Source organism: Falco rusticolus, chromosome 5, assembly GCF_015220075.1.
Source record: "Falco rusticolus isolate bFalRus1 chromosome 5, bFalRus1.pri, whole genome shotgun sequence".
In the NCBI taxonomy this organism is placed as follows: domain Eukaryota; kingdom Metazoa; phylum Chordata; class Aves; order Falconiformes; family Falconidae; genus Falco; species Falco rusticolus.
Window position 1 is genome coordinate 89,206,123 of NC_051191.1, and position 114,418 is coordinate 89,320,540.

The following is a 114,418-nucleotide window of genomic DNA, read 5'->3' on the forward strand; positions in this document are numbered from 1 at the left end:
ACAGAAGCGACCTCCAGGCTCTGTGACAAGCGGCACAGATCAGCCTTGCGTTGTATTTTCGCCAGGAGACCACAGAGGATGATGGGGCGTTCTCTGCCAGGAGACCCTTGGTTTGGAAGCTGGTATGGGATTTCAGGAATTATCCCAGGGTCTACGTTCCTGCAACCATAAGAGGAACTCCCACCAGACTTAGCTGACTGATAGTGTGACACCAGTCACCTTGGAGGGGCAGATCCGTGACCGTGGGTGCAGAGCCCCTGTGACCACCCTGAGCAGAAGGACAGAGTCACTGGCGAACCTCTTTCTTCAAGAGAGATGACTTTTTGGGTGCCAAACTCCAACTGCATTCACGGCAAAGGTGCCTGCCGTTCCCTAAGCCTAAGGAGGCACCTCACCTGAACCCCTCTTGTTCTTGTGTGCACGACTGAGCACTTGTGCGCAACTTCTCACACCCTCGCTACCCGCCCAGCCAGCCCTCAGCAGAGCTTGTTTTTGGGACAGCCGCCCACACCACCAGCAGTAATTACAGTAAATCCCACTCCCCTGGAACGTGGCACACGAGTTTTTCATGCTGTTGATGCGAGGCAAACCCCGCTAATCCCCCGCGCGCAAAGGGCATCGCACAGGGGCACTGACGTGCAACCGGTGCAGGTAAACAAGCACAAGCTCAGGCTCCTCCTCGCTGCAGGAACACACTGGCCCTGGGAGATGCCTTGCCAGCCTTTGCCCTTTTTCCTGGGGGGAATTCACTGGCCACAACCCCCTGCTTGAAGTGGGGCTCACAGGAGCAGGAATACAGCCCATCAGGGCTTTGCCAGCCACTATTAACGCATTTATCACAATAAACCAGAGCAGGCGCATACTTTAGAACGCCACATGAATAGGGTGAGATGCCCACAGCCCTTTATCAAGAGAAGGAGAAGCAAGTGAGATGCTCCTGGACATGGTTGGCAGCAGTTTTCTTCCTCGTGGCCCACAGCTGGAGAGACCTCGAAGGGCAGGGATGAAAATCCCCGCTGCTGCGACAAGCCTGGCGCAGATCAGCTGGTGGCACTCGATCAAGGCAAGTTTTTGCCTCCTAAGGCTGTACTTCTCCCCTCCACACACACCCTAAACAAAATCTGCTTTTTTAAAACCACCACGAAGTATTTCTAGGCAGGATGCTCGGAGACAGTGCTTGGGGCCAGGGACGAGTCGTGGTGCCCAGGCTTTCGGGCTGGGCTGGCCCTACAAATGATGGCAAAGGGTCATCTCTGAACAGGTTTTCAAAGGGCAAGGCAGGCAGATGGGGTTGCAAGTTGTGAAAGACCAACATAAAGTTTCAGACATTCCTGGACCATTTCAAAACGTGTTTCGACGAGCCCAGTCACATGGGGTTTTTTTTGCAAGGCCTTTTATGATTACATCTCTCAGTAGAAGACTCACAACTGCTTTAAAGAAGGAAAGGAAAACAAACAAAAAGATGCAATTTAACTCCGAATATCTGAAGAGTAAGTAGGGAACCTGACTGGAAAACATGCTGCAGTGTTTATTGGAAGATTAAAACCACCACTGCAAACCACTCGGGTCTGATTTAGATTGTAAAGGCTGGTTTGTTATATAAGTGCAAGGGATGTTTCGGAATCTTCCAGCAAGTCCCTTTCAGCAGCGTCATGCACCACAGAATCAAAGCCAGTGCTCTGGCCAGTCCCCTCCGCCCACGGGGGGCTTACAAGGAGGGGGTTGAGCTGAGGGAGCCCCGCGGCCCCCCCGACCCGGAGCGGGGCAATCCACGGGGAGATGCCCCGAGCAGCCCGGGAGGTACAAGCACTGCAGTGACCCTTCACCTGCTGCAAGGGCTGCTCCCCAAAGGCCAGGCTTCTCCCACCTCCAAAGCGACACCCGGCGCGTTCGAAGCGGAGGGCTGTGGTTAGGGGAGGCGTAAGGTTGCCTGCTCCGAGCGTCCGGCTCCGCATCCACACTCCTCCCGTTCCCATGATCTGCCAGCTCGGTGAACCCTGTTCAGTGTCATCCTGCTCCCAGGCAGAACCCACCGAGTCACCCACACCGACCACGTGGCTGCTGTTCCCCAGGAGCAACGGGGCTGCCCTCCCCAGACTTAATACAACAGCATCGGCAAGGCAAGGCTTTGGAGAGCAACCACATCACGTCTTCTGGCTCAAAGGACAGTGTTTGCTTAATATAACGCACGTTTGTTATAGTCACTTTTACTATAGATGCCTAGACTCCCAGGAATTACAGAAAGAACATTTTTCCACAGTGATATTTTCCTTTCCTATTCATTTTCAAAGCCTCAGGGCTGAAGTTTGCTCTTTCAGGGACAACCCGCAAACAAAGCAACCCCGCACCTTTCGTACAGGTCTTTACATCCTTGCTGACGTAAAGGGTGATGTGCCGACCTGCTGGGCTTCGGCTTGTGACCCCCTGCCCCCACCCCAAAATATCAGCCAGATGAAGGGTTTGTTGCCCTCCCAGCTTACCAGTTCATCAGCGTCTGTGTCCCAGCACAGGCAAGGACCCAGCCATGCTCCTGCTCCGTCACGTTCCCCTGCACAAGCAATGATGCAGCTTGGCGAAATCGTTCATTTACCAACACACCAGCAGAGATCTTCAGAGCTGTGCAAACAGCAGCCAGCCTTGCGAGGCTTCCACACCCTGATCAAAGCGTAATATTTAGCATAAATACACACCTCACTAATCCATACTGAGTTCAGGTCCTGCTTTTTCCACAGAGCCAAGAAGGGAATACAGGCAGGGCACCTGGACAGCACTGAAGATTGCTCGCCAGCCTGGTAGCAAGCTTCGAGCGGCCACCAGCAAGTCCCAGGCCAGGACAAGAAGAAGGGTCTTGGGTGCTCCCTGGGTGACCAGCTCTTGAACTGACCCCAGCCAAGCTGCATCCTCACCTCGCCCCAAACCAACTGGCAGCAGGACTTGGGCGCTGCTGGGGATTACCTTCTCCTCCAGCCTCAAAGGACCTTGGCTGCTGTTAGAAACTCCTTGTCAAACCCCTCCACTTTGCTGACTGCTGAGAGCGGAGCCCGCAGCACACCGTGGTACACCACCACATGCTCTCAACCCTCCTCCAGCAAGTCACCACGGATCAGCGGCCGCTGCAAAGGGAAGAGACACTCGGACATGGCATGCCATCTCCAGACCGTAACCAAGGGTGCAGATGGCCCTGGCCACCTTCAGTGCAGCACTAGGACTAACTTCCTTCCGGTCATTTTGTGAAACGGTTGGCAACTGCAACTCACAACCTTAGCGCAGGGGAAAAGGTGCCTACATTCAGCTCTAGCTGTCTTGAACACATAAGGTAGCCCATCCCAGCAGGAAACATACAGCTCTACTTCATGAAGAACACTTCCAAGGCATCGACATAATGCTCCCTGTTAGATACATACAATTTTGCATGAGCCTGAAGTGTCAATCTGACATTCTGAGCATCTGCTTCGGGCATCTGTGTAACTCACGTTTCATTTGCACTCTTCTCATTGCATTAGTGCTAAAGCAGAGAAGTTTGAGAGCCAAGATTTGCTCCTTGAGATTAGAAGACAGGCAACAAACATCAGGAAGATGTTGGACATTTGGAGAGACTTCTGCACTAGGAGGAGATTACAGCACCAGAGGCAGAGAGGTGGTGGGCTCTTCGTCCCTGGAAGTTTCTAAGACTCAGCTTGAAAAACCCACAGCGACCTGGACTCGTGCTGGCAACAGTCCTGCTTAAATGAAGAGGTTGGAGTGGAGACCACCTGAAGCTCCTTTGAACAAGCACTTCCAGTTTCCAAATATAAGAAAGGTACTAAAAAGGCCCAGAAAAGGGTATCTTACATTAGTTAACAAAAAGAGGCAAGAATATTCTCAGCCTGGTTATTACAGGCAAGGTCACTGCATTCCTCAGTATTTTGTTATTTGAAATGGGGCTGCTGCATATTTGAGAGGTTTTTCATTACAAATGAAGTAGAACAGTTTCTGAAATAGTTCCTGCTGAAGTTTATATCAACCAATTCTTGTTTCCCACCGTCCTATTTTCAAACACACCACATTTCTGCACTGACAACTGCTAATTGCACGGCAGGATCCAAAACATTTTGGCAATAGATCACAAAAACTCCTCAGGATGTAGGAGGAAACATGGGATTACACAAGAAATGGGAACACATTAGCCAGTTAACATGATCAGAAAATTAACATTCAAAAACTCATTTACAGGTTTAGTGTATTAAGAGGGAAACAATTCAAGAAGTTTAGAAGTGTTGTTTCGTATTGCTGGAAAACTACCACGACACCGTTTTTCTCCTGTTCGTATATTTATCTTGCTTGTGAGTTACTCCTGCCTTTAAACCACGGAGCAGATTTCTGCAACGCTACAGCAGAAGTAAATGGGTCGGGTGTGTAACACACGCTGGTCTGTCACAAGTGGGCCCCAAAAGCCAAGAGCTCCAGCATTCCCTTTGGAAGTCTTGCCCACTCCCAGCACAGGTCACCTCCCATCTACTCCCTGACCACGTCTAACCCCGTTTTTAACGTTTATAATTCTGCCAGGGTTCTGCCCGCGGCAACAGCGGAATCGAGACATCAGCAAATAATGGACAGACAACTGTAGAAATAACATTTTTGGTTTAGTGTTTGCGATTTGTTTTACAGCTCATAATGAAATACTGTTAAAAGATATTCTACATTTATACATTTCTAGTAAAATACACTTTTAAAAACATAAGGCACTTTAAGACGGCCTAAAACAAATGCTCATGATAAAAATTCACCCAAAGGGCTGGATGAGAATCCTTTCTAGCCTTAACGTTCAGGTCAGTAAAAGATCAATCCTCTAGTCAGGCAGGCAAATGAAATAATCAATAGAGAGGTTTCCAAGACAGAGTTATTGCTGCATTAGTGTGCATTCTGAAGTAGTCTATTTGAAGTACCTTCAGTTGGGGAGGGAGGGCATAGTGTGAATAAGATGCATTAAAATGTTCTTTGAACTGGGTAACAAAGACACATCGCAGGGATTAAGTTTCATTACTTTCATTGGATTAAATTCCTTCCATTCATTATTGCCAACAAGAGTAAGGAACAAAAAGGAGCTGGTTCTCCCCTCCCTCCCCCCCACTCCCATTATAATTCAACACAAGGTTTCAAAGACTTAAAATGACCAGGACAGAAGCCCATGAAAAACTGCATCTGGCCACTTCAGAGTATGTTTAAATATTCATTACTGACTTCCTCAAGTCTCACCTCCTATTAAAGAAAGAGAAACATAAAAGAATTGGCAACTGTGTCAGTTGCTTCCAGTCACATTGATATTTTGCTTCTTTCTAAGGTGACCCCTGAGCACCTGCATGCAGCCAGCCCCGCAGCCCCCCGGCAGCGGCGGCGGGGCAGGGGATGAATGCGGGCAGCGCCCCGGCCCTGCGGGGAGGAAGGAATGAGCAACTCTGCTTCACACACTTGTGTCTCAGCTCAAGAACAGTTTCAAAAGCCAGACGTGCTGGGCTGCTGTAGCAACAAGGGGACTGATACCAAAACACTGACTGAAGGCTTCACTCCCAGATGCATCTGTAGGAACTGAAACCCACTATTTAAAGCTGACAAAGAGAGCCGTAATGCTGGCAAACCCACCGTCTGCTTCTCAGGGCCCCTGAGAAGGGGGTGGTAGGAACTAATCCCTACCACCTAGCCGTGTATTTTCAAGTTGTGTCTTACCTATAATATTGCCCAGTACATTTTCCAGTCTTTGGGGGCTAACAATTGCTGAACAAGCTGACTCTCAGGGGCTCAGTACGTTAGGCACTACAGGACAAACCTGCATCCCTGGTCCTCTCAAATACATCTCAGAGGGGAAAAAAAACCCCAACCCCAACCAACCAATCAACCATTGATTGGTTTTTCTTACAAGTCCTTGATTGTTTTACATCCTGACTTACTTGAATTGCACTTTAAAGCCCAGCAGCAAAAAGAAAACTTGGTAGCTACATTTGGGAATATATATATATTTAAGAGATGTTTTATCAAGTCTAAAAATGCGTAGAGATATCAACCGCGTAAGCTGTCAAGTTTTGACCTGGCTACAGTGAAGAAGCTGTGAAAAAAGGTTAGCCTGTTAGCCCTCTGAGAATAAGGGCAGAAATGGGATGCCTGTTCAGTTAGGAAAGAAAATACAGTTAAGGATCAAGCCAGATTAGAAGCAGCCACCACCGGTCCTAACCCGTCACACACAGAAGTGCTGGTGTGCCAACAGGAACTGTGGTGAAATCTAACTTTGTGAAGTGTAAAAAAAACCAACACATGACCTCCAGAGAGCTGCTGCTAAAGAGAGGGACGGAGGAGGTGGTACCTCATGGCCCTGAGCTCAGAAGATCTTGAGATCTCAGCTGGTGTGGCTCACTTCCCCTGGCAGAAGAGCCAAGTTCTAGATCACACAGTCGCTAATGTTACATCAGCAGCTCGCTGGAAATCGGGGCTCTGCAATCAGTTTACTGTCCTCCAGCGCTGGTATGACAATATTCACTTGGGGCAGGAAGCATCATCTGAGAGAGGAGATGAAGAACAAAGTACAGGCCACCCTCTGATCCCAGTTTACCCAACAGCATGCAGGTTTCTCACAAAATCTATAGGTTGTTCTTCCCAAGCAAACCTCACGGGATCTGCTAAAGTGACATCCAGTTGCTTTGCACATATACCTTACTGTGTCTTAAAAATAGACTATAAAAAAAGTTATTTGGAAAGGCACAGAGCACGTGCAATTTAGGTCCCTGCAGATCTGTGCATGTGGGAAATCTTTGTACTAAGTTGCAATGATTAATAACGGACAGGGTGCTATTTTACAAACAGATAATTTCTTTCAAATTCCAGTTCTCTCCAAAGGAAACTGGGGAATGAGCAGTGCTGTCAAGGAGATGCAAGGCAAGAAGATCAACCTGCGCACCATGACAGACTGGAATGTGCAAAGTTTCACAGACCTCGTTCTTCAGGTCACATGAAAGGAAACATTGTAGTCTACTACTACTAACAAAAATAATCACTAAAGCTAGTTACAATGAGTAGAATTATCAAAGTGCTTTAATATATAAAGTGTCAAATGTAATTAAACAGGACCATTAACACAGAGCTGCCATAAGACATTCAAATAGGTACCTGTGTTTTCTGAATGCCGGAGCAGAGCACAGGCTTTTAATTTCCCTTGTAGGGCCAAAGTGGGTTAAGAAAAGTTTTTCTCGTTCCTTTAGCTTCTTAACCCAATGTATTTGCTCCTGCTCATGCATTCAAAGGCACAGTTGGATTTGCTTTATCTGAAACTGCATCAAAAGGACTGTCTGCCATGAAATATTGATAAAGGGGCAGCTCTCGCTGAGCCAAACACAACAGCCCCTTAAAGTACATTTACAGATATATGTCATTTTATAATGCTAACCTTTATAAGCTATTTCTTAATACTTCAAAATTCGGAGCTGGTTTCTGCAGCTTTCCTCTAAACACAGTTTAAGATAACTGAATGTGTTATTTCGGCAACCCAACAGACTGACAAAGCTATTGTAACTAGAGCAAATGCAAACAAATAAATAAGGAAGAGGTTTCAAAACCACCTTGTGCAAGACACTCAGACAACGCACCTTAGCCTCCCTACCGGCTTTAACTCTCAAGTTACGAAAAAGAAAAAACACCAACAAACAAAACATTCACCCCAGCACTTCTCTCCATACTTCCAATTCATTAAGCTGCTGCCAGCTTCAAGCAGATGACCCTAAAGATGGAAAGTAATTCTGCGCCAAGCACAGCAGGGCTGGCGGCAGCCGGGGGACATGGCTGTTCAGAAACAAGCAATGTCAGTCAAGACCCTTCCTGCAATTCACAGATAAAAAAGCAAATTTGCTCCAGTAAACTGAGACTCAAAACCATGACGCAGAGCATCACATCTGGACCCTTGCGCAGGCGTGTACAGCCACAAGTCTGGAGTAATACTGAGTCTCAACAGAACAACTTGTCTGTTTTCTGAAGGCACCATAAAGACAGCAACACTCCAGGTGTGATGGGAAGAGGCAGAGGGAGGAAAAATAACAAATACAGTTAGGAGGAAACACTAAGAGCAGCTTGGTATAACAAGGAAGAAAAAAAGGTGGCTCGGTTCTACCACGGCTGTAACATCTGTGACAGCACAGACACACTACACCTCTAGGCGAAGGAAGAGTAGCCAGAGTTTGGAAAAAATCTCCTCCTGAACAGAAAAAAAAAATAATTTTGTAGTGGATGGGTGTAAAATCTGTAACTGAAATCAAAGGAGACAGCAAAAAATCAAAACGCTATATAAAACATTGGGGTCCGTACGTACTCACATGGCATCATTAGCCTGTTTCTGATCTACCACAGTGTTAAGAGAGCTGGACAGTCTCCTTTGCGCTGCAGGAGGACTGAAATCCAGCGAAGTGTCACGTATGAAAATTCTTCTCAATCCGCCAGTGAGAACAAATCCCCCTCCCCAGCGCACAGGAGGGAGAGGGGGTGTCTCCCAGACAGGAGATGTTTCTAACAACCCCAGGCACCCTAAAGGCAGCATGCCACCGAGTTAGTTCCCTAAGCAGCTGCGCCCAGCAGGTCTAGGCTGGCTAAGATGTTCTGCCCCTTACATCGACTTGAGAAGAGTTTCTCGTGAGCCCTTCAGGCCAGAGGCTCGGGCTTCGTTTTTCCATTATTGCTTTTCAAACATGTTTTCCTTCCCGTCTTCCCCTCCCGCTCCCTCTTATCCCAGAAGGACTTTCTGCATCCTGCGCGCAGCGACGCTGGCTTCGTCCTCAGAGTCGGACTCGCTCTGGGAAGTAGAGCTCTGGGAGGCAGAGCTGCAGGGAGAGGAGCACTCCGGGGAGCACAGGTAGTGCATCAGAGGCAGGCGATACTTCCCGCAGAAGTCAACGAACTTGATTTGTCTGACGCAGCTGTCAAAGTAGACACCTGTAAGGGCAGAGGCAACGGGAACAACACGTGAGACCCCACGCGGAGGAAGCCATAAATCCTGCAAGGTTGTGGCTGCTGGCGCAAACGCCTCGAATTAGGATTTAGTTGACACCACACCAGACGCAGAAGCACAAGGGATGCTGGAGGAAAAGGAGGGACCGGGACACCTGTGGAAATGTGGATTTTCTTTTCTTATTAAGAAAAAACCCAAACTGTAAAACTGTATCTGGGAGGCGATTCAGAATGGCACATTCTGCGTGAAAAGACACAGGGCAGCTACTTCCAAAGAATTCAGCAATTTTTTTCTAACCATTTGAAAGAAATCTCACCCAGGCTGGGAATTTGCAAACTTGTTAAATGTCAAATTAATTCATCCACTCTATTTTCAAACTTGTAAAACCTCTTCTACCAGCTAGCAAAAACAGGTTCACAAGTAGACCTTCATAGCTCTACTTTTCTTCTGCTTGAGCGAAGTCACCATGCTGAGCTTGGATGCCACTTTCCATGGCAACAGCGTTGCTGTAACACACAATTACGTTCTCTTCCCGTCACAGCAAGTGATTTTAGACACTGACATTTTCAGAAGTTTCCAGCAGTGTTTTAAGTCCTAGCTGGTCTGGAGTAAACTTTTCTCCTGCAGCGCTAGAGCAACACCGCAGTACCGTGCTAGCTCATAAGGAAAAGCGAGAAAGAGCAAACCCAATCCACTGTTAGCCAAGCTGTGCAAAACTCTAAAAAAGGAAACATTTCTCTCCCTTACAACACAAGTTCCAGCCCTTCCGTCTTAGCTTATGGAGCATGCTTTGATATTGTCCTGTGAGGAGATAAGATAACAGCCTGCATTATGACTGCAGGGTAGATACTAATTAACGATTTTTTTTCCTTAATCTTCTGAAGGCTAAATGAGCAGATCATTTACTCTGGATAAAGATTAAACATTAAGCCAAATTAGGCCCAAGCATTCTAGGCTTTTCTATGAAGTCCTCTCCTTCCAGGAACTACATGTTGTTAGTCCCAAGCAAGAGCTAAACAAATTACTCTTGGTAACTGCCACACACTACAGTCTCTCTCCTCTTTTCCACCCAGAAATGAAGCTTGCTGTTCAGCAAGAGAGCTTGCAAAAGTTCTGTCCATTGCTCAGTCTGAGCTATTTCAGGGCAAATGGATTGGAAACTTCAGACCACAAAGGCGGAGAGGAGTGCTGGGATGAGCTGCGAAGGCTCCGACGGAAACACCGTCTTACCTTCCCATGCAAACACAGTAAACCAGCACTACAGTGCTGAGTATCGCTCCCAAGTGAACACGGGTCCCTAAGGACAAGTTTGCAGGTGGCCCGGAGCTGATGAAATACAACTCTAATTTGGGTGCAACACCACACCTAACCCGACTGAGCTACTAAAGCCACGGCCAGTCAGAGGGAAGAAAACCCAGCAGGTGAAAGCAGGAAGCAGGGCAGCGAAGGTGAACTTACCCCCGCATTTAGGGTTGGGACAGTTGCTGGCCAAGCTCAGATACCGGACCAGATTCTCCGGGAGATCGCTGGGAGCGTAGGGAACACTGCGAGTTTTAATTGTGCGTCCAGCCAGTTCCAGAAGGCTTGGGGGATTGTAGGTCAGGTCACGGACAAACCGAACCACCAAGGGGTTCCCACGCAAGCTAAGCTCTTCCAGGTGAACCAGGTTAAGGATCTCTCGAGGAAGGTAAGTCAGCAGGTTATTGTGCAGGCTAAGGGAGCGCAGGGAATGCAGCCTGCAAACGGAGATGGAAACTCAGTCAAGATGTGCAAGCAAAATCATTCCACAACTGCATTACGCACACCTGGTTACTCTCCCCTCTCCCACCAATTTCTTTTTCTTTGGCATTTCTTCTTTTAAAAGCATAACTTTGTGCTAAAAAAGCTGCTGTTACTCTAGCACACACAATGCCCTAGAAAACTTGGCGCAGCTCCAGAATACCTGTTCAAGAAACACAGTCTTAAATATGCTGCTGTCCCCCTCAGTATTCCCACTCCCACCCCCCAAAAAAGGGTACACAGAACAACAGTACAAAACCTGCGTGCTTTCGGGGGAGATAAGGCTTCCTTGTACCCAGTGCATGCATCAAGAGTGGTTCCACGCAGTACTTTGAATGAAAGTCACCTGATTTTGCTCATGCATTAAAGATGAGCGCCGGTAGGCAACCGGCTCTGGAAAACCCTGTGTTTTCGTTGCTTGCGGCTGCATCGCCTTACGCTGCGATATTACCAGATCTCCAATGTTAAGCAAGGTCAGGCCAGGCTAGCACCGGAACACGTGATAAGCAGGTTTTTGGCTTTTGGAGGAGGTGTTCTCCATCAGGAAGCACAAAGCAATGCTCCAGCACAGCATCCAGGGATGCTCTCTAGCCAGTACAAGTTACAGGACAATTGGACATCGTACATCAAGAACAAAACCACTACACCATCCAATTCCAACTCTGAAACCTCCATGCTGTCATTCAGTCAGTTGCTTTTTGGGTTACAGCTACATACTGAATTCTTCACCTGCCATCTTAGCCAGCCCCTCCAGAGTTGGGCACGTCCTTTTTTCCCCTCCTTATGAAACAGATGAAGCAGTAACTTAGCCTCTAGGGCTCTGCTGAGGGATTTTACAAACACTAAAACATTCTGACATCCCAGAGTAAGAAGTGCCAAGCGAACACAGGGGATGGTACAACACAAAACCACACGCAGAAAGGCTTTGGGTGAAAGACAAAACTGACCAAGCATCCATCACCAAGAATGCAATAGCACGGCAGTTTATCTTTTCAGAGTTGCCCAAGTACTTCCCAGGGCTTTCTGTACAAATCTATGAATTCACCTTAAAGTGTACACTCAGTGATATTTTTTTTCTGTGAGTCTTTGATTGAGATTTTCATATTATATATTCATGGTCTGCCTGCAGTGCACCATGCTAAGGATCTTCTTGTTCAAGTCTAGTTACACCAACAAACCGAAGGACAGATACGTCCTCCCAGGTGCTCTCATCCACACATGCAGAAGGAAAAGCTCAAAGGGTTAATTACGGCTGGTGGCTGATGACAGTAAATACTCACTGTGCCAGCTGCGGTGGAATGCTCTGGATCTTGTTGTCACACAGAACTAGATAGCTTAGAGAAGGTAGGTTTGCTAGTTCAGGTGGAATTGAAGTAATGAAATTCCCTCCAAGGTAGAGAAACTCTAAACTGAAAAAGAGAAGAGAAAACACATTATTTCATTAAGGTTGTTTCCAGTTTCATTTAACAGTAGGTCTTCTCATCTCCTGCATTTTTTAAAGAAAACTTACAGAATACTATGTATGAGATAATTTGCTGGGGGGCGTGAAGCTGAGTTGCACATCAAAATTACAACAGAGCTGCTGTTTCACAACAGATAATGTTGAGATTTACCTCCAGCCTCCTGCAGTCACCATTCTATCTGCCGGCAGGTGCCAGACCACTACATATTCCTACACCAACCCTGCATACAAAGCTCCTGCTGGTATTTCCAAGCAAAAGCAGCCTGTACACAAGGGTCTGCAGCCCTGCTGCAGCCAGTGGGGGTTCTCAGCTTCAGGAGGGGCAAAGCAAGACAGCAGTGGCTCTCCCTGAAAATCCTGGCCCTGCACAAGTGCTAGTCGCTCTTTATGGTATCACTTGACTCCTCGGTGTCTAACTGCAACCTTTCAGCAGAAGTCAGAGGCTGCCAGTCCTGCTTTGATACAGTTCACATGCTGACACCACCACAGCTGCAACAGTGCAGAGCGCACCCGAGCCACACAAGTACATCACACAGTTTCTCAGACACGTTGATTTCACTATACTGAAGTCAAGGAGCCCAAAGCTACCAAAAGCACTGGCTGGGCTTAACTGCAGTTTGGGCCTAAATAAAATGGGGAGAAAAAAAATATAGTATCAAAAATCACTGGATGTCCTGTGGAACTTCCGTGGATGGGAGACAGCAACAAAGAGAGGCACCAGATCCCTTCGGCCAGGTGGAATAGCCGGTATTTGCTGCATCTCTGCCCTCCTAGGAAAAAAATTGGCAAGCACTTTTCTTCAACATAATAGCTTTTGAGTCCCTATTTCAAAGAGTCAGATGTTCCCCCCCCCCCCCCCTCCACCCCCCATTCTCAGATGTCGCCTGGAAGAGGAGCAAAGGCAAGTTCAGTTTGGGTACTTCTGGCTGGGAAGAGACACCACTGCTAATCACGGTCCCGATGCTTTTTCCCATGCCTGACGATGGGGTGGATCCCATGGTCCTGTCTGCCCGTGCTGGTTCAAGATCGCCAGCACGCGCTCAGGTTAGCTGCCCGGCTCCAGCCGTGTCCCCCTGCAATCCACCCAGCATTCCCCGCAGCTCAGGGAAAGAGAAGTCACCCAGGCTCCGTCAGCCTTGCTTTGAGAACAGCTTATAACCTCCTTGGAATGGAAGATACCTTCATCCCACTCCAGCAACTGGGAAAGGTATTGGGTACAACCGGCAAAGAAACACAGGACCAAACAACCCAAGGGACACTGTGGTCAATCCAGAGGCAGGTCTGAACCCTAAAACTGTTCCCCAGCACGTGTGGAGCACCGGAGTAGCTCCTCCCTGAGGCTTCCCCTGGGACGGAGCGGAAGACCAGTAGAAAGAGACTAATTCATTCAGTTCCTGCAAGAAACTTGAACCTCAAAGATCCAACGACAGCACCTAATTGGGCTACGGGGGCCACTAACACAGCACAAAGGTCCATCTGCCCAACAGCACGGAACAGAACAACAGACCCCACAACACAACACTCGCAGACTTCACTTCCCCCGGAGTCGCCTGCCTTTCTGGAGTACATCAGAGGCAAGCCAAACAACTGAAATCTCACAAAGTGGGCACAAATTAACTGAATTTGACTATATGAAAGGAAGGAACTACCCTTGCTTCAGTTGAGAGATCAAGTGGGACAGCCACGGGAAGGTTACTCTGAACACTCAAGAAAGTACACAGGGAAAACCACCACTACCCCACTGCTCACAGTAGCCTCTTCTATGCAGAGAACCTGTAGGTGAGGAGCAGGGGTAGGAGGAAGGCTGCTGCGCAGAGACCGCATCAAGGGGGATTATTTTTAATTAAATTTTGATCCCCTCACAAAGCCCCAAGTTTTAACCAAAATTCCTCCTTCAGCTTCCATTGTCTCCCAAGGTGGATTTAGGCTGCTCGGCTCTCATTAGGGACTTAACTGCTGACCACACAATTCCTAGGCGTATTTTAACTCCATGCCATTGCTGGAGCCCACACTGAAAACTGTTGGGCAAGGGAATTCTAGTAACGTGGATTTCAATGTTTAAACAAGGTTTAGATGTGTACAAGTTTCCACTTCCTAGGAGAAATGAATAATTAACTCTTCATCCTCTGTGTCTGAAGACAATCATGTCTGTAAAGCCACATTGTATAAAAACATATACTACCAGGAGGAGGAGAAGACGGGTGCAAAATACATAGTAAAAAATATTTCTGAGAGTCATTGCGAGGCCCGAAATGTGTAAGTTTACTGTGCAAACTAAGCAGGCAAAAGCACTGCCTACAAACTACTCACAGCTTTCAAATCCATTCTTTGCAAAGTCTGAGTAATAAGAACACTCAGTTATACTAGCTAGGACGTAAAGCTCCACACAACACACAACAAACTGCTTCTAACTAAAAAAAAACTCCACTAAATAAGGGAACTCCTTCACTGGCAGCAAAGGGTTTCTTAAAAATTCTTTTCTTTTTACTGGTCTTCTGAAACACTTTTTTGAGGTCAGCAGACTAACAAGTCCCTGGGCCCAGTCTAGTACAGCAAATTCAGAATTTCCAACATCAATTTAAGATATGAGCTAGACGGTAAATTTATTTAAAAAAGCACAGGGAGGAGGTTTTGAAACTATAAAGAAACTTATTTTAAAGTTGTTCTTACAGCTTCCACTGAAACACGGCTCAGTAGGCAAAAGAGATGTGTAACTCCTGTCCCCAAAATATAATTTGCTAGATCCTAGTGTTGGCTGAGCGAGATGGAAAAAAATAACACCAGTCATTTCTGCATCAAATTGAAGTGTCAAGAATTGCTTGAGCGAAGCGAATCACGACACAGGCAAGGACTTCCACGGGATGCAACCCTTTTGCGAGGAGCGCCAACCACACCACCGGGGCCACAGTCTGTTCCCAGCTCATCTGCTCCCAGCCTGATCCTGTGCCATACCCAGCGCATACGCAGAGGCCACGGCAACGCTGGCTCTCCACATGTCCTACTCGCAGGGCAGTTTGCTGCTCAGTACGAGCAAGAGAGCGCTGAGCTCTGCCCTCCTCACGAAAGAGCCTGCAACAAGGCAATCCACCACGGTTACCGTTTTTTCACCGGAGGACCACAGTAGAGACGGGACGGAGCTCAGCCAATACTTCTAACTAACCTTTCACACCAAGACCCAGTTTTTCTGACAATCATTAATCTGTGTAGTCGTTTGGACAAGCCGGCTAAGGTCTCATGCATCACTGTGTACACAGAGGGAGAGCTGGAATTTTTCTGTACTTTCAAAAGTCAGTCCAGGAACTTGGAAAAAAAAGAAAGATCAGCCAGCCTCAAACAAATGTAAGCTCGGTTCCTATTTTTGAAGGTAGAATAAATTACGTGCTTCCAACCTGCCACACAGGCTCTGGCTGAACAAGTATCAAGGGGCGACAAACACTAGCAAAACCCGTCTTCAGAAAAATTGAAAAAAAACCTCCATTTGACAGAGCAACTAATGGGGGGCGACACTTTCTCTCCTGTTTTTTAGCAATGTTTACAAATGCACTAATAAAAAGCCCGAGGCCCTTTCAGCCTCACAGCCAGCAGGTCCCTCGCTCCGCACAGCCAGGACGAGCTGTGCCAAGGAGCAGCCAGCACGCCAGGTTGTCCTGGCTTCGGCCGGGACAGTTAATTTTCTTCCTAGCAGCTGGTATAGCACCATGTTTTGGCTTTAGGATAAGAGTAATGTTGGTAACGTTGCTAAGCAGGGTTTACACTAGATGAAGGACTTCTCAGCTTCTCACGCACCACCCTACCAGCAAGTAAGCAGGCTGGAGTGGCACAAGAAGCTGGGAGGGGACACAGCCAGGACAGCTGACCCAACCAGACCAAAGGGATATTCCATACCATAGGACATCATGCTCAGTATATAAACTGGGGAGGGGGCTGGGGGGGGAAGCTGCTCAGAGGCTGCTGCTTGGGAACCGGCTGGGCATCGGTCAGCGGGTGAGTAACTGCATTATGCATCACTTGTTTTGTATATGCTAATCCTTTTATCATTTAGTATTATTTCCCCTTCCTTTTCTGCCCTAGTAACTGTCTTTATCTCAACTCACTGATTTTACTCCCCCCTCCCCAATTCTCTCCCCCATCCCACGGAGGGAATGATCAAGCAGCTGCGTGATGTTTAGCTACTGGCTGGGGTTAAACCACAACACAAGCCCCTCGTGTGTCACTCCTCTCTGGCAGGGGATTTCACACCACCGGGTTGCAGGGTGGCAGTGAAAATCCTGTTAGAGTGGGGAAATGCCCGAACATGAATCGATTCAGGTTGCGGCAGCAAAGTTTAACGTGCCAAGAGACCGTACATTTCTGCTTGAGTATGTCCTTAAGGTTTCCAGGTCATCGTATACCACAAAACAAATCAAAAAGCCCCAAAACACCCAGTAAATAAGAGCCCACTCTACACACTCCAGGTATTTTTTTATACCCTATCAATTACCACGCTTTCATAGTCGTGTTTCAAGGGGAGAATGTCTCCTGGCATGGAAGATACTCAAATTTTAAATCCACCCTCTTTCCCCACAGATGCTTCTTTGGGTAAAATTTAACAGCTGACATCAAACAGATGCATCTAAATAGGTAATCTAAAAAGAAACAACAGAGCCTGAAATAGCTCCAGGTCTTTTTAAGATAAACTTTTTAGCAAGAAATTTCCAGGGCAGTTTTGAGGCTCATGCAAGGCAGGAATTTAAAAGCAGCCCACAGTACACTCCTGTTAACCCTGTTCTGCAATTTGTTAATTCCTGAGAGAACTGCATAGCCTTTGCTGACACGCAAATTTAAGATCAAACAGTTGTCTGAAAACTATTTGCAAAACGTTTGAAGAGGGGAAGAAAAAGGGAGGCAGCAAGCAGATTTCCTAATGCTGTATCTTTATCAAAGCTTCCCTTGCCGTTTTTCCCACACTGTAACAGCCCTTCTTAAGCATATGCTTGTCTAACACGCTTAATACTACCCACAAATAAAAGCAAATACTCTGGTTTTCATGGCACCTAAGCCTCTACACAAAACTTGGATGAATCCAGTTAGGCGTTTGAGGCCTTTGATCCCAGCCCTTGCACAACTGGGCTTTACTAGAGGGATCCAAGCAAGAAGGAAAGAAGCATGCACGGCAGACACCTGGGAAGAGCCTGGCTCTTTTCCAAGCTCTTTCCACCTGCTCCTGGTGCTCTACTGAGCATGAGAGTATTCACTGGAAGAGTCAGACTAAACCTGAAATTCACGTCTGGAGATTCAAGGTATTAACTTCATTTCACTAAGCTCTTGAGAATTTTTCTCTTTATGGGACACTTGCAGGCGTGCACGCTGACGAGGGCAATCCACACACCCTTAAGTCAAAAGCCACAGTTGGACAGTAAGCATCAGAGCTGTGTTTTACCAGACTTGCCAAACAGATTTCGTCCAGAACGGGGACAAGTAGACAACCGCATTTCCAGCTCACCAGCCATAACACACATTGTCCCTCAGCACATCCCCAGCTGGATCAGCAGAGGAAGGACAGACCCAGCCAGCGCAGCGGTGGGATGCCTACGCAGATCACAGTTCAGGAGCTGCTGGGGGCTGTGAATTGAGTCTGAGAGAGAGAGGCTGCCTATAACATCTCACGCCAAAAACTCAGCAAGGTCAGTGTCGGAGGGAGAACTACAGAAAAGATGACACTTCGGTCTACCTACGCTAAGCTCATCTTTTATCTGGTACCAAACAGGAAAGCAATGCAAAGAGAGCTGCTCTCACCTACCTGGTGCATTTCCTACTCGACATTCACAGCAACAGCCAACGCTGCAATTGAGGTCTTGCACTGTGCTGACACTGCTAGCTGCCTGAACCGGGGGCGGCGGGCTTACCGAAGGAGCTGGCACAGCCTCAACATAACTTAACAAAAGCCTTCAGCAGGGCCCACACTTACCTTTCTCAGAAACATGAGGCTGTTGCTGGTCACCACAGACACCTATGGTGGAACTGGAAGGAAAGAGAGTTGCATTTTCCTAATGGAAAACATGAATCAAAGGCTATTGATCCTTGGTGCCAGCATGCTATGATCAGCATCATCCTGCTGCCATCACCAGAGCAATCATGATCATCCACCGATGAAGCAGTGCGAAGAAGTCTGAAGCAGCAGGACATCTATCTATGGGTGGTACTTCTACAACAGCCTAGGAGGTAACTGATAATCAGGCAAAAGGCACTCACTTTCCCCGCAGGATCCTGCACTGCACACAAAGATTTGTGTGGGCAAGGATGGGGCAGATGGCCGAAGCTGGAAGGAGTAAGACAAGACAGCAGCAGGACCGGTTGTGGTTTTTAATTGCTTTTTATTAGCTTGCCAGATCACCAGGAACATGCTAGGGAAAAGTTTTTGCACAGAACGTCTGACCCCAGATTTCTGAGAAGTTGAAGATTTATTATCTTCATGTGAGTAACACCGCACGGCACACGTGTCTCATTTCAGGGCCTTTGCCTCTGTAGCTGCCAGCGTGTTCCTTCTCCTTTGGCATATCAGACCCATCAGCTTTCTAGTCCTTCAGCTTCACCATGCAGGTTCCTTACCTGCTGCAGGAGTTACCTGGCCTTCGCTAAAACCAACATGCTACCCCTTCAGAAACTACAACAGGAAACTACAGGGTGCAGAGGAAAGACTTAACTGCTTAGTTATCAAGAATTTTTTAAAAGTTTCACGAGAGCTCAGACGTTCCCTGGAAACATAAGTAGTATTTCTAGATCTCTGCAGCTCTGCTTTGCTCTATAATCAGTGACTGGAGGAAATGGGAAGCTGCCAGGGTCACAGGAAGAAGAGCACTGCTGGCCTCAGGAGCTCAAGTACCAGCAGGAGGAACGTGTCCTATCAAAGTGCTGCTTGCATTCATTCCTCTGTGGCCTCAGAGATCATACAACATGAAAAAAATGTTTTTCATGGGAGGTTGCATCTGGAAAAAGGCTCAGAGTCTTGGCTTGCCAGCAACAGCGAGATGGACCCTTGCGGCTCGAGCTGCGAGGTTAACAGAAGCCCCAACACCTACACCAGATGCCGCCTCCCAGCCCAGAGTGCAGAAGCGAATGGGGAGGTCTCCGTGTTGCCCTGCCACAGCAGCTGGCTCTGCTCTGTCCTCACTCAGGCTCGTTTTACCCACTTCAACACCACGCACACTCACACTGCAGACACCCCTCTTGCTGGCAGGCGAGAGGAGGATCTAGCAACAGTTTCTCTACACATTCACTATCTTTTTGGCAAGTGTGTTGGGTCACTGGTTATCTGGCTCCCACTGAGTAGATTCAGGATTCCCTCTGAAGGAACATTAGATTATAAAGCATTGTTTTCTCCCAGCTCTGGCAAGCAAGTGTGCCACTTCCTTTGGTTACTTGAGCAGTCCCGGATACAGAAGGGTCACTGATGGCACAGTGGTAAAGAAGTTGACAATCCTGGTGGAGCACCAATTCGCTATCTTGAGCTAAAGTTCAATTATATTATGGTGACACATTAGCAGAAGTTCAATGAGTTAGCAGTAATTACGCGGGCAGCAGACACAAGCTGGGTCTAGTCTCGTTTTTCTACCTGACACATCACTTTGTAATGATAACCAGACAGTTCAATAGTCTTGTCCCCATTCACCTTCTCAGAATTCTGGGGTTCAAGCATGACCAGCCCAAGAAAAGCTGCAGGACAGGACAAACCGAAGCCCTTCTTCAGGACAGGCCAGAGGAACAAAGCAGAATAACCATGCACCAGGAATTTGACAGGGGTACAGCACGGAGCATAGCCCACTGGGGCATCATGTGCAGTGCTATGCAGCCTGATTATCTTCCTGAGGTCAGCAGTGTAACAAAAAGCAGGGCTGAGGTTTGTTTTCTTGGGGAAAAAAGGAAAAAAAAATAATCACAACCACAGATGACAGCGTGTAAGCAGCAGCAGGGAGCCTCTGCCTCAGAGGTGGCAGCAACAACCAGATCCCAACCACATCCTGGATGCTACCAGGCATGCCACAGAGGCAACATGCATCATCTCCCACACAACTGTCCTCCTCCATCGGCCTCCTCTCCTTTGAAGTTGGTGCCGCTGTCCTCATTTCCCTCATTATCCCTGAAGCGACGGCTACTGAACAGAGAGAAAACTGAGGTTCCTCCTTCCCCTGACAGCCCCAACGCAGGACGCATCCCAACTCTGCCAAGGACATGGGCATTCTCTACCACTCAAAATGCCTCATAGCATCTCTCTAACTTCACTTAACCCACAATTGCTCCAAATCCTCAAGAGGTGCACCTGGGCAAAAGTCACATACCCAACTGTATTTACATTACAGCAGACAAAACCATACCCTACCAGCACTCAAGCAGCTCTGGCACAACCTGCCTACCTCAGGCCGTGGGAGACAGCATCCCACACACAACATCCAGTGCTTCCACTGGATGCAGCTCTGCTGAGCCATCAGGGCAAATCCAGCTATTTAGGGTCAAGGTTGCTGGAATTTGCGTAAGAGGCTGCCTCAGGTGAGTCCTTTGGCAAAGAGCTGGAGCAAAGAGAGTTCAGACCCAAAGCCTTAGCACAGAGCCATGCAGGGGCTAGTCTGCGGCATGAGAAACCAGCAGGACTCACCAAAGTGCCTGCACGTAACACACAAGTCGGAACACGGCCTCCAGCTTGCCCAGGAGGAGGCCAGGCCTCAGATGTACCTACCCCAGGTCAACGTGGGCAGTCAATACCCAGTCCTACCAAGCATCGGTGGGGTGGGAACAGTTGGTAGGAACTGCCGTGATTCAGCCATGGGTTTCCATGCCATGGGCCTGCGGTTGTTTGGCCCAGCCCCGGAGCCACACGTACCACCGCATCCGAGCGCGGCCCAGGGATCAACGCTTCAGAAGGCCTGTCAGCTGATCTGCCGGATCTACATGAGCCAGAGGGGTGGAGAGAAACACAACACCCCCCACCCCCACCCCCCCCAATGCCAGCAAGCACCCAGATGAGACTGGAGCTGTATCAGAAAGGCCCTATTGTCTGCACGAGCCACAGCCAGATCTCTGTTTCCCCGTGCAGCCCACCGCACAGCCACCAGCTGCAAGAGACCGGGGGTTTTATTTTGCTCTCGCCTAGAGATCTGCATTAGAGCAGAGCCATGGGGTGCCTGCTGTGCGTCAATGCTCCTACCAACCGTGCCATCGTTCTGAGGAGCCTCCCCTCACCAAGGCAGCCGGCGGACTGGGAAATCCCAAGCAAGCCGCCCATTGTGCCCACTGTCTGCCCGGCCAGCGGCTCCAGTGGTTGGCAACTGCGCCTGGCCAAGGGGAAGAGCCACGTTAGCGGCTGCAGTGCCTGGAGACAGCTGAGGCTGGGCAAAACTCACTCCCCGAGTGGGAGCGAGGTGCAAGGCGTGCTGCCGGCGGTGGCCAGAAAATCCGGTTGGGTTTACCTGGCAGCCGCGGGGCTTCCCTCACCCCCCACCCCCGCCGGGCAACGGCCCAGGCCCGGCCCCGGGGGCGCGGGAGGCCCGTCCCGCCCGGCGCCCTGCCCTCACCTGCGGAGCTCCTGGATGTCGGGCGGGATGCCGTGGAGGCGGTTGCCGCCGAGGCTGAGGCTCTGCAGCCCGCGGAGCCCCAGCAGGGCGGGCGGCACCTCTGCGAAGCGGTTCCCGCTGAGGTTGAGGACGCGGAGGGAGCGGCCGAGCGGGGCCTGCCCCAGCCCCTTGGGCAGCGAGCCGGGCCCGCCCAGCCGGTTGTTCTTGGCCAGGAGCGTGTGGAGACGCGGCAGGGCCAGCAGCTCGGCGCCCAGCTCCGCCAGCCCCGTCCCGCTCACGTCCAGCACCTCCAGCGCCGGGAACCACTGCGACAGCCCGGCGGGCAGCGGGCCCGACAGCCGCCGCGGCGACAGCACCAGCCGCCGCGCCTCCGCGCTGCGCCGCGCCGCCAGCTCGGCCGCCAGCTCCGCCTCGGCCGCCTCCTCCTCGCCCTCCGCCGCCGGGCCGCGCCGCTCCAGCTCCAGCTCCGGCTCCGGCTCCGGCTGCGGGGCCGCGCCGCCCGCCGCCGCCATCCCGCCCGCACCGCCCGCCGTCCCCGCGCGCCGCCGCCGCCCCTGCGTCACCCCGGGGTCTCCCACGCCTCGCCCCGCCCCGCCCCACCCCGGAATCTGAATAGCTCCGCCGCCGCCCTCACCCACCCCGCGGCCCTACGGTGCTATGCTCGATCCCGGGCGCGCCGCTCGCTGAGGAGAGAGCGGCCCCCGCGGCTGCAGAGGGGTGAGAGATCTTTATGCAGGTTGCGGGGCGCCCGCGGGCGGGCGGCAGGAAGAGAGGGAGCCTCGTCGCGGCCCCGGAACGCGCATGCGAGGAAGGTGCGGAGGCGGGGCGGCCGGCGGCCGCGTCAGTGGAGATGTGCAGGCTTGGCCGGCACCCCCGGCGGCCGGTTAGTGACCCCGTGGGACCGGTACTCGGCCTCCGGGCTACCGTTACAGCGCGCTGCCGGCGGGCCTGGCTCAGCCGGGCTGCTGGAGAACCGCTGGGTGCCCGCGGGGGGCTTGGAAATGGCACCTGCTCCCTTCACAGGCTCTTATGCCAGGCTCACTGGAGCCGGATACTAAAGCTCTTGACTCTTTCTGACTGAAAAATTAAAACCACAGCCTTCCTCCTCGCCTTTTCAGTCACCCTCAGGCCCCGAGGGAAAGGCACCGGCAGTCCCCTGTATGGCACAAGGCCTTTGTGGCAGCTGCTGGTGGCGGAGCCCGGCCTGTGGCGTCCCGGCCTGTGGCGTCCCGGCCTGTGGTCACCCGGCCTGTGACATCCTGGCCTTGTGGCCACGGTGTGTCTGCTTCAGTCCCTGCGGACCTGCTGCTGGAGGAGCCCAGCAGAGGTGCCCCCCAGAAGTACCTGGGTGTATCTCCTTGCCTGGATGTGAAAAGACAGTTTTAATCCCACACCAGGGCATTGGTGGGAGTTAATCTGCTACACCCAAGTCTGTCAGGTGGAGAGGCCTGGTGCAGGTTACAGCTCGATGTGGAGCTGACCCTGGGTGTACCCACACACGAACAGGCAACTCAAGATTTGTGATTTCAATTCATCGCCCTTTGGACACAGGTTAACAGCGGTGTAATCAGTAATCACCCATTGGAAGAAGCAGCAGCAGCAGCGCGTGATGACAATGAGAAGATTCACAGCCCAAGGGAACTTTTGACCTGACAAAGTGTGGGCTTAAACACTCGTGATATGTAGAGGAACCAAAAAGAAGGGGGCGGCAATTGCCCACCTGCTTAAAGTACTTCGTAGACACAAAAGTCTCTGTCAGAGTGGAAGAAACACAAACAACCCACGGTTGGTTTGCATCAGACAAGAGTTTAAAAACAACACGTGAAGCAGTAACAATGCTGAGTTCAAAGGCGTCCAGAATATTATGGATGAAACCCATGGTCCACTTGTCCTTCCTTTGGTGCTCCTATGAACTTGGGATTTTACCACTACAAATATTTTGAAGTGCTGCCTCCCATTCCTGAGAGCAGGAGTTGTCAGGGCTGCGTTCAGCCTTCGAGCAGGGGTATGCTAGAGTGGGTGGGCATGAACAGGTCACCTGCCATTGGACTTGTTTAATTTGTTTTATAAGTTTATACGGATTTACAGGTGCAATATATAAACATATTTTTTCAATATAATTTTGCCCACTCTGTAAAGGTTGTGCTGTTTCAGCTGGATCAGGACAGTTTGTGGAAGGGTTTATGAAAGCACAGGAGTAAGGTCACCTCGATTTTGCTCTTGTCTTCTGCAGTGCTTTAAGTCTGCGTTCTCCCAAAGTTGTCTCCTATGAACTGGTTCAGTATTTTTCAGGAGCTGAGTCTTATTATAGATCAGTTTGCTCCCATCTTCAGAATTAAAATTAATGAAGACCTTAAAAATGCAGTTCGGAGTCTTGATCAACCACTTAAATAGCCTGTTTCTCAGTTTGAAGCTTAACAGTGCTGCAGAACTGTGAAGCAGTCAAGTGTGCGTAGCTATAGTGCAGCAACTTTCTAATATTCAGATGTGCTTCCCTCCATAAACAGATAGGTTGGAGTTTTTGTCAGGCCTCTGCTAGCAGTGGGCAACAGACTTGGCTTTTCCTCTCTCCCACCCCAACATCATTTTGCTTCAGTAAGCACCCATGATGCACCAGGCAAAGTATTTGTTGTGCCATCTAGCTAAATTCGTGGATGACACTTCCTTTCTTATAAAATCCTTGGAAAGTCTAGCACTAGAAATTAAAGTAATAAAGCAGATGCATTCTGCAGTTGAGCAGTGAACGGGCAGGGAACGCCACAGCTAAGGCTGCATCAGCAGCAGCTGGTACACCCTAAAGGGGCCATTTGGTGTGAAAAGTAACGTGTTAAGAGGCAATGTTTGTGTTGGTTTTTTTTAAACAGCTTTGGAATGAACACACCAAGTGAAACAAAGCAAGGCAGCCTTCTCTTCTGTCGGACTGTCAGTTCCTTAGAAGAACTCACAGTAGCAGAAGTTGCTAAGTCCAATACAGTTACGGGGGACATGAATGGTAAGAAATTATGCTTCTGTTATATGACACCATTGAAGGCCGTTTCATCATTCAGTTCAGCAAAGGTGACCCTGGCTATTCAGCCTTGTCCAGACCTATGGTAAGGTCATATCAGAAACAGAAGGGACATCAGGAGGGTCACCAGCCTGTTCTCCCACCTTAGGGTAGGGTCAGCTGTACTTGGTCTGGTCCCGATAGTTGTTATTGTAGTCTTTTCTTAAAATCCATACAGGGAGGAAATCTTTGAAATATCAAGGAAGCGTCTTCCAGTTCTTTGCTAACCTGGGCATTCAGAAGCATTCCTTGATGTCTCACCTAGACCTGCCTTGACTGCCACAACTGAAGCTAGCATTCCATCCAGCACAGTGAGATGGGTATGTTCATCTTGGTAGCAGTCTCCACCTGAAGACAACCATTCAGAGCCTTCCTCCTTAACTGTGCCTAAGGCTTCTGGTCTGTCCTTGTAAGTCACATTTTCAAGACCTTTAGTTATTATTTTTACTTGCCTCTGGGGTCTTCCCACCTGATCCACCCGTTCCATGAAAGGCACTGCCCAAACCAGAAGGCACGCCAGCTGAGGCTCCCCTGATGCCACATGGGATAGCAATTGCCCCGTATTTGACTGCCTGTGTCCCTCTGAATTCTTCCCATTCTGCAGTGGTTTGCCTTTCTGTCGGCAGCATGACCTTAGTTCATCTTCTGACCACATCACGTGTGGAGAGCTGCTAAGATTTTCTTTCCCAGCAGCACAGACGGAGCGTGTGCCAGGGGAACGAACGGGATACTAAGAGCCTCGGGGAGCAATCTCCTCATTGAAAGCGTGTGGCTGGGAGGCAGGAGTCGCGGCTGCCAGCTGCATCTCTGCCGCTACCTTGCCACAAACTGGAGACAGTTGTGTCTCGCATTTGTCAGGCACATTGAGAACTGCATATAGACATGCAAAAAGACAGCTTATTTTTTGGGGGGGAAGATGAAAATGAGGAATATGGCTTGTAAGAAATAAAACAAAACAGCTCTTGTTTTTTAAATTTTGTTTCATTTATTTGGCAGTAATATCCAAACCCCCCTGCTTCAAAAAAAATTACAAAATCAAGTAAAATAAGTGCACTAAGGAAACCTACAGAATACTGATAAATTTCACACATGTACAGGAGGGAATACAAAGGGAGGAGTGGGACTTTTTTGTTTGTTGCTTAAATTTGGTTTTTTTGGAAAGAGAACGACAAAAACCAAACCCCAAACCAAATGCCTTCCCTGCCCCTTGCAGTCTGTACAGCAATTGTCCCAGAGGGCAACAGCTGGAATCCAGCACTTCCTTCCCCAGCAGCCACGTCACCCTGCAGAAGTTACCAACCGACCAGCCTGCTGCAGGGTACGGCCTGGGCATCGCACACCTAACGCTGCCCTTCCCCTCGGCATGGCGGCGAGATGTTTCGGTCCCCTTTGGGGACTGTAGCCCTTAGAACCAGCATCGCTCTCTGCGCTTCCCTTTGAGGGCGCAAGGAGGAAAAGGCTCCGCAGAGCACAAGGAAGAAAAGACTCTGCAGGCAGCGGCCCTTTCCGTGGGGGCCCGTTTCGGGTGCTCCCGCCCCGCTGGCCCAGGCTACCCAAGGCTAGGCTGTATAGCTTGTCAGAGAGCCCAGCTCGCCTCGCCCGAGCTAGCAGCCACCCCTCCACCTTTGGTGCAAACACAAGCTCTGTAAACCTCACCTGCCAGCACCCACCTCTCCAGCTGCCCCCAGCAGCCATCCTCACAACAGCACATCCACAGGAGACAGGAAGGGGACCAGAGAACGCATTGCGTAACGCAGCCTACACAAGCCCTTCTGCAGTGGATTAGCCTCCGAGCTCCTGCGTGTGCTCTGGTTCCTCCAGTTGGAGATATTCCTGTCTGAACAATAAGATGTTATCCCCATCCAGGGAAAGCCTTTAAGGCAAGCTGTTGTTTCCTCTAAGGCACTTTAATGATCCAAGCTGGAAGGAAGTGAGCTGGGAGGCACAAACTGCTTTTCAGAGTGGGGTCAGAATAGCACATGAGGCTCTTTTGCCAGATCCAGCACATGAGGCTCTTTTGCTCATACAGTTGGGGAGAAGCAAGGGTGCTCCTAATAGGGCACACCTAACGGGTGCTCCTATTCCACCAACTGCTTCCTCCAGTGCCACCAGGACACAGTGACTCTGTCCCAGTGCAGCGCTGTCCATGTTACCCTCAGCTCCTGTGGATGCATTCCCCTCACCTTCACAGGCAACAGCTTCTCAAATCCAGACCCCCATGGGAAAAGAACCAGCCCCCTTTTGTATTTACTATGCCCAAACCTCCAAGCACGGCGGGGTAGATTATGATTCTCACTGGAAGTGCGGCACTGTGCCAAAGGCAATAGGAATCCTCTGGGTTCACAACAGGAAAACAGCTACAAGACCAGAGAGCCTTTAATAAACCTGGCTCACAGGCAAGACCACAGGAGGGACCAAGCCTTCCTCTCTTCCTACACGTGCTACGTACCAGTTCATTCTTCCTCTCCAAGGAAAGCGCTGTGCAAAAAGGGGAAGGTTGGGACAAAAGTCCTGCTGACCTTTACTCAAGCAGAACGTTTCTTTTGCAGATGCAAGTGGAGTTTTGCTTGAGGAAGCACTAGGGACTGCAAGAAACCTGGCAACAACCGCTGAAGTTGCTCACAGAGGGAAGATGGAAGTCACTAGCAGTCATCTCGGGGTACATGCAACTGCTTGGGATGCACAGCTGGGGCATGAAGGGAATGTGGAAACTAGATGTTCAGGTGTGTGAGTGCATGAAGTACATTCGACAACTGCAGGAGAAAATGAGCTGGGCTTGAGGCTACAGAGGTGATTGTCAACGAAACAGCATTTCATTTGTATCTATCTAGGACCAATGCTCTGAGAAAAAAATCAGACAAAAAAGACCCATGAAGGGATGGATGTGAGGGTGGCTAGAGATGGTCTGATCAAACTCTAAAATGCATCAGTAATGAGGCTTCCAGCCCTGACTCCAAACTCAGAGCTGGAATCAAAGACTAATGCTGCTGCCTCACCCCAGATGGAAATGGAAAGCCCAAGATGATGGCTAAGAGCCCAGACTCCCACTAAACAGATTTCCATGTAGGTAAGTCTTTTAAGATGCCCTACTAACAGGATGGCCCGGTCCTTCTGTCTCTAGACTACCTGGCACTTCTTTCTGGGCAATTTAGAGAGGCCTGAGCATGGACCTTGAGCACGTGGTCAACGCTAGCTAAGGGACCAAGAGCTAGAGAGCTGCAGTGTCAATCTGTGCCTGGTGAAACTAACTACATCCAGCCCTGTCTCTTCTTCCCACGAGGGACATTGCTATCCCCAGCTGAGAAATACCCTGTAGTGCAGGGCTCACAAGTTGCTTGTGGTGTCTGCGGTGTCTGAGCGCAGTGCGATACAAACTGTGTATGGGCATTACAGCACTGTCAATAAAAAACCCCCACAGGCTGGGTTTTCTTGAAAGACCTAGAGCTACGAAACATACAAAAGCTGAATTACTACCATAGGAAATAAAGTAATAAAAAAACCCAAACAACCAAAACAAAAGGGGGAGTCAGCATGTCAATGTGATAAGAAAAAAACATGATAGCACCTCTAAGGAGGGGGCAGGGAGAGTAAGAGTGAGATGAGGTCAAAAGGAACCATGTTGTGTTGGAGCCCACAATGTACTGGAGGAGCTGCTGGGGACAGTGGTGGAAAGCAAGGAGGAACGTGCTGGACTCATGCCAGAAGCATGGCACCACGACTTCCAGGTGTCACACCAGGCTGACCAGCTTTGAGGAGCAAGAACCAAAAGGGAGGGTAAGCAGGGCAAGGTCCTTGGCTAATGATGCCCTGCAGCACACGTGCTCAGCCACAAAACCGCCAGGCCCGTATTTCTGCAGCCAAGGCTGGTGCTGAAAATTGTATCGATTGAAGACCCCCTTTTCCATCCAGCACTGACCTCCGTCCTTTCCCCGGATCCAGGGGAACAAGAAATACCTGTTAATTTTTGGAGGGAGCAGCTGCCTGATCTGGGAAAGGGTCCCAGAGGCTGCCGTAAGTCCCTCTGAGCCTTCGAAGGCCCCAGCAATGAAGCTCCCTGAACAGGTGGGCTCTACTCCCCTTTCCTGGCCCCATTCTCTGTGTATTACAAAACAAATAACCCATCGCTATACAATGTAAATATCTGTGACTGGGCAACTGTAGCAGACACTTGTGCATACTGAGATCAGCACTGGAGGACAGGGTGGCAGGTTGGGCCCATCCTCCTGGGCTCCTCCGGTGTGGAGGCCCCTTACATCTCCTTGGTGCTCATTCTCTTGGTCTTCTCAGCCGTCTCCTAGAGAAAGAGAGCACAAAAGTGAAGCTCTGCACCAACACAGGAGCTGGCAGTGCCCTGAAGCCTTTGGTCCATCCACAAGCAGCGCCGACACTGGCTTACGTCTCAAAGCCTCACACCTGGATTTGTCCCCACAGGCAAAGAGAGATCCCCCTTTACTGTGCTCCCCCTTCTACCAGAAGTCCCCAAGCGACAGAAGCAGAGGGAACGCCTCTAGCAAGGAGAGGTGTAGTACAAGCAGAGCTTCCCAGCCTCACGCTAACCTGATGCTTCTGCAGTTCCTGAATGTATCTAGCCAGCTCCTCCTCAGTCAAGTCTTGATCAGGTCGCTGTCTCTGAGCAGGCACCTTCTCATTCTTCCCTGCAAACAGAAACAGAGTTCAGCATTATCACAAGTACGGGATGGAAATTTCAGAGGCTGAACCATGTAGAACAAAAAGAGGGAGGCTGGCCACAGCGCACCTCAAGCTTAGCAAGGCTTTGCTGGAGGAGGGTATGGGCTGGCTTCTTAGGAAGAGAACGGGCCTTGTGGCTGCCTGGGACTTCAGAACCTGGGTATCCAGTCTGCCCCCGTCTCTCCCACATCGTAAATAATAAAACCACAAGGAAGAGGCTGCATATTATTTAAAAGCACCACCTAGAATGAGTTCAAACATCTTGGCCTCTCGTAAGGAATAAATGGAAGCTCAGTGCTGTAACTGATGCCTAATGAAGAGGTAATTTCGCTCAGTGGATATGCAACTTGCTGATGTATCTGATCTGACTCTTTGCTTTCATTATCCCTCTGACAATAACCTCTAACCCCTCTGCTGCTCTGACATGGGCAGAAAGTCAAGGAATTGTCCCATTGCATGCTTCTGCCATGGATGCAGGGAACGAAGTAGGCAGCAAGAGTCTCTCATTCTGTTCCTTAACCTCCGAGACCTACGCAGAGCTCCTCTGGCAGCTCTACCAGTATCCCAGTTACCTCTTCTGAGGTGAGTTCCTTGCTGCCACAGCCAGGTCTGGGCTGAGGCGATCCCAGAGCCTCTGCAGCAGAAGGCCAGATAACCATGAAAGAAACCCTGTGCATACTCGTTGCTGTTCCCCTCTCTCCTACTCTGGCCAAACTACTGACTAGAGAGCTGAACTACCACACTGCTGACAGCTCCCGCACCACACTGAAAACAAAGCTCATGCAAAAACCTGGTTTCTAGGGAAGAAGGCCAGGAAAATGCAGTGCAGTGCTGGGAGGGTAGATGTAGCTCCTTGAGGAGGACCCGTGCCTTTCCCAAGGCAGGGGAAAGCTGGGTTTCCACTGGCCCTGGACCATCTGTGAGAAGGCAACACAGAGAGCCATCGTTCACAACCTCACCACGACTTCTCACAATTGTAACGTGGCTGTGAAAGTTCAAGAAGGGCCTTCCAAAGGAAGAACAGACAGACTAACCACCCTGCCTTAGTATGAACACCACCTCCCTTCGTCTCCATCATGATTATTTTCTTCTACAATTTTCATGACAAGAAGCGAAAATACTTTCTTGGCATTACTGGATGAAGCCTCCTATCTCCCCCCTGGGGCAGGACAGGACCCTAGCTCCTGCTTTATGGATAGCGTAAACGCAGATACAGCGTGGATACTGACACACAGACAGCAAAGCTGACTTACTCACACCTACACGTATGGTTGCAGACAGTGACCTATGTGGTCTGTGCATGCCCCAAGCCAGCCAGATACAGAGGTCTGGAAGATTTGGTGCTGAATTTTCGCGACACCGAATCCAAACTACAAACCCCGGCAGCGCTGCCCCCAGCCCAGTTACACACTTTCTGACCTCTAGAACAGAACCAGCTTGGGTTTGGCCCAACACGGGGCACGAGAGTGTGATGCAGAAGCCACCCATAGAGAAGCTGAGGAAAAGCTGGAGAGAGAAGAAATCTGGATAGCTGGTGGCCTCGGAAGGATAGAAGCAAAAATCTCTTTTGTACAAAACCAAATACAGTAATTGTCGGGAGAGCATACGGACCCTCGCATGTCATGGCAGTGCACACCCAGTTCCCACAGGCACAGACGCAGCGGTTGCACTCCACCTGGGTCTCTGCTCCGTCCTCATAGGTTTCATCTTCCAGGGCACACTCTAGAGAGGCACAAAACAAGGGCAGTCATTGTGAGACAGTGAGCAGGCTAAAGGTAACATATTTGGAGAAGCCTTTGGAGGGAAGAGATACAAGGTTTTGGAGGAGGCCTTCCTTCCCCTAACCACCAAAAGTTTCATAATGACTAAAACTTCCATGCTGAATTTGGTATCTGAAATCAGGCAGAGAATAATTTGGGAAAGTCAAACACGTAATTTTGCTTCCTCAAAACAAAACATTTCAATTTCTCAATTCCAAATGTCAGATTTGTTTGAATTTTCTGATCTGCTATACATGGAAAAGTACGCCCAAAGTGGAAAGTTTGGTTATTCTGAAACAATTCCTGTTCTAGGTGGGTAGAAGTTGGGGAAATGATTTGTGTAATTGCTGTTACCCTGGGAGAGGGAAAGGAAGGAAAACAAATATTTCTCATTTCAGCTCACATTTCTTCTCACAGCTCTATCATATGTCTAGGTCGAGGCCCCCAAAGCACTCAAGGGCCCACACGGTGTTAGGTGGAAACCAGGTGCTGATGTTTCCTGGGGGAGGTGCAGCCTCCCTAGCTTCCCACTGAAACAGGCAACAGAGGGTTCAACTTCATATTCCCTGGCAAGCGTAGCCTCTGCCTGCTCCTCGGTGCCACTGCAGTAAGTCTGGCACCTTTGGACCAGCACCACCCGAGGGGACAATCAGGCGAATGGCCAGGCACGCCTGGTCAGCAGAACACCAAGCTGCTTCCACGTGAACCGTGGCACCAAGCAGGATTTGGAAGGACAGCGAACTCTGAGATGTTCATCAGGGAGGTGCTCTGTGTGAAAGGCAGAGCGTAGCAGGACTTTGGTCTGGTCTGACTTTCCTAAGTTATCCAGACGTGAACTCCTCACATGATTTATCTCCACACTGTTAAATACATGCCTTGACCTTCTGAGCATACCATATCCATTTGACCTATGCCGTTGTTTCTAAAATCCAAACCTTTTTCATCACAAGAGCGGTGGGGGCTCTGGGACAGAAAATACAGTACTTTTGACACAATGCAGGGACAAACGGGATGCTGTCGGATGCGAGGTAGGCATGTATCAACATTATCTCTGGGAACAGAGTTACAGCATCCAATGTCTGGCCCAAAGCTGGTCTCTTTTCCTTCCTCCCTTCCCAGGACCCCTCTGGTTCCCCAATACAAGTGGGGAGCTCCTACTTTTCTCTGGTGGGTTGAAGGATGGGCTGAGGCACTTGAGAAATTCATTGAAGCTGAGCTTCCAGTCAGCATTTTCATCTGACAGCTCGATGAGGGCATCTACGCAGAGTCCCCTGAAAGGAAACACAGAGGCATGTTCTGCACAGGGCTGCGCTAGGCTGGTCCCTGCTCTGCTGGCTTCGGAGTGCCGATGAATAAAACCAGTAATAACCAGGAAGGCTCTGAGATGCCTGGCAGAAGCAGCTTCTGTACGGATACCTCACTGGATACAGACAAAAGAAAAATTTTGTCACAAAAAATTTCCTGGTCACAAAATACTCCCTGCTGGGCAAAGGCCCAGGAAGTTGGGGGATATTCAGAACAGCAGGAACATGACCCTCTTGACATCTACATGCTGTCACGCGAGTAGAGATGCAAGTACAGCATAACCACAAGCAGCCTGTTCTCATAGTCTGGCACGCAGTGGCGCACACACAAAGGGAAACCTCTCAAACTACACCTTCATGTGACGCACCAGCTCTAACTGCAGGCTGTCTGTGAGCTGTGTTTTCTCACCATCTTCTTTGCGCTGGATCTAGCAGGCAAAAGGTGAGTAGAGTCCACTGGAAAGGCCATTTATTAGGAAATAAAATAGAAGACAAATTTTCTGTCACCCAACTCACCTTCTGGCTGCATACCTACTAAATTTAAGGCAAAAGAGTGTCGGAATACATGCCTAACACGAAGGGTAGGGGTGGGACTGCTCCTTGTGGTGGTATCCACACCTAATCAAGTGAGAAGCCACTTCATACACAGCTACCTTTGTTAGTGCAAGGCCTAACTGATATTGTCCATGAGTGGATTTTCATGCCCCCTTCTACCACACCTGACCCCCTAGCCCTTCTTCTGGCACCCTGTCCACTGCCCACCTGAGCAGCTTGTTGGTCTCCTGGTCCATGTAGGTGGTGATGTTGACAGCGGTCTCATTCTGCTCCACAAACTTCAGGAATTCAGTGGAGTCCAAGCGAGAATCACCATTGTCAAAGCTCTGCAGGGAAGAATGGGCAGATTTGAGAGTCTGGTGTATCGGTTCAGGGTACCACTCCCTTCTCCCTCTTCCCGTGTACTTAGCATTTTTGAAGCTTGCATCGTCCCTGTTCTGCACAGAGGCCCAGAGAAAAGCAGCAACATATCCATACTAGCATCAGAACTGGGAGACACGATCCTACCCTTGTGCTCACCGATAAGCTACACTGCCTCTCATTCACCTCCTGCTGCTTGATTTATGGCTCTAACCCCATTTCTTCTCTTTGTTCAGCCAGCTCTTAGCCTTCTTATACATCTCCTGCCTCAGAGCAGACCAGTTGCATTCAAGGAGGTGTCGCCTTTCCAATACGTGTAAATTCAAAGCTGTGCCTGGACTCTTGACAGTGACGAAAGGGAAAATCACAGGAAGCAATTTTCTGCTGATCCCAAAGAACAAACAATTTAATGCAACAGCACAACGCCTTGCCACCAACTTCTCAAGGTCCTGACAGGACTCCTGGCACTGAAGAGCAGGATTTTTAGCCCCAAAATCCTGGCTGTACTCCCAAAGAAGTAATTGCATTTTGCCTTCCTGTTTGGAGATGTCATATCACAGTGCTGGGCACTCAGCAGGAACTGCCGGGCCCCCTCAGAGACAGCTGCATTGCAGTGAGGGGAAAATGAATCCTGCACACAAGACTGCCGCTGGGTAATTTTTGCTGTGTGACTTGGGGCAGGTCACTGTGGCTCCTTGTGCAGCGCTTCCAGGAATGCTGGAAAAGACACTGCCTGATGTTACCTCTATGTCGTTCAGGAGAAGCCTGTAGGGCTAGGAAAACTACCCTGCACGCTGCAGCCTGCATAACTGCTCTGCTAACATGGTGACTTCTACTGGACTTCGAAGCCTCTTGTCCCGCTATTTCTTGTGAAAGTGGCTGTAGTTCTCTTAATGACCCAGACACAATTAAACTAGTTTTCTTGCCTTTTGATGCTATGATCTGCATTTACGTGTTACCTCAGAGACCCTCCAACAGAGCAGCTTCCCATTACTGGCCTCACACCTCTTGAAGCAAGATCCTTCAAGGTCATGGCCTGCCTGATGAGCAATCCACATCCCAGTGATCCGCACAAGTCAGGCTTCTGGGAGGGAAACAGCTCAATGCCAATCTACAAACCTCCCCATCAAGAAGAAAAGGGAAAAGCTGCATGTCATCTTTGCCTCCAGTGTTTATTAACTGCAGGGCAGGAGTCAGGCTATCTGCAGGGCAGGCATGCAGAGCTCTGTGGCTGGGCACGGCAGAATTCCTCCAGTGACAGTGGACCCTCATTGGTGACACAAATTTATGTGTCTTTGAACACATTTAATTTGCTTTGCTTGGATTTGTCCCAAGTGGTTCCAAGCTCTGAATTCTGCTTTAGAAAGTATTTAAAAGCTTTAAGCGTTGTTGATATGGTGGATTACACCTGACAGAGAAGGAAATTCCCCATTTGGTCTGAGAAAAGGTATTGCTTTGTCATGGAAACTTTCACCTGCTTGTGCCTGGGATCAGTGCACCAGAAAAAGGGGGACAGTAAAGAGAACGTGAGGCTGCTGCCTCTGAGTGGTGGCCATGGGATTTCCCCAGTGCCCTGACAGGTATGCGGCCGGCAGGGGTGACTGGGCTGCGCACGGCAGTGGAGCAAGCCTGTGGCTGGCTCATGCATTTCAGCAAAGCCCACGGTCTGGGGAGACTCTCTGCAAAGGTGGCTGGGGACAGCACGTTTGCAGGGGGAGCAACCGAGGAGCTCCGCTCCATGGGCTGCTGTGGCTGTTGGGTGCTGGCAGGTGCTGGCGGGGGTGCCTGAGGCAGTGGGCCACAGCCGGTTTCCACAGACAGCAGCATTAATGGCTACAGAGGCGAAGATGCTCTCTGGAGCGTGGGGACCAGCTCCTCTGTCTCACCAGGGGGTGCCATTGCCATGGCAAATTTGCTTGCAGTGCTAACTCCTGTCAGGCATCATTAATCTCTTGCTGTCAACAGCTTATGATTTAAACACTCTCCCCCCTTCCCCACCTGCTCCTGCAGCTCCATGCTGAATACTTTGAAGTCTTTATCTGGAGCCAGGCCTGAGGGGGAGGGTGGCAGCAGTGCATGTGGCAGGAGCATGGGAGAAGCTTGTGATCTGCCAGTTACAAAAGGGGATGGGGATGGGCTGAGGGACAGACTGACAAGGAGGAGGGAACAGGAACAGGATTATTGCAGGGTCTGACACTCATGGGCGGCTCCTCTCTCTCTGCAGAGCACCAAGGGACTGCCAGCTCTCAGCCACAACTGGGCCATATTCCTTGCAAGCAAATATTCCCCTTGAAGCCCCCAGGCATCCCCTATCCCCATCTCAACATGGCCTGGGGACCGTCTGGAACAAAGGATCGGCAGCTCCTGCCCCAGCTTCCTGCTCCTTCTACCTGCATTTCCAGCACTTTCACCCACCTCTTCTCCTCTGGCTATCTTTTGTCCCCTGAGATCAGTTCTCTCCCCTGCCGCAGGCGCATCTGGCCTGCCCTACTTCTTTTCCCAGGGCAGGTCAGACACCAGGAGCCAGGGATGCTCCAGGTCTGGGTTCTTACGTAGCCTTGTCAGTGGCTCCGTCAGCCACTGCTGCAGACACCCCGTAACACATCGCGCTGCAGGACATACCAGAGCTCCCTGGCCCCCAGCTCGACAGGGACGTCACACACTGGAGCCTCTTGGGTTGGGGCCATGGCAGCTGTTTTGCAGTGACAGGGAAAGAAATGTTCTCTGGCCTCCACGGTAGGCGCTGCTCTACTTGCCTTGAAATACTTGTCCAGGACTTCGCTGTAGTTGCTGCCCTTGGAAAACCAGCCATCTGGGATAATCTCAGCCTCCAACCACTGGATGACACGGCGACGAAGCTCGTCCCTGTCCGACTGGTAGCAGACGACTGTAATGGGAGAAGGTGTGGCAGAAGAAAAAACAAGGATGAGAGAAACGGAGTTGGCAGGGAGATCACAGAGAGACGACTGGAAAGAAAAGCCAGCCAGGCCACCTTGATGGCAGTTCACAGGCCCTTGTCCCTTGGAGATGCACCACTGCCAGAGCAAAGCAGGGGTGCCATGTGCTGAACGGCGGATGGGCTGTGGGTGACACCATGTGGCAAGGCCAGAAAATGACACTCCTGCCAAAGCTCCACCACCTTCCCAGCCCTGAGGCTTTTGGAAGAACAACCCAGAGCTGACTCATCTTGGTGTGAAGAGTCCCCAGACTGAGGGAGGAAGGTGACTGACGCTGTCCCCAGGCTTCCCGATGCTGTGCAGCACTGCCACCAGCTGCCATCCCTCAGATACCAAAACCTCTATCCTCTGCAAGGACAAAGAGTAGACAAAGAGCAAGCCCTCCCACCACACTGTCCCCAGGACTCAGATTTTAGGGCCTTCTGCCTCAGAAGATTTTGACTGTTCAAAGCCCTGACTTGTCTGACTGGAAATGAGAGGGGATCAAGTCAGGCTTGTTCACAGTATTCTCACAGCTTTCTCTAGTGGACATGACTTTGTGTGCTAGCACCAAACCATGCACTTAGAAGCAAAATGAAAGCCTAGATCTTCTGGCTTCTGCGAGTTGTCACACCCACCCAGAGGTCAACGGAACCAGAAGGGGAATCAGTGTGCACTGATGTCACTTACACACACTAAGAATCTTCTTCTGAATCCAGTGACTACAATCACAACCAGACAGACAGATGAAAAAACAAACCTGTAGGGATTCTGCACGTTTAGTTTTGAACTTCCTTAAAACTGCTTTGAGGTGGTAGCCATGCTCTGACATGGCCCTTTCCATTAAGCTTGTATGAGGGTTTGCTCTCATCTGTCTGAGGAACTTGAAAATTATAGAGCTCCAGCACTTAGAGGCCATGGACGGGAAAAGGGTCCCCTGATGAGGAACAGGCCACAGCCCCAAAATCCATAGTCTAAGTACACATGGCAATGCATAAAGGGAGAAACCGGGCACAGGGAATCAAACAGACTTCTCATAGTATCATTAGGTTGGAAGAGACCTTTAAGATCATCTGTTGGCTGACAGAAGGAGGCAGTTCAGCTCTGCCTCCCGACTCCCCGGACCATGCCCCATTCCTTACGCAGTGCTGCCTCTGCCTTTGCGCCCATCGGTTAATCACTCCTAAAGCAAAGTCTCCTTGCTCTCGGAGTTGGGGACAACAGCTCCACAGTTACTGCGTTTTAGATCCTCAATGAAACAGGTAAAAGAGCACCTCAGTCTGGGTGATAAGCACAGCTTGTGTCCCTAGGGGCAAACTGGGTTTCATTGCACGCTGTCTGTGCTGAGTCCCTGAGACATCCCAGCACAGTGAAGAGCCCAGGAGATGGACGAGCTCTGAAAGGTTATGCAGGAGTAAGGAGCCGGGCAAACATACTTCAGCTGATTCACCAGCTCAGACTCTGCTACAGCCAGCGCAGAGGTATGACTTACACAGGGCTGTGCAGCCTCCCCAGCAGGCCGCCCTCCCCATCTCTTCTCCCAAATGCATACAGAGGCCCCAGCCAGAAAGGAGGTGGCTTCTTACCTGGACTTGCAGCTGGATTGTCAGACTTCTTCTCTGTTAATGGAAAGACAGAAGACATTGCTGGTGCAACATGAAGCAATACGAACCTCCTCCCACCCTGGGTGCTGCTTGGGCAAGGGCAGAAGAGCCTGGGAGTCCTGAACTGGAACATCTGTCACCCTGAGGGGAGACTGAGGACTGTTTAGCCTGGAGAAGAGAAGGCTCAGGGACAATCTCGTCCATGTTTATACATTTGATGGGAGGGAATAAAGAAGACTGAGCCTAACTTTTCTCCATGGTGTCCAGTGACAGGGCAAGAGGCAGCAGGTACATATTTAAACACATGAAATTCAGTCTGAACATGAGAAACCACTTTTTTACTGCACGGCTAGCATGGGAAGGAGTTAAACAGCCCTGCCACTGAGCAAAACCCTTGCTCCTGAAGTTCTTGAAGTCCCTCATGAATATGGATGGTAGTATGGATTTTAGGGGTTTATCCTTAGTCTGACCTTTCCTCAGCTGGTAGACTGAGCCACCTGCCTGGCTGACTCCACAAGGCTCAGAGGCAGGTGGGAGCAAGAAGTTGCCCTGCTCTCCCGAGTCCCCCCGCTCCCAGCAACCCAGGGAGACAATAGCTCCAAGATCTCACCACAGGCACGGTGCCAGGGTCCTGAGAGCACTAATGAGGTTTTAACGATCCTGCCAACCTTACCTAGGGCCTCCATCCACACTCTACGCATGAGCCCAGGGGCTCCATTTCAGCTGATGTCTCAGGCCCTAGCCCTTGCCTGGGATTACGTTGTAGGTATGCTTGTCTCCCGATCTGCTGCAACCATTCCTGTACCTGCCACAGACCCTGCTGATCTAGGCCCTGACCTGGTGACTGCCTTCCCACCTTGATCTCAGACCTGCTATAGACTACGTCACTACGCACTTGCCTGGCAATTTCTGGCCTGTGCCTGATTATGGTTACTAACACCAGACTTGATTCCATGGCTTGACTTCAGGCCTCCTTCATCACCACAAACTTGCCTGGTGATCTGGAGTCTCAGTTGAACCTGGCTGTCGTTCCCAGGCTTGCCCTGTTTACCCCACTCAGCAACTGTGGGACGAAGTCCTGGCTAGTGAGGCGCCTGCCTTGCCTTAGCATGCTTGGCTTCCGACTCTCCCTCCCTTGGAGTGTAGCCCTTATCGATGGGGTTACCTTTACAGTGGCCATCGTGATCCACCTGTATCTTGGAGCCAGTGAGGCAGGCATCACGGTGCAGCTCACAGTGGTTCAGGTACGTCTTGCCATTGCTACCACACACAGGCCTCTTGTGAGGTTTGCATTGCTGTGAGAGAGCCAGAGAAGACAGCATTTTACCTGCCTCTTTGGGACAGCTAGAGGGAGGCAGGCAAGTCTCAGCACCAGCCCAACTCAACAGAGGCCCTTGGCACAGCTTCCTTGGCCCAAAAAGTATTTGGAGCAGGCTGAGTCCACCTATCATCACCCCAGAAAAGCCTGCACAGGGAATTCTGTGGGTGGCGTTCAAAGGCTTCACTTTATCCCAGCCTCTGTCACCACCACCATGACGGGAGCCTTCCTGAAAGCACAGCTCAGCAGAAATATTGGGGCCCGACATAAATACTGCACATACTGCTACAAGTGCTGCTCTGGTGGCATGGACATGCCTGCCGGGAGGTGTTTCTGCAAATCTGTTCCGAGCACTTCTGCTTGCTCAGCTCTGTTGCGTCTCTTCGGAGACTCTGCTCCCCCCTTCTGCAACCGAACGCAGAACAAGCCACCAGCCACGGGCCTACAGCAGAGGGAGGGTTCACCTGGGCTGCTGTTCAGGCTGTGGGCTTCTTCCTCCCGTCCCTTTCAGTCTGGCCAAGCCTACCCAGAGTGACAGACTCTCTTCCTGTCAGCAGGGCATTTCATTCTCCAGCACCCAGGCTGGCCACGTCAGAGCTGCAGGCTCCAAGGGAAGTGGGAACAAAGAGCCACATGCCCATTCCCAGGAGACAGGCAGGAACGGTTTGAAAGCACGGGGCAGAGCAGAGTAGGGAGACACTGTGTCTCTACAGCTGAGAAAGACTCTTCTAATCACCCGTGGCTCCCTGCTGGATGAAGCTATTCATCCTCACAGCACTCTACCACAATTATCTCCATTTTACAAAAGCTGATTTTTAGTAGGGTGCTTGTAACCTCCTCAAACAAGATGCGAGTGAGGGCAGGCTGCCTTGGAGCTTACAGACCACTCCCCAGAGTGCCCTCCAGAGCCAGCTGCATATCAATACCCTACTGGGCTTTCCCAGCAAAAGACCTCCAGCCAAGTCCCCCGTGCACGTTAAGACCCTATGCAGTTGTGCAAGCAGCACAGCTGCAAGCCACAGACAATATCTACCCTGCAGGGCTCTTCTCCCACAGCACACTGGTGTTTGAAGAGCCGCTGTGCATTTGCAGCTGCTTCTAAACAGCCACAGCCTCATCCCATCACAGGATCCTTCCAGCGACAGAAACTCAGCTGGGGGGTGATGGTGGTGACACCCGTCCCAGATGCAGACCCTGTGCCGCCCCCGTACCTCAATGCAGAGGCAGGTTGGCTCTCCCTTCTCAGTCACTGTACACTCCCGCCCAGCTCCGCAGAAAACGTTGGCACAGATCTTGGATTTGCTCCTTGGCTCTTCCTGCAAGATACAAAGTAAGAGACACAAAATACACCAAGTTACACAGAAGAGCAGCAACACAGCTTTAAAAATAACACATTTAACTTGTAGACTGGACCAAAGAGCTCCAAGGCGGTAAGGCACAGATTACAGCACAAGAGAGACATGACTGCAATAGACAGACAGCTGAGACAATAATCAGGAGCAGATACAAGAGCGACGGCTACAGCCCCAGCAGTAGAGGGCTTCCCTGACATCAGTCCTGAAAAATCACCTAGAAGAACTGGAGCAAACATGAGCAAGAGGAAGTCTAGCACGAATGGCAAGAATAATTTGCTCATGTCAACGACTGCTGTCTTCAAAATTTTTTTTCATGGAGGGCAGGAAGCAGAAATGTTTTTGCTGGAGACATTTAAGAAGAAGGTGAACATAACCCTGGAGAAAGGTGTGATACCAAACAGGCAGAAGGAAACGCCATCAGGCACCAGATAATGCCCCCATCACAAAAATATTTCACAAAACTACATGACCCATTATCTTAACTCCACCAGTCAAGATTAAACACTTCAAAGGAAGAAACACTGTCATAGATAATTATACAGTAACCTTCTCACAAAGAACATTTCTTCCTGGTCCCTGACAGCCAGCAGTTGACTTATGCCCTGCAGCACAATTTATACGCTTTACAGTTTTCTTCTAGCCAAAGTCATCACAAGTATTCTTGGGGTTTGTGTAACTGTCAATTCCTTTTTTTCAAGTCCCACTGCATTCCCAAGCTGGTGACACCTAGCAGGGAAGATTTCCCAAGTTAATCATGTTTTCAACATAACCACCATTTACTTTTATCAGTTTAATGGATATTTTTTTCCTTAGGCTTTTAAAAGAGAAGACGGTTCCAGGGGTTCAGGCTCAGAAGACCCTGGTTTAATTCCCTGCTTTGTCATTAATTTCCTTTGTGACTCTCATTTAATCTAACATTTCCACATGTATGTTAAGTGTCTGGTTCAGGCCAGTCAACTGGCTTCCTCAACAGTTTTGTATCAGAGACAGAAGGCCTGTACAGAGGAATGTAAAATAATCAGTGGGATAGGTCAATCACATCTGCTGCAACTCCTCTGATACACAAAAGTGTTTTCACCTTCTGATCTGAGTGTTATTCTTAACCTTTGCTCATCTGTGGTATCTTTGTACTTCCATCATACACTTTTGAAAGTAGGTGATCAAAAAGGAGCTGAATTTGCCTGAGGAGCAAGTGATAACATACAATGACAAATGCTGAGTACAATTTTTCTCTTGTTGCTTCTTTATCCTCTTTCGGTTTTTTGTTTTGCTTTTAAATCACAATTTCAGTGAGTTGCTGTCTTTACTGAACAGCCCACAGTGACGGCCAGATGAGTTTCTGAATGGCTTTGCCCTGGTCTTCAGAATATTTTGTCTGTTGGCCTACTGCACAGTCATCAAGCTCAAGGAGGTCTTCTCAAAACACTACAGGATTCCCTTCAGGTTCACACAGTAGCAAACACCCTTCTGACTTTCTGCAAATGTTCTGCAAAACGTTTGCTGCTTATCCTGTAAAATAAAAATACAGTGTTGAGACACATCAGCCTCCTAGCTCAGAAACATACACCGTGTCCCAGGCCTGCTCACCCCACGAAGACAGTCTGTTATCCTCCCTCTGCCCCTTCATCCTCCTTTCACGTATTGTTTCTTGAGCTATGAAAGGCATTCTGCCCCTTCTGCTGCACCCACTCCTCTTTAACTGCCTTCTGGTGGAGAGCTGGGGTAAATGACCTAGGTGCTTCTGGGATGGGATGGAGCAAAGCAACCTCACACAACTTAGGGCAGGAACAGAAGAACTCATTTTGCAGAAAGCACAAACTAAAAAAATTCTCCCAGGCTGCAGTCCGACTAGGGCACTCACAAACCTAAAATGCACTGCAGACACCGACGTGCTGATCCAATTAAAGGGTTTCAAACAACACGCTCATCCTTTCGCTGAGCCAAAGACCAGGAAAAAAAAGAGGGAGATGCTTCCGAACCCCGGCCCGCCGAGGTGTGCAGGCCAGGCGCCTGGCAATAGATGGCAGTACCCTGCCTCTCCTTCCCACGGCCAGGCAGGGCTGCCAGCAGCAGGCTCCCGCCTGACCCACCGATGCCAAACCTGCCTCTTGCCTTGGACTGAGGCTTACGGCACCTGCTGCAACCACAGCCGGCCTCGGCAGGGTCCACAGGGACCTAGCTGGGCTCGCAAGATCCCTCTCTCCATGCCAGCTCACTGGAAACCAGGCCTGCGATGTGGTCATCCTGGCTGCAACTCCCTCCCTGGCAGTTCCGGAGCCCAGGAGCCGTCCCACCGCTCTTCCTCTGGGAGCTGGGCTGGCGATGCTGGCAGTGACCCCACCAGAGCAGCCTCTGAACACACCCCGCCTCCCACCAGCCCAGAAGGCCGCGTTACTCTGACTTTTCTTATTAACCAAAGCAATATGGCTTGCTGCTTGCAGCTGTCCTAGGCGGGCAGTGGGTTGGAGCTGGCACAGCTGGCTCCGCGGCAGGGGTCTGGCCGGGGAGAGAAGGGAATCGCGCTGCTCCGCCTGCCTGCCCCCTCGCCGGCACAGGGTTTCTCAGGCCCAGCTTGCTCATCCTCCCTCCTGGCAGCAGCGACCATGGCAGGAGCTACAAGGCCGGGTGCTGGTTCCACCTTTGGTGAAAGCAGCTCTCAGCTTTCACCCCAGCTCCCCACGCCCCCCATCCTTGCAACGCTAACCCCACAAACCTTGCTTTCACCACCTGCAACCTACAAACCACTGCTCATTCTATTCATATGCCCCCTTCCCAAAATCCCAGAGACCCTCACTTCCTTCCCTCACCAGACCTCAACTCTCCCACCCTACCTCTACCCCATCCTTCACCTGCAGCCTGCCCCATTGCAGCTGCTTTGCAGGGTGAGGTGCGCTCCTCTGCCAGGCGTTGGCAGCTGCTACTGCAGATCCTGCCTCCACCTCCTGCAAGAGTCAGAAAACAGTCTCCTCCACCAGCCCGCACACAGATGAAGTTAGCAGTTGCCACTGCTGCTGTTTGGTACAGCCACGCAGCTCCGAGGTGGCTCATGGCATACCATGGCTGCTTGCTCTAGCAGCTCGTGGCCACCTTCCCAGCAAATGCCCGAGTCTCCTGTGCGTAACCGGGTGTGTAACGGAGACAGCGGTGGATGAACGGATGAGTATTGGTAGAGGTCTGCAAATGAGGCTTTATAATCTTCATTCCCGATTCTCTGATGACCTCCCAGATGCCCCAGACAAATTAGTTTCTTGTGGCAGATAGTCTGATCTGACCTTGCACCTTGTCATGTTTGCTCTTTATAAAGCCCCATCTACCGGAGTCATGTGAGTAAGTGGGGAAGGCAGCTGCCACTTCAATATTCAATAGCTCGTCCTCGCACCTACCATGTAAAAACTTGAAAATACAACCTGCAAAGGTTTAAATGCAAGGTCACACACACAAAAAGACTCCACAGTGTTTCCATGGCATTGCCCTTAAATGAATTTCAGGATGTGGGGGCTGGAATCATGGTTTTTACACTGCTTCCTCCCTGCAAGCTGCCATTGCCTTCTCTGTCACCGTGGGCTTGGGAAGTGCCACTCATCCCTGTGCACAGCGCGCTCAGGCAGGCGGAAGGGAAAGGGCAGAGAGTCGTTACTAATTGCTGCATGGTGGCATTTACACCGCGAGCCGTGACAAGGCTGCTCCTCCTCTCATCAGGTGAGATGCCCAAGCTCCCTCTGTCTGGCCAATGCTTTTAATGACTCCTCTGCTGCCCAGAGAGCAAGTGGGAAGGTGTGAAAACAGGGAGCATGAAGCCAGGGCAGGAGCACCCAGACTCCGGAGCGTCTGCCATGGCACAGGGGCACTCCCGACTCTTCACCCCGCAACCTCCACAGGGGCACAACCGCCCCAGACGTCTTCTCAGGCAAAGACCATGGAGAAAGCTGTTTGCCATGGCTCACGGGCCAGAAACTCAGGGCAACCAGGCAGCTGCAGCATCATGTACACACAGCCCAGACTGTCTGCCAAACAGGGATGGGAACGCACGCCGCTTTCGGGGGGCCGGGAAGTGCATTCCCATGGACGAGGTTTCTTGCATGCAAATGGGCAAGTGCCAAGCAGAAGACACGAGCTGACAGTATAGTGAGCCACACGCACTGCTTCTGCCTCAGCTGTTGCTTCCCAGGGAGCAAGGAGGAAAAAAAAAGAGACATTGCCAAGGCATCCACTGGCGAGAAAGCCCGTGGCATTGCCGGTGGTGAGGGATCACCATGGCAACCAGCAGTGCGGGGCCTCAAGGTAGAGAGCTAAAATTAGGCAGCAGCGGGGAGGGCTGTTTCTCATCTCTAGCAGCAACCGGTGCTGAGGAGTCGGACCTCCAACACGGCCTAAGTGCAGATGTCAGGAGCATTTCCGAGCCCCTGCCTGCACCCGGACGTCCAGCACCCGGCGTGGCTCAACACACCAACAGGCAGCGCCACGGGTGGGTCTGCACAGGGTCCCGAGGTCCTCGAGCTGCCGTGCTCCTCCGTGCCGGTGGGGCTGCAGGGAAACAGCACCACGTCTGCAGCGAATGTATGAGTGAAGGCACAGACGAAGGAATCGAGGCGGTTGTGGCTCCTTGCCTTTGCACGGGAGCTGCTCCCTGCAGCTGTCCCTTGACAGCTCCCTCCCCCGCCCCTGCCGAGCCACAACTGCCTGGTGTCGCTTGGCGGAAACACCGACTTTCCCAGCCAGCCCGTGAAAGCTGAAACCATTAACAGTTCAGCGATAAAACACCTTTGTAAGGAAGAACAAGCTTCCACCTGCAGAGAAGAGCCGTGCAAGCAGCTGCATGTCCACCTCGCGCGCTGCCCGCAGGGAGCAGGAGGGATTTCTGCCATTACGCATGCTCTGGGAAACGAGCAGGGAGCCGGCCCTGCTAGGAGGTGGGGAGTTAACGTGCTTGAAAACGATCCCTCAGGATTGGTTTTTGCTTTCTGCACATCCTTCCACACAAAACTTGCTCTTGGAGATCTCAAAAGTCTTTTGCTCAGCAGCCCACGCTGCACTGGAGAAACACTACCTGCCGTCCTGCTCCTACTGACACAACTAAAAAGCTTTTCTGCTATCAGCAGCAACTGTAGGTCTTTTTCCTCTTCTGGCATCAGTTTGTGGAAGTCTGTAAAATGACTTAACTCCTCACATAATGCTCTGTGATGTTTGCTGTAAAATCAAGGCTTTGCCCTGCCTGACATGCGAGGAAATCAAAGTGCTCTAGACCTGTAGCACTGAAAGCTACTCCAGGAGGCAAGGCCACGTGTCACACAAACATGAGTACCACACAGATAAGGCAAAACCAAAGAACACCAAAACGATCCGTGGGGTTGCATGACTTGAACAGATTCTCATGCTTTAGGGATGGCAGCAGCCAAAGCTGGAAGTTTTCAGATATAACCAGTACAATTCATAATGGGCTCCCACCACACAGACAGGGAGAGACAAGCTTTGCATCTACGTGTTTCAGCCCGGTCTCCCTACGGCTTCCCATCCACATGCCTTTTGCCTGTTCCCTGTCACGGCTGACACCCGAGTAGGGATGTAAGGGGTCCCCAAATGCACCGAGGTGCCACTGGTAAACAGCACTGCCTGCACAATTTCTAAACCAACTACACCCAGCCGTGAAAATTAGCACTTTGTTCAGCTGTTGTCTTGGCAATGTTTTCTTCTCAGCGCAGAAAGATTGGGAGACACAAGGTGCTAGGTCAAGGGTGCAGAAAGCTGAGATGAGAAGCCATGTCTCGACTCCCAAACCTCTCTCCTCTCCTGTTGTGGGGCTGACAGGGAGAAGCACTGCATTGTGCTGCTATATTCAAAAAGAGCGCTGGGCAGCAGAGCAGCTCTGGGGCATCAGGAAAACTTCACAACTCCTGTACAGTGGTGGCACTAAGAAAACATTTGGCTCATGATTTCATCCCATTATTCAAGTGCATCTCCTGGGAAACAGCTCTTTGGGCAGTATGCCCTCCTGCAGAGGTCCAGGGAGAGCAGATCCCGCGTTTGCGGGACGGCACGCACGGACAGGCAGCCTGTCACCTCTGGCCATTTCAGCCACTGGCTCTTGACAGCACGTTCATTCGTCCTGTTGTTCTGGTTTGTGGCTAACAAGAAAAGTCCTCATCCCTCCCCGCAAACCTGACCTAATTCCTGTGGCAGCTCCCTGGATCCTCTAACACACTGGTGTGACAGGGTGGAAGTTTGGCAGCAGCGTAAAATGAGCAGATTAGCACAAAACAAGCGGGCACCCCTGACATTTGGTGTGCCATAAATAGAGAGGTAAGGCGAACACTGCAATTTCTCTTCCTTAAGGCTATTGCCTCAGGACATCTGCAGACTCTGGAAGAAACCCCACACTAATTATCTTTAAGTCTGAATCAGGTTTAATTTTCAGTTGTCAAAGGCAAGATGGAGATAAGCCCAGCAGGGGGGGTTGAACCATGTCTGATTCCCAGTTCAGCTCGCCAGTAAAACCTACCTCCCAGGACATCATCACTATTAGGATGGTATAGTGGGCTATGGAAGGATCCGTATCCTCTACCCTGGAAGGAAACCTGCCACAAGAGGCTGTTGAACACACTGGTGCAGGGTCATCAGCTGCACCCTCCCTCTGGTCTGGTGTTACGTGGTCCCAAAGTGGCACCCTCTGGAGCCGCTGACCCCCCGAACTCCCCCTTCCCTTGCCTCTGGGAGGCACACGGTACACGTCCTACCGCTCAGACCAGCAATGGTGTCGATGGGCAGCTCAGAAGGCCTGAAAACAGGCCGTCTCTAAGCTAGTTAGTTAAAAAGGAAAAGATGTTTGTCAAGCAAAGTCTGGACCAGTGCTTGATTCCCCAGGGGACTGTGACCAGACAGATTTGACAGTGTTCCCAATGCTAACAATATTCCATTTGAAGGGTGTCAGCATGAGGTCTGCGCTGGATGCAAAGGGGTCCAGTGCCATTAAAACTTCAGGATTCCTCCCTCCCTGAATCCTAAAGCCATCCTGCAAGCAGCAGAACTAATGAAGCCCAGCTTCCAACAGCTCGCTCTGCACGGCCTGTCCGTCAGCTAGTTACAGAGCAGCATATGGACTCCTTCCTCAGGGGGGGTCTTTGCAGGCCCCTCTCATTAAGGCAGTCACCTAGAGTCACAAAACCAGCTGGATCCCATTATCTTGGAGGCCTCCACCGCTTTATCAGCTGTGGCGGAAACAGGCTGATGGATTCAAGAGTCACTGGAGGCCAGAGACAGACAGGCAGGCACGGACAGCCTGCTGACATAGCTTTGCTTCCTTAGGGAACCAGGCTGTAATTCCTTTGCAGAGCCCCACAGAACACCTCCCTGGCCCAGCCTCTCATCTCAGCAGACTCAACACCACCGCTGCTTGCGGTCCTGGGGGCAGGTCCTCGCTCCAGCCCGCTGCCATGACTCCAGCCCCCCTTCTACGCTGACCCTTGGGGTCCTCCCCAGTGTTTTCCTTGCATTGGAGGACAGACCTCATCTCTCTCCTGCTTTCATCCGTCCCTCAGAGCTTCCACCACCAAGGTATTTCAGGCAGCAGCAACCCAGGGCTGCAAACAGCCATCCGGACACAGTGCCGGGAGCTGCTGCGCTCCGGGCAGGATGCCTGCCACGGAGGAGCCCACACCCCAGACACCACCACCCCACCCCCCTCCCAAATCTTCCCCTGTATCTCTTCCTATTCTCAGCTGACATCCAGGACTGGCTCACTAAATAAATCACACAACAAAATTCAACTGCTTTAAGGCTTCCAAATTTCTAAAAGATGAATTATTTAATGGCAGCTGCCTTTTGCTACTGGGAAACACGCCAGAGCATACATCCCTGCCCATGCTGGGAATCAGGGCACGTTCCCTGAAAACCTGGATGCAGAGACAAGCAGGCAAGAAAGGAAGGAACCTGCAATTCCCAGAGCTCCGAGTAGGTTCCCTCTCTGCAAAACCTGTACCTCGTCCATTTGCATGAGACCCTTCCTACTTGGCTGGCTGCTCCGTCCATGATCCACAAACTGTTCGTGTCCAGCGTATCAGAGCCTGGGGCTCTAACTAACCTCTGGGATAAAGGGGGCCCGTCAAGTCAGCGACCTCTGCGCGGGACCAGGGAAAAACAACATTGCTTGTGGAAGCCTGCTCGTGGGAGTTTGTCCATGGCTCTCTATGAGGGAGATGGAGATGTCTGACGCTACTACTGCTACAAAAAAAGACTGCCTGGGCAGTATTGCCTTGCAGAGATCATGGAGTGGATACAGAGAGCTCTACCCCGCCCCTGACCCCGGTGGGTGTATGGCCTGGCCCCCTGACAGGGCCTGCAGCCCTCACACACCAGCCACGGCCTTCTCGTGTCCCACAGCAAGGAGGCAGGGGCTGGTGCCTGCAAGGAAAGGGAAGCAGGAACTGGGAGGAAGGAGGCTTTTCTCCCCACAACCTCATCAAGAGGAGAAAGGCATCTGCCAAACAGCTGATTTCTCTTACAGCGCGATGCTGTGAACAGTTACAGAGCCAGGCACACCTCTCCTGGGGACTCCGCTGCGTGAGGACTCTGTTTTCCCTTTTAAGCTGGAAGGAATGTCTGTGCTCTGGCCCCCACAACCTCATATTTTCCACCACAAGGCAATGACGGGTGAGGCCCCAAAAGGGGAACAATGACATGAGAGTCTGGGGAAGAGGAAATCTCTACCGCAAACAAGTCTGGAAAATGGCTGCTAGAAGGAAAGGAGCTTGTGTCTGGCAGTGCTCTCCCTGCTGCAGGCTCACTCTGCTGCTCACCCAAAAACCCCGCTTACACTCAGAGCCTCAAAAATGTAATGGCCCCAAACTGCACTGTCTCTTAGCATTCTTCCCTCCACCCATCCCTGCAGCGCTTCTGGAAGAAGGGGCTCAATTCCTTCTTGCCGCATCATGCGGTGGAACTGCCAGCTCCTCAGCAGCCACCAGGAACTTTCTTGCGAGCTCTGGCTCCCAGCAAGGCACGGAGGCAGGAGATCAGAGACCGATTTGCGCATGCCAAACCGGCTGGAGAGGCTTCAGCTGTGAGCAGGGCAGAGTCAGCCCCACAGGAGGAGAGGAGGTGGTGCTGCCGCTGCACCACGGCTCTCAGGGGGAGGAATCCAGTTAATCACTTCGTATTTGGATAAGAAAATAACCCTCGTGCACAGGGGGGAGATGTCAGTGCGCATGAAAGGCCTTTAAACGAAGCTAGTCCCACAGGGCCTGTGGGATGAGATTGGTATTATCCTCCCCATGTGACAGACTGGAAAAGAAAGGCCCAAGGGAGGGGGTTTGCTCAAGAATGACCAGAAGACAGCAGCTCAGCTCCCTTGGCTCCCTGCTCCGGAGCCAGGACCACTCTGCAGTCTGATACACAAGTCATGCTCCTCGCTGTGGCATGACTCTCCTTCCCAGACCCTGAGTGCCCTGGGCCAGGCTCCGTTTTGCCAAGGCTGGGCTTCTGGGAACTGAAATTCTCCATCCTGTTTTGCTTAAAACACAAAAATGAAAACAAGACCAGCAATGACTCCTGAATTTCAACAGGAGGGGACCATTCTGTATGCGGGTAGTACATGAGACAAGTCGCAGCACCACAGGAGTGGTCAGAGGAAGCCCTTGCCAACAGGAGGGTGTGAAGGAGGAGGATGAAGAGCAGTTCCTCCTCAGGGCGGGCAGGCAGAGGTGGAGCACTGTCCCTGGCCTCCAGACCAGGGCAGAGCTGTGAGGCACAGACTCCTCCTAGCAATTAAACACAGATGCCATCACCTCTCTCCTCCAAGCACACTCAGGCTCAGCAGTAAAAGGAAGGTTTCTCTGCCAGATGGCACTTTCCCAAAGGCATCCCCCTTCCCTTCAGGACGCAAGAAGTCCAAGTCCTCAGAGTCCAGCACTGGAGCCTGAGATCATCTGCCCCATTTTGGGGTGCACTCGCCCAGCAGCCACCCCCTAACACCCACCCACCCACTAACCAATCTGAAGAGGTTTGTGCCACATACAATCTCAAATGTTCCCTTTCAACCCCTAAACCTGTGGTGACCCACAGATCTTTCTGTGTCATGGCAGTCCCTCTTTTTCCCTCCTTCGTCCCCCTAATTTCCCACACTCAGAAGTTCTGCAGATTTTACTGGTCCTGCCAGTAAGTTTTGTTGCCTGTTCTCCCAGCCAGCTGGGATGATTTATTTCTGAATGGGATTCAAATCTGGCACATTTCTCAGCCATCACCTGGCTCCAACGGAGCAGAGCAAAGGGAAGAGCGAGCTGAGCAGTTGGAGGCAAGTTAGGATTTACAACCCTATGGCATCTCCTCACCTCTTCCAGTAACTGGATACACAAGAGGAATGTAGAGTGCAGGAAATGCTGAGGTTTACCAGCAGCCTCCAACTTCTTACGCAAGAGACCTCAGTAGTTTTGTTCCCATCACTAATGCAATGGATGTGATGATCCCTCTTCCCAGCTCCGTGCCTTGGTCCTCCTTTACCCACCTTCTACCACATCACATCACAAAAAAGCAATGGAAATCACTATGCAACTGAAATTGCTATGCAATTGGAGGGAAGCACTGAGTCAGCCTTGGTGGGGGAGGGAGGGTGAGAACAGAATTGGACATTAGCCAGCTTTGCGCTTCTCATCTTCTAGCCTTGGTCAAGGACTTGCTCAGCTCCTTGTTAATGCTGAGCAGCTTCAAGGCTGCTCCACCCCATGGCTCTGCTGGAGATGGCCCTGCAAGAGTGAACCCCCAAGGGACAGTGCTCTCTGTTACCTTTGTAGCTTCTTTACTACACGAAAGGTTTTAAGAACCCCTTTACACGGTGCAAACAGCGAGGAAGGGTCAGAATAAACCCTATTATGAGGCATTATTTTGGCTAGACAACTTTTCTCGGCCCATGGCATTGACAGAGCACCCCGTTCCTGAAACCATATAGCCAGGAGTGGTTATCAGACTAATGGGAAAATCTGAAAATAGAAGCAAGGTAAAACAAACCTGCAAGAGGGAAGAAGTTTGGGAATGCTGGGGAACTAATCTTATCAGTGGTTATCAGTAATTTTATCAGCTTATCAGTAGTACATCTGTCAAAAAGGCACAGCTCCATCAGAGGTTAAACTGTGTCCCTGTAGCCAGAGGGAACTGAAGGCAGGTCTGCCAAAGCTCTGCCATACTACAGCCTTCAAAATGCAAACTAGGATTTCAGGAGGTGGGCAGATGCAAAGAAAACTGTCCAGGTTCTTGTAACCTCAGCTTTCACTACTGAAGACCTGACAACTGGCAGAAGGATGTGTGCGCCTACCCATCTGTGTTGGAAAGAGAAAAACCGCTGCTGTAAAAACTAAGTGAAAATCCTTGCTGCAAGACAAATATGGGGAGGGCTGCACAAGCATGCAAACTACAGGGACAGATGCGCATGTGTTTTTCTCTGCTCTCAGAAAACACCACATCAGCAACAAGCAAATCCCATCTAACTGCAAGGGCAGTCACCCTGCAGCCCCACAAGGGACCAGAGAGGGAAGCAGTGTTAGGCCCCGAGTTATGACCAGCTACTTCTTTTCAACTCCTACGGCCCCTACTAATCCCCCAGAAAGGCACCAGCACCTGAAACCGTCCCTGTGTGGAGCTAACACCATTTCACACCTATCCTGTAGGGGCTTCCCTCTGTGATAGGGAAAGCACCGTAAGTCTTTCTGACTCGCCCTTAATGGCTGACCTCTTTACTGAGGCAGCCAAGAGGAAGCTCTGATAAGGCGAGAAGGCCATGAGAAAATTGGTAGCATCACTATGAAATATGCTGTTAACACCCAGTCACTATGGTAACTGCCACACTGGGAGGAAAGAAGAAAACTTTTGAATTCCGAGGGTTTCCAGCCTTCCCATGGACGCCCCACGGATGGGTATCGCCCTGGGCTATCGGCACCGCAGCCACCTGCAGCCCCTTTGCCCCCGCGCTGCTCCCTGCAGCTCGTGCTGAACCCGCTCTTGCTCAAGATGCTTGGCCAAACACCGAGGCTTTTTCTTAGGCAAGCTGCTTGTGCTTACACCCGTGTGTCCTCATGGGTCCCCACCTCATTCCTGATTTAACCCAGCACAAACAGAAGGGGAACAGGAGATAAACTATGCTGCGTGGGCTATCAGTGAGGAAGACGGATGGTATTTCCCTGCCACCCCTCCGACCCGTTAGCTTACAATCTGTTGCTCTCACAATGCAGCCGTTACAACTATGCTCCCCCTCACCGCAGCGGAGCAATATACAAAGTAAAGGGTAAATGTAATCCAATGCTGTGCTCATTAGGAGTGTCACGCCACATACCCACGTGTGTAGTCTCAGGGAAGCAGACTCAGTCACCCCCACTTCTCCCAGCCCAGAGCTCCCCTCATCACCCCATGGCCTCTGTCCCACGCTGACAGCACGGACTGGCCAGCATTTGCAGCCCAAAGGCAATTCTGTGATTAAGAAACAAAAGAAGTGATTATCGATTCCCTGTAATTCCTAAATAAGGCTGGGTAACATTTTTCAGACAGAGAGCTAATTCACTAGAAAATGCAATTTGAGGTTGACCAAAACTATTTGGAAAATTGTGCCTAGTTCAGGGAACAGCTTTGATTCCAAAATTATTTCTAAGATGAAGTGAACTATTTTCCCTTTTTTATTTTGAAATCTATTTCACGAAGGATTGTATGTAAACTTAAAGATCAAAGAGAGAAAAATAAAAAACATGTTTCGATAAGATTAGCAACTTTTTGTTTCGTCAGTCCTTCTTTTCTGTTGAGAATAAAAAATGAATTTCAGCTGACCTGAAATGAAATTTTTTGTTTGACTCTGATTCAGCTAGGGAATTAAAACAAAAAATAAATTATTCCCATGGCTTTATTCCTAAAACATTGTTATTTGGTGTCTAAAGAAACCCATTTTTCTCATTCTTTCATCTCCTTCCATCTGGCTCTTCATGACCATGTCTGGAAATAACAAAGAACTGTTGCAGACATCTCTCTCGCCCTCTCTCTGCAATCATGGAATTTTTTCCTGTCTAGTTGGGAAGACGATGGCGAGTCCTATGGCTTGACTTTAAAAAACAAACAAATAAACAGAAAAATAAAGCCACAGCTCCATTTGGTGGTTTTGATAACCCAGATAGATGCTGCTTTGGGGAAAGCATCCTCTCCTCTGAGTTGCTTCAGCAAAGCAATCGGCAGAGACTTAATGATGCAGCTCCCTGCCCAAACTACCAGGGCTGCAAACCCCCTTCTCCATCCCTGCTCCCCTCCCCGCTCCAATGCTCAGTCCTGTCTCATCGCTTCCCGTCCCTCAGACCGCCAAGAGCCTGTGCCTGGTCTGGTGAGGCATGCAGTGGGCATTGCAGTTCTCGGCAGAGAACAGCAACATTCCCCTGCTGGCACCAGCCCAATGCAGCCAGCCAGCTGATGGTTTGCACAAAGCTCGAATGGGAGGCTGATCCCCACACTACGGAGAGGTGCAGAGATACTCTGGCTCACCTTGAGAAGCAGAGAGTGCCCAGGACTCACGCGGAGACAACATGGCACTGCCTGCGGCTGGGGAGCAGGTGCCTGGGTCCTCTTTCCAGCTCTCGCTCCCCGATGGGCAATTTCAAGAGACTAGCTGTATCTTTGCTTATACACGCACCCAGAGGTGACTCAGCTTGCAGAGATGTAAAAGACCTGAGTGCATCACAGCAGTCACCTAAAAATGGGGCTTCTGAACTTCAGTATCCTGGCTGGCCCCAGACCAGTAAAGGCAGGCAACCAGTGCCAGTCAGGTGCAATGACAACGCAAGCACTTGCCTGTCTCTTTTCTCACTGCTCTGGAGACAGCGACGAGGCATCAGGGACTTGCTGTGAGCTCTGGTAATGCCCTGGGCTAGATGGAGAGGGCTCAGAGCCCAGCTAGTGACCCTGGGGCTCTCCACACCTCCCGCAGCCCTCGTTCCTAGAAGAGGGATCACTCCTTGAATCGCCTCCAAAAGCATGAACTATTCTCTAATGCTTCTTGAGCTCTTCCCAGGATGTTTTGCTTTCTGCCCTGTGGCCTGGCCAGGCCGCGTTTCAGAGATGAAAGGCCGTGAGCGCGCACAGATGCCGGCACCCTTACGCACTCCTGGCTCGCAGGCTTTCCTCGAAGCAGCTGCGGGTGCACTGCCGGGGAGGAGCTGCCTCCCAGCCCAGAGGGCTGCCACTCTGCCAGCTGGCAAACTCCTGCTTGCCAGGTATGCTGCAAGGTCCCAGCACAATCCTCTGATTTGGGACCAGCGACGACCCCCTGGGGCTCCCAACCAGCCCAGCAGAACACAAGGCAGCTCCCCTGCTTCTCCTAAGGGCTATGACGGCCTTAAGGAGACACGATGCAAAATGTAGAGGGCATGATGCTATCGGCATGCAAACCTGCTTAATAACAACATGTGTTTCTCATCTCTTTTGTCCCTACAGCTCCCAGAGCACATCACACACCGAACACATGAAGCATCACTGCCCACTGCTGGGAAAGTGTGCTATGGGGAGGAAACCCAAAGAGCACTTGAGGTCTTGGGCAGAAAATTCAGGATTTGTGCAACACCCGAGAGGCCAGCAGGAGCTTGGAGGGTTGCAATGCAGACGTCTGCGGGTACCCCATCTCCCCTGCCCAGCTCCAGCACAAGCTAAAACAAATTCCCAACACCAAACACTGGAGGAAGCTCACTTGCGGTCTCAGCATCCAGCTCAGCCCCATCGTGGTCTAAAGGGCGAGCCTGCCAGGGGCTGGCAGGATTTCAGCCCAACAGACTGTCCCCACCTGTGGTTCCCACTTAAATTTTGGCACTGGTGCAGAAGCTCAGCTTTAACTCTCACAACCAGCAAGAGAAGGGGCATCCCTGCATGACAGCCTCCCCTGTGCCCCTCCAAACCCACCCCTTCCCCCTGGCAGGGCAAAGCTGGCACAGCTCGGGAGAGCCAAAGGCAGCTCTCCAGGATCACACCAGCCTGCGGCACAGGCTGCGGCAGAGATAAGCTCAGAGCCTGGCTGGTGGCCGCAGCCATCACTCCCTCACACACCAAGATAAGGATATAAGCACTGCCCCGTTAAAAAAGCAACGGCCACCAGAGAGTGTGGAAGAGAAACCACCAAACCAGCTAGATCCAAAGGCAAAAATCTCAGCCTCATTGAAATGAGAGGTGAAACCCCCCCGTCTTGAGGAGGATCTCGATGCCCTCATTCCTTCATGCCAGCAAACCAGAGGCCTGCACACCAACTCGGGGTGGGGACCAGTTAAAAAATCCACGGGACTCCCTTGGCTGGCCACCACGCCCCTTTCTTTGTGCAAGGGAGCCCTGTTGCTGGGGCTGGCCTGTTCCCGTTGGGAATGCTCTGCAAAGCAGCGTCCTTGCAGTTTGTGCGTATCATCTGGTTTGAGGCAAGCGCTACCCTGTTTCCCTCCACTGTCATGACTCAGAGGTGGGCTGAATTAACGGCGTGCGCTTTCTCTGTGAGCGTATGAACTGCACCACTGCCATATGCACGCAAGACTGATGACAGCCAGTAAAGGAAGACGGAGCCAAGAACTGGCTTTTTTTGGGTGTCCTCTTTAGACAGGTCCATTCTCCCCATACCTCCCCAAGACAATTATCATTCTCGTTTCACACCCCACGGGGCAGTCAAACAGCCATCTTCCACACCACCTCTCAGAAATCGCAGTGCAAGAAAAGGCAGCTTTGTGACACCCCCCTGATCGCCAACACAATCACGGCTGCTGTAGGAGCTGTGGCTGCCACAGCTCTGTCCCCGCGTCCCAGCGCTGCTGAGCCTTGGGTCCCCCGGGCACCCTCCTTTCCACCCCAGCCTCGCCTTGGACGAGGAGCCCCAAGCCGGAGCAGCGAAGGCACCAGTCCAAAGGGAAAATGTGTTGCATTCCCTTCACACCACCACTGTGGTGTGGCGCTTTCAGCAAAGATGCTCCTGGTAGTAAACCTAGCCCTCTGGAGCGTCTCTCTACCGCACAACCTTTCCTGCTGTCCACTGGCTGTTAAATTTCTGTCTGGAGTGCCAGACCTTCTGTTCGTTAGTGCTGAACTTCCTCCAGCTGCCGGCAGCTCTCACTGCTCTGTGGTGTCAAACTGAAGACTTTTTTCCCCTTGCCTTGATTGATTTTTAGTCCTGTAACTTTGTGCTGGTGGAGCCTTAAGTTTTCTCGAGGCGTTTGGCTAGTCACAATCTTTCAATCCTTTCTAATACTTTGGAGTAAGAATTTGGGTTTTGGCTGTTTTGGTCAAAAGGAATCTTAAACTGGATCTCACTTTCTTTTTAGCATTGATCACTTGACATCATGCCCTCATTCTCTCAAAGAGGTAGAAATAAAAGCTTTAATTTTATTTGTTGTTCAGGAGTCTCCCTGGAGACTGAGAAAAGATCTTAGCAAGACCTGAGTGGCAGGAGTCGCTGGTCACACACAAGCCACAGAGACAGGTCTGATCATGTCCTGCCCCACCACCAAGCTCCAGCTCCCCACTCCCTGCCTGTTCAGATGACTTTCTGTGCCCGCTTTCCCAACATACTGGTCCTACTGCCCTCCAGAAACACTCTCCATCACCAACACTTGCCCTTGAGTGACACTGCAAAGCTCCCAGTGGGGTCACAGGGCTGGGAGTCACCTCCTGAGTCACCAAGTCCATCTCGATGCTACCAGTGCTCCCTCTGCGTACAACTCCATTTATGTGACACTGATTAAAGGATGATGTTTTTTGCCTGTCTCACACCCACCGAAAGCCTGGTCTCAACAGTTATAAGCCTTCCCCTAATGTTAAGACTGTATTCATGGCTAATTCATACCTATTTATTTGTATTGGCAAATGAATAAATTCTGTGCTTTAACTTAAAGCATATGAATTCTGCACTTAAACAGCACATTTCCCTCCCTGGCATTTCATTCCCTCATCCTGCACAGCATAAGGGAGGAAAATAGATAGCAATAACAGATGTCCGTCTTAATAAATAACGCTCTGTTATAAAAGTAATCTCTGTTTTGACTGTTATCAATAAAAATTTTAACAAAGAATGGGATCCCAAAAATCTTCCACTGCAGTGGAAATCTGGGGGACAGGCCAAATTAGGGGTGCAAATATGCAGTTTACCAACATTTTACGGCCAGAAGAGGGCAAAGAAAAAAGTTTCAAACCCAAATTTAATATTTTTGCTACAGTGCAAGGTTAGCCAAGATTATAATCAGGACAATAAGTCATGACCGCCAAATTCCTGTTCCTTCCAGGGAAAAAGAATCCTCTGTACAACAAGACTTGACATGCAAGATTAGGGATGGAGACAGAAAGTAAAAGGGATTTGCTCTTGATTGCATTAGCCCACGAACAAAGAGAACAACAGCTCCTAATGTGAGGCAGCTTCAGTTGTGTCTCAGAGAGGGAGCAGCCCCCTCTGGAACTAAGTTCCCTACTGTTTTGGAGCAGATATCCATTATTAACCATGCTGTTACCTCCATGGGCAGGTGAAAGACAACAGGCAGCATTCTCCCCACATGGTTAACCCTCTTCAATTAACCAGGGCTACGTATCCCGCAAGTAAAAACACCGTGCTGCACACCTCAATTGCCATGGAGGCTTGGGATCTCTTCATGTATCTAAGTGCCCATGCCCCCACAGATGGGGTACGTTGAAGACTTGAGAATGATTCCTGGGAGACAGGGAGGAGGAGGAGGGTAGGGATGCTGCCACAGACCAGCTCACATCTGTCTCTCCCACTTTGTTCCCCTAGCTCTAACTCCCATAGAAAGAACCAATTCTTTCTGGACAGCCTTTTGCAAAATTTCTTCAGTGGGACCGCACATCCATCCTCCTCCTCCTCATTCCTCAAACTGCCCTCATGACCCTGCTTGCCAGAAGGCTGGTTAAGCACAGACAGGGTTCAGACACTCACACCAGCCCTTTGCCTCCCACAGTCCAGGAAGGCATCCAATGCTCCTCCCCAGCATGGGGACCTGAAGGCCTCCAGCAAATCCTCTGCCTCTGCTGGCATCTCCAGCGGAAGGCAGGACCACACAGACTTCAGTTGTCCTCTCCCCGATGAAGAATGACGCCTTCAGGACAAAGCTGAGCCTTGTTTTTGGAATGCAGCAGGGATGCAGAGGATGGAGTAGAGAGAAAGGGAGCAGGGGGTGGCTGCATTGTTGTCTCTCCACTCCTGGCTGCTCTTTGGGTAAATAATGGACATCTCTCTCCAGGCTGCTAATCAGAATGCCCTCAAAGAAAGCAAACAGCAGCACAATAGGAAAGCCCAGAAATAAATTCATTTCATTATAAATTCATTTTGTTTTCATCCCATTTTTCTTGCTTGTAAAAAATTTAGGTTAAGCTAAGCACTTTCTTTTCCCAGCAATCTCTGCTGACTGTTGGTTAATGCAACAGAAAGTTAAGCTTTTGGCAGTATAACGGCTTTGTTATGAAAAAACTCCCAACAATTATATCATTTCCCAAGACAAATTCTAACGGTATTAAACATCTCAGCAATGCAGCATTGTCCTTTGTCTCGCAGTTTGGCTGGGATAGAGTTAATCAGTGAAGGAATTTTACATGGAGAGATAAGAGGACAAGAGCAGCTTTAGTGGGAGATGCACTTTACCGCATATATCTCCACTGCTCAGAAATACAGAAGAAATTTTGCAGCGGGGACAACCCATACACTGGACAACGGAATTACACAAGCTTTAGCCTCTACGCTACTTGCAGTTGTGTCGCCAATAACTATAAATTGTAACTGCCCAAAGACACCTCCATGGCATGCATCAAACTATGTCAATTATCAGCGTCAGTTCATCTCCATACCGGTGTTTCTAACAAACTCATCTCTGGCTTTGCTTGGGTTTGTACTTACCAGCCTGACCTCCTCTGAAGGTCCTTAGAGGGATGGAGGGCAGTCAAGCTGGCTGATTCACAGAAGTCACGGCACCACCCCGCATCAGGGGTGGAACAGGTAGCACCCCAACACTTGAAAGCAGCCTGACACTTCCCCTTATGAAACTGTCTTTTCTGGTGCTGAAGATTTTGCCGGCACTGAACTGCTCAGGTTGAAATTCTCCATGCCAGGTGTTTGCCTCAGGCTGACTTTTCCTTTTCAAAGCGTCAACAGGAAAAGGTCAGTGATTTCTGAGAACAAGATTAAGTTGTTTTGTCCATGTTCAAGGAATTGTTAGTTGTGCTCAGAACACGTAACAGTCCTCAGCACCTCTGCAAGAGCCTGAATTTGGTGGGAGAGGCAGCCTGGTGCCTCTTGCTCGCGGGGAGCTACCCACATCTCTCAAATACTTTAGCAAGTGTATGTGAGCGTTCACAGTAATCACCATTTTATAGGCAGTCAGTGGCCTTTTGAGTGTCTGTCTGATTACTTCTGATACTTCAGTCCCTGCTAAGAACAATTCTTCCCCTTACAGCTCACAGATCCTGATTGCATTGCCCAAACGCTAGCTGAACACAATGACCAAACGAGCTCTCTTCCAGGACTGCAGGATTTCACAGGCAGCTGTTGCCTGGGGTACAGCATGGAGCGATGAAATGAAAGGCTGGGGACTCATCTCCCTTGCAGGTCATCGGTCATCACAGCCAGCCGGGCTGATGCCAGAAGAAAACAGTAATTGAGGACAAACAGTTCAGTTCTCCACCCTTGTATCGGCAGATGTTCTGCATAGAAGAGGCAGGCTCGGGACATGACTGGGACTAGGGGGAAGAGGGCAGGGCAGTAGGACATGACCATCCCCTGAAGCCAGGGCCCAACGTGGGACCTGGACCCTGTGACAGCAGCTTCTAGCACGTTTTACCTCGTCAAGCCAGTCACAGGGTGGGATCCAGCTCAGAGCCAGAATGAGTACCAGCACCACTCTGGATGCACAGGCGCTACAAACCCTTTGCCTGTGAAGGTGGCTGAGCTACTGCTGCTCCACTGCTGAAACCGCTGTCCCTCTCGGTCACTCAGTAAGCAAGTGCTGTGGATCCAAGAGCCAAGCACAGGGGCAGCTCACACCTCATCTCTGACATTCAACTGTTTTTTTCTTTATATTTTCCTGAAATAAAAGCATAGCCCTGTGCTCTTAGCAGCACGGAGTCAACGGTCACCACCATATCTCTAGATAGAGCATGAAGACCACCTGAGGCGATGGCTTCATTTGCTTGTTTTTGCCTGCAGGAAGAGAGACCTAACAGCCTACCTCACAGAGGTTTGATGGCAGCTTAAGTAATTAACCAGCAAATGCTCTAATGGGCTGAGATAGATGATGCAGCAGACGGCAAAACATAATTACAAATGATCTGCATCACAGAGGCAAACACTGTTGAGGAATGCCAAACCAACCGCAGTGAGAGCGGCACTACAGGTCCCAGGTCTCTTCCTCGCCAAGAGGAGAACAGCACTCACTCCTAGAAGGGCCAGGGTCCTTCTGGGCAGCCAGGTCTTGCCAACACAAGGCACTGCCTCCAAGTGCCACTTACCCCGATCACACAAGTAGCAGCCACCCAAGCAGCACATATCTCCCAACAGAAATGAATTTTTCATGGCAGCTGGAGCTGCAGCTCAGCAACACAGGATGGGGGGCATCCAAGGCGAAACAAAGGTGGTGGAGCAAGATAAATGACAAGGCAGTGGCTCATGCAGAAGTAAACAGTACCTGCACAGCAGCCATTCCTCCCCAAGCAGTGAAGGTGACTGTGCCAGACCCTGGGAAATGTCCCAGAAACCTGAAAGTTTATAGCAGCAGTGGAAGCCAAGATCTCTGCACAGACAACAGATTTCCAATTACCAAAGCCAGCTCAGTTGGCTTAGGGACAGGTTATTTCCATGGGGTTTTTTTGCTTGCTCATTTAATGATTACATTTTTTGTGTGTATGTGTTTTCCCATATAACAGCAACAAGCCAGACATCAGGAATTTTTGCTAGGCCTCCCTAATCAGAGGGAGTATCTGTGATGCAACTTGCAAACAAACCCCTGCCAATGCTTTCAACCACTGGGGTTCCCATCTGCCACTCCTACTTGAATCGGAGGTGACCCCGCTGATCACCTGAGGCTGGCTTCGCATCCTCCTGGGAACCATGCTACAAAAGACTGATGTCTCCTATTTACCTTTTGTATACACCCCCGCATGCCTCCCTCTAACCTCCTCCCTCTAACAGAAAATCATCCGACCTGCTTTGGTTCCTCTGCCAGGGCAGAAGTCTAACACCAGCCTAACAGTGCCTGAAAATACCCTCTCTGATCTGGGGCACTCAGCTCCACAAAGCGAGGGCAGCGGCCATGCTCTCCCTTTGTTAGCAATGACGTAGAAATGGCCGAGTTAATGTTTCTCTACAAATCCCCTTGTTTGTGCAACTGTATAGATGCCACAGAGGCACCTGCGGCAGGCTGAAACTTGGCGTTTTACATGCTTTATGTCAAAATCAAATCAAAGACATGGGGAGCACACTGAGTTTGGACATATTTTAAGTTAAACAAGCATAAAATATTTGGCAAATTTCCCTCACAACGCAGTATAAACAATTTTGGTATTTTACACAAAATTTCCCATTTAATGAATGTGGCAAGCAACTGAAAATAAGGTCACACTGGTTTTGCAGTTCCAATTAAGCACGGGACAGCCCCAGTTTCTGCTGCACCATTAAGCCAAGTCCATGTGCAAAGTTATGGGGCTGCACTGGGGAGGTGAGAGGAGATACTCCTGCCGAACAGCAGGTTCTCTTGCAGCACCCAGGGAAGACAAGCAGATTTTTGCCATTACTTTCAGAGGGGAAAAAATGAACTCCAATAGACATAAAACCGAGGCAGACTAAGGGTTTCAGAAGGCAGCCTCTAGCAAATCCAGCCGCAGCAGTTTAAGACATTAGCTTGCACAGCTGTCTGCCAGCCTTGGCTGTCCACCTTGTCGGCCAGCCAGAATTTATTGCTCCTCTAATAAAGTCAGCAGAAAGAAATACATGCTTGTGCCTCAGCCACTACAGTTCGCAGCCCAGTGTATTAGACTGAACTGCCGACAATCATTGCTTTTCAGTAAGATCTCAGACTCTATACCCAAGGAGGGGAAGAGCAGACAAGAACAGAACAAAATGTCTCCCTTGCTGTGAAAGGCTTAGAAGAGACTTGAAAGAAAATGAGCAAATAAAGGGGCTAAATGTTTTCTCTACAGAAATAGCTGCAGCGCCTCTCTTCTGCTGTTGGAAAGGCTGGTTTGGCTACCCACTGCTCACCCCAGGTGAAGGCAACTGTAGGTGCAAAAACATAAAGCCAGGTCTTGCAGGAGTTATCACCACTGCTCAGGGCCACGCTGGCCCAGAGCCCACTGCAAGAGTGGGGGAGCATCTTCCATCGCCTCCAGCTAGAACCAGCTAAAACCAAGCCAAGAGCTGTCCTGACCCTAAGGCCTGCACTTGTGACACTGCCCTCCCCTCTCCAGGGCTTGGCTCCAGGAATGACACTGCCTGAATGTGTAAGGCAGTCTAGTTTTACAGTTCCTAATGTAACCAGACCCTGTTCTCCTATGCAGAGGAGATTTCAGTGGTAAAATGGCATGTGTCAAAAGAAATTAAGATGGGAAACTCAGAAGGGACAATAGGTTTTCTTTTTCAACAAAGACTTAAGAAAACCCAGGAAATTCACACACCCAAAGCATTTATTAAAAGCTTACCCCTAGAGCTGGCTTTGACTTAAGCACACCAGGAAATCAGTGGTAGCCTTTTGAATCCTGAGAACAAATTGCTTAAGTACTTAATCATTGTGTATGCACAGACATTATTCTCATGTACTGGACGTCACACTTGCCTTGCTGAACAAGGCTATATTACATGCTACCTGTACAAACGTGCAGGCTGTAGGAAATAAATATAACATGATCTGTTTCACTCCACATGATTTTGGAAGTAGCAAGTGATACTACAACAATGTATTGAGTCACAACAAACAGAAGTAGGGTGCTGCAGGCCACCTTCGGGTTTTGCAATTATTGGAAGTCTAATACACAGTGCAATGAAAGGTTCGGTAACACAACACTAAACTTCAGTTTGAGTGAAACCTCTTGATTTGTTTTTCAAAGACAGTAAACCTTACTTTTCAGCTCCCCAGAAATTTGGGTGAGCTCAGTTTGAAATAAATTAAAAAAGGAAACACAAAACCAAACAAATAAAAACCCCACAAAACCCCCACTACCCAAAGCAGCCCCAAAAGCTCCTTGTTACAGGTCTAACAGCTCTCCTAGGATAAAACGCAAAGCTTACCCCAGTCCTTCCCTGCCAAACACCCAGACCCTCTGAGGGTGTAGACACTTCAGGTCAGATACACATGTAAGTACCAGCTCTAGAAAGTTATCTTACCGAGCTGAAGGAATGGTATGCATGTGCTCCTCTAGCCTATGGCAAAAGCAAGATAAGGTAAATAATCTTAGCCTGCAATGAAAGATTTACGGGAATCTCAACAGCTAACATCTTTATCAGAGCCTACACAAATCCAGCTGCTAGCTGTATGTCCCTCCTTGCCTTGTAAGTGCTCTAGCACAATCTGAGTCACTTCAGTGTGCTAACTCAAGAGGAAAACAGCCCTGACCAAAGAGAGACTAAGTATCTTACAGTGAACACGAACACCTACCATGTCTGTGCTGATCTGTAAGGGCTTGCCGCTCATGGGCCCCTGACACCAGTTCCCACTTGCCGTGTGAACCACAAAACCCCTTACCCACGCAAGTATTACCTGCTCTTGCACTTGGTACCCTTGACTCTGTGAAACCTGCACATAAACACAGCCTCGTCCCAGCAGCGATCATTTCTACAAGAGCCTTTAATGTTGCAGTCAGCAACATCAAGCCCAGGTGAAAATCAAGTGTCCACACTGCTTGTGGCTGCTTCCTTCTCCCCTCTAGGGATGAAATACTCTACAGCAAAGGGACCTGAACTGGTTGTGAAGCACTCCTGACGTGTTGCAGCTTACTGCTTCATCCACCCCAGGAAAGCTGACCCAAGTTCAGCTGTCCATGCATGCTGTGCCATAAGCAGTTCAGGACAGACTTTGTGACCTGTCCAGTTATCCCTGCTGCGTGATGGCAATTTCAGCCAAAGGGTGGAGCAGATGTCCCTGGTCAGCTGCCCAAGTTTAATCCTCCAAATTCTTTGTTATAGCAAAACAAAACTGACTTTCACGAGCCTCACATCCTCCAAAACACCAGGATAATCAGCACAGGCCTGTCATAGGGACCCTGTTCCTTCAGTCACATCAATGTCCCATTAAATCTTGTCGTTTCTTCCCCTTCTCATGTGTCATCACACACACTAAACAACAGTTCACGAGACACACGCTTTACTTCTGCATGCTCCATGCATGGACTTCACTGTGTTTCTTCATCTTACCCCAGTTTTGTATCTTCATCTGAGCCAACACACTGTAAATTCCCCCCTCCCCACTTCCCCATCAGAAACCATACAACTGCAGAGAGATCAGACTACACCAACACTGGGACAGCAGACAGCAGTACACAGTGTGCCTGGCTTCTAACAGCTAAATCCTATCAAAAATAATGATGCAAATACGGGCACTCCTCCCCGAGACATTCTAATGCTTTTAACAACCTCTCAGGAACACATAATGCTGGTGGATGGGACAGAGGCCAAAAGGAACAAATTTGGGACTCCTGGTACTTACTGTGTGAACACCTGCTGGCTAAACAAACTGCCCTAGGTCTGAAAGCTGAGACAGCTGTATGCACGTTCTCCACCACTGTGTAGGACAGCTTCTTCCTGAGGGCAGGCATGAACTGCTCCACGTTATCGCCTAAATGCGGTCACTGGGTGGAAAGCTCTCCTTTAGGAATCTCATGCACTGATGTAGGACCAGGAAAATCCTTAGGTTCCACCAAAACACCCCGCTTGAAGTACTTGGCCCCAGATCCCAAGTTTAGGAAACTCACTCCCCTGTTCTCTGTGAACATTAGATATATTAGTCTTCCTCAGCACCCTGGGTTTCAGTGGCTTATCCGGTACTACATCAGAAGTCTTTGGGAAGCAAAACTGGGCCTTGCAAGTCCTGCCAGGTAAGCCCATCCCTACCCCTCTGCCAACAACTGCACTCGGTCCATGACACTACCCTGCCCACGCGCTGCATGAGTATGAGCAAGGACACAAAGCCCCCCTCAGGAAGAATTAAGCTGATGGATGCAGAAGCATCCATCCTTCAGTCATGGTACCCTGTGTCCTTGACCACATCACCTAATGCCCTCTGGATTCTGTCTCTGCAATAAATGAGCACTTGACAACTTGACAACCGGAGTTTTTTGGGGGCAGAGTCCAGTTTGCAGCTGCAAAGAGGCAGAGGAGGAAGAAGAGGGAGCACAAAGAGAAAGCAGCATGGGAGGTGCTAATGTTTCTCCATGGCAGCTCATGGGCAGAACAGCTCGCATCCACTCTGAAACTGGTCCTTTAGATGTATGTGGCAAGGAAGTTTGGCTAAAAGTTTAAAAATCACAGCTATGAGGAACACAGGGCTTTATTGCCTCTTGCCACACTTTTATGAAAATGTGGGTTTCAAGCTCATGGCAGAACACAGGATGAAAATATTGCTGAAAGGAGGAAAGGAAACCACCTCCTTTCACCTCTCATCACTGAACAGGGGGGAGAAAAAAAAAAAAAGACTTCTAATTAGCTTGCCCACAGAAAAAGTGCATGAGCCTTCTTTAATTCAATGCCTCTGCCACCCACAGTTAAGGCTGCCTTGCAGGAAGATGCCTTAAAGCTCTGAAAGTACAAACCTTCAGCCTAGCCCAATCCAGAGGTGTGAACTGGAAGGGACCTGGGAACACGAAATGCAGAGAGCCTTCTACTTTCTCTGAGAGGAGGAAAAACCCCCAGACATCCATACTGAAAGACAAAGCTGGAAATGGAAAGAGAAACAAAAAAGGGGTATTTTAATAGCTTCTGAATCTTTATTATGCATTTTTAGTGTAGAAGCTGCCCAAGTCAAGATCCAGCCAAGTCTGTGACAAACCCTGTACAGAGCCATCCCAGAAGAGTCCATGCCCCTGGGATAGCAAGCAAGCAAGCTAGATTTGCTCTTGGAATAAATTCCTGCATTGTTACTTGGTTAGAAATGGATCGTTTGAGAAGGGTGGGGTGAACAGCAAGAAATCTGGCTCTGCCTGCAGCTCTTTAACTGTATGCAATGAGGGTCAGACTCGCAAGCGTTGGCTTGAGCTGTCTGGGGTGTGTAGCCTGCACGCTCTTTGTGGCTCGCTCAGTCCCAGGGTGGACACCTGCATGTAAAACAAGCCAAGTCACACCTAGAAATAGACTCAGCCTCTGCTATCAGAGACCGCGCTCTGTCCTGTCAAAGCCTAGTTCATCGACCAGTCTCTGCTGTGAGAAAGTAATAGAAATCAGAGCAGCAGCGATATGTGCTGGCACTCACATGTGACTTCACAGTGCACAGAGACGTGCTCACCCATGTCAGCAGCGCAGCCTTTGACAGCTCTCGGGCCCCAGGTCTGCAAACCATCACTGCTCAGTTTAGGTACGTTAAGTGTAGGCATGCAAGAGCCCACGCATTTCCTCGCCGCTGCATCGCAGACTGTCAGCTGCTCTTGCCTGTGCACTCAAACCGGCCCAGGAGGCCACCTGCCAGGTGGGCTGGTGCACAGGGCCCTGCTCGGGCAGGGACACAGCGCTCGGGCAGGGACACAGCGCTCGGGCAGGGACACAGCGCTCGGGCAGGGACACAGCGCTCGGGCAGGGACACAGCGCTCGGGCAGGGACACAGCGCTCGGGCAGGGACACAGCGCTCGGGCAGGGACACAGCGCTCGGGCAGGGACACAGCGCTCGGGCAGGGACACAGCGCTCGGGCAGGGACACAGCGCTCGGGCAGGGACACAGCGCTCGGGCAGGGACACAGCGCTCGGGCAGGGACACAGCGCTCGGGCAGGGACACAGCGCTCGGGGCACTGCCTGGGGAGCGTACGAGCTCCAGCAGGTCCCAGCTGAAGCTGCCTGCCAGCGGCCAGGCTCCAGCTGGCCCAAGTGCTGCTATATGGCCCTTTGCCTACTACAGGGCACGAGCAGCACTGAGCGTGCACCCCCCGCAACCCAGTCAAACCTCCCCCGTGGGGTCAAGAAGCCTCTAAATAATTGAGCTTTAACTTAAGCGTGTATTATAGGAACCTCAAACCCAAGACTTTAGCTGGTAATGACAGCAGCACGTCTGCGTGTGGAAGGCTCCTGTCATGACAACCTTGCCAGCTATGCTTCCTGATGGTGCGTGCATTAATGTATATGAATGCCCTAATATTAAATTAGGGCTCATACTGGTTTTGTCTGGTTTCTTTTTACAACTTATATTGCCCAAGGCTGTATGGATTCCCAGCCCACGGAGATGCCCCGTCACCACGTGGTGAGAAAGCATTAACAGACTGGGAAGGGGGATGCAATGTGTGGAAACCCAGTACCGACGGAGGGACTAGAAGACCTACCTTACCAGGGGAGGGCTTGAGGAGCTCAGACTGTTTAGTTTCCCAAAGACAGGACTGGGAGCGGTCCTTCTTGCAGGCCACAGTTACAATGCTGGGGAACACACATGGTACTAAAGGCCTCTTCTGTTTAGCAGATTAAACAGAAGATTCAGTATCTGGAGATCAAAACCAGACAAATGCAAGCCAGAAATGAGGTGTAACAGCATGTGGGTAATTAACCACTGCAGCAACCTACCAAACACAGTGGTATTTTCCATTTGTGGTAATTATTTAATCAAGACTAGATGTTCTTAAGACACGCTTAAGAGTCAGAGCAAATGGAATTAATAAAAAAAGCTGGATATATGGGCTGGATTATGCAAGAGGGCAGAAGTAAAGCACAATAGCTTCTTCTGGCCTCACCATCTACCAATCTATGGGGAAAATGGCCCCTTTTACTGTCAGCAGAGTTGGCAGACAGCCATACTTTCAGTGACAAGGTATGCTGACGTTTACATGAAACAGTAATAATATGTTGCATTTCACTCACACTTCTAATCTGAAATTCTCCAAGCTCTTACTGCCACTGTGTTAGCAAGCCTGACAACTCACTGGCTGGTAAATTGGCATTATCATCCCCCTTTCATCCAGCTTAAACTTTTTCGGCGTAGCTAATCACGTGCTTACCATTTACATGGGAAACAGTACACAGGCTACCTGTCATCTTGGGCACTTTTAGGTCTTTTATATGAGAAAACCTTCATGCAGGCACCTTGCAGAAGGTCTCAGGGTGGGAAGCGACACAGCATACAGAACTGCCTTCTCCGGATGCTCATCCCCAGTACATACTTTACAGCACTCAAAAACTTTATATAACCTCCCTAGAAAAATCTGGTAACTACGTACTTTTTAAGACCAGAAGTCAGCAGTTAGAAATGTAAAGAAAAAAAAAAAGGGGGGGGAGAGAGAGAATGCTTCTTAGTTGTTTTAACAAATATCTTCATATACAACAGACAGACCAAAGGAGAGAAAAAAAAAAAGGAAAAAAAAAAAAAAAAGAGTCATTTCCATTAGTTACCATGACAACCAATGGAAATCACTAACCCATCTTCTCTCCCTTGTCAATCTTTGGCAGACCTGTCAGGGAAAGCAAGCGACCTGTAGGGAAAGCAAGCGACCATGCCCAGTGTAAGATTCTCTACTTAACTAGAACATACAGCTCACAGGGAAATCTACATTGCTGTAATGCCAAGTGCTCCCCTTACAACACATCTCCAGTTTGTCTCCTCTCAGACACAAACATCCAGAGAGATACTTGCTGCTCCCCTCCGAAAGCAAACACACTCCAGAAATGTAATCCCCACTGCGAGACCCCTCAGCTCTCCCACCTTATGCTCTTCCTCTCTGGCTCCATAAAAACACTCAACCACCTCTTCCCTCCCACCCGCGGGCCATCGGCTCACATCTTGTATGTGGCCCATACAAGCCCCTTTTGCACATCTTTACTGCCTGGCAAGAAATTGCTGTATCACACAGTAATTGTGGCCCACATTTCATCTCCACTTTCCTTACTACTGTTATCGCTGTTGATAAGGATAATGACCCTCTACAATGCCTGCTGTACCTTCTACATGAGAGCTTTTAAACTTTTAACAGGAATGCATTCAGCTTCATAAACCCTTCTGAGAGGCACAGCACCATCATTATCCTTATTTTACAGATGTGAACACTGCAGCTTAGAGGAATTAGGTGCCTTGCACAAAGCCTACATACAAACCATGGCATTATGCTAAGAGTGAGAACAAATAGGTCTGGAGAGAAGAGTTTGTTTGCATTTTCTTGACGCCTACAGGCTCTGAGGGTGTTTGAACCACATATGCTCAGAGACCCCTTTAGTCCCTCCACCACTGTGCCAAAATCCCACAGCAAATAAATACAAACCTAGGAGAAAAAAAACCCCAACCATCAAAAAACCTAAACCAACCAAAACACCAACAGCTGTCTCTGTTTAATGCTGGTTTACTGTTGACCTTGCATCTGCAGCCAGGAGGGCCCAGCTCACCCCAGTGTCTGGATGTGTGCTGCTGCACTGCAGAAGAGCTTGGCAGTGATTTGTGAGGAGGTATTAATGCCCAGCTGTTCTCCTGTCTCTTTTAGTTTTCACGTGCACAAAGTTAGGAGCGGCCCCTGCACTACACTGACACTGCGGTTTCAGGCTATTCATATACCACAGTGAGATTCAATGCTCACCCAATAGCATCCAAAATTCCCAAATAATCCACATCAATTGTGAATTTTACTGCATTCTCTTCCACTCCCCCATCCCAGATCTGGTTGCAGGAGTTATTGGCAAGTTACTCCATAAGAGGACTGACTAAGGTATCTCTGTATGCGTGTGTGTGTGCACACAAGGTGTAACAAACCATGTTCTGTGCCCCATGATTAATCTTTGGCTCCTCCATGACACCCTCCTGGGGGCCTGCACACAGCTCTGAGTGCCACAGAGGGGAGGACAAACCAAAGCTGAGCAGCAACAAGCTGTTCTGCAAGCTGCTTCCCACAAATTCCTGTCTCCAGGCTGGTTGCGTCTGGTGGCTGTGAAGGTACAAACTCCGATAAAGGGGAATACTCATCAAACGCTTCTCTGGCCTGTAGTAAGAGCTGATGTCAAGCTGGACCTTTTCCCACAGGTAGGGCACTAACTGGTGCTGGTACAGTACCTGTGTCTATTTTTACAAAACTTAGAAGAATGCAGTATCTCGTAGAAAATTAATATACTTCGCTAAACATGGCTGAAACTGGCTGTTGGGTTTAAAGATTATTTGAGGAGGTTCAAAGGTACCAACAGAGAATAAGATCACATAAAGCTCTGTTTCTTTAAGCAGCCAGGGAAAAATGTTCTGCCTTGACAGGAGGAAGGGAGCCACAGGGAGGTTAAAAGAGGTAGGCTAAGCAGAGAGCTGAGGGACCCCATAAACCAGCTACACATACAAGGTGGAGATAACTGCACGGGGGAGGCGCTGATTATCATTGAACGCAGAGGCATAATTAGGACTGTTGGGACAGAATAAAAAGATTAATGGTCTACTTGCTCACAGAACAGGACCATGAAAATAAACTTACTGACTTTGAGATACTCCAGAGCATGGTATCATTTTTCACAGAACAGGAAGGGGACATCGCTTATTGGGGATGCGTAAAACTGGATCTGACAAGACGCTAATGGCTATGGTTTGTACAAGCAACTACTAAGCCCAGGGCACACAATGATACCTTGTAGAAAAAATAATCAATTTTTCCAAAGCATCCTGCTTTGAATGATCTCAAAAAGCATTATCACGTTTGTCACTAGCCCCTCTGAAAAGCTTGGCAAAACACACAGGCCGCAGGGAATCATGCTGCAAGTGCGCACAGTCTTCCTGCACACACGTCTCCGGTGAATAAAGGCCCGAGGGCATGCCTCTTGCCCTCCTGGAAGTGCTCCTTTCAGCTAGGCAGGGCTGGCCACACCACCCCATCTGACTGTGACCAAGCAGGCACTGAGAGCAACCACCGCTGTGTGCCACCCCAGCCCTGCAGCAGGTCAAGCATGGGAACGCTCCTTGCCAGGGACAGCGTGGGCCACCTGCCAGCCCTGCTCATGCGAAGGGCAGCGTGCCGCTTGCTGGTGCTTGAGCAAGCTCAGGCACTGAGGCTCGCTCTTCAACTGCAGACTGGGTACAAATCAGGCAGTTAAAATAAAAAATAAAAAAGTACTCCCTCTTTACCCTACTCCTCCTTACCTTTACATGTCATCCACTACCGGTGGGTCCAGGCCCCAGTCCTAGGGACGTGAGAAATGCAGGTCCATGAGAAATGGAGCCTCTGTTGCAACCTGACTTCTCCACCGCCCATCTGCAGGGCAAGGAGAAGGGGAGCGCTGCCTGAAGAAGATTATGCTGATAGTACTCATGCGGCATTCATCATCTTGGGGCCGGAATACCCCAGAGCTTGCATCACACAGAGCAAACCCGCTGTCCTCAGACAGGAATACCGCAGCTTTTCTGCCAAGCTGAAGGCGACGCCTGTAACGTGAACGCTTGGTCCCCTGCCACCTTAATCTTCCAGAGCTCTGGGTTTGAATATGCAAGCTGCAGACCAGAGCTGGGTCACAACCTTTTTGGTTATCCCTGAGGAATTTTGCTCACCCAGACAACAAAACGATCCAGACATAGCAAAAATTCCCTGAGGAAATAGCTTCCTCTTACATATAGGAAACGAGACAACAATTCCAATCCCTCATACTTAAGCTTCCTCAAACATAAACACAAAAAAGTGGCCAAAACACAGGAGGGGAAAGAAAGTCCCAGAGCAGCAAGGAGTACATATGCAAAGAGTTACGTCATGTAGAAGGAAAGCTCTTGGCTTCAGGCTACAATTACCAGCACTTAAATGGCAGGGGCTGCTCCAGCACAGAGCCCCCCCCCATCCAGGCATCATCTTCCAAATTGATTCATTGTCGGGAAAACGGCAACAGACACTGCTGTCAGAACCATCCCTGGACAGCACAGTGCTGGAGGCCAACCTGGCAACTGGCCAGCGCCTGCCAAACGCTCCCTCTTCCTCCGTCCGGGTGGACGGACAGAAACTCCTTGTTCTGCCCCTCTGACATGCAGGCCCTGAAGTGCTTTGCCGTGGCAGCCGGGTGACGAGGAAAGAGTGGCCCGGGGCAGTGTTTCTGATGGCAGGAGGCGCACCCAACCCACGGGCTCCTGCGTTAGGACAGGGTTCACCAATAAATCTCTCCATCAGAAGCAGGTACATTTGCCAGCCCACCCCTGTCACCCCACGTTTGCTTCCCTCTTACTCAAGATTTTAACATCCTCTTCTCCCCTCTCCCAACCTGGAAGACTTCAGAAGACTGTTTCAGGCTTGAGTATTACTCCTGCCACAGGTACTGCTGCAGCAAGTAATTCCACTACCTCCCTAGCTCTCCTCACAGATAAAGAAACAAAGAAGTTGTTTCTGGCTATAGATTATCTTTGAAGCTATGACTATTTCTTGAAAACTTTCACTGTGGGGGAAAAAGGTAAGCATAGAAAGCTCCACCAGCATCCGTATTCCCAAAGCCCCCTGGATCCCATCTCAGGACTCTGAGCGAGGAGCTGGGATGGGATCAGGAAGAACACGTACTGGCTAGGGACAACCAGCAGTGGGTGACAAATAGCAGTCCAACTGGTCCTTCCATGCTTGGAGCATAAGGGGTGCAAACCGTCTCCTCCTACCAATGAAAGCCAGCTGCTTTGCCTTGGTGTTTTTATCTGTTTCACTCCATTGTTCCTTCAAGCTGGTTTGTTGCTCTTTGCATTGCAAAACCCTCTAGAGATACAATCAAGAGAAAAAAACCAAAACTCAAATTCTAAAGCTTACAGCTTTACTCCTTTGTAACAGAGCTGCAGAATGAAATGAGAGAAGGATAAAGAACGAACAAGAAAAGCTGATTACTATGGGGTCCATTACCTAGCGTTACAGTATTTAGAGAAAGTAGTTAGATGTTCCTCTCTGGAACAGCAGTTGACAGGGTACAGCCAAGGGAAACGCCATATAAAGAGCCATCCTGCAATGCCCACACAGAGGTGAATGGGATGGGTTCCAACAAGTCTTTCCTCTCAGCCTCCTGTTTTCCTGGTGCGTTGGGTATTTTCCTCAGAAGCACAGGAGAACTGGCACCCTCCGCCCAGTGAGACAAAAACCAGATTCCAGTCTTCAAGCAGTGTTTAGTTTCTTCTGCCAAAATATTTGCTTAGCTGTCAAACAGTGGAAATGTGGGATCCACCTACAGCTGAGCTAATGAGATACCAAATCCCTCCCCAATCATCCACCCCAAGCTCCTTGTTCTTTCCAAATTGGTCCAAGAGGAGCCTTCAAACTGTTTCCAGGTTATGAACCCCTTGAGGCACTCCAAACTAGGTGTGGACGTCTCAAGAAATTCCACATATGCAAACTGGAGCGTGAGCTTGCTCTTCTTCATCACCTCCCACAGGCAGCCTACATCTAATCTGCTGCCCCAAGCAGCCACAGGTCCAACGTCAAAACCGAGAGGTACACAGTGTAGTAAGTGAGAGAGACTAGGCATAGAGCAGGTAGTAAGATCTCACAGGAACTTACATGAACTTCACTTCTGGGTAGCTGGTTCATACAGCAGAGGAAGAACATGGTCACACTTGGAGCACACTTGAAAGCATGCATGAAAATGCCACGCAGTCATTACTAGTGCTACAGTTACAGAACGCCACCAAAGCCTCCAGGCCTGCTTATCTGCCATTTGTTTATTTACTGCTGCAATGCCTAGGAATTCAAATCAGAGCCCCACAGTCAAAGGCAAGGAAGTCTCTGCTCTAACTAGCTCTCATCTAACTTTGTACACTAGCTGTGGCAAAACCTACAACCTCTGGGAAAGGCGAGACGCGTATAATCCCATGCCTGCCACCCAGACGCAGCTCTGGAAGGAAGCATGCTTCACAGCCTAGCAGCAGTCTGCTCTTTTCTTTTGCTGAACTTGGAGACAATGCTATGAAGGATAAATCTCTCTGAAGCAGTGCTGGTTACTCACAGATTATCTTAGATAACTTAGTACAGCAGAAGCCAGCACCCCTGCAAAGACAGATGCAACCCAGCTAAATAAAGTATTTCTGGGAACCAATCTCATCTAGCTCACAGGATATGTGGCAGAAACAGCCTGGGTAATGGGAGCCTCATAAACCCAGAAAGACACATCTGGCTGAGATTTGTGACAAACTCTTCTGTACAAAGAGAAACATTCCCCAGCTCATGTAACACCACACAAGAAAGATCAAAGATGCCCCGGTGCCTCCTGATGGGTAAGCAGCTGTACCAATAACAGCAGCTGGAAAATCCAACAGGAGACTCAGGCAGTCCCTTCCCCTGCGCTGGGAGCAGAGCTGCCTCCCAGGCAGTCCCCAGCAGCAGCCCCCTGTTAATTACCAGCAAGCAATTTGCACTCTGGCAGATAAAGCCATTCACACAGCTACAGCGCGTTTGCACAAAGCAGCTCGGATCTGACAGCAGCTCCATCTGAGAAGCAGCATCAGGGTGTAGCACATGTATGTGCTACACGACACTGCTGCTGCTTCCGAGCTTGTGCCATGCGTGCTGCTGCTTGGAGGTTACAGTCCCTTCAAAGCAGCTGGGGAGGTTGTTTAAACACTCATACATGGGGCATTTGGCGAGCAGCTTCGGCACAACACGAGGTGCCTCAAACAGAACCGCTCGGTTGGACTCTCAGACTCTGATCCCTGGGACAATCTGCAGCACAGCAGCTGCTCGACAGCACAGCATGCACCTTAAAAAATAGGCTGTGCGCCCAGGGTAGCATCACTTTTTCACTGCCTCCCCATTTAAAACACGCTTATCACCTTGAGATGCGACTCCAGCAATGCCTGGTCTAGCACTCAAGGGCAGGATTTCAAGGAGGAAGATGCCTATCACTCCAAAACCAGCTCAAGGAGAAAAATGGATGCAATTTTTCCTTCCACTGAAGATGTGCCTGCTAGAACTGGGAAGCCAGTTTTATTACGTTAGTGGGTTACACACAACCGCTGGGTTTTATTGCACAAAGCCAGTGCATATTAAAACCAGCCTGAGTTACCCACATGATTGGCACCACAGCATCTTCCCTTGAACTGCCATGGACAAAATATCAGCGAGGGAAGGACTGAACTATCCACAAAGTCTTTATCACTAAATTTCAAAGGCAAATGGAGCCTTCTTCAAATGATGGCTTCAGGGCCAAATACAGCCATGCAATTACATCAGGATTTCAACTTTAACTTACTCAGTTTCATTTAATAAGACAGCAGTCTTTAGTTTTCACCATTGCAAAAATGTGGGAAAAGTTTAAGCAAAGCAAGCTGATGATGCTGGCCAGACTGTGAACAGCCCGATGGGAGGAAGTACACCAGGCTTTAGGAAGCCCAGCTGAACTCCCAGCTCCAGCTCCCCCGGGTCGCAAAAGCACTCCGCTGGCAAAAAAAGACACAGGTCTTGGTAGCGTCAAGTGTTGCCCTCCCTACATGCAAACGCAGTCAAATCGGATTGCGAGGAAGCGCTCAGGTGAGTTAAGCAAACAAGACCTTAGCCAAAACCTTTGTCTTTTCTCTTCCCCGTAACATTCTTTTCGGCTTTTCACACAGAAACACTAAACTGAGGGAAAAGGAGGTGGGGTGAAAAAAATTAATCCCAGGGTTACAGCAGATGCTGTGCTATTAGAAAAGGTTATAAATCTGCCTCCAGTTGCTTGTCATCGCTGTGTTGCCCTGGGGGTTATAGCCCCCTCAGATCCGTCAGTAGATTTCTTTGCAAGAGGAGAGCCTCTAGTCCTCCTCCTCTAGCCCTTTCTAGCCAAAACGAGACAAAGTCAGATTAAACTGTTTACATAGCTCTTTCCAAAGGCTGGGTCATTTGGCCAGAAATGGGTTAAGGATAGTTCAGGAGAACAGCTACAGGTCCCAGAGATTAACCTGAACAGCCAGAAAACTGGCAAGGCGCAGAGGGTGGGCCAGGGCAGCAACCACGCCTCTTGGCAAGTCTGGATTCAGGAAAGGGCTTCTGTCCACAGCCCACACCAATACATTCATGCTGGTATAAGCCTCTTTGCTCACATCTAAAATTTCCAGTGAAAACAACTTTCCTAATGATTCTGAATCAGGTTTAAACCCAAAATGAAAAAAGAAAAACCTTTACTCTTATTTTGAAGTTAGCATCCTGGTGGGACATGTAATGGTGATTACAGCAGTACCAGCAGTGGAAGTGCTCCCACACGCCACCCCTCAGACCTCACAGACACAGTCAAACAGCGACTGGACTCCTCTCCAGTGTTAACTAGGTGACTTACTCCAGCAGGATGTGAACAACTGATTAACTTTTAATACATTCATCAGACATTTTGAGCCTCTCCCTTCTCCTCTATCATGATGGATGCTTCCCAAAAATCACTCCATCTGCTTTGGAAAGCCCCAGCTGAGAACACAAGCAACTTCAGCTCTGTTGCATCCCTGGTAATACAAGTGAACGGCCGTCTCGCTGAGAGTCTGACCCAGGAAGAAAGAGATAAAAAGGGCTGTCTGAAGCTGGTGGCTGGCTTCCATCCGAGGAGTACAGTTCACCGTCTATTGCTCTTGTGACTATTACTGAACCGGGCCAAGAAAAGCTCCCAAGTTTTGGCACGTCTCAGATTTTCCAGTCTGCACAAAGTCATGCCAGGAACATTTACTGAAGCAATTTCTTTCTTTCTTTAAAGACTCTAATTATGCACCTAACAATGTCGTAGAAACGAGTGTTGTACAAAAAACCTAGCACAGTTCAGATACAGTTTTGCCGACAAAAGGATTAGAAGCTTAAGGTTCAGTGTTAATATTCTGAACATACTGAAAGGCACAGAGTGCAAACTGCAGCAGAAACAGAAGAAATAAGAGAGGTTATCACTTCCAAAATCTGGAAGAGGGGAAAGCGCACGGGAAAATGCCATGCTGATCTTACTAAATGGCAGTGATGCCGCAGAGTGGTAATAAGAAACATTTAGAAGGAAACAACATCAAAGCCGTCTCCGAATTGCAAGCAGCTTGCCTTCAGGCACAGTCCACTCCCCAGAAAACAAGGAGGTCTAGATACCCCAGAGGGTGGGACACGACCTGTGACAAACTGATGTTCACCACTCGGCAGCTACCAGCAATAAGGAATCAAACTGAACCCCAAAACAAGAGTTGTCCGAGGTGTCAATTTTCCCTGAAACCAGACTGAAACCTCAGTCATCACTCTCAAGTTTTGCTGAACTTAAGAGTGGAACTGAACCAAAACATTCACTGGTTTGACACCTGGACCATTATACCTGAAAAGAGTCAAATCATTCATTTATCCATTCAAGCATGAACCGGTCTTTAAAAGCAATTTTTGAACATCATAGCTGCACATTTTTCTTTCAGTTTGCAGATGAGGCACAGAGACACGACAGTACTTAGACTTGGGAAGCCATCCAGGTACTCTGATGAGGGTACATTAGGCAAAAAGCAGGATTCAGCACTGTGACCATTACCATAACGCTAGCAGCGCCAGTGAAATCGGAAATCAAGGACTAAACACATCTTGGCTATATTTCTCTGGTCTACTGACTCCAAGAGGCTTTTCTCAGACCAATGCCACCGCTATTTAGCTGTTACTATCATTCATCTTCTGGATGCGCTGCTGTGCACTTCCTTCCCACAGAGGTTTTGCTGTAGATTGACCGGAACCAGTTAAGGTTTATTTAGGGTTCCTAAGAAAGTGAATAAAACCAATCCGGCTTTTTCAGGACAGTGCTGGAGAGGATGCGTGGAAATGCTGACTACATGAGTATGTCACGCCTCGGGAAGAAAGTGTATTACAATATTATCATGTACGGGCAGATGTGAAATGTTAGCCCGTGCTACAGCTCAGTCCTGCTCCCCTGGGTTTTCACAAGAGCCGCGACCAGAGCTATAGGTTGACAGCGTCTGCTTGCAACTGCCCTGTCTCTCCTCTGCTCCTCACGTGCCCCAGCGTTCGCACCGCTCGTCCCTCGCCGAAGAGCTTTGCTGAGGGGGCCGGAGCCCCAGTGCTGGGCTTCACCTCATCCCCTCGTGCCATAACCCGGGCAGCACCGTCCACGGGTGGGAGGCAGAAAGAGGGAACATGTGTAGGAAGTCTGGTGTGTTTATGCTTTTTTTTTTTTCTTTTTTCTTTTTTTTTTTTGTGCAGACCCAAACTGTGATGCTCTAGGGTGGGTCTCTCCATCTGGGAGAAATATGTGGGGAGAAAAAGCGCAGGCGGGGAGGACGAGCCGCCCCCCGAGCGGGACCCGCTTCCCTCCAAAAGCGGCTCGGCCTCCCTCCCCAGCCCAGCTTGAGTTCATTTTCCTCAAATCACTTCCACATTTCCCCTGCCGTAATTATCAAATATTTTGTTTCTGACCTCACTTTTACGGAGGCCGCCACAACCCGGGAATTCAGGCACCGTTTGTTTTCTGTCAACAGAGCTGGGGGGTTGCGAGTTGGGGGCTTTTGGTGGTTTTCAATGTCATTGCAATAAAAGAAAAGAAGGAAAGAAAAGGGGGCGAGGAGGAAAGATGGGAGGGAGGGAAGGGGGCTCCCGGGGGGCCCCGCCTGCGGCAGGCTGGGGGTCCCGGCCCGGCCGCAGCCCCCTCACCCCCGGGGGGGCCCGGCGGCCCCGCAACTTCCCTCCTCGCCCCGGTGCCACCTTCCGCGGCCCCAGCAGCCCCCCCCCCCCCCGCCCCGCGGCGAAAAAACCCCGGAGACCCCCCCAACCCCCCGGGTCCCCCCCTCGCCGCCCCCCTCCCCGGCCCGCCGCGAGGGGCCCCGCGCTTACCTCAGCTCGCAGGCGGGCGACGGCCATGAGGGCGCAGAGCAGCGGCAGAGTTTTCCAGATCTGCAAGAGAGGGGGGCGGTGAGCGCGGGGCCGGCGCCGCCAAACTTCCCGCCGGGCGGCCCCGCTGCTCACCATGCTGCGGGCGGCTGGCGGCACCGGCGGGGCAGGAGGTGAGGAGGAGGCTCCTTCCCCGGCTCCGGCTCGCTCGGGAAGGGAAGGGGAGGGCTCCCCCGCACCCCGGCCCGCCAGCCCGCGGCTCCACCCCCGGCCCGACCCCCGCCTCGGGGCCGGCTCCGCCCCGGCCCGCCGTGAGGGGGCGGCCCCCGCCCCGCGGCCGCTCCCGCTGCCGGGCCCCTCAGCGCCCCGCGGGGCAGCGCCCCGGCTCCGGAGGCCGAGGGGCGGCGGGGGGGCTGCCGAGGGGCTCGGGACCCCGGCCCAGCGTGGGGCTGGGGAGGGGGGTGCCGGCCCGCAGCGCCCGGCCTCGCAGCTTCGCTGCCCGTGGGGGGGCCCTGAGCGGCGGGGACAGCCTGGCCAGGCGCAGCCACAGCGCGCCCCTCAGGGGGGTCGCAGCCGCCCCCCGCGCTGTCGCAAAACGGGGGAAACTGAGGCACGGGGTGGCTTCTCCGTGCGGGAGGAGCCGTACAAACCGTGCCCCTGCGCCAGCCCTGAGGCCGCGCTGAGGTCCCGCCCGCGGCTGCAGGTGCCGTTGCTGACGGGTGGAGGGAGGTTTGGAAAGGAGGGCTGAAGGCCACAGGTGTTAGGGCCTGGATGGCACTGGCTGAGCCCAGCACCCCACTGGGGTGTCGTGCCAGGCACAGAGGGAGAAAATCCTGCCCAACATGCCTGGTGGTGCTCATTTGTGTATAAAAATCTCTTCATCTCCGAATTTCGGAAGCCTCCGCCAGCTGGAAGGCAGGACCTGACAGCGCAAGAGGGGCTGATTGCTCTGGGCACGTACAGAAATCTTTGGTACAGCAAGCAACGCCATGGCACCACTTGTCAAGGGCTTGTGCTCAAGCTTTGAGGTTGGTTGTAACCAAAAATGACACCGCTGGCTTTGAAATCCCATCTCGCCCCGTAACCAAGCATGCCCATAAGCCGTCTTTATCTTCTTACCCTGCTTTATTCTATGCCCACAACACAGGCAGGCACCATGGGAGATGCTGGCGTGTGTCCCCTCATCGTTCACCAAGACCAAAGATCATTCCAGCATCCCGCTGGAAGGAGGAAACTCTGGGGAAGGGTTACCCTAGATCAGCCCACATCTGGTCTGTCTGTGGCAGCCGTGCCACTTTTCTGTGCTTCCTCAGGCTTCACTTCCTCACTCTCTTTTTAGGACTACTGTTACTAATTTTGCATTTATAAAGCATCCTCCCCAGCAAGTTCTGCTGCTGTCTGTACGTGATACTAGCCTATAAATCTATCCTGAAAAGAAGTCTAATTATTTCACTACTGATGCCGAGCGATGTGGTTTTCATTGTCTTTTTTTTTTTTTAAAACTCACCTTTCACAATGCACCTCTTTGTTTTGGAGTCATTGATTGCCTTGCCTCATGACACAGCACAGGCAGAGCTATGGCTGAACTCAGCTGGCCTCTAGTTTGCAGAAGCACGGTAGGATCAGGTTCACCCTGAGTCACCCTGATGCTAGTGCCACGATAAGAAACTAACAAGTGGCAAATGATAAATACGTTTTAAAAGATTCATCGATTTCTCTCCTTTTGACACCTGGCTCTGTGCAAGTGATGCTGCACAGGAGGCTCTCTATTTCCAGAGGGTAAAAGTGACTCATACCACTCTTGGGAACCGAGCACTAGGAGGGGTCTCCCAGCTCCCACGTTCCCTCCCTGGTACCATGGGCAGTCACCTCATATAAGTGTGATTACCTACGGCACTGGGTTATATAGGACACCAGGAGCACGGGTTTTTTTCTGTGTACTCAAAGGACTGAATTCGAAACACAAGGTAAAGGATTAAATCATCCATTCTGCGTTGGCGTTTAGGTACACAAGCTTTTTTCTTCAAGTTAGTTTTTATCATGTGGAAATGGTTAGAGGTGAAAACCAAAAAGCATCTCATGCAAGCATCAGAGAGCGTTACCACAGGAGGACAGGCACCCATGAGGGGAGAGAGGCGTTTGTACAGCCGCCCCCTTAAATCAGATAAAACTTTTGTGCGAGATGAGGCCTGAGAACAGTCCTTAGCCCTTTGCCGGAAAGATGACAGTGATAGAGCCAGAGTTGTTTGTGGAGCGTGGGTGTCTGCCATGTCAGGAAATGTACTGAGGCAGGGAAAAGGTGTCTTCTCTCTTCCGTCACAGGCAGGGCAAAACAATCTCCGCACAGACACCAGAGCCTTAACGCTGTGTACAAAGGCACACATTTTATAACCAAATACACAACACCTGACAAACCATTCACTTGTATTCCAAACCTTCACCATTTAAAACTGTAAACTGCAAAGGAGCAGTTTATACTGCCTGAATGCATAAGAAGTAAATCTGCCGGGAATCTTTGCTCTTCCGTGATGGACCCATAACAGGGAGCTTGAATCAGAAGCACTAGAACAAGGGGAAACAAGCGCATTTACAGTTGTGGCTTCAAGCTGTGGCTATAATGGATGTGGTAATTTATCATTGCTGGCTACACAACCAACGTAGTATCATAAAAAAGCTTTCAGCTAAAAGCTTCATTACAATGGTGAACGCCGCCTGCTTGGAATTTTGAAGGTTGCAATGCTCTGGTGGGCCAAAGAAATTGGGAATCATTGCTGTACAGAGGAGATGTTATTCTATTACATGCATCAGTATTTCATTTCTGCTGACACTTACTTTCCAGTCACTGGTACTTCTAAAACAAAAATTTTGTTGTACATACAGGATCGCAAATTTTGAGATAACATACACATATGCCCAAGTGGCCATGCAACTGAAATTCAGTAACAAGCTGTTGCCTGAGAAGCAGAAGTCTGGACTCATGCAAGTGTGTATCTCATGGGTGGATACGTTCTCCTGTGTTTAATAAAGTGCAGGCTCCAGCTGAAGCTTTCTCCATTCTTGGGACGCTGTCAGCATCCCTCCCCTGGACTCTGGTGTCTCATGAGGTTTACTCTGAAGCCGCAGCCTCCCCCTTATTACAGCATGTGCACACATATACACCCAAAGTGATTGTGTAAGCCTCATTTCCCAGGGAAACCAGGCTAAACACGTGTCAATACATTACTTCTAAAGCTCTCACCCAGCCCTTGTGGCTACACCATGATATCACCCTCTCCACATTACCTCACTCCCACATCTCCACATCCCACATCCCTCACGTCTCCTCCTTCACCCCTGCCATACGAAACGTCAACCCTAAGGGATGGCGTTGCGCTTGCAGCATTGTGCCGAAGCCAGTGACTGCCCTGCCTGCGCTGCATTTTAGGTGACAATTCAAGAAACCAAGTTGTTTGGCAAGTGGCCTTCGTGATGGGGCAATAATCCATCCCACTGAAGAACAGGAAATTTGCAGCGACATTATTTGGTGGAATTGGGAAGCAGGGTGTTATTTTTTTAATAGGAAATGCCTTAAGGTCGTAGCTAAGAAGGCTTAGCTTGTGTGAGACAGGAGACTTCTACATCATCTTGAGCTACGTGAGCAGTGACTCCTCATGGACCAGAGTAGAGGTTTGCACCAGCACCAGAGGAAAGGCTGAGGGACACCTGGGCTTTCCCAGCAGGAACAGGCCAGGACTGCAAGACGTGAGAGGGAAGCCTAGAGTGGGGTTACACCCACAAAGGTGCGGGCGTCAGACCCGAATGAATGTGAGGGTGACCACAAGGTTGGCGTGACAGTCCCCCGGGCTGTCACACATGGATCGTGTGGACATCTCACCACCTTGGGTGAGAACTCAGGCCTGTAGCAGCCTTCTCCAGGTGTCCCCTGCCGTGGCAGTGCTGACTTACAGCACCCCCAGAGGGTGCCGTGTCCTGACCCCCCCGAGGAGCTTTACCAGCACCTTGCTCTCAGCCTGTGAGCGGGGAGCAGTGGGTCAGCAGGACGGAACAGCGCAGAATTAAGGAGGCAGCTTCCTAATTCCCAGAATTCCTGAATTCTGGGAAGCTGCTGGATGACTCTCGTTATCCCAGCTTCTGAGCTGCAGCACACCACCCAAACTCTTGAAGTTGAAATAGGATGGGCCTCTAGCGTCTGTGCACAGCTGGGTGAGCTAACTCAGGTCTAAGCCTTCTCTGGTTCAGGGAGCGTGACTCAGGAAGATACTTTTCCGGCCAAAATTCAAACTCAGGTAAGAAGTAAGTGTGGTTAACCATGATGTGAGGATATACACGACACACAGATATGTTAAATCTCCTTTTTTTACAGTGCAGTTATTTCTTACGTCCATATCACTCTCCTGTAGTTTGGTCACCTTCCAGCCTGCACTTTGTTAAATACTGCTGTTTTTTTCTGTTCTTCTAGCTCTGCTTTTTGCTTTGTTTTCTCAGATTTTTTAATTTTCTTTCTCACTGTGGTTTCCCCATTCCTTGCTCCTGCCCCACACTAATTGTGATGGCTTAAAGGTCTGTTTCAGACCCGATGTAGTAAAGTGCTGCACCTTCCCCCTCCCCATGCCCGCCCCCACCCCTATCCCCCCACCCCCATCCAAAGTCTTTATTTTGCAGGTTTTACTGAGGATATTGCTAACCAAAGGGCACACAAGTCTGGCACTGGCACTAGCAGGCTATGTGATTTGTGTAAAATGCATTCTCTAATGGTTAATGCATTTGATGGGCTTTTGAATATTCCATTAGCTACAGCAGTAAAATGCCTAAATACCTTTGACAGCCTGGCCCTTAAACTTTACCCCCGGTATCCTTTATTCAAGGTGAGGTTTTCTAACCTAAGACAAGCTCCCAAGGTGTCTTTTCCTCACAGACTTCATCCAGCCCCAGCAGCCAGGTGCAATAGCCCAGGCAAGCCGTGCCCACCAGGAATGGGCCCAGAACTGCACCCACGTCCAGCCTGTGTAACCATATCCACTCTGCATTTGCCACAGCCTGGCCAAGGGTAACTTGACATTCACTGTGACTCATAGACTCAAACTACGCTTCGTCCAAGTCACAGTGCGAGAAAGGAAAATCTGTCTCAAAACCTCAGTGTGGAAACACTCCCTCCATCCTGAACAGCATAACATGCTTCTGTCTCAGCATGTTCCTTGTGTGAGTTCACTCCAGCCACCGTCAGGCCGTGATGCGGCACAGGTAAGTGAAATACTCCTGATTTTGACTCTGCTATTGCATGCGCCCTTTGTAAAGAGGCTGAGGGCACAGGGCTTGTTCAGCCTGGAGAAATGACCCTGTTTGGAGCAGGAGGATAGACTAGAGACTTCTGAGCTCCCTTCCAACCTGGATTATCCAATGAACTTGTTCTGTCCTATAAGTTTGCTGCTGCCTTCAAACTACAAGCACTCTCACAAAAGAACTCTTGCCCAGCCAGCAGACTGGTACTGACCCCTTAGGATGCTACTAGCCCACGGCCAAAAGGTCGGAGCTGACAAATCCATTGGCTGTCCTCTGGAGACAAGGTCCTGTCAGCATTGCTGTGATTCCTTACCCACCGTGAACTTGGTCACACACCTGGAGCAGTAGCTGGCATGAAGGAAACAGAGTTCCCAGGCAGACCCATGGCCCCTGGAAGCCACCCTTCACCCCCAGGTGGAATAAGAGCTGCCCCAGCTGCCAGATGTGTGCCTCCACCATTCCGTAGATGCTTGTTGGTCACAGAGATTGGATCATAGAGACTGCCCAGCCCATCCACTCTGGTGTAGAGGAGATGTGGCTTATCTGCTTAGAAAAGCAAGAACCTTATTCCAAATTTCATTAGCAAGACATCTGTACCCACAGTTATTTTGTGGGGTCCTAGCCTACGTGTTGCTGCCACAACTTGTTGGATTGGAGTCTGACCCCAGAAGGCCCCTCAGAGAGGTCTGGTAGCGCAGGAGGCGACTGCAGGAGTCAGGCAAAATAAGCCTTAGGACTGGCATCAAGGTAAGGTTTGTTGTCCATCGTACAGGCAGCTGAATGGGCCTGTACAATTCATAAGATGGATTTCCTACTGTGTAAAGCTACATCACAAACCAGCTTGCAGGTCCATACTGCCATGGAGATACACTTCAAGGCAGAGCCCCAACTTGCCTCCACACCTGCTAACGTCACATGCACTTCACAGCGCAGACTGTTAAATATGACATTATTCTCCATAAGTGAGGAAACAATCATCACTGCTTTCCACTTCCTTGCCCATTATCTCCCTTATTTTGCAGACACATTCACTGAGAAGTTGCTAAGGTCGTTTTTGGCGGAGCACAGAGTCAAACCCAGGACTCTTCTGTGGCTACATGAAATTTCATCTGCTTTGTCTTTCTGCATCGCTGAGCTACAAAGGTCTACTTGGCTCTGCCATGTTCCATGCAATAAGCCCGAGCACCCCAACACGCTGTTGCTGTGGAACAGGCAGTTATGCCCCACCAACAAATCCTGATTCACACAATTATGAGCACTTTCTCCATCAGCTGAAACAGTAGGGGGTTTGTGCTCCTGAATGTAGCAGGAAATCAACCCAGGATGTCTTGAGCTCAGGCACAGGCCATTATAACCTATGAATTACATCGCAACAAAACACAAGTGTTCCACATGCCACTCACTTGTCTTACCTCAGTCGCTGCCGTCACACAGGGGCAAGGTTAACATTCGAATGAAACACCCAGCAAAATTTTCCAGAGGCACGTTAACACCTGCCATCCTGCTGTAAAGAAGCAGGCACTCTCTCTTCACCAACCAAGGGTCATCACTTGTGGCTTGGCTGTAGGACCCACAGCTTTTACTACCAAGTCAGAGAGCCAAATGCCAGAAGAGCCAGAGGGCATTTGGAGGGGATGTGTTGATTATCCCCCTTCCCACGCTCTCTCAGCAATGCCCTTCTCCCCTCCTTGCAGCATTTGAACCCCCCTCAAGCACTGCTTGCAGCCAAAGCTGAGGAGTTGTTCCAGCACTAGGCAGAGGAGGTGCTGTGGAAGAGCCCCTGGAGGAGGATGCTTCAGAGCTTGTTGATAGGTGTCTGCTGGTGGGAGCAGGCTGGCTGGGGAAATCAGCTTCTTCAAACGAAGGAATCTGGTGAGAAAGGTCTATCGGGTGTCCCACAGCTGAGGCATCAGGGCTGGGTTGCACCTGGTTTAATACGAGCATCACAGGAGGTGCTGGGGTGTGTGGAGCCAGCCCCTTTTTGGGAAGGGAGGGCATGGACACAGCTCATGATCCTGGTGAGATGGGGGATGGGGGTGGGGTGTTCATGTAGAGGCTTCTTTGTACCTCAGCACCATGCAATCCATCTATGACAGATGGGGCCTCAGAGACCTCTGTGGTGACCCTCTGCAGAACAGCTCTGGTTGGGGATGTCTCCTAACCCGTGTAATCTGTCCACAGCTGTGTGATGATTGAAACTGAGTGCACCTCAGGATGCCACTGATCCACTCAAACAATCACCACAGCAGATCCTGGCTCTCAGTACTGTTACAGGACTGTCAGAATGCATCTCGAACTTGCGCTCTGTAGCCACCTACTCCTTACCCTTACATTGTACATATACAAAAACCTCTCATCGACTGTGCAGGTCAGGTGTACGGTTCAGCGGACACAAGTTCCTGGCTTCTCCTACTCACACTCTGAATAATTTTGCTAGCTATTTCTCATCCTCCAAGGATGGGCAACCCACTAGCATGGAATGTGCTCAAACACACTTAGCTATTTGTCCCAGCCCTTGGCAGAGCCTGGGATGCTTGCTAGAAGGCGTTCAGGAATTTTGCTGCCCAAAATTTATTTGAGCTGTGTGAGTAGTGCCTGGATCAATGGGGGCTGGGTGTGGAGCAGCAGCTCTGTGAGTCACCAGCAGTCTGTGAGACCAGAAGGAGAGGTCCACACAGCCTTCTTTAACTGTACACTGTTGCAATGTTCAGTACACAGATTTGGGATAGCTGTTCTGGTGGCCTATATGAGAAATCTCGGGAGTTGGCAATGTAAGTTTGGACAGCTGATCTAGGACACAAACTTTAACTCAGGAACTCTTATAAAATGAGAAACTGCTCTGTTAAGCAAGAAAATGTGCAATGTGTTAGTAAACACAGCTCACCCTAGAGACTAGCTCTTGTCATTGCTTAGCAATGCTATGAAATCATTATTCCCCTCCCAGCCCTGGGCTAGGCAGTGGAAATCAAGGGGGTTTAGTTTTCATCCACGCAGAGGTGCAATGCTTGTCTTCAACCAGAGCTATCATTGTGTAGGAGGTGCTAAGCACCCTCAGCTCCACCGCAGAGGCTAGCAAGCCAGGTGCCGAGCACCTGCAAATCAGGCTGTCACATTAGGTTGTAAGTGTGGAGAAAGTGTCTGTCCTTAAGACACTCATATTTGAGCATTTTGGCGTTTAATTGCTGCGGCCAAGCTGCCCCCGTGGGTCAGGATTTATGCCAGACCTTTGACATGTGAGAAGAGGACAAAGAGCTGTAAACAAAGCCAATCCAAAGAAAAAAGTAATCGCTTTCAACCTGTGTGGGAGAAGAAAGATTTAGGATTGGAAATGTTAGTGACAAAGTGCATAAGAATCTGTGATTGCAAACTGGACAAGTTGCCCCTGGAGAATGGAAACTGGAAGGGCAGGGTGGGCAAGTACTCACTATCTCTGGGCCAGTGCAGTGCTGCAGAGACCACTGAATGACGTTAGATGGTGAGGCGAAGGAGATGAGAGATACCTCTCTGCCGGAACAACAGACTGGAAGAGAAGAGCAAAGCAGGCCATGAGCAAAAGGAAAGGATGAAAGCACCATCAGAGGGCTTGGAAAGGGGGACAGGCAGGTTCCAGCTGGACAGCACTGATTTGGAGGGGCCTGCCTGGCACTGAGAGGCTGAGGGAGGGGACAGATTCATGATGGAAGTGTGGCATCTCCTCCTCAAATCCCAGCTGGGCAACCAACACTCGCAAGTACATTGACTTTAAAACTAGGGCACTCCCACCTTTAGAAATGGAGTCTGCTGGATCTGAACCTTTGACTGTGTTTAAATGTCTGTGTCCGTGAGTTCCCACAGCAAGAGGTGCAGCCATTTAGCCATAGCTCTGGTAGAGTCCAAAATGCTGAATAAAACCTCTCCACTGAACCCAGACCTCCAGTATCTTTCACAAGCTTGCATCTATCTCCATGTAGCAAGGTACGAGGTGATCTGCTCCACACAAAACATCTGGCTTGGCAGTTCTGGCTCCTGTGGGTGCTAGTTTGGTGGGAGAAGCTCGGCAGGCAGGTGACACAGGCAGGTCTGGATGGAGCCGTGTCTTGTAGCTCTGTCCCCATGCAAAGCTGTGCATGATGTACCAAGATCTGGCCAGAAGCTCTGGGGCAGGGGTGTTAGAGGCCTCTCCCGCCATCCCACTCCCCAGGAAATGCAAACCTGGCATTGGCCTGGCTCTGAGTTTGTGTCAAGCCTGGAAATGACAAATTAACATAAGCTGTGAATTTACATACTTTTCAGCCATTTATGGCCTTTTCTGCGCCTAAATAAAAGCCATGGTCCCTGGAAAAATTTGGGCCCATTTGTCAGCGAGACATTCCAGAGAAAACATCACGTGTTCATTTCATGAAGTGAAATAAGATCTTTGTTCTGCACGCTTTTTTCCCTGCCTTTTTCTGAATGAGGCAGTTTTGTCCGGGGATTACAAGCCAATGTTCCAATCCCTCACAGACGTTTCCCATTATCAGAGCTGCCTCTTGTCCTCCAAATCGTTTTCCACAGGACTCCTGTAACTTAGGCTGGGAAACGAAGCCAAGAGCTCAGAAGAAAGGACCCTATTCCAGGCTGCTGACAAGACTGAAAAATGCTGCAGGGTGTCGGTGGGACCACCCAGCCTGAAGCATCCTCAGCAGGGGAGCAGCTGAAAAAGATGCTAGTGGTGGGAGGAGGCTCACTGTACTGTACAGCCGTTTGAACAGCTTGGTAAATTAACTTTGATGACGTATAATCACACTGGGTGGAATTGGCTGTAGAGAGTGGTGGTAGACAACTGCAACTGATGATTAACTCTGCAGTGTACAGCACAAAGGGCCTTTGTGTTGTGCCCTTGAGACCTACTCAGATTTTGTGAGACGCCCCTGTCTGGGGGGTCAAATTGCCCTTGCTGTAGAAAACTACCAAAGCTGGGGGTGGAGGAAGGGAAGGAAAACTCAGTAAGGCTTTCTGTTTGGATTCTTCTTCTTTCCTCTCAAACCATCATCCTCTGCTGGGGGCGGGGGGAACCACATGTGTGGAGCTGGACCACCCACTTACTGCACAGACCCGAGCAGCTCCCTTCCTGCAAACACAAACCAGCCACTGGAATGGCATCAGGCTCTGCTCTGCACACTCCCCAGCCCATCAAGCTCAGCTGCAGAGGAGGTCATCAGGCTGGAAGGGCCCATCTGAAGAACCCATGAAGCCCCTTTCTGCAACCTCACATAACTTTGACATCCTTGGGGTCTTCTGCTGAAGCTTCTTCAAACATGATCTCATCTCTGCCCTGAGAAGGAAAGTTTGCAATGCCTTATTTTGTGTTTGTGAGAAAGTTAAGAATCCACTAGATGAGAACTATCCAGAAATGAATTTAAGTTCCCTACAGCATACGCTTAGGGCCCCTTCCAGCCAACATAACTCAAGGAACTGAAATAAAGCTACAGCAGAGATGTAAAACATACAACCACATCTTACATTGCTGCAGGAAGATTTGCCAGGACTCCTCTGTCAGCACCCTAACCAGGAAGGACTGGGGTTCTGTTGCTCCATGAGCAAGGGCTGCCCTAGGACAAGGGAACTCTGGGCAGAGATATACTATTCCCAGGGCTGTATTTTGCATTTTATCAGGCTATACTGGGAAGAAAAAGGCATAGGCAGGCCTGGTTTCCAGGATCAGAGCTCATGACCCCTACCTTTTGGACCAGACCTCATTTCATCTGGCTTGATGAGTTTGATTTATTCTCACTTGCAAGCCCCATGATTTCAGCAAAAGTCTCACCAACTCCAGATAAATGCTCCATGCACCTGGTTAGATGGTGAAGGATGGAGAGCAACTACTTCCTTGGCAGCTGTTTGCAGAGCTGAACTGACTCAAAGTGAAAGGGATGTGGTCTGAGCACTCTGCTCCATGGGTATTTGGGCGGTCCTGCAGAATCACAGGAATGCTGTCTCGGGAGTGATCTTGGTGGCCGTGTAGTTCAGCCTCCTGGACCTAAAGCAGGGCTACTGCCAACATGCGTTTGGCTGACCATGCCTCTGCCTAGCCAAGTCTTGACAATCTCTGCAGATGGGGAGTTCATCACCTCCCTGGGCACCTGTTGCAGTGTCACACCACTGCCCCAGTGAAGCCTTTAGTGTCCACCCACCAGCCCTAAACTTACCCTTACCCCTTCCTGTGTCCCCAGACATGGGGTTCCTTGGTGTCTGTGGGGATCTCCATGTGTAGGAGATCAGTGATCTAAAATGGAGCTGTTGTCTGCTCTGAGAAACCTCCTGGAACCGCATAGATCTTGGCCATAGATGACCTAAGTCACTGCCAAAGACTCTGGCGCTACAGTCTACTCGACATCGGGAGTTAGCTTGAATTTAGGCTATGGCTCCAAATTAGGAGCCATGGTCATTATATACTTTTGTATTCAGGCATTGATAGTGTAAACTTGCTGCAAACCTAAAAATAATCTAAAATGCTGACTGAAAATGCATAACTAACTACATTAATTCTTTTCTACAAATCCCTCCACTTGCATTTCTTTCGTTAATAGCGGATGAATAGGCATTTGGCTGCACAAAGCCACCTCCTGCTCCCATTCTCCTGCACTGACCAGGCATAAGGTTAGTTCAAGACCTCTGTTTTTGGGGGGGTTTGGTTTTGGTTTTGTTTTTTGAGCACAGATACAGCAAAGATAGGAAATGGCAAATTTAGCTAAGACTAATGGTATACTGCTTCATCTAGCTGATTTTCTCTCCCCTTCGGGGATCATATCTTGTTCATTCATTTCTTGCAAACATTGTACTGCAATGGTAAGGTAAACAAAATCAAAAACAACCTAGTTACATTGTTCGGTCATTGCAAAGATCAGGCATTTTCCCCAAAGCAATGGTGATTTTTCCTTGGCTGCCAAGAAACACTGCCCGAGTGAAATCTGTTCTGAACAGATGAGACACTCTGGTAAGAAGGTGATAGATCATTTGTCAGTTCATACATGTTTGAGGAGAGATACAAGACGCCCAAGGAGAGACACCAGCTATTGCAATCTAGAAGCAAGAAGAGGGAATAGGGAAAAGGGGGGAAAACCAGAAGTAAATACTGATGTTTGCAAAAAAAGGTGACAGAACTGAGGCACGTAAACTGGGAGAATTCGGATCTGGAGGGATGCATCAGAGAGTGTGAAGATAGGACAGTTGGTAAAATCCATGGAAAGGAAAGAATTAAGTTTTATCTGTCCTTCAGGGAAAGAGTGATACCTGGTGAAGTACGAGGATAGTTAACAGAATGAGATCACACATGACCTACCTGCACGGGATCTTTTTCTTTCATAAAAATAGTGTTTTCTTACATTTCAATGTCTTAATCACTACTCTGTGGACAAAAGTTTGAGGCTGGGGTCTTGCTGTCCTTTCGGGGTGCACAGCACACATGCAAGAGAGCCACGCTGATATCCAGGGAGCTCTGTCAGGCGTAGCCTGGAGGTACAGCCCTGGCAAAGCCGTTTGCAGAACACCTTCCATGGCTCCCTCAGTTCGGGAGGACACCTCTGGTAACACATTGGTGAGGCGGAACAGGAGCGGGGGGTATTCACAGATGTTTTTGATCCTGGGCAGAGGCTCAGCTTCTGTAAATCTCAGAAACACTGGACTAGGCAGATAGCAAGACAGCAGAGGGCACACTGCAATCACTGCAGGTACTGGTTGGCTCCGGAGCAGCCTGTGGTTAGACCATACAGCAAGCGCACACAGATGTCTCCTGAGGTACCTGCTCAGGGAAGAAGGTGAGTGCGTCACCCAGAGGAGACAGACATCAGCCCACAGAAAAGGAGAGGGAAGAGAAAAGCACGTGGGGAGCAAGGGTGTCCTAGCTGAGGTGACAGCACACAGGCTGGTAGAGGCCATGTGTGGAGGTCTTGAGGAGCAATGGATGTGAGGGGGTCACCTGGGGTTTCACTGCGATGCAACAGACAATCTGAAATAACCTTCCGTGTCCTGATGGTTCAAAGCATTTCAACTTGGCAAGATTCTCATCTGTCCTGTCTTCTAAAACAATAAGAAAATCCCCAAACCAGCACAAACAACAAACCCACAAGCCATGGTACCAGATGGGTACCCACTAAGAACAGCAGTGGGGTTGGAGCCTTCACCAAGAGGGAGTGACAGCCTCTGTACGCAGAGCAGCAGGAGGAGAGAATGCTGCCCGTGTGCTGACAGCATGTCCCACCAAGGCTGGTGGGCAGCAGATGGGTGGCTGCTGCCCAGCACTCCCAGTGACAGCATGGCCCAGCCCTAGCTTCCCAGTCTGATTCCTTCATTGCTGCCTTGCCCTGGTCCTTCCTGTACCCAGGGCTGGTTTCTCATCCCAGTCCCATTTTCTCTCTGGTCACTGCCTCCAATCCTCAGAACTGCCCCCTGCTTCCTTTCTCCACCTAACCCTAACGCACCTGCCTACTTCCAGCTTTGAGGCTCAGTCTCCTTCCTCTTCTCCCTGGTATTCCCCCAAACATCCATCTCCCGCCCCCGGCTCCATCCTGCGGCTCCTTGTCCAGTCACCCAACCTTCCCAGTCTCTTTCTTCAGGCTTTCCACAGCCCCTCCACCTCAGCTGCTTCTGGCTGTGTCTCCCCACCCCCAGTCTGATCTCCCCCAGTAGCTCATATCCTACTGTTCCTGTCCTACACATCCCTGGTCACCCTTTGCCACCCCCAGTCACTGCCTCCTCCCTATTTTGGGCCCAGGAGGCTTGTCCCCAGTACAGTCCCTTCTGGTCCTTGCCACGGTGTTCTGCATTGCAGCTAAATGCCTTTCCTTCTCCAAGCTTCTTGAGCAGCTGGCAAAGGCATCCGAAGAGCATAGAAATAACAGGCTCCCTGCCTCTAGCTGGGAATCAAACCGGCAAACTCATCCACCCTGTGAAGAAACTCATGCTGCTGTCCTCACCCAAAGCAAAGAAGCTCAGAGCTGGTACCCACGTACCCGCCCAGCGTGCTGGAAGAGTGAAGGCCATCTCAGCGGCCTTCACCTGGTGTGATGACATGGAGATATGGACATTGTAGTTCCTTCTCAGACACAGCTCCATTGTACCTTCTTATCCTTGGTTGCTCAAACAAAATATTGCTCTGTAGTGGAAATGCCTCATTCTAGTGTTTGTGCACGGAAACATAACAAAGCAAAGCCCTCTCAAGACAACAATCCTTGTATCCCTGGGAAAAGCGATAGATGATCTATGCAGAAATGTACGTCCTCAGGTCATCTCCTGATGGGACATGGGAAAGGCTGTGAAACCTGGTGGCTGAAGTCTTGTGTTTCTAATGAAGGTACTTAACATCAACTGACCTTCCTGACAGACAGGTAACGTTGCACCAAAGCTTCCCATCATTTTACAGCCCTGTGGAGTGTAGAAAACACAAGCTAAAGCCATTTGTTTCACCTTCCACACTGCTGGCAAGGCTGATCTCAGTAAAATAAAGGCAGAAGGAAGTGGGTTGGAGCTGGGAAGGCTGAGTACAGCAGGAGAGAGAAAAAAGTTGTGGCTAAAGAGTTCGGCCAAGGCTGGGACAAAGGAAAGGAAGAGGAGGAGGGGACAGACATTTTTTGGGAACATACCAGACTCCATCTGAAAAAATAACTGCTACTTCTCCCCCATAACAGCCTTTTGGAGCATTTTCTGCAAAAGAAAAAACATTCCAATAGGCACATTTTTTTCTTTCCTTAGAAATCTGACTGTTGGTAGAGCCAACAAGACAACCCCTCACTTACAGCGTATTACAAAACCCTGTCAGCTCCCAGCTGCCAAACATTCACCGTTTGTTTGTACTGAAATTTTCCATTCTTACCCTCCGTCTCAGACATGTATTTCCTTTTAAGTTCTTACAGAAATAGCATCTTTGCTTTCTGAAAATGGGCTTGGGAAAAGAATAGTTTTAACAGCGCAGACTTGTTTTTCCAACCATTCCAGAAAGGAGTAGAAATTCAGGGAGCTGAAGCAAGAACTTTAGATGAGAGACAAGTCATCCCCTTCATTTTTTTCTTTCAGATCCTCAGCTGACCATATCAGACCCCTCAGGAAAATGTGTTTGGATTTATCAGCACAAATACCAGTCTTTCTGGGCTACAGCTAACTGGTTGCTGTGGCCAACCGGTAGAAATAACCAGTGGACCCTGGCTGAAAACTGGATCCTGATTCCTTTGATTTTACAGAGAAGTTCACGCTCCTAAGTCTTGACAGCCTGGCACATTCCTTTGGATAAAATAAAAAAGCTCCTCCCCAACCCTTTTGTGACTTTCTTGTGATACTTGCCGTGTTGAGGCAAGACTATGAAGTCTGGCAGGCTACTTAAGTCAGGGAGACAGAGATAAGTTGCTTTTTTTTTTTTTTTTAATGTGGTCTCATGAAAATCTGTTCAGATTTTGGGTTGAAGTACAAAATGTCACAAATTTCCATTTCCCATCTGTGACTGGCACAGCACAGCTTGTGGTTCTGGCCACTTGCCATAACTCCCTGACAGTTTTACTGCCATGTGCAAGTTCTGGCCCTGTGTCCTGCTCCACCACTTTCCAGAGAGCTTCAGTCCAGCTGATCTATTGCCAGCAGAGAAGATGGGGCCAAATGTGATACAGGGAAACTCTTTGATGGCTCATGTCTAGGTGCGTGTGTATTTCTCTCCCAACCAAAACAAAGTGTTGGATTACTAGAACATTGGTCCACAGTATCCATGTACCCAACAGGGGCTGGTATGGACTGGATGAGTGGACTGCAGAGTGAGTGAAAAACAGGCTGGACAGGTGAGTTTAAAGCGTAGAAGTCAACACTCCAAAGAGTAACAGGAAGGCAGTTATGAGTAACATTCCTCAGGGGGTCAATACCGGGACCCATACCATTTAACATCCTCACCTACAGGAGGAAAAAGAGGCAGAGAACTCCTTGATGAGTTCACAGATGATATCGAACTCGGCGAAGTGGTGGCCATGCTGGAGGGCAGTGCTGCCGTTCAGGGCCTATGTAGGCTGGAGGAGTGGGCTGGCAGAAACCACATGAAGTTCAACAATGGCAAATGCACTTGCACTGCTTGCAAAGCTCCCATTCCCAGCGGAAGCTGGCTGGTGTCTAGAAAACACCTTTGCAGAAAAAGACCTTAGGCTCCCAGGAGACTAGTAGTTGAACAAGGCTCAGAAGTGCACCTCAGCAGCAATTTAGGCCACATGCACACTGGACTGCAGAAGCAAGAGAGCAAGCCAAGGGAAGGGTTTATTTCACTTTATTCAACAATCATGAGGCTGCATCTGGGCCCTTGTTTCCAGTTCTGGTCTACCCAGAGCATGAGTGATATTGATGTGCTGAATGTGGTCCACCAAGAAGATCAGGGATCTGGAGCGCTTAATGTACAAGGAGAAGCTGAGGGACCTGGGTTTGTTTATACTGGAGAAGATAAGGTTGTGGGGGACCTGCTTGCTGTCTTTGACTAAAGAGAGGGTTATGAGAATGTCAGACTCTTCACAGAGATCCAAGCTGAAAGGATGAGAGGCAATGGATGTAGTTCGCAGCAAAGAAAATTCCAACTAGATTTAACAACAAAAAAAATGTTGATGGAATTTTTTGGTAGTGTGAAGGGGTTCAGCATTGGTATTGATGCCTAGAGAGACTGGGGAATCTCCTCCCTTGGAGATTTTAGGACTCATCTGGCCCTGAGCAGCTCTCTCTAACATTAGAATTAGCCCTGCTGGGAGTGAGGGGTGGATTAGAGACCTCCAGAGGTTTCTTCCCACCCACGCTGCTCTCTGATTCTGTGAATATGTGCAACTGTAGGACCTCACAAACAACAGGACTGAGATTTGCTTAAACAGCCGGGGTTTTATAGTTGTGGTTTGCCTAGGGTAGGAGACAAGCACATGGCTACAGCTGGGTAACCCATAACTCAAAGGCACAAAACTTCACACAGCTCCTGCTGTCTCCAGCATTCAACTTGTACTTGATGAAAGCCTTGATTTTCAGAAAGTAAATATGGAGCATTCATCCCTCCCGCTGCTAGTTTGTGCTGCATCCTCGGCCAGTGCTGCATGGTCACCTGTCTGCTGTGAGTAATCTGGTCACTGGGTCTCACAACCATTCTTGCCAGAGTGGGCTGAACAAAGTCACCTCAGGGGTTATAACCTGGAGTGGTTAATGCATATTCCCAGACTCATTCCCCTTGTGTGGCAACCATTCTGGGGATGTGGACCCCCCTTCCCACCAACTTTGTCCACTAAAACCAGTACCTGAGACATCTGAGCCCCCTCAGATAAGTAACCCCAATCTCTGGGACCTCAGCCTGTAGATACCTGTTGGCTAAAACCTTCAAAGACAGTGCAGCAGGACTGAAAACAGAAGTTTCACAGAGGAATTCCTTAATCTCACAAAACAGCTTACATTCCTTAATGTCCTAAAATGTTCACACCACAGACCTTTGAAAACCACAAGAGCCCCATGAGGCACTGATATTTTTGGTGAGCCTGGCACTTTAGGATGGGCCAGGACCAGCTTGTCTTTTGCAAATGCAAAATGTGCAAATGTGATGCTGCTTAGCCCAATCTTAAATAAAGCTCTCTTTTCTCCTTCCTGCATGCTCAGGTTGGAGACTGAGATTGCACAGTCCTGCTGGCCATCTCCCTCCCCTTGCAAAATTGAAGTATTTCTGTTAGGATATGCTGAAAATTGGAACACAGCTGGGACCAATGCAAAATATTGTTTGGTGGTCAAAGGGAAGATAAAACCCTTACCTCTTTCTTCTGACACCTGTTCTAGCTGAAGAGCCATCCTTGTTTCAGCGTTTGTTTGTTCCCTTGTGGAGGTGTGGGAAATTTGAGGGCTTCATGTTGGCCTTTCAGAAAAACATAGGAGTTGGCAAAGTTTTTCTTCTGTCTTTCAGTCTTTGGTTCTAGCTGGGTGACATTTTCCATCTTTTGGTCTGAAACCACAGGTTTCTTTGAATTAACCAATGTCAAAATTCATAGAATCATAGAATCATTTAGGTTGGAAAAGACCTTTAAGATAATTGAGTCCAACTGTAAACCTTACACTGCCAAGTCCCACTAAACCATGTCCCTAAATTGCAGGAGTCAGTCTGACAGTTTTGATACTGCATCAAACGCCCGCAGTCTTGCACTGTCTTAGCTGCAATTGCCCTCAGCAAACAGTGATCAGCACTGAATTAAGCCAACATTTCAAGCCTTCCTCCCACCTCATGGCTCAGTTCATCTCCACACACACACACGTATGCAAACAAAAGGAAACAGGATCCCAGAATCACTTGCCGAGTCTCTCTTAGGATTCACCTCCCCACGTTTACATCCCATCTACAAATGGAAAAAAGCTCAGAGCATGACGTATGCTGCCATTCAATTCAAATAAGGGGCAGCTGGAGGAGGCAGTGGACAGAAGAGGAAGAGCTTGCCATTGCATTTGAACTCTAGTGTGTCATTTAGTGAGAACAGCCCATGTGGTATAAACGGCCTCCCTGCTAGTGACCACATTTCTCAGGCAACCTCAGAAATTGTAGATGATAACAAGTATTAACGGTACAACAATTCTGGCCATGTCTGTGATGATAGCTGGCTCCCAGCTCCTCATGGTCCCCACACATGACACAGTAATCACACAGACAGCACATGACATCCCAGGGGCTTCTCCTGAAACATCTCATCCCACTGTCTTTATCTGAAGAACTGCAGGCGTCGTTGGATACCAAGTGAATACCGCCTTCGTGGTGTTCAACGCAGTGCCAGAAAAGTTGTTAGGTAATGGCATAGCCAAACAAAAGCTACCTTTTAACAATAATTCATGGTAAGAAGGCTGTGGCATCTCTTCTATGGAGTGCATCAATTGTCAGCTGCTGCCAACAACACAAACGATTCTCTTGCCATCTTGTTTCTGTTTGCTCACGAACGCCCAGTATTTCCTGCTTTCTCCCTGTGCTTTCACACTATGCCAAAAAATTACATTTTGGTTTGCTTTCTTTTTATAAAGTGCTATAGCAAAATGCTCTCTACCCATCTTTTTTCAGGTCCTCTGTATCCATTTTGCTAGGAATCACTGTTTCTCCTTACCTTTCGGCCTTAGTCTTTTCTCTGCAGACAATGCTTTTTTCATTCCAAAAGTCTGTGATAGCCAAGGAAGCTTGTTATTCTTGTGCAGGTCACTGCTCTCTTTGCTTCTTTTTAAAATCCAGCACATCCCACACTCTGCTTCTCTTGCTATTTTTAATAACTTATTTGTAGACATTGTTAAGTGTTGGACTATCACTATGGATTCCTTCCTCAAACTCTTCCTCCTTTTTTTTTCCTATTCTGTAAGAAATTTCAAGAAGGAAGATATGCTAGAAGAATTTGTCTTCCCTTGTTACAATTTCACTTTCAGATTGAATCTTTCTAGTTTTAGAATGATGTGCTAATGACTTGGTGGTACAGGAGCATGAGGCTTGTGAAGAACATCTGGGGGACTGTGGATCACTTGCCATGTTAGCCAGGGGTCCAGGACGTGCCAGAGAAAACTCTGACATCCAGACAATGGCCAACAGGTGCTTGTCTAGGAACACAGTTTCGCAGCACTGGCTTCAGTTCATCCCTACACTACCAGAGCTCCCTCCTACTACTTTAACTTTCTGACATGGTATTTTCTTGGCTTTTGCTGATTTAGCCTGATTTCCAAGCAATTGCTTTGGAGGTCTTGTTCAAGGTTTCCTTGCCACTACCCCTTCTTAGTTTTCCTCATTTATACCCTTTCCCAATTCATAAGGCGTGCATTTATGCTGCTCATGGTATAAATATTGATAGGTATGTCAATATTACTTGTGCAGCTGCTGACTTCTCGGGGGAAGTTGCTGTTCATTAGCTGCTTTCTTTATTTTGAATTAAATCTGAAGTCTCTGCTTTCTGCAGCGTGGACAAAATAATTCAGTTTCTCTGGTGGATTTGCATTTTGCTGTGACTCAGTTTCGGGCTGCACTCTCTGCTGCCTGTAGGTAATGCTATTAGGGGGGTTTTGTCATGTTTTTCATTGGGTCTGTCATGCGTAAGAATGTCATCAAGAGTGACTCCCACTCTTCACTGGCTTTGTGTTATTTCATGAATCTTTTGGGGGTTATCTCCAGGATAGGCAGCATTTTAAGAGGCAGCCACTTGAAATGCTGTCTTCCCAAAGTCATTAACACCCTGCTTTTTTGGCCCAGCCTGAGCTGCTAGTGCCCAGATGGAGCAGTTAGTACATGAAGTATATTTGCTGTAGAGAGCAGATAGGTGATCTCATCCTGGGTGCGTGAAGAGCAATTTTTTCTCTTACTGCTTTCTTTGTCTCTCAATAGTCTATGCAGCTATAGATTATAATATGATATAATCTCTCTTTCCCTGTGGTTATCGAGCAAAATCATTCCAATATTTCTTCCACCCACTTAGCTGTCTTCAGCTGCGGCACAGGCTCTGCCCCTCAGTCTTTTCTGAGTCTTGCCAGTGGCGGATGACATGGTGCATGTTCTTCTGGCTTCATAATTTTAGGCAGCCACTGCTTTCTTGCAGGGAGGGATTGTACCGGCCAGGGAATCCCAAGGGAGCCTGGGGTGTAATCCCCAATGATTCCTGCTGATTCAGTTCCCCTGCAGCAGAGGGGAAATAATCCATCATCCCCCACCACAGCACAGCTCCATTGCTGGACAAGTGCCCCTGCCCCAGCCTGGCAGCCTCAATGAAACCATGGCAGGAAGCAGCAGTGCCCAAAGTGATGAGGCAAGCCTGAGGCTCAGCTGGGGAGTCGAGACCCTGAGGCAGGCTCAGGGCTCCCATCAGCAGGGTACCCCTGGCATGAACACAGCCATGGCACAGCTCAGGCGGGGGCCAAGCGTGAGAGAGCTGTGACTTACAAGTTGTTCCTGGGCTAAGGAGCAGGGACTGCCCAGAAAAGTGTCTCAGCAGAGCTATGCAGGGGATCCTCCACAAAAACTTCTTCCAATTCTTTTTTTCCTCACCAGCTCTGACTAGCTAGCTGGTCTGGAGCTGCCAGCCAAAATGCTAGAAGGTAGAGAGTGCACTCAGGGCCCTGACAAACTGTTCATGAGGTATGTGTTTTCCACTCCATCCCCTGCCTTCAAAATCCAGGAAAACATTTGTTTCTCTCTACTGTGAGGCAAGCTTTAAGATTTTTTGTCAGATTTCAGGGAGTGAAGGCTTTTGGTACCAGGATTAGGTTTGTTGGCATTTCTATAGCACAGAACTGGAGATATTTGACATGTTGATGTACACCTGCATGAAACACTGCATTTCCCTGCTGTGCCAAATGCGAGTCTCTGCATCCTGCCAGTCTCACAGAGCTGTTCACAGGGTGGCTTGGGCTGTGCTTCTCCTTTACTCTGTCCCAGGGTGGTGGCTGGCCTGTGCCCCCACGGGAAGATGCAGTGTCAACAGCGTGTCTTCTAAGCCCTGTTACCAGAATTCGAGATGCCTCACCGCTTTTCTCCTGCTCTGCGCCATGTCAGGAGTGCAGTGTCACTGCTGCTGAATTGGTGTCCTCAGAGGTGCTCTGCAGTCACACGTGTGGGTAGGGCCAGGTACCCCTCCACCTGCTCCAATGACAAGCTCTCACCTGGACTCCCAAGAGCCAGGTCTGCTGGTTGCTTTGTGCAGTGCAATGCGTCTCACCGACATCCTGCTGACATCTCTCTGCTGCACATTTCGCTTTAATTGCTGGATGTAGCTCGGGCCCTCCGCTTCCTCCCTCCTCTCTCAGCAATGCCCATGGCACTCTGCTGTCCTTGGCTCTCTGTTTTATGGGGTACCACCACTCCACATTCTTCTAGATGCCTGTGCTCTCTGACTCCCTTCTGTTCAAGTGCTAAACAGCTCTTCCATCACTAATTTTCTCTGTGCCCCTTTCTGGTTTGACCCTGTTAAGACCTTCTCCTTCAGCACACCATTGCTGCCTGTCACAGCAGTTTTCCTTATAGCCTCAGCAACCCACTCACCACCAGGCTTATCCTGCCAGTTTGGTTTTTTCTCCTGGATAATATGTGTTTGGGCAGAAATGTTTTCTTTTGGAGAGCTTCCCTACATGCGCCATTCCCCTCCAGACCCCTGGTCACACTCTCCTCCTCCCAGGACCCTGCTCTCACCCTCTGCCCTTGCAGACATCCCCTGTTTGTGCTCTCCCCTCTTCAGGAGCACCCATCCAAGCTCTCCTCTGCTCCAGTCTTCTTCACTCCATGGCAAGGAGCCGTGGGGACAGCTGGGGAGGGGAGTCAGCAAGTTGGGGTCCAGATCAGGTCTGGGGGCAGCAGCATCCATTCCCCATCACATCCCTCTGTCCACACTTTGTTATGCTCTGGACAACTTCTTTTGCACTTTTTCCCTACCAGCTCCTCCCATCTGTGCTTTGCTCCCTTCCAGTCATTTCCCTCTGAGCTTGCTTTGTCTCCTGTCCATTTGCCCCAAGTTTCTCACCAGTTCTCAGCCCACAAAGCATTCAGCTCCAGCCCACCTCTTTTGCTGTCTTTCCAGAAATCCCCCGTTCCCCTGCTCTGCTACCCTCTGTGCCTTCCACTTATCTCCTGCTCCTCTCTTGTACCTGCATTTCTGCCCACGTCAAGCAGGGAGCCAGCATCTTACCGCCTGTTACTCAGAGGATATTTACGTGTGGGTTGCCAGCAGCCGAAGCCATCCTGCTCCTGCACCTCTCCCCATCATTGCATGGCTGGGCAGCCACTCAGAACAGGACACTCACCCTGTGGACATTTCCTCTCATGCCAGTTCCACGTGGAAGGATAAGAGGTGTTCAGAAGCCCCCAAGGGAGCAGAAGTGAAGTGGGACAGCCCCTTTTGTCAGCACTGCAGCATCAGAGTAGCTAAACAGGACCACACCCCACACCCCAGCACAATCAGTGACGAGGGGATACTATTTGGTTTCTTTGAGCAGCCTGATGACTGTCACAGGTCTGCCTTGCAGGGAGATGTTCAGACATCTTTCTTTCTGAGTAACACTCTCAGGGGACCAGCAAATGATGCAGCTTAGAGGTAATTATGCTCAAAAGCACAATCAGGAAAAAAAATGTGCCCTCTGGCTCTGCAGGCATGAAGTCCAGTGTCAGCAACAGTAAATATGGGCCCTGAGCCATAATACAAATAATAAATAACAGTACCAATGGGGTCTGCTTTTCTTTTGTTAAACTGGGGAAACTCTGCTGGGACACTGCCTTGGCAGGGGTATAAAATGGGTATAAAAGCAGAATGAAGCCATAGGACTATGGCTCTTAACTTCATGCGGGAAAGGCTGTTCAAGAACTCCCTGAAATCAGAGGAAAGTTATTGCATTGCTTGGCACCTGCCCAGGGTGATTTCATTTTCTCTTCAGGATTAAGATGCATTAATAGCCTGAGGGCAGCAGTTTCCTTGCCAAAAAATGCCTTTCTTCCCACACCACCCCTTGGCTTGTTTTAAATATGAGGGCTTGCAGGTCAGGAGTGAACACTCAGCGAGTATTACTTGAATTATCAAATGAAAGTGCAGTAGTGTCATTTTCTTTTGAGCAAACACTGAGTTAATTAAAATGTGCACTCTGAACTTGGCAAATTTCACATTATTAATGAGAAAGGTACAGGTCTGTCCATTGCAAAGGCAAACTAAATATATCGGAGATACAGCACCAGAATGGCAACGGTTTAGACTAAGCCACACTAAAAGTTTTTCTGGCAAAGCTCTATCTCTATGAGTATCACTTACCCTCAGCCCACTCCCTACCTCTGACCGATATAGCAAAGCTAGTAAAAGCCTTCATGTAAATGTGATTATGCTGGCCAGAAAATCCTTTCAGCCAGAGTTCTGTGCTCTCTTTGGGGAAACAGCATAACCTGTATGGGCCAAGGCACTCCTGTTGACCAAATTGCACCCCTGAGGGAGCAAGGCTGGCACAGCTAGATGGAGGTGGCATTCAAAGGCTGCAGTGAGAAAAGTTACCAGCACTCAGATTAACACTGAGTTAATTAAAATGTGCACTCTGAACTTGGCAAATTTCACATTATTAATGAGAAAGGTACAGGTCTGTCCATTGCAAAGGCAAACTAAATATATCGGAGATACAGCACCAGAATGGCAACGGTTTAGACTAAGCCACACTAAAAGTTTTTCTGGCAAAGCTCTATCTCTATGAGTATCACTTACCCTCAGCCCACTCCCTACCTCTGACCGATATAGCAAAGCTAGTAAAAGCCTTCATGTAAATGTGATTATGCTGGCCAGAAAATCCTTTCAGCCAGAGTTCTGTGCTCTCTTTGGGGAAACAGCATAACCTGTATGGGCCAAGGCACTCCTGTTGACCAAATTGCACCCCTGAGGGAGCAAGGCTGGCACAGCTAGATGGAGGTGGCATTCAAAGGCTGCAGTGAGAAAAGTTACCAGCACTCAGAGGCCTGGTGCAGCAGACAAGGGCTACTATGCTTCTGCCACCAGCTCGTAGCCTCCTGTTCTTCCACTGAGTAGCTTTTTCCGTAGCGGGGCCACAATAGCAGGAGGCTCATCTGCTATCACCTACATCTCTGTATCATCGTGGGTACCTGCTCAGGTCTCCCTTTGGGTCTCGAAAGGGAATCGAGGGCCTAGATAGCCAGTATTTGCAGTGGGACTGGACAGACATGGGGCAGAAAAAACTGGAGTCCCCAGTGCCACTAGAGCTGATGCTGAGCAAAAGTGGCAGCAATGTCCATGTTGACAGAGCAAAAGCAATTTTTCCTTTAAGGTTTTGTGCAAAGGACACTGCAGAGGGAGGAGGACAATAGCACTTCTCTTGAATACCACATTAATAAAAGTCTACACAGACTGAAGATATGACTTAACCTTTCTCCCCCCTCTGAAACTCCTTTCTATTGCTTTGCCTTTCTAATCTGAGTTTGGTTGATTTGTGTAGTGACATCCCAGTATAAAATTTGCCTTCTCTCCACTGCACCTGTCACTTTGTGGCAGATTGATCTGAAAACACAAAGTCACTTTAGTCATCTGAAAATCCCAGGCAAGATGTTTTCATTCCTACCTGTGTAAATCTGGGACAATCTCATCTGCTTCAATACATTCATTTGATAGCCAATGGAAGATAAATAGCTATCTGAAAAGTATCCAGGCTATGAAGGTTGGCCATCTTGCTGTACATCCAAACCAGTTCAAGAGCAAAGACTCTTTTTGTGAGGTGACATGGTCTGCTTGCTTAAATTCAGCCCTCAACCCTAGCTTGGCCGAACTGGAGGAGTACTTATAAAAGATGCTTACAGAAGATCTAGTAGGTGGAGGTGGGCTGTTCTCACAGTAGGTTGTGGCAGAGGCATAGCAAATCTTTGATGAACTATTTTGTCTAGGTTTATGTTAAAGAATAAAATGTCCACCCATCAGTAACTCTGGGAATGGTAGTTACTTAGTCCTAGCTAGGAAAACAGGCTGGTTTACCAACAAATACATTTCCCGATCCTCCATGCAGGTAGAGCAGAAGAGTAGAAGTCTCCTGTTGTATGAAAACCGTCTATAGAGTGGAAGCAGGATGGCTGGCGGCACATGGCATCCATCCCATAGGCACTGCCAAAAGACACAGGGGCTGGAGCAGCTACGGAGGAACAGGTGAACTGTTGCTCCACAGATCCTGCACTGCAGAGACTGGCTGGGGCTGCAGAAAGTACCTCTGACCTAGGGCTGAGTACAAGAGCATGGAGAGGGGTTGACAGCAGGTCTACGTGAGGAGACAGGCAGAGACCCCTTCCTTGTCTTTCAGAGCAGGAGCTCCAGGAGGTGGCTTCTGGAATATGGGCTGGGATCATACAGGTATTGCACAGCCTAGCTACCACCCTGATCTGCTGGGAAGCATCTGTTCATCCCCAAAGAGATACTCTCTCGCGTCTGCCCTTGCCTCCACAAAGGAAACAGCAGCACGTGGGGAATTTGCTGCACCTATTCTGTGTTGAGTAAGTAACAGAGGAGTGTTTGTCTCTCATCTGAAGGCATATCTGCAATGGATGTCACTCTCAGAGAAACTGTAAGACTTTAGGAGGTGTGTGGGAAGCAGCGTGGGCATTAAGTAGAATAAAGCATTTTCAATATAAGTAAGATTTCAACAAAAAAGGAAGGTGAACCAACATCCACTGTTACAAAATAAAACCAACACAAAATATGACTAAGAAAGGAGACATTTTTTATCTCTAAAGGCATCCGGGAGGAATTTGGGTTGTGCACCAAAATCCCCAAAGGCTCATACCAGGAGCAGATTGGTATAGGTACCCTTGTAAAATGAAAACAAAACAACTCTTCAAGAGCCTGCTGAAATAACAGGCAGATAATGGCTGTCTTGGGGCACCCAGGTTTTAAGACAATACTTAGCTCGACTGAGGAGGCACCTGGAGGTATGAATGGGCAGAGTGCCACGCTCCTATGGAGGACACCACATCTGATCCTCACCGGCTGCAACAGCTGTAGGCAAGGGAGATAACATTGTGGTTGTAGCTACAAACTTGAAACTCATGACAAAGCTACATGCATCTGTGTTTCTGTTGTGCAGGTGGAGATCAGACCACTTGGCCATGCCATGTGCAGGGTGTGAGCAGCCAGTAATGCCTGGTGTAGGCGGCAAGGAGTCTTTGAAACACTTCATTCCATAGAAGACAGAGATAAAGGAAACTCTGGTTATACGTCACCAATATCTCAGAAACCCAATTGAGAACCAGGATCCTGTTGGGCTGGATCCTGCCAAGAGAACACAACCACTGCTATGGGCTTCTGCAGGGAGCAGAGGTCCAACTGTGTCAAGGAAGCCTATGGCCAATGTGTCCATATGTTGTGGGTGTGTGGCAACGCCATGCCATTTCTTGGAAGCTTTGCTCTGCTCTTTAATGTGGGACTCTCCCTTCAGCAGCTGTCCCAGAGACTTTTGAGGGCTAATTTTGTGAAGCAATATCAGGCTGCCATAGCTGAATTTGCTACTGAAAGCTCTGCGAAGAGCAGATGGGACCAGAATAAACATCAGCTCTGCTCAACCAACAGTGAGTCTTGGAAAACACAGCAGCAGGAGAAAAAGCAAGCCCTCTTAAAGCAGCAGCTCAACCCCAGCTCTCCTTCTGCTTGCCTTCCTACTGCAGCCAGAGACATCTGACTTCGGTTCTGGAGCTGGCACACTACTGACTATGGCATCTGCTTCTGCTCCTTGTCACCAGGTTGTGCTATTTATTAAAGTTATAAGTGAGCTGGGGCCAGGCAATAGCAAGAACATTTGTTATGCTCAAGCCCTCTTCCATCCTCGCAGGCTTGCTCAGCTTCATTTTTCAAGTTGAGCAAAGCAGAGTTGGTTTTCTTAACCCGATCTTCTCCATTTTCCCTTTTTTTTTTTCCTTTTTCTCATTGAGAGGCTCAGCAGCCCCTGTTGCCTTCAGGGTGAATGTCAATCCTATAATCTCCTGCAGATTTTGTTTGTGTTGAAATGTCACCTCTGTAAACTCATCTCTGTTCAGGCCATGCAGAGTCTGGTTCAATCTGCACTGGGGAGGCCAAATAGGCAATGAAGAAGTATCTTCAAAAAACCATCACAAAGTTGTCAGCCTGGCCCTGCAGAGTGAGATCAGACTTGCTGAAAGCTGCTGCGTGGCAGGCAACCAAGTGTCCTGCACTGGTCCCAGCATTGCCCCATGTTGGTGAACAAAGGCCATCATCACCCCTCCATGCGTGGGAGGGTTGTGCCTCTGGCAGCAGCAGGACTACCTGGGAGCTGTTGTCCTCACTGCTGCTCCAGCCAAGCGATTGCCCACTCCTTGTCTTGGTTGCATCTAAGTCATGAAATGAAACAGGAGGAGAGATCTCAGAGCTGAGGGGCATGGTATGAGTCATGTCCGGCCACCAAAATTCTCCACTGAAAGGGAATGGCTGTATCCAAACTTCTCTTGCCTGCTGATATGTCCATCAACCTAGAGATGCTGCCAAACACCAGGCAAGGTGTTACCTATATTCATGCAGTATGTTCTTCAGAGCCTTGAAAGTAAATGCTGGCTTTATCTCAGACCTGTCCAGGGGGCTCTGATGTGAACAGAAACTGAGATGAGACTCAGTGTTAATTGATTAATAAATAAATAAATGGGAACTGTCCCTTCATGAGCTCTTACTTAAACAGTGTCCAGGCCTTTTCTAGGCTGGAGCCTGTTGACACAAGCCAAAACATGGCCAGGGAGCAGGCTAATCTTTAAGCTGCACAGATGTTTAGATTTAATAGTATAGATGAATCCTCTGCTAACACAGCTGGCCAAACCTGGCACACTTCTGCAGGGGCTCTGACGGAGAAGTAGCTCAGTACAATCAGCCAAGGGCAAACCATGCCCCTGAAAGCAGGCTGTAACAATAAACAGATTTTTTTTTTCTTGCAACATATTTAAAAGAAAACTAACTTGTCTTAAAACCTAAAACACAGGGCTGTGTGTGTGCCAGCCAGGATCACTTATTGCAGGGAAGGCATAATAAATATCCCTGGCTGTGATGCCATGAGATCTCCTGGAAGCCCAAAGCTCATTTTATTCATTCTTCTGTGTGCAGCAGCAAAACCCTATGCCAAGCACTAGCTGCAAATTGAAGTGTCTCAGCTCCCTCTTGGCCAAGGGAAATGTCCCAGCCTTGTGAACAAAGGGATTGTTCCAGACTGGAAGCAGGCTGGCACGTTTGAAACAAGGAACAGCTACAAAAACATTTCTTTTTCTTTCAAATTTTATCTTTTCCCTCCCAGTCAGTGCAGACTGTTGAAACCAAAGAAGCACTTCTGCCATCCTGGGGAGCACCGCTCCTCTCAGGGCAGGGAATGGCTGCTCACGCAGAGGCACGGGACAGACAGACCTCTTGCAGACTCGTTCACCAACCTCTGCTGATGCACTTCATCCCTCACCCCTACTAAAGCCCACCCCTCCAGTGCAGAGGCCGATGCAAGGTGGGAGCACACTGGTACTGCTGAGACTCACACCGTCAGAGTAGCCGCATTTTTTACTTTTCCTCCAGCCACCAAACAGTCTGGGAGATGGAGGTGCTTGCAGGTGGGACTCCCTAGGCATTGCATGCCTCTCATCATCATCCTGTTACACCGCAAAAGGAAGCCTTGGAAGAAGAGTTACTCCACCCTTAGAGAAGCCTGGCTGTCTTTGTGGACAGGGCAGTCCAGCCTGATGGCTGCCAGCTCCCCAAGGTCCCTGTGCCAGAGCCAGCGTGAGGTGAAGGGAAATAACGTTCAGGATGCAGGTAGCAGAGCAGCCAGGATAGTTCCCCTCCCCGGTGTGGTAATACTAAACTCACATTCAGGCCTGGTGGGGACTTTATGCTGCCAGCCCCATTTGCAGGAGCCTGGGGGCACCCCCACCACAGCCTTAGGTGTAATCGAATTCAGTGCCTGGGTGTGTAGGGTGGCCTGGCTTTGCTTTCGAAATAACACTTTAGTACATTTCTTTGTTACCTTCTTGCCCTCTACCCCTCCTCCTCCTCCTGTTCTCTCTCTTCTAGCTTTTTGCTAAAAACCAGAATAAACTGAGAGCCCCCTTCTTTTTCTCCCACAGACCAAAGTAATTTCATGCTGTCTCCTCTCCCCTGTCCCATCCTGTTCTGCACATACTGGGCAGCAAGCACTTGGCCGTACACTGACCACCTTGCCCTTGCGGGACATGATGTGCTTCAAATGCAGCTGTCCACTCTGCACACACATCTGCAGAGAGGTGAGATGAGGCCCGGGGAGGTTTGAAAGGCAGCAGAAGAGGCTGCACAGGGCTTTGCGGGTCACCGAGGACCGCTCTGGATGTCTAGCACTGTGCCTGTGAAAATACACACCCAATTTCAGGTTTTGCTACAGTAACTGACCCACGCAGTTTTGCTCCCCACGCACCAGGAGACTGGTTGGCAATATGCTGTATTACAAATCAGCGACCAAGCCACAGCAAGAGCAGTTTCCCAAGGACCATAAAGGGAATTTACAGCAGGGCAAGGGGCTGAGCCTGATGTTTCCAATCTTTGCCTTTTCGCAGCTAAGGCAGGTGAAAATAGCCAAAAAGAAATGTGAAGTTTCTTTCAAAAGTTGAAGGTGTTATTCTAGAGGGAGAAGATGACAACATTGCGACATCAGCTAAATAACATAGATTTAAACCTGCCTGAGATGAGGACTTCCCCATTTTGTTCTTGCCATCTCAGCATAGATAATGTGGACACAATAAAATATAGGAGCTTATAGGAGCCTATAGTCTGTAGGAGACTATAGGAAATACAGGAATCTTCCCTGAAGAACTGATATTGTTTACCAAGCCACTTCTTAATGCCTCATATACAACAGACTGCTCATGAGTGACTAGTCTGGCACTAGAAGGGTTGTTTAGTGTGGCTGAAGCAGGCATTACAAGTAAATTAATTAAAAGGTATCAGAACCATCCGCCACGTTACCTCGCAGACAGAAAAAAATGCCCAACAGCAGGCCATTGTCTGCAGTCCTCCACTGCATAAAAAAAAGAGTACCTTCTACAAAATCATATTTCCCCACCAGCTGCAAGGAGATACGGAGTTTCCGTATATTTTGCTACTGCATCATTGCTCTGATTCTACAGGGACCAGTGAACGGAGACAGTATTTTAACATCTAGTTACAGACATTTCCAACTTTGCAAGATGGAAATACATAGGCCAGATGTGTATTTGGGTGGAAAAGGTTCTAAATCTATCACAAAATTTATAAATAATTGAAGGCAATAACATACTGAATCCATATGACAAAAATACAGTCCCCAAACAAGAACAATTTATGCAAAACTCAAGTATAGAATGGAAACTGAAAGTACTCCTTTCTAGTAATTCAGAATCCTTAAAAATTGCTTCCAAATGGCAAGAATACCTTTTGCTCCTCGTGCAAAAAGAGAAGTTGAAAGTCCTCCTGCAAACAGTAATTTTTTTTCTTTTGTCCTACTGGTTGTTTACATGATTAATTCTGTATAATCTACTTTTCGTTTTCTTGAACTTTCTATGGGCAACAGAAAAAATAGCAGTATTATCACAAAGATAATACACTAGTGAGCACAAATTTAAATTGAAAAGTCATTTATGTTGCTATTAATATGTTAAAATTATTTTTGTTTGCTTTATGTTAAAAAAGTTTAATTCAAATGGCAAAGAAACAATTGTGGGAATAGATAAGTTTTCTAGCCTTTCAGCTTAGATCTGACAACATCCCTATTTCACTGCTGAAGGTTTGGCAAAACCTCTACAAAATTAATGAAACTTCAGGCTTTGCATTCCCACTTGAAAGCAAAAATTAAGCATTAAAAATATTAAAACAAGCCACCACTTTTAGGCTCTCAACACATTTCGTGAAGAAATAAAAAGCCCGTGACTGTGCACTCTGTTCCCATTTGTGGGGTACCTATAAAATAAATCTCAATATATTATTTTACCATTTGAAACCAGTCTTTCCAGGTCCACTGGGTTTAGTGAACTGAGCAACCCGCTATGCATGAGGCTAGAGAAATAATTTCTCAGCTAACAGACTTATGGCACCAGCCTTCCCTGGCAATTAATTTTAGGTGTGACTGACCATATAGTCTTCTCACACGAGCTGTTTTAATTATTTCAAAGATTGCTACACACATACCTAAGCTCTCCTGTGCTCTCCACAACAGAACATCCTAATAACCACCAAAATATAATATCCAAGCACAGACAGCTCTACTAGGTGAGATATCTTTGCAAGCACAGTGATATGCAGACCTTTAAAGATATTTATGAACATGTTCCATGTCCCTCCAGCATCAGCAAGAGTTATGCCAAGAACCAAGCCGTGGGCTTGCTGGAGTAGAAAATCAAAACCAAGATACAGAGGTCCTTTGTGATGAAAGCTGTCCTTGCTCTTTTGCTCCATACTGCTGAAATGCTGAGGATGAGGCAGAAAGGGGGAAATTGGGGGGAGTTTTTACTTGGAAAGTCCTTTCAAAGTCAGCAGATCTAGTGTATTCAACTGCAGCTAGTGATAACGTACCACTGTACTGATGAGGAAACAGATCCAGGGACCTGATGCTCAGAAATCACATTCCTCTATCCCTTCTTTACTACATGCACTGGTTCCTGACATGGTCCTGTGTGGTCTGCACCCAACTGTCTGTGCAAAGAAAGATGCGGGAGGGGAGCATTTAGCAGTTAAGGTTTTGCAGCAGAAAGGTTGCTGCTGATCTCCTCTAGTGGCAAAGTTAACAGGAACCAGGATTGATCAGATGTTTTTTGGAGGCTTTGTGTGCCTAGGAGCTATATTGTTTCATCCAGGATTCAAACAGTCTGCAAACTGAAGATCCCCAGACTTGGGTGGCAAGATCACCTCAGCAGGAGTGGATGCAACAGCAGTGGCTCCTGCCTGTGCTGTGCCATGCTGCATCTGTAGCATGATGGAAGGGGATGGTCAGTTGCTCAAGCACCATTCAGATGCTGTGCTGAGGTAGCTCACATATAATGGTTTTGCCACATTACTTTAGGTGAAAAACAACCATTAAAACTCATTCTCCGGGGACCTGCAGTTCATACACAAAGAAGAAAGTGAGGATGAAGGGAAAGGTCCCAGGAAGGTATGAAGCCACAGTCCCATGTGGGACGGGTACCACCAATGCCAAGAGCAACATGGCCACTGTGCAGAAGAAGATTGCTCCGGAAGCATAAAGACGCCATGCATAGGAAATGAAAGCTTCACCATCTGATAAACAGCTCACTCACCCTAATCACAGGTGTTACCAAAATCCATTTGTTCTGGGCTCTTTCTGCAAGCAGCAAAACTCTGCTGCTTGCTTTTCGCCCATATCTGAATCCCTATCAACTTCATCTTTCAGTGTGAACTATTAAAAGCTTCCTAACTGTGCCATGCAACGAGCTGGTATCGAAGCACTCAAATGGCTGCATACTTAGGAGCTGCACAGCTGCACTGGGCAGCAGGGCATGCTCTCAGTGAGTCACTGGAGGACTTCTCCAAAATCCACTGTCCTGGCCTGATGACAGCGCACCCAGGACAGGCGAGCCTCTGGCTGCAGCAAGGAAACCCTGACCACAGTGGGGGAACCCACCTCACAGGGGAGACGCTTGAATTTCAAGGGCAGTACAAGATTAACTGGCGGCCAAATGTTTTGGCAGGGCTCAGGGTACACAGATCCTGCCTTGGTGCCCTCGGACTGGAGATTTGGAACTTCGAAACTTCTTTCTCCCGTGTTCTGCCACCAGAGGGCAGGGCTCCCCCCCTGCCAGGGGAAGCATTGGTCAGCAAGGGCGGCGGGGGGCGTGTATAGCCCGCTGGAGGAGTTTGATGTCCTTTTCCTCCCCCCTCCCCCTATACCTGCTTTTCAGCCTTTTGGCTGGACCTCAAGACCTGCCTGAGAGGAAGAAAGTACCTGAGAATTTTTGCCGAGGTGAAAGGGAAGGCAGCCAGCTGTCGCTTTGCATGGCTTGGGAGAGCATCCTGACGCCACGTGGACCCTGGTTAGGGGCAGCTTCCCCAACACGCCGTGTCTCCTGCTTCAGCTCTGCCCCGTGTGCACCGTGCCACAGGTTTGTGCAGCGACCAGAGCCCTGCCTCGGAGCCACTGATGTTTCCTGGTGCTACAGGACAAGCTGTGCAAGCCTGTACTCCCCTGTTTTCAGCATCAGGGACTGTCCCTTTCTCAGGCAAAGGAGGCGTGCCACCCTATGTCTGAAAAGCCTTGTCATAGCAGGATGAATAATAAAGAGAGTCCTAGGCAATGGATCCCCCCTCTTTGCCCCCTAGAGCTCTTGGAAATGGGCTTGTATTTAGAAGACAGCACTGGGCACCTTGCAGCTGATTTTCTGCTTGAAGTCATAACCCTCTGCCTCGTCCCCCAGGACAAACAGCCGGGCACCAGGCAGCGGCTGGGGCACGGGCAGGCGAGGCTTGCTGCAGCTTGTTACCTGGAGGAAGCAAGCAGGGTACTGAACTGGATGCTCACCTTTTCACAGCCATCTCAGAGCTGCGGCATGCAGGGCAGAGAGTAATAGGACAGTGACCTTTTTCTGCAAAGACCATCTAGTAAACAGCATGTTTTATTTTCTGTCTTCTTCAGCAGCCACTGCCAGCACAGTGTGACAAGCAGCACATCCTCTGCTTTGAGGTGACAATAGAAATCCAACCAGAGCAACCATGGATCTGAACCATTTTCATCTTACCCCCTTTTTTTACTATAAATAAAATACAGGGTAAAATATAGGATGTTAGGGATGCCGTTGGGAAGTCACAGTAAGGTGAATTCAGGAACACTGACAGTGAAACAAAGAAGAAACACTGTGTGCATGGTAATTTGCACCAGCCTGAGGCTCAGTCCTACTCTGTTTACAGTGAGGCTTTCCAACAGTCATTGGGAAACAAAAAATTTTACCTTGCAGCAAAACTAGCCACCTTTTCTCTAACAAATGTATTTCCAAACCAGCATGGGCTTTTTGATGCTGTATGAGGACTCAGGACTAATTTCCCAGATGTATTTCTCACTGATGAGTGTTCATCCAAGAGTTTATGCAAATGTATTTCAGGTTGTGAGGTGCTGGCAAATTGTTTGCTGTTCCTGATAAAGCACATATGCCTGGTTTCCAACACTGGCATTGTCAGGTT

General features: G+C 49.5%; 2 protein-coding genes across 2 annotated transcripts; both read right to left on the reverse strand.

The window, feature by feature from the left end:
* Positions 1 to 4,601: 4,601 nt before the first annotated feature.
* LRRC58 (leucine rich repeat containing 58) lies at positions 4,602 to 23,624 on the reverse strand. The gene is made up of 5 exons (XM_037389794.1): positions 23,466 to 23,624; positions 21,746 to 22,176; positions 12,019 to 12,147; positions 10,418 to 10,695; positions 4,602 to 8,943 (listed from the first exon to the last, which is right to left on the reverse strand). Exons 1-5 carry the CDS (start codon positions 23,622 to 23,624, stop codon positions 8,735 to 8,737), a joined length of 1,206 nt encoding a protein of 401 aa, XP_037245691.1. The 3' UTR covers positions 4,602 to 8,734.
* Positions 23,625 to 25,753: 2,129 nt separating this feature from the next.
* FSTL1 (follistatin like 1) lies at positions 25,754 to 79,781 on the reverse strand. Its single transcript, XM_037389304.1, has 11 exons — positions 79,653 to 79,781; positions 79,521 to 79,580; positions 40,529 to 40,633; positions 39,165 to 39,294; positions 37,982 to 38,014; positions 36,216 to 36,346; positions 33,307 to 33,425; positions 32,399 to 32,511; positions 31,092 to 31,202; positions 29,349 to 29,446; positions 25,754 to 29,085 (listed from the first exon to the last, which is right to left on the reverse strand). Exons 1-11 carry the CDS (start codon positions 79,653 to 79,655, stop codon positions 29,041 to 29,043), a joined length of 948 nt encoding a protein of 315 aa, XP_037245201.1. The 5' UTR covers positions 79,656 to 79,781; the 3' UTR covers positions 25,754 to 29,040.
* Positions 79,782 to 114,418: the final 34,637 nt, after the last annotated feature.

Bases quoted from the DNA above. Each gene is read 5' to 3' on its own strand.
- FSTL1 (XM_037389304.1), bottom strand. The intron at 40,634-79,520 runs GTAAGCGCGGGG...TGTATCTTGCAG, and splicing joins TCGCCCGCCTGCGAGCTGAG to GAAGAGCCAAGGAGCAAATC. The intron at 29,447-31,091 runs GTCCGTATGCTC...TTCTGTTTGCAG, and splicing joins CACTGCCATGACATGCGAGG to GGAAGAATGAGAAGGTGCCT.
- LRRC58 (XM_037389794.1), bottom strand. From the start codon at position 23,624: ATGGGTTTCATCCATAATATTCTGGACGCCTTTGAACTCAGCATTGTT. The intron at 12,148-21,745 runs GTGAGGGCAGGG...TCTCTTTTTCAG, and splicing joins GACATCCAGGAGCTCCGCAG to TTTAGAGTTTCTCTACCTTG. The intron at 8,944-10,417 runs GTAAGTTCACCT...CTGCCCTTACAG, and splicing joins TCCCAACCCTAAATGCGGGG to GTGTCTACTTTGACAGCTGC.